Source organism: Vanellus vanellus (genome assembly GCF_965231255.1).
Source record: "Vanellus vanellus genome assembly, chromosome: 3".
Lineage (NCBI taxonomy): Eukaryota > Metazoa > Chordata > Aves > Charadriiformes > Charadriidae > Vanellus > Vanellus vanellus.
In genome coordinates this window covers 89,284,514-89,428,692 of record NC_138907.1, presented here as the reverse complement: position 1 = coordinate 89,428,692, position 144,179 = coordinate 89,284,514, and the positions used below count along the sequence as shown (strand labels likewise).

Genomic DNA, 144,179 nt, shown 5'->3' with positions numbered 1-144,179 from the left:
GATAGTTGAAACATGAGGTTGTTTTTTTTTTTTTCCTATTCTTTGAAAAGGTCATGGCAAAATGACTGATTTACAGATAGATAATCTTTCTGCAGCTGTTGCTGAAGCACTCTCTCATCCTATCCTTGATATAGGCAGTTAAGCCAGCATGATGGCTGTGAAGCATCAGTAGAGCAGCAAAGCCAGGGATCAAGGCCTTTCATAGGTTATGAGGCCAGACAGATTATCTGATTTCCTTTATAACAGATTCAATAAAAGTCCTTAAATCTATATATCTCGCAGCTGAAGTAGCTTTATCAGTGTTATTTAACTCTTCCAGAAAATGCATTATTTCCTCTATTATTTTACTGGCTTACTTTGCTGATCGCTGGAGTGTGTGCACATTACATAACTGGCCTTCCTGGACATGCTCTCAATTCTGGTTTTACTTTAATTCAATGATTTGCCATTGGATAAAACAACAGAACCCTGGGAGTGTGGTCTGGAATCCCAATTCTGCCCTTGGTCCAGGCACAGCCCACAGTGCAGGACTAGAGTCAGGCTTTCTCCTGCCTCCTGCTCTCCACCTACCACTTCCCAGGTGAGTGTTTTTACCATTAGCTCGTCATGTGCAAAACGCAGATGACAGCATGTCAGATGATGACAGTTGCTTTCCTGACCTGATCCAGTACCAGATCACCTACAATTTGAATATCAGGACAGCGCTGAGCAGTAAATAAACTGCTCTCTCAAGTGAGTGAGAAATAGACTCAAGTCTAGACATGAGTGGCTAAAAGTAAGTGTTCAGGCTGTTTGGGTTGATGTTTAACAAATCTACGTATCTACGGGGTTGGCAGGCAAAAAGCAGGTAGGTTGGATCACTACTTGGCCTGTTCCAAAATATTTCTCCCTTTTATCACTCCACTGCAAGGGTTAATGTGATACAGGCCGTAATGAGCTGGCCAGCTCCTGACATGAACAGAATCTGATTGATTATATGCATAGTACACTAACTCTCTGCAGATGATAATGGCCATCCATGTATCATGCATTCAGCAATCACCAACATCTTTAATACAGATGTAAACCTTTGTATTGATGCCAGTTAAGCTACAATGAAGAGAGAAAGAATGTCGGAGAACATTCATTTTATTTCAAAGGGTCACTCCCAGCATGCCATTTTGTGCTGCCGTTGTTTCTCAGAAACATAATTCCCGGGAATGTACTGTTCCTATTTTCAGAAGTAGGGACACAAACTGAGAATCACTTCAAACAGATAAAACCCATTGCAGCACACCTCTCATCCTTTATGTGATAGCCCTTTGAGTTTGTGACAAGACACCAAAGTGGAGATGACGACCACCATGCCCCACTGGACCAGTTGTGATGAGTTAGCGATAAAGTGAGTTTCAGTAGGTTTTCTCACCTTCACTTCACAAAATCCATTATCAGGTATTTACTTAAAAATGCCCTGTACTTTTAAGAGGTTCTGAATAACCTCAGATCCTCCTGGAATCAATGGGAGACAGAGGCATGTATCACAAAAGGAATCTGCAGAAGAATAACTCAAAGAGAAATTTGTGCACGTAATGGAAAAGAGTTTTAAGAGGTACAGGTGGAAAAAAGGGTGATGTCTAATGGTAACAAGAAATGTCCTACAGCAAAGGAAAGGAATGGTGAAATACCTGCATTTCCTAGTTCTCAGTGTGGTGGTATTGCATAAAAACATGCATGATAGACTGGAAAGGCAGGTGAAAGGACAGCAGGGATACATCTGAAATTGCCAGGATAAGTAGGTTGAGCTGAAAAGAGAGAGGGGAGCCAGATAACATATTCAAAGGATATGTTTCTTTGCAACACAAGCTGAGATCAGTACCATAGGTGCAAGTTCTACATCATATTGGTAAATCCTAACTTTGTGTTGAGCACAGCCTACTGCTGGAGACAGCCTCCCAGACCCTGCCTTTGCTCGGTGCCAATCTATTTTGCTCTATGCTTAGTTCTTTTCTTCCTTGTGCCAACACAAGCATTCAGGCAGCAATGCACTGAAGAGTTCACCTGGCTGGAAAGTAAGAAGGAAAACACAGCCATTCCTCACCTGCATTGGTTTCCTGACCTAGTTCAGTAGGAGCTATTGCAAATGGTTCTGTCAACATAACACAGGAGTCAGCAGACAGAGACTGGCACAAAGAACGAGCGTTCGTGGAACAGGGCACCGACACATTTAATGAATTACGCCCTTAACTTGACATTTGCTGTTTGTGTTTCATATCTGAAAGAGGGCTTGTATGCCTGAAAGCTTGTCTGTGTTATTTTATCAGTTAGTCTAATAAAAAACAATAACAGAGAAGGCTCAGAATTAAGATTTGGAGCAAAACCAGCTCTATTTTGTAACTAAAATAGTTGCTTCCTTAAATAATTAGTTTCACAAAGTTACCTCGCTTTGTCTGCGTGGTTCTGTAGACTATAAGCCAAGTTTTGCAGCAGTTAGAATTAAATCACAGAAATGGGATTGGTCAGAAAACAAATGACGAAGTAGAGTAGCTTAAAGGTCAAAGCCCCAAAGAGCAAAGTATTCTTTGAGGAACATTTCCATCCCCTGATGTAGATGGGTGTAACTCTCAGACTTTAAGCCATTGGTGTGGCTGATTGCATCAGGTGCACGAATATGGTCCCTGCGAGGCCCAAGTATTCCATGACATCAAATTAAACAAATGGGAGGCTGGCTTTCTCTTTCACTCTCTGCCTGGTACTTCTTGCTTACTTCCTCTCCCTCTCTACCCTCCACTGAATGTGTAAGTCACTTATTTTTCATGTCAAAATGTCCAATGGGGCTGCTTATCCTTCCAAGACAAGCTCATGCCATCTGATTTGCATCTCAAATAACGTTAAAGATATTTAGCAAATCTGCATTTGCCTACACTGTATTTGGCCAACATCTTCACAGGGTCCATTTAACACTGGGACAAGTGAGACGTTCTTAGGTGTCTGTATTATATGAAGAAGGGAAAACATATTTGGCACTGTTATTTTATACATATGTCATTATGACAAATCTGTGTATTATGATAATTAGCAGCCGTGTGCCCAGAAGAGAAAGTGTCTACCAATTCAGTTTGTTCAGCAGTTCTTGCTGTGTTGAAACACTAAGAAAAAAAGAGAAATGAAAAAAATTTCCACATGCTGGAGAAGAACAGCCCAGGACTCCAGAAAGACACAGGAATTCAGGTTCACTTAACGTATAAGCAATTCACCTGGGTCTAATTCTGTAGGAATTAATCTTGCTTCTTTCCATAAAGTAAAAAGGATGCAAACAGAAAAGTATAACTGATGAACCTATACAGAAATGTCAAATCCTCCACAGGTGCAAGTCAGAAGCTCAATCTAACTGGCAAAACACAATTAAGGAAGAAAACAGATTTAAAGACTTACTGGACTTCCCTATCTGTATAGCTAATTCCTGTCTATAAATACCTTGCAAAAACTATTTGGCCTCAAAACTTCACGTGTACAAATCAGTCAGAATTAAGTAGCCCTTCTGTCCTGAAGATGTTCTTTCAGGAGACTAAGCTTCAGCATTTCAACTGCTCAGCTAAAGCAGTGTCATGGTTTGGCCTCAGCCAGCAAAAAAGAACCACACAGTCACTCGCTCGACTCCCACAGCCGTGGGAAAAATCGGCAGAAAAAGGCAAAACTCGTGGGTTGAAATAGTGTAATTTAACAGAACAGCCAAAGGGAAAGAAGAAAGAAAAACAGTAACACCGATAAAGGAGTATAAGAACGCGATTACAGTACCACCGTGCAGCGCACCACCCGGATGCGGACCTCCGCAACCCACCCTGAGTGGCGACTGCCCCCCTCTCCCGGCTAGCTCCTCTTATAGTTGGGCATGGGTCACGTGGTATGGAATACCTGCCTCCCCTGCCAGCTCCTTGGGGAAATTTACCACATCCTTGCTGGAACCAGGACAAGCAGTTAAAGTAAATTAATTTTTCTAACTTCTTCTAGAGCAGATTACTGAAAATAGGTCCAGTTGCTACCTTTTTTTTTCAATCTACTATGGGAATTTTAGACCTCTGTGTTTCCTCCCCAGGAAAGCATCCCACTCAAACCTGGAATTCCAGCATGGCTTCAGTTGGCTGTAGCTCTGTCCAGACTCTCATCCCTTGCACTCAAGTGAAGACTGATACTGCCTTCCTACACCTACAAAGTTACCTACACAATCATTGGGAACACCTATAGCAGTCATAAGAAAACAGTGTTGATGAACTTCCCGTTTCCTCCTGCTCCAGAATTAATTACACAGAAACTAATGACACTACTGCCCCTGATGATGATGGGCAGTGGGATTACCCAACCCTGATTCATCTTATCAGACGCAGACATCTATATGGAAATGTGTTGTCCAAGGTAGGTTTTCTAGACAATGGAGAAAAATGAGTATTTCTTGGGCAAAATCTATCTTGTAGAATAAGCATGTAAAATAGAGAATGATTCATGTTACCTTAGATGTCTACTTCTCTTGACCTTGAGTGACTAGTTGAGACACAGACGTCTAGAACAACCCAAAAATAAGATGTAGACATCTTCAGGGCTTGGGATCCAGCCAGTGGCAGATTTCCTTGGAGTTCACACTGTTAGGTTTCAGTGGCAATCCTGCTCTGCCCAAACCACTGGGTAGCAGGACGTGCACTGAGGTCTCTAACATTACAGTCAGGTGGAAGCACCTTGTCTACTGCAGAATTTGTTGAGCATCTCTCATTGGTAATTTTCAGGACTATATGCTGAAACTGCAAGCCCAAATACAGCCTCAGAGTACCAGTGTGATATCCTACTGTAACAGCCATCCTCACCACCACAACTTTCTTGGCTGGACAGAAGAAAGAAATGTCCGCAGCCAAAAGAGACCTTAGGTAGAATTTAGACACTAACATCCAAAATTGCAGCATGTAGTACCTCTCCCTCCTGAGACACTCAGTACAGCAAGTGCTCTCAGAAACACTCAAAATGCAGCAGCAGCTGCCATCCTCTTTCAAAACAGCTCAGTTTAACCAACATCATTTCTGCTCCTTCTCTTGCTGCCAGCTATGGAGACCTACCCTTCCCTTTCACCAGCTCTGGCATTCATTTGACCCCTTAGAAAGTGAATTTAGCTCACTAAACTGGCAGAAATCTAACCAACAAAACAAAACAAATCAAGAAAAAGTGAATAGTTTTCACCACTTTAGTAAGCTAATGGATCAGACACATCCCAGAGATGACAGAAGGGAGACAAATGGAGCATGTGCCCAGGAACGCGCCTGCCCCTTTCACCAGCAGCAAGTTCGTGGGCTGACTCAGCTGCCTCGTGAAACCTCACCCGCAGGAGAGGAGAAAGGCTGTTGGAGAAGCCACATACAGTAAAGAGAACTAGGAGAGACAGTGAGTTCTTTCCAGTCCAGCCACAGTGCTGGAGAGCCCAAGCCGCTAGAAATGCAGGGCTAGGTAAGACTAAGTCTTCTCAGAGGAGTGCTGTGACACCATCTGCCTTCAAGTTTGGTCTCCCATCAGCTCAGAAATGGAAGGAAAGGCAGGAAAGGCAAGGGAGGTTGTCAAAACCTTTCAGTTCCTGGAGAAGGGGTACTGCTGGACTAGTTGAGCCTTTGAAAGGATAATGCTACAGTTGGCTGCGAGCACAAAAAAATGATGTGTCCTATAAGAAGAAAATTAAAGACCAATCACATCAAAGTTTACCACAGTGACTGAGGACATTAAGGACTGATCTAAAAGGAAAGCTGAACTAATACTGTAAAACTGGACGACTTGCAACATTTTCTGGTCAGTATATACAATTGAGAAACATCAGAGAGTGAGAAGTCTGGGTTGACAAAGCTAGTAAATAATTTGTCAAAGAGAAGAACCTGCCCCGTGTTAAATCTATGTATGGATATAATTGACCACATTTCATCTTAGGAGAAAAGAAAAGTTGTGGCCAACTTCAAAGGAAACTGAACAAAAGTATCTCTAATGATTAATGAATTAGCATCGTTGAGTAAACGAGCTATTCTGAATGCTTGCCCAGAGGCAGTCATGGGAAAGTTTCCAGAACTATTGTCATTTTTCCTGGAACTCATTGACTTTAAGGACTCCACAGCTGCAAGAATTGTGTGAGCATTTCAAGACTGTCAATTTCACCACTGATTTTCTGAAAAATTCTTCCTGAACTGATTTTTATTGGTTTCAGCTGGGGAATCCATTGCACCCAGCCAGGAAATGCCACATGCCTCCTAAGCTACTGCTCTATTCTTCTTGCACTGATGCTATCAGAGACTCAAATTCACTGCAGGGAGAACACTGGGGGCCAAATTTGCCCTCTGATGTATGCACGCAGCTCCCATAGAGCTAATGCAGATTTTTTTCGCCTTTGATGCCTCTTATAAAATGCAGTTTAAAGAAGCCTGGAAGTATTGCATTAGAACAGGGAGTTCACACTATTGGTGGTCCCCATTGTCATTAACACAGTTAGTGGCATTCCAGTGAAAAACACAGAACAACTCTTTTGTTTGTTTGTTTTATAAGCAGATCTTTCAGGGTGGGATCTGGCTTGCTCAAATCCTGCCAAACATGGAACTTGAGCGTCCAAAACCCACGTACACCAACAGTGATCCACTCTGCTTGCTTTTCAGAACTGCCTAACCTTTTAGGCGCCCAAATTCATCAGGCACTTCCCTTCTCTGCCTGAAAACTCCCCAGGCAACTAATTTACAGTTACATGTTGAGCAGAGCCAACTGAGCACACTCCCAAAAGGAGTTAGAAAGGGTGTCTCACTCCTCTTCCCTCCTCTCTTAGTCCCAGCCACATAATGCCATCCTTTCTCTTGTGCTAGCTGTGATGCTCACAGGACCCTTGCTGTGGCAATTTAACTCACTACGCAGCATAAAATCATCCACTTCTTTGCTGGGCTTCTTTTCTGCCACTTCAGTGAGTTGAATCAGCTCCCAGCGGGTTCTCAGTCCCACAGCCAGTCCAAGGTAAGTGGTTGGACCATGCAGAAGTGGGAGTGGGACTGCTTTTCTGGTAGTCCTTTTGTCTCATGGAACTGGTTGCTCAATTGCCAGTCCGTGTTCAGAAACTCCATTTCTGGGGAGACAGGAGCTCACTCCAGCTGAGACATCTGCTGGAACCTGTAAGCAGGAAACTTACCTAGGATCCACCTCTAGCCCCCGCAAAATCTGAAAAACTAAATAAGGCCAAAGCTACAGCTAATGTCAGTCACTGACTCTTGGAAGACCTACATCAGGCAATTTAGTTTAGTTGGCTTGCCTTTTTCTTTGATATACAGTTTAGATTTTTTCTATGAGGCCTAATAAAGAGAGACAAATTAGAGTAAATCACTAAAGTAAATTAAATACATGTAAACATAATTTCACACTGAAGGAAACATAAGCGAAGACATGTAACTTGGAGTAGAACCGAAATCTACGCCTGCCGGCTGTATTCAGCTCACCTCCGCCTTCCCCCATGAGCACACACCCCGGGTGTGCTGCTCTGCAGAAGGGCCTCAGTCCTCTGTCCAGACTCCCATTTTTGGTAGAGCCAGGAAGCTTTGTTCACAGCTCCTGCCTGAATGCATTCTTGTGTGTTGGAGCAGCCATGTGAGGGCCCTTGATGGGACTGAGTGCTGAGAGCAGCAACAGAAACTCATTTAGTTTGATGTGACAAAACTGCTCCTCAGAAAAATGCTCTGTGGTGGTCCCATGGTAGGAACATGTGCAGAAGGCCTTGCTGAAGTAATAATACTGAAGTAATTTCATGCCTCCACCCACTTGCAGGCCTCTCATTAATACAGACCCTGGAAACACGTCATCCTCAACTGGTATAAATGGATGCAGCTTCTCTGACTTCAGTGAAACCATGTGAATTTACCTTTCAAATTTGCTGAGGATCTGGTCTTCCTGCTCTTACAGTAGACTAGCTCAAAGAGCTTTATTCTGAGTCCTATTTATAAATAAAAGCCTGTTCTTCAGAAGTTCAATCTTCCTCAAGTCACAAAAATAACCACTCTTTTCTAGTTTGTGATTACAGACCTACAGACTATCTGTATTTATAAATATTTAAATATCTAAACCTTCTTATTTCCCCAAATTAGGCACCGAGTTCTGTAGGAGACACCCTGTAAAAGTATTCTTTCCCAGATCTGCAACTAGGCTTCAGGCTTGAATACCTACAAATCTGATATCCAGAAATTAGAGAAGCAACATTAACAGCTAAAGCAAGGAAATCAATGTATGAACTTTTACATTACTTTCTGAAGCGCTATTACTTTGCACACATGAATTCAAGTTCTTATGAGTTTGCTAAACAAAGAGCTCATCACTTGCATAACTGCCATCAGTAACCTCTCCTTCACCGCCACATATAAACACACCTCATTCTTGGCAGTCTGCTAAACCACTGGCAGCATTTCTCAGCAGATCCAGCAATTTTTCAAGTATAGAGAAGGTCTAGATCCCCATGGCCACCACTGGTACAGGGGAACAGAGGATACAGCAGACTCCTCTACTGTCAAATGAGGCCGGCAGCGAATTCACCAGGAATTTTTGGCAGAAGGACTCGGTTCAGTTCAGACCTGATTTGGGTAGTACGATGGATCACCTCTAAAAGCACTCAGAAAGCAACAGAAAAAGTTACAAAGAGTTTGATGTGACATGTAGGCTGAGACTGCAAACAGCTTTGCCTCTTTGCAAGAAGGGGCCAGTATAGTCCCGTATCTTACTTGGAAATCCAGTATTTGAACAATCGCCTGAAATTCTGAAATTGATGCAGAACCTGTTAAGCCATTTAAGTCTGATGGGATGCATTAGGTGGGGCCAGTTCTCTAGTAACTGGATATTAACTGAAATATATTGAAACTCTGCTTAACAGCTATTTTATTTAATGAAGTACAATCACAACCAGGTTTGCCATTTTTCTGAGGCCAGTGGAAAAAATGAGAGCGTTAGGGAATTTCATTGCCTGCCTAGAACATGACATTTCACACTAGAGCAGGATGGAAATCACGTAGATCACTGCCAACCATGCGGGTTTGTTCTTATAAGATCTCTCTGACTCAAACTAACTTTAGAATGGACAAAAACTCTGCTTCAAACTACTCTGCAGTACAAAATTTCCAGTGAGAAACTTCTACTCTCTTCTTTTATATTTCATATACACTTTCAAATTACTCACTACTACACTGTCAAGTTCTCTAAGCATCAGCACACTGTGAAAGAGACCGGGAACAAACCACCAAAAAATAAAAACAAACCACTTTTGCTAAAATAAAGCTGACTTTTTTTTTTTTCATTTGAGCTGACTAACATTTTTTAAAACTACCATTTTATTTTACTTCAGTGAAGAGGTTTTCCAGGACTGCAAAATTTTGGACAGAAATTCTATTTTAAATTTTGTCCTTCAGATTTCTCGTGAGAAATACTTTCAAAGTCAAACAGGTTTTAGGCTTGTGTTTTGATCTTTTCCACATGCTTTCTCGCCAGTGGCCCACCATCCCAATATCCTCCCTCCCATCCTAAGCTTCCTAGTAACAAAGAATAGGTTTGCACACTGGCTTGCTAACATAATGAGCAGAGTTTTAAACCAGAATTAGTGGGGACTAGAATTTTAAATTCTCAAGGAAGGGTTAAATGATGGCAGCCTGCAAGAGGGGATTAAAATCATAAAAGGTAAAGTTACACGAAGGTTATAGAAGGCCAAAGGAGGATGGTGATCAATGAACCATATCATTTCCATGAACAAAGTGAGGGGAAAAAAAAAAAAACATTGAGCCAGAAGCCTTATCCTAAGACCAGAATTATGACTTCATTGGCACGGCCAAATTTGCTGGACAATATATAGAATTGGCATATTTATAGAAGGTTACAGTTCATTCAAGCAGGAAGGACAGGAAAAGTCTTGCATATAAAGCACAGATACTCTTTCTCCAAGGTCCAAAAAGCAAGAGACCTGCTGCTTTAAGGTCTTCAGACAATGTTAAAAAGGGTAGAGAACTATTTGGGCCGTCTTGGATTATAGCACAGCATAATATCACATTGGGAAAGCCACATGGCAAAGCTTGTGATGATCATAATCAAAATGACCTCAACTGTATAATTTGATGTTTGGTAAAATTTGCTAGTATTTTCGTTTCCCAACTTTTAGTTTAAAAAAGAATATTGCAAGTCCTGTCTCATCCAAGTTGGACAAACACTCAAATACTTTTATAGTCAATGAAGAGATAAATACTTGACAAGAGTTACTAATCCTAGACTGATATCGTAGAATGGAGTCAATCATTCATGGATATGACCTTATGTATCCACAGCCTGGACATCTGTCCTGGGTACTTAATATCTAGATATCTATGTGAGCCAACTCCTCCCTGGCAGGTTCTTGGAGTGTGTCCATCCTGGGACGAAAAGGAGAGGACTTGTCTGGACTCCAAGGAGTAGGGAGGGATGGGGTAAGGAAAGCCGGAGTGTAATTGTGACTGCGGATTCCTTAGAAGAGAAAGAGGCAAACAGCAAAAAGGACAATGGACTTCAGGAAAAAAGCCATTAAGAAATGCCATTTTAACAGCTTAGGAGGAAAAAAAGAGTGCAGGAGAGCTGGCAGTTCTTTAAAGAAGCAATGACGAGGGCACTGTCAAAAAGCAGTAATTCCTCCAGTCCATGTCTCCTTCTCAGATGGTGGCAGAGCACTTCATCAAAGATGTGAGCCTCCTATGGGGACTCTGGAGATGTCCAGAAATCTGAGGAAAATTTGGAATTACTGAAGGACCTCAAGCTATTTAAGTCTAGAAAAAAAACAGACTGATTTGCAAAATGATGATAGTACTTTAAAGATAAGGTAGTGCAAAGTGAATGGGATTAACCAGTTAGCATGAACACGGCTCATTTGAAATTGGCCAAGAATGCTCTGAATTTACAGCAAAAGAGTTTTGTTAGAGTCGTCTTTGTCTGGCAAGACTAGTGAAGTGGTGCAGGGGAAATTCAACAGTCCCAATCAAAGTGTTTTAAGAACAGCTTTCATCGATGCCTGCAATAAATGTAGATAATTGCCTTGGAGTAAGTGGTGGAGTAGATGAGCTCTCATGGTCTTTTCATATAGCAGACCATTACTCCAGGACTCAGGAAGGCTAATTTTAGCCTAGAGTTGACAATTCTTCTTGTCTCTCTCCATAGTCAGTAGAGAACAGGTCCTTTAGATGCAGATTCAGAACAGGACTGTCCTCACTGCCCTTCTAACATGAATAGCCCCAATAGTTCCCCAAAGCTGAGTACACTCATCCTGGTCCCCTCCCTTCACTACTGCCACAAATAGCTTTGTGCTCTTTCTAATCCACTTATGATCTCCCCTTCCTGATCTCTTCAAGCACCAGACCTCAGCCTGTGAATCCCATATAGATTCACTTCCTTCTCATTCTTATCCCTGCCCCTTATTTCCTATTTTAGAAGCAGCACAACTGATCAAGAATTTTTACAAAACATCTCAGACTGCCAGGGGAGTGTATGAGGAATGCCACGGTCTTAATTACAGCCAGGTTCCTTATTCAGGAAGTGCAATTACAGTATCACAAGTGTCCTTCATCTCCAATCTTTTTAATCAATACTAACTGATTGGCAGATACTGGTGCTCTCTGTAATATTCCCTCAGGTTTGAAAAGTAGCCACAAGTCAGCAGTCATTCTTAAATACTTGCACAAGAACACATGTGGTCTCTTTGCCTTCCAAAAATACTTCAGAGCCTCTTCTAAATTAACTATAGATTAGGAGGGCACGTTGCCCAATAGTAAGAACAAAACAAAAACATAATCCCTGACAAGCAGACATCAACACTAACAACAGGCCCACAGCCACACTCAGGTTTCCGGCAGTGATAGGGTTCAGCCTTCCCTGTATAGGCTTCTAGCTGCAAAGCATTTTCCTAGTCCTACGTGTGCAGATGCTTCAGTCTGTTATTGCATGTACAGGACTAACTGACAAGTGACAGGGATCATTCATGGTGAGACCACAGGCACCGTATGAATCTCAGATACATGTGTGCAACCCCCATCACTTCTCCTAGAAACAAGGAAAAAACTCACTGTGGCCACCTGGGCATTTAATAAATTGCTTTTACTTGTTAAGAAGCTCTTGGGAATGTCTTGCTCAAACAACCCTCAGTTCAGAAGTTAAGATTATATCACAAGACTCATGAGATAAAGCATAGTACAAGGTCATCCACAGAAACATGTAGGTTTCAAAATTATAGGAATAGTTAACATTTAAATCAAAAGTTCTGCTCAGCCTTTAATATCATAGTATGCTAATTCCAATGTTATTCAGCTTAAGGTCCTCTCTGTGATTTGCTTCTGTCTTATAAACTATCGTGGTGGGAATCCCTGGGTGAGTGGCAGCAGATGAAGCGGTAAGACAAGGCCACAGACTCATATCGACAGACAGAATAGCCCCAGTACTGAATCCAACTAATTTACCATTACATTCTCACCAGTCTGCTGGAGGATAAGAAGGGCTCTGAATATACTAGTGGGGCTGCAATGATTTGAAAGGAAGGAAAAAAGATGTCTGAATGACCAAAGAGGTCCACAGGTCACAAGTTTTTCCTTGGGAGATATGAAGCAGTATCAGGCTAAGGCAGACCACTGGACTGAAGTGATGTTGGCAGGAGGGACTTGAGGCTTGGCAGAGGGACTCGGCTCTTCAAGAACTGTGAAAGGAGCAGAGTGAATGAGCAGCTACAAACTCACCCACATAAGAACATTAATTCTGAGAAAGATACCATGCAAAGTTAAAACGGCATATCTGCTCGCAATCAGACAACCCTACTATGCCATAAGAAAAGGAAAAAAGAGCCTGAAAATGGCAGGGAGAACACATGCATCGCTCTGTGAAAAGAACAGAATGAACGACAGGAGTGATGGTTTGCTGACAGTAATGAGATAGCAGCCAGAGAGAAGGAACTTGCTAAGAGATAAAAGTGGAGCAGCACTTGGTGAGGAGAACGTACAGGCAATGGCCATTTTTATAAATGCCAGAACTAAGGGTTGAACAAGGTCAAGATGCAAGAGAGTAATGACAAGGTCAATCTAACCCCCCCATCTGGAAATGGGAGACTGTTCAGGAAAAAAGTAAAAGCAGCAAATAGGTACAAAACATACTAATAAAAGTAAACAGACCAGCATATGTCATTCAACAGACACACCTAGTTTATTTTTCTGCTCATTGAATTGAACTCATTTAAACAAGTTAAAATTATGACAAATACTAAGACCCATTCTGCCTAAGAAAACCAACAATTATTAACATAAGCCATGCCAAAAGAATACTGAATGCTCCATAGGAATGCTATTGAATAAGAATGAATAAGAAATATTGAATGCTCAGAGATTATTATCTCAATGATGCCTCTATTATTCATGTCATGACAAGAGCTGAACATTCCTATAGAGTACCCCTGCGTACTTCTCAGCAAACTTCTGTTTCTTTCCTATTCCAAATTGTGGAGTTTTGTCTCTGTGTTTTAAAAATGTTTATCCATGAAGGACAGATGATATATCTTCCTGATGTATATGATCAGTCATTCACTTTTCTGTAAAATATTCATCATATTTACAGTTTTATAACAGAATTGTTTTGGAGTATTTTCAGGTGCTGGTCTACAGTTTTCTACATATAAATTTTGGATACAAATAGCAGCAGGATAAAACACTGCACTGGCATTTCCAGTAGTCCAGTCACCGAACTGCCAACTCTACTGCACCAGCAATGCCACCTGTAATTTAAGATGTGGACATAAATAACCAAAGGTGTAAAAGTAAGCTGTCAGTTTGCTTCTGAATGCAAATGCTACAGAGGAAACTACTACAGTCCCTTTTCTGAGGTGATTTGGACTTGTAATGAACAAAGTTCTCATGAGTTCTCAGAAATACGCAGACAACTGAATGTTAGCCAAAGCTCCAGCACAAAGGTAGGCTGAAGCACAGGAAGAGAAGTGTAATAGTAGGAATATATAATTTATTCCAATATCCCAGTTACACTTGTATCTGCTTTCATCTCTACCCAGATATTTTCCTGCACCTTATAAAGAAATGTCAAGCACATTCCTAATCTGGTGTTGAGTGTAATCCGACATTTGGAAAAATTTGGTAACTAGAAGGTGAGGTCACATACACCCCTGAGAGAATCTGGATACTTCAAAGGATGGAGTTACCAAGCAAGCAGAAATTATTTTTGCAACTTGCACCACAATACCAAGATCACATCTTTCTCCATTATTACAGGATGGAAAATAATCCTTATTCAAATACTGATCTTCAAAGACAGGCAGCTACAGATTCACAGCAGATAGCAGGGACTTTCCACTTAGCACCCAAAAACATGAAAAAAAAATTAAAAATACCATGTATATTTCTAAAAGAAGAGGACGAGAGGTTCTCCATACAACGCCCCAAATAATGAGTGACATAGGAGGGGAAGAATGGCTGTTTATGACGGCAGACTATCCCAGCTCCTTCCAGTGGGACCACAAAAATTCCAGTAGATTCAAAGTCTTCCCCTGGTTCCCCCTCCGCACAGCTGTGCCTGACCAACAACAGTGCTGTGGTCCTCACCTTTAACTCATCACCAGGTCCCTGCTCTCTTTTCCCTGAATACAGGTTTCTGCCTCCCTCCCTCAGCCCCTTGGCACAGGCACTTCTTGCACGTTAGTTTTCAGTCTGGCCAGTACCTTTCACATGCACCCTCTGCTCTTCCTGGTAGAGCTTCACACACCTTGGGCCTTCCTTAGCCCCTTTCCCACCAGAGGCCAGCTCTACATGGACTCCCTCAGCCTTTCTTACTCTTCCCTCTCATCTGGCCCTTAGTGAAAGAGTCCTGTCCCACTTGATGAGAGTAAAACATTCAGTCATCACCATTTCTAGCTTGTCCTTCAGCGGAGATCAGACCACCACACCCTGCTCTTCCACAGCTTCATTTCCATTCCTGTCTTCCCTGCTTACAATTTCTTTTGTACAGCAGGCAGCTTGAAACCTCATTTTTACCCCCTGGCAGACAAGACAGCATGCTTTGAAGAGTTTCCCTCCACTATATTTAATCCAAATCCTTTAGGCTTCTGGGGATGAGTTGGTTTTGTGGGCAATTTGAGTAATAAGAACACAAACATAATTGTCAACTGAGCCAAGCTGTTCCTGACCTTTCCGCAGTAAAATTCCTGTCCTAAATCACAGCTCCCTGCGTTTTAGGAGTTAATTTCCAACCGAACTCCCCCCACCTTACAACCGGGATGAAGCCAGCATCTTACACTTGCCAAACAAAGAGTTTGCAAGAACCAGAGGGTTCAAAATTTGCTAACAAAGAGGGATTGTGAAGATGAGCAGTGCCAACCTGCTACGGGCATTTTAATAAGTGAGATCAGTCCAACTAATAATTGCCTTTATAATTTTTCTTCCAGATCTGTCCCTTTAGTAGATGAAAAATTATTTTCAGGAAAGATATTCCCAGCTTCTGGTTTGGAGTTGGACCCTGCAGTTAATATTTTTCTTTGAATTCCGTGGCCTGTTTGCCTTTATTCCTGAAGACTTTTTTTTTCAAAGCCCACGAAATCTATTATTAAGCATTCATCTGAACACACACATTAGATCTTGTGTGCTGCCTTCTAGCAGAATGCTTTTAATTGAAAGGAAAACCCTGCCTCCTGCTAGGTTTGGGTGGGCTGCAATTAGTTCCATACTAGTTAGTTTTGCCAGAAAGTCATATAACTCTTCTACACAGGCATTCCCACTCTGGTCCAGCTGCAAACAATATGCTGAGTCAGCAAAAAAAGGAGGCAAAAGGAATTTTTCATTGAATTAAGAATCCGATCTGTCCTCAAATCTTATAAAATATGTGTTGGGTTCCATCTGTCCTGGAGGATCCCACTCTGACTGTGCCAGCTACCGGCACTCGCATGGGACCCGTGTGCCTGCGGCAATATTGCAAACTGCTCCACTGTGAGGTGGCTTTAGACTCCATCAACCAGGGGTGACATCCTGGAAGCTAACGACATGGGCCTGTGTGGGCAGTAAAATACAAATGCCCCCTTATGCCTGAACCACAATGCTTCTGTGAAAAAACATTTTTCTGTTCCTTACTTACAAGGAAAACAAAATCCACTGACCTACTAGTAAGACGCAGTGACTGAGGCCAAGAGCAAAGCGTGCAGAACATCTGAATTTTGGCAAATTCAGATGCAGACAAATGAAAGTTGGAGGAAATCTTTTCTGGGTACTTCTGGTTTATTTGAAGCCAACGAAGCATGAAATGGTCTTAACAGTTTGTTATGTTTTGGTGTAACATGAGGATCTAGAATCTCTTGACAAGCAGAGTATGAGCTTGAGTTTCAGTTCCCTGATTGGTGGTTTTCTGGATTCGTCCAAGAAATGTATTTAAACAGTATGTGCAGCGGAAACCATTTTTAGTCATGAATGTTCAATGGTAAACATCTGAATGTGGACATCAGATAAGAAAAATAACAGTTAAGTAATTCTTTATTATTTCCAAAGACAATTGTTGGAATTGGGAGATGTTTATCCTTTTACATGTGCGCAGGTATCCACTAAGATTATCTTATGTTCTAATAGAAATCCATGAGCCACAGGCACATTCAGGAGCTCCCATTTGCCTTTACTAAACCTAAGAAACTCTTATCTTGAGACCCAAGAATTTTGGGAGGTTTCACATCCATGACTTGGATCGGCACAGTCAGTCTTCTAACATGATTACTGCTGCATAAAAATTCAAATTAGTGAGCCCATATTGAGGGCATTCTTTCACAGGTTTCTTTTGGTATTAATAAAAGACCCCAGATAAATTCTACATTGTTAACTAGAAGTAAATGGAAAGCCTCTTTTTCAAGTGGGAAATGTTTTACAGAAAAAATCTTTATTTTAAATTTTTCCTTTGGAATTATAGGTTTTCATCATGGGAAAATTTTTACAATTTTAAAAGAATGTTTTAGTTTCACTTTGACTTAAATTGTTGTTATTTTCATAAAAAAAACCAACATGCTAAATTAAAATAATTAAAAAACATTTCATTCTGAAACATTGATTCATATGAAAAACACTTTTGGATGCATTTGCTACAGGGAAATTGAAAATTTCCAGTGGAAATAAAGCAACACTATAAAAATTCAGCTTAAACAAAACAGCGTTTTTGGTAAGAAAATTTTCTGCAGTAAATACTGTGGCCAACAGCAACTACAACTTGTCCAAAAGTCTGGGAAAGCTACAATGGATTTTTGGAACCTTTTGAGTATCCCACCTAATGCAGCAATAATACCGCACAGTGGAAGAGAGAGAAAGGATTATAGTGAACGGTTTGTATCCCAACAGCACCTGAATATAAACAATATGTTCGTTTAACTGACAACAGCTTCTTCCATACATGATTTAAAATTTGCAGAAAACTATAAATAGATAGCACTTTCACTGAAAGCATTGAATTAGCCAACTGGGTACTCGACTTTGTAATGCGGAGCAATGGGGAGTGATAATGAACACCATGTGTGTGTGATAATGGGGGTTGTAGAAAATAGATCTGGCCAGCTGAGTGAAAAGGAAATGCTAAAGAAGAAAAAATCTAAAGTCCAAGCCAAAACAAGTGACCTAGAGAAGCAAGTAAAGGTTTGTATTTGGGGCAGGCTGGAGGCCTGAGAGGGATCAGCAATTCAGCAGGGTATTTTTAAGCATATGCTCAAGGCCCTCCTTATTCGGCAGGAAACTTAAGCATATGCTCAGAGGTTAAGCATCAGCTAAAGTCTCATTGATGTCAATGGGTCTTAAACACATGCCTAGAGATACATATGTGCTGAAGTGCTTTTACAAATAAGAATGGACTGGGGATCAGGGCCTCAGTCCCGTGGTATTTCATAGCAGGCTAACCCTGCAACCTCCTGGCTTTCCAAATTCTTCGGAGTAGATCTCATTTATTACACACATAGGACCAGACTTAAGCGTGTAAGAACTTGCATTACTGTACATAACTGCCATTGGCCCTTTGGTAATGAAATAAATAGGAAAGTACAGATACATTTATAAAACACCAGTAACTTCTACTGTAATTTGCCCAATGAATTCTCTTAATGATAACAATGAAAGCATAAAATAAGCCGAAATGCAACTTTTGAGCAGGTCGTTTAGCGTTTCCATAACTGATGTAAGAAAACTTCCACAAGAATGTTTTTAAAGATAAAACTGAATCTTAACTGGAAACTGACTTAAAGTAACTTACTTTGAAAGAGCACATGGTTCTCTTAACTTTTGTGCAGCCAACGGATCTGTATTTCCTTGTGACCTTCTGTGCCTGAGTAGTCCACTTATCAACTGCATAGCTGACTGGGCATCACTGTAATCACTTTCTTTGCCAATCCAACTTCACACAGGCAAACTGCAAAGCATTAACCTGCACTGATATAGAATCACAGAATGGTTAGAGTTGGAAGGGACCTTAAAGATCATCATCTAGTTCCAACCCCCCTGCCATGGGCGGGGACACCTTCCACTAGACCAGGTTACTCAAAGCCCCATCCAACCTGGCCTTGAACACTTCCAGGGATGGAGCATCCACAACTGCTCTGGGCAACCTGTTCCAGTGCCTCACTACCCTCAGAGTAAAGAATTTCTTCCTAATATCTAATCTAAATAGACCCTCTTTCAGTTTAAAACCATTACCCCTCACCCTATTGCTACACTGCCTGTGTAATATGATAACATGTCCCTCCCCACCTTTTCTGTAGCTCCCCTTTAAGTACCAAAAGACCGCTATAAGGTCTCTCCGGAGCCTTCTCTTCTCTAGGCTGAACAACCCCAACTCTCTCAGCCTGTCTTCATAGGAGAGGTGCTACACCCCTCTGATCATCTTTGTGGCCCTCCTCTGCACTTGCTCCAACAGGTTCATGTCCTTCTTACGTTGGGGGCTCCAGAGCTGGAGGCAGCAGCCCAGGTGGGGTCTCACAAGAGCAGAGTAGAGGGGCAGAATCACCTCCCTTGACCTGCTGGCCACACTACTTCTGATGCAGTTGACTTTCTGGGCTGCAAGTGCACATTGCCCGCTCAAGTTGAGCTTGTCATCCACAAAAATATATATAAATTTAGACATAAATTTAGAAATCCACCAACAATTATTCTCTGAATCTGAGATGGCAAGTTAACATTATGAAAAAATCCTCAAAATTTTTAGAGAAGTTGTCAGATTCAAATATGGCTTCCCCTTCTTTCTCTTTCTTTAAAACTGCATGAAAATCTACCATAATGTGGTAAAGGGAATTATATGGTCAGATTACTAATGGTATTAAATATTTTTTCCATGCAGTTCATACAGGATTTGAAATTATCAGTAAAAATCCTTCCTGTGCATTTCAGTGAACCTGAACAACCACTTGGTCTCTCCATTTCATAATTCTCCAAGGATAAATATGCAGCAGAGGAAATGGTCATAAAGACGTGCTGCAGGGTCAGCTGAAAACTCCTTTAGGTGGAATCTGTAAATGATGGCTCATTTTAAAACACCCTTAATGTGACAGGAGCAAACTGGGGTGCATCTGAGCAGCAGGACGTTGCTGGAGTACTGCCGTGTACAACCCCTGCACTGCTCTTCTCCGGTAGCCACAGTAGCAGTTACCACCCTGCATAAATTATAGCAAAAAGCTGACTTCAACAAATAAACAAACAAAAAAAAAGCTAGCTTCATTAAAATTTATTAAAGCGGGCAGAAAATGTAAAAGCCTAGTAATCAGCTTTACACGTGCATTTTCTTTTTGTCACATGACTCTCATGTTTTAAACTGGAGAGTATTACTGTTTGGCATTTCCTGCAAATGCACTGAGGAAAAGCCACAGCAATATAGTATTTCTTCCGTAGATGTTAACATTTAAAGACTCATAGAAGTGGCTAACGTTCAATTTCTGGTTAAAATTTGCTCACTTTCGTGCTTTGTTTTTTCAGATGAAGACAACCTGGTGAAAGCGTTCCCACATACCTCTTTGCACTTTTGCCATGACAAAACTTAGCTGACGTAGACAAATTCAAGTTCTAAAAACATATATCTTACTCCAATTTTGTTTCAAGTTTCTGCCTCTTTATTAACTATGGAAGAGCACCTCTTCCTTCTTGCCCAAGCAAGCTGCTGGTTATCATTCCCATCCCTCCGGTCGGTCGAGTAACACATGACGCTGGCCTAGCATAAATACAAAACAGGTTCCTATGGAATCTGAAATACTGTTTGTACATCCTACCACTGACCACAGCGGAACAATGGTGTGCCAATGATACGGAAAAAAATAACTCTATTTACTCACTCTTTCTGTGCCTCTGTCTGAAATATACCTAGCTCCAAAGCTATTATTTATAGTTATGAGGTGACAACTGAGAGCTAGCAGTCTGCTGAGTGAAAAAATGTTTGCGTTTATCCTTTTTAGAGATATCCTATATATACACACATACATGTGTAGCAGCCATTCATACTGGATAAGAATTACCTAATCATCTACAGTTCTTATTCAGTGGTATGAAAAGAAAAGGAGTTCTTCATTTTGTGTGAATTAAATGACAGAACTTTTTTAAAGATTATTTGAAATGAAAGTAATTTTTAATCAAAGCCTACAGCTGCTCTACCATTGTTTAAAACACAGAGAAGCAGTGTTGCAAGTCTTCTGTGAACACTTTTGCCTATCATTTTTAATAAAGAAATCACCTCTTCTAAGCTGCTTGCAAACAATATCTTATTTTAAAGTCAAACTTGAGCAAAATCTTTACACTCTTCACACAATCACCAAAATGTTGATGTTGGGGGGGGTCTTCTGGAGGTCATCTAGTCCAACTGCCTGCCTGCAGGACTATCACCAGCACCAGACCAACTCAGCCACGCTTTTGTTTAGTCAAGTCCTAAAAACTTTCAGGGACAGATATTCCTCCTCCTCTCTGGGTACCCTGCTCCAATCCCGCACTACCCTCCAAAGAGAAAAGATTATTCCAAACTTCTATTCTAACCTCCAAAGCCACAATCTGATGCTATGGCCCCTTTTTGCCACTTGAAACTATGCAGAAGGGTTTGGCTTCATCATCTCCTTAGCTTGTCTTCAAGCAGTTGCAGGCTATTAGACTGTCCCATAGCTGCCTCCTCACCAGGCTCTCCAAGCACAGCTCCCTTCACCTTTCCCTAAAAGATATGTCCTCCAGGCCTCTGACCTCCTTGGTAGCTCTCGACTAGAGAGCATCTATAGCATCTATAGAGCATCTCCAGCATCTATACACTCCCAATGTTTCAACCAACCTCAGGCATCACTTCTGTAGTACTGATGAACAAGATGATCTCAGCTTTATCAGGGTTGCTCAAAAGATTGTCACTGAACAAGGCCTTTACTCTCCATGGGCTTTATGGATCAGCTCTGCCGGGCCCAGCTGAGGCAGTCGAAGACACCAGTGCCCTACCATGTCTCTTTTCCCAGTCCCAGAGATGACCACCCCTAGTACTGAGATGGCATAAACTGGTGTGCCCTGACACCGCTCTTTAGTTTGCTCTGGGAGCAGCAGAGGCTAGCAGACCATGGGGGCTATACTGGCTGCCATCACCACACCTAAACCCCTTGAAGTCCATTTTCAGACGGACTTGATCTCTGAGTTTCAAAGAATCTCATTATTCCTGGATCATTTTTCCCCATGAATGGATCATTTCAAGGAAATATAAAAAACAGTCCTATGATCAGATGCAGTGTAAGTCTTATGACTGCTGCCCTTGATTTAAGAGGAGCAGAAATCCCTGCAGAACTCTTTCCAGCAGGCGGGCATTTAATAAATCTTGTGAAAGTGTGAGGAAAATATGAAAAAAAAAAAAAAAAGGAGACACTGATAAGAGAAATACTTTCGAAATGGACAGTCAACACTGTCTTTTAAAGTCATTTTCTAGCCAAGTCATTACAATTGCTCTGTCATAATTTCCCCTGGGTGAAAAAAAAGTCAAAAACAAATACGTAGTAATCTGCAAGTCTGAACCACAGAAAACCTGTTGTACTGTCCTTCTAAGGGAAGGTTAAAAGTGATGTCAAAACAGGAGGGCTGTGCTTTTCTAATCACACAAAGCCCACATCAGTTCTTGGCCCCTGACCACATGGATCTTGAGACACGTTGAGTATTAACCCTCTCATAAATAGCATGACTGTTTTTGACCTCTTCAACAGTTCAGCTGTGTACTTCCCTCCTTTAGGTGGGAGAGACAACTGCTGAACAGAAGAGCCATAGTCTAATGGCCTTGATTCCATTCAAAATCTCAGTTCTCCACACATGGGGACATTTAGTCCATGTTTTCTATTGACCAACACCAACTCCTCTTCCCCATTGCTTTAGGTATCTCCCTGCTCCGTGTCTTGTTTAGACTCTCCAGGTTGCTCTCTAGAAGCTGTCAGAGCTGCCCAGCTCCCCAGAGGCTGGGCAGAGGGGCTGAGATGGGATTTAGGTGTCTGACTGTGGCCTGAAGCAAAGAGTCCAAGTATCCTGCCAACAGGTGACAATTGCTCTGCTCTGCTCACCTTAGTCATCATGCACCCTTGATCCAGCCAAAATCTCACCAGTCCAGGGTCTATCTGTGCCTACAAGCTCTCAGTAAACCTTTGGGAGCGCAGTGTATACACACACTCCTCAGGCAGCTCCCCATGAGTGTGCCAGGCCATTAAAAACGTTTCTTGTTCCCAGCTTGGAAACATTTGACCTGCTGAGAGAAATCAACCTTTGGCATGTCCTCCCTTCACTCCTCCCAACCCACACTTTGTTTTCATATTCTTTGCTATCAGTGAAGACATTTTAACAAGCTACAGAAAAGTTCTGGATGAATTTGCTTAGTTAAAAGCATTTCTGAAACTACACTGTAAACAGAGAGCTGACTCAACACCAGTACTTCCTAAAACCCCAAGTACTCAACAATAAGTTACATCCAGGAAACAAGACGGGTTTGGTCACAAAAAATCAACTCTACTCAGATATTGGGTGTTTCTGTCATCTATATGAGACACAGGAATAAGTAATCAGACCTCTTTTGTGTTATTTGCCCGTTGCCTTAGCATGCAGATGAACTCTAGAAAAGTAAAATCTAATTTAATAAGCCTATTATAACAATATGAAGGGGACAACTTTCCCTCTTGCATTCCAAGCAACTTTAAAAATATCTCTGAAACCGCCTACCTATATTAGCTTCCCAGCCATCAGCCGACACAGGATGACAGTGGCAAAAGTCAGCAAATTCTCTCCAGAACTCTTCTGGAGACCTATTGATTTAGGCCAGGATTTAAGACTTTGGGTCAAGCTAGATGTCCACCCAGTTCATACCATCACAGCAGCATGGGGCAATTTCAACATTGTTGAAACCGTATGGACATTAAAGGTCAAACAGCAGAGTACTGGAAGTAAACTGAATGGCACAACAGATCTCTGAACACACAGTCTAAACCTGTCTCTCCAAAAAAAAGATGCAACAGGAAATTCCCATTAAAATGGGAATCTTTTGCTGAGTTCAAGCACCAGCATCAGTGTCACATAAAGCACAGATGGAAACACTGGGATGAACACACAGCCCAGACCAGAGACCAAACGAGAACCCTACCCGTGAGGTCTTAGATCATGTATGTAAGCAGTGCCTGCTGTTCCCTCTGCCTCGATATGTTCCTATTTCCTGCATATCCCTCTGTGCAGGCTTAACACTGTTACAAGGAGAGTGTGTATAACCAATTGCATGAAGTTGTCTTTTCTCAAGGAATACACATGCTAATATGCTGTGGGGCTGAGGCTGGGTGTTATGGTTTGAGAGACCCATAACAATTTGTTGTCATTTAGACAATCATTCTATCACCCGATGACCCCTCCCCACCTGGGAAAGGGAAATCGGGAAAAACAAGAAAACCCGAGAGCTGAAATATAAACAGATTTAATAAAATAAGATTAGATAATTAACATTAACAGCACTAAAGAACTGATATTGATCCCGACACCAATACGGAATATGCAAAGATTATACTCAGCCAGTTATATCAGTAGGAAGCTGTGCACTCCCAGCAGTGGACAGCAAATGTCGGACACTGCGAGCGCTACGGCTTCAGGAGGAAGGGAAGGCCTCAGGGCTCCGGCACCAGGGCACGAAGTTCTCAGGATGGCAGCCATCAAGGGAGAGAGCGACTTCACAGCAAACTTTCTAATTTATAATGAGTGTGACGTTGATGGTATGAAATAATCCTGTTGGCCAGCTTGGGTCAAGTGCCTGGGTCTCGCTCCTCCTCATCCCTGCACCTGGCTAGCTCAAAAACACTGAGACCTTGAGACCCACACACCATAGCTGGCTGTAAAGTAAATATTTTCCCAAATTCAGACACTGGAGTCTTCTGAAAGTGCAGTTTTCCCAAGCATTAGAAGAGAAATTAATCCTGTGTCTCTCAAACCAGGACACTGGGGGACAAAAAAAAAAAAGGTATGACAGGTTCCTCCCACTTTCCATGCCTGCCTTAGAGTCAGGGGGTGCCATCAGGGCTTGAAAAACACCAGTAGACAACATGCAAAGCTTCTTCCCCCCCCCCCCCCCCCCCCCCCCCGAGAAGCAAAATGTTTTAGTAGCTGATTTGTTGATTTTGTGGGCATTCTGTTATAAGCTCAGAAATTGCGGTGTTTTCAAGTTTTTTGCTTTTTAAAGGATAAAAAAAGTGCTCCCTTTCAGAGGAAAGACATGCATTGAAGGAGGAAAAAAAAAAAAAAGAAATGCATACTTTAGGAATGTTTCTCACAGGAAAAAAAGAAGACACTCCTACAAAAGGACATATAAGGCAAAATTCGAAAATTCGCAGGGGTGTAAGACCATATGAAAGGAAATATTAAAGCTTATCACACTTCTCTGCTAAGCACACACCTAACCTGCCTCTCCTCTCACATTCAGCCAAATAAGCTGCTCCTAGGTGAATGTTAGTAAGAACATACTGTACTATACCAGACACAGCATCTTGACCCGGACTAACACTCTTATATGGACGCTAAGGACATTGCTAAAGAAACACAGACCCTATTGTTAATCATTTATTTTAGCAAACTTCCTTCACAGCCTGAGCTAAGCACTATATTAAATTGTGAAGAAATCACTAGAACTACTATGCTGCAAGTGACTTTTAAATCAAGTGCATCAGTTATACGGTATTTAGCACTGTGCTGTAAAGGGTGGTAAATGGAGGTGTCATAAATATGTGACTTTATCATCTGTTGACTCATAATCCAGATGCCAATGGGATATAAATCATGTAAAGCATGTTTCCAGATTAGGAAAGTCTGACTGTTCACCATTGTTCTAGCAAACCACATTATTTCTTTGTAGGATCAGGAGTGCCCTCTGATGGTTAGTAGCTGTTACTGGGAAGTAGTTGGCTGATAAGAGGCACATCCTAAATTGCCTATGCAACACAAAATGTTCTCACTTCCTGCGCTATACATTTACGGTCTTCTGTATGCTTAAATATTTCGACCTTGTTTTGTTGAAAGTATTCTTTTTTTGCATATTTCTCTTTCCATTTCAATTATTTATATTTAAGGGTGCGCACACACACATATTAGGGATGCAATCACAGCACTGCTTATGCCCACATCTAGTTTTAAACGAAATAAGTTGAAAGACGTTTCAGACATAAATTAGAGAATTTCTATAATAGGCTCTGAGAAAGGCCTTGAAAGGCTCTGACAAATTCAGACACCTGGAAATTCAGATATTCAGCTGAGTATCAGAAAACAGGATATAAACAGGAAAAAACAGGCGTGCTCTCTTAAGAAGTGCTTATATGCCCAAGAGCTTGCACACATTTTTCCAACTATGTAAGCTAACCTAATAAAACACGTTAACTCTCCATATAGACCTTGCCTCACTTCATCCTTAGAACATCACATCTAGAACTGTGAGAAAACAGGAAATCCATTTCCCCCCTCCCCCTCACCTGTGACTTTACCTGTCCTTCAGGTATTCAGCATCTGAGGGTTACTTATAATTTTAAATTTTATCACCTAGAATATCAGCTGTCCTATTAAAACAATTGGTAGCTGGAAGAGAGCCACAGACTTGGAGTTTTCTGTGAAGACAACCACTACACCCGCTACATCTATTAGATTCACATCTCTTCCTTTCAACTGAAGGAGTGGCAGGACTGGAGCTAACACCTTTGGGGAGACAAAATCCGCTCGAACTGTACAATTTCCCTATTATACACTGAAAAATTACATGCAAATTTGCAATATCCAAACCCTTATAATATTCATAAACTGCATCTTAGGGTTAATACTAGTCCGACCACTTGAAGACCCTTAAAAATAGTCAAGCAAAACACTAAGAACTGCACATTGTTTAATAAGTTGCAAGTCCAAACACCCACTAGCTTCAGTACAAAACCCATTCCTTAGACTTGTGAAGAAGGATGGACAGCATCAAGGGGTGCAGCTGAGGGGCAGAGAGCTGTGTGCGTTTTCCCTACGTTTCCACCGCTGCTGCTGAGGGGCAAAGGCAGCAGCCATTTTGTTCTAGGCCCATTGCACCCTGTTCGCAAAGAGACACCCACAAGCTCTGCTCTCTCACGGCTACTTTATCTTGTTGTTTTTGTAATCTGCCAAATGTCATTTTTAGATCTTCTCTCTGATGATGAAAGCAGGAGAGAAGATAACATGAAAGAGACCAGCAGCAAGCCTTTTCTGTGACAGCTTTTACTCTAGCTTTGGATCTACTGCAGAACCCCAAATATTTTGAAATACAGCAATACTTGGGAATTATGATTGGAGCATCCCTTTTCCACCGGGGATTACAATCAGCTGAGACTCCGACTGGCATTACCCCGACACTGACCTGAGGCATCTCTTCAGCAACAACCATTTCCAGAGATCTCTGCCCCTCCTGCACGGAGCCCGGCACCCTGGCTAGCCCCAACACTAGCAGCCATGCGGCCGGGAGCTCCCCCGGACCCGACAGGCCTCTCCCTCCCCAGCCCGGCTCCCCGCGGCCGACCCCGCCACCCCTCGCTCCCCCGCCGCGACCCCAGAAGGGGAAGCGGCCGCCGCGTCCCTCGCTCCTCCCAGCGGCTCCCTCGCAGACAAAGCTTCCTACCGCTACTTTGGCCTCCTTCTGAGGGGAAAAAAATGCTCAACCCCCTGTCCCTGAGGGGTTTCTCCATCCCGGAGGGGGCTGACGGGGTGCTCCGGGGCGAGGGTGAGAGGAGGCGGGGGCCCTCCTCGGGCCGTGTGGGAGCCGAGGCGGGCGAGGGGCTCCCGCCGCTGCCCGCCCCGGGTCCGGCTCTACCCAGCGGCCGCTCCTGCCCCGGCACCAGCCCCGCAAGGAGAGAGCAGCAATTGCCTCGCTGGCGACGGGGAAGAGGAAACCTACTGCTGTTTCTTCTCCGCTGCCCACGTCCCCCAGTTAGCCAAATGCTGCCTAATGAAGTTTCACGCTAACGCTGCCGCCTGTCATCCCGTCCCAAGGCTTCAAGCCTCCGCCACGGACGCCCGGCCACCCCGAGCTACATGAAGGAGGCAGCGGTGGGAAAGACCGAGCCAGGAGAAGAGCCGGAGCCCCCTCTCATGGAGACCGGAGGAAAAGCGCCCCGGGAGCCATCCTCTCCCTCCCGCCTCCGGGGTATACGGTGCGCCGCGTCCCCGCGGGAGCGATCGCCTTTCCCGGCCGCACGGCAACCGGCCGCACGGCGACCAGCCGGGCCTCAGCGCCGGGGAGAGTGAGTCGCCTGCTGCCCGCAGCCATACGCCCCTCGTGGGGGAGGCACCGCACCACCGTGATGGCTGCGGAGCGGCGGGGAGGCAGCGGGCGGGACGCAGGTGTGCCGGGGCCGGCGGTGGTGAGTTCGAGCGCGGGTAGTGGCAGAGGCAGGGCCAGCCCTTGCAGGGAGCCTTAGCAGCACCTTACGTGCGCTTAAGTGTGCGTGAAGAGCCCGCAGGGCAATGGGAGCTGGAGCGCCCTGCGCTCTCAGAACCGTTAGAAAAGGCGGGAAAACGGCCTGGGAGGGAACTGCCACCCGCGCCGCCATTTTGAAGACGCTGAGGTGCTATGCCAAGGCTCGGGGCTTCTCTGCGGCCTCGGCACCTCCCGGGAATTGATCCGAGTCTGTCTGAGTTCAGATCATGTCTCGCGGCCTAAATGATTCTCCATGTTTGTTTTGTCCCATGTTTGTTTTGTCCCATGCTTGTGTTTGTCCCAAGTGCGGTTGTTGAAACCCATCAGCCTGCTGTTGTCCTGGGGCCTGGTCGGTAATTTGCACCTACCCACCCCTGGCGACTGCCGTTGTTGTACCTATGCAGGAAGAGTTTACAGCACTAAACTGCAAGTCCTGCTCTAAAACCAGTCGAAAAGGCAACGCTTTAAACATTTTTTTGTGAACCCATAATCTGAATAGAAAGTAAACCAGGTCTGATGAACAAAAGAAACTATGTTTTATTTTGAACTTAACACTTTTCCACCCATTTCAGCATAAATTAGCTGAAATTCCAAATGAATGTGCACTTCCAAATTTAAAAAAAAAAAAAGTTTCCATTTAAAATGTGGAACAAGTTATGCTGGTAACTCTTAGCATCTTTTCAAGACACTTTGTAGTCAAGAGTAATGGAAACTGATCCTTATAGCATGACATTTTGTTCCAAAAGTCAGCATTGTTTAGTGGAAAAAATAATAATTATAATAATAAATAATAATAATAAATGTCACCAAGACTATTTGACATCACAGATACCAGGAGATCCCAGTTCTCTTCTGAAATCCCAGTGTCTCTGGTATCTACAGTTATCTACTTGGTGCACAATACCTACTGTTATTTTTTAGCTGTGACGGTAGCATTTCCACAGGCAAAATAAGCACATAGCTGCTTAATAAAAACTGTTTCCGAAATGTGAGATGGATGGTGAAAGGGATGAATAAGGGGAAATACTTGTAATTTTCTAAGAGAAGCTTACTGGCAGTCATGCTAAGCTGTATGGGAATAGCTCAGAAACAGCAGCTGGTTTATGAATGAGCAAAATAATATGGCAAAAGAAGACGTCTACTGGGTCCTTCCAGTGTTCATGGCCTTCAGGGATTAGTGCTTATGTTATGCACAACATCAGAAGGGAAGTACCAGAGCTGGAGCCAGGGAAAGAGAGTTACAGGTATTTGAGGTTGTCTTATAGTGAAATCTTTATTGTTTGAAATTGTCCTGGGCTTCTGTAGAACAAAATGCTGCCTTTTGTTGCTGTGTAGCACTGGAGGAGCAAAATTAATGCCATTTACACTTTCAAGGGATTGGGGTATTACCAGCAAAATAGTATGACACCATTCCTGTGTGAACACATGGTTTAATTTTTTAATCCAAAGTTTGACTGGACTTGGTCTTTATACGTGAGGCCTTTCAGATCCTGCATCCCTGTCTCTGCCATAAATAAGGAGTCAGAAGTGCAGTATTGTATTTTTGTTTTGCTTGTCATTCCGCAGTTGGAATCTTCTTTTGCTTTGCTGACAGTTCAGGTCAAACAGGAATCAAATGCATTAGATATGAGAAATACAGAACTCCATGGACCAAAAGGTAGTAAAGCCTCTAGCCACTGGGATGGATAGATTTTAATTTGTCAATTCATCAGTGTTACGGAGAAGTGTCAATAATAAAAGGATATGGAAATACCAGTCTTGTTGCTTTATGGACAAATCGACCTAGCCAGTCCAACACCTTGAATGAGGGGAGACTGACATGCAAACCACGGTCTACACATCTTTACCCTTCAGGCATGCCGAGGTGATGGCAAGATCAAAGAGGCTTTTGAAATGCCAAGTTCTGAGAAAGGAAATTGGGAAATATAACTCCAGAGTTAGCTGGAGGGGGCAGGGATGAGGGTCATGTTAGAAGGTGTTAACCACTGTAGAGAGAAGAGAGACTCTTATCCCAGATGGTGCAGACATTTCATTGTTGAAATATAACTGCGGCCAGCGCATGTTATAAGGTAATGAAATCTGTCACAACCCGAACATCAAAAGCGGTCACAGGCTATAAAGGAACGGTGTTTGTGGGAGCAGTAGGGACAAGAAACGTTGGACATTAGAAGCTGTATCTCTGAGACGCTGTAGTCAAGAGGATCAGAAAGGAGAGGAAGGAAGAGATTGTCTTGCTGACAGCTGCCTGAGGATAGGAGCAGAGGACAAGTAAGATATTGCTTCCTTTGTAATGAATCCAAGATGTACCTCCCTAGCCTGACATTTGCTGAGTAAACTGAGTTAGTTACTCAGACAAGTCCTTTTAGTCCACTCCAGTTTTCCTATACATTCTTAGTACATTCTGTTTTAATTAGACCGATTGGTTGGTTGCAAATTTCATGCAGACTTTTCCTTAGCGGTGCTTCTAAGGAAGAGGAGCAACAGAAAGATGCCTGGAGCCTGTCATAGTTGGGATGTTTGGTCAAAGGGGCATGGACTGTGGAGAACTCTCACAAGAGATGGCACTTGCAGAACTGAGGTCTGGCAAACACAGAGGAAACACCTGGATGGTCGGGTGTATTTCCACTCCTTCATCTTTTTTCTTCCTCTAATTTTCTTATATCTTAGGATTTTAGTATAATGGAAGCCAAGTCAGAAAGAGGCATGTCGGTCAGCTTTCATGAAAACCAGTGCTGCAACGTAGAAATGATTTGTGCTAAAACTGTACTTGTACTGAAAAGTGCTGAATACAAGCTAATTGCAGGAAAATAGGGGAGGGGAGGCTAAAAAATGCGAGTGATGGAGCTAGCCGCATCCAGCAGAGTGCAGCATCACCCTAGATGAACAGTGCATAAGCATGACGGCTGTGAACCGTGTGCCTTCTGATTAAATAATGTCAGTTGCAAATAAGCAGATCTCCCAGAAAAAAAAGAATGATACCTTTCCATTTGTGCATTTTAAGTAATACTTAGATGCTCTTAAGTGATTGACTGCATTTTTCAACATAAATGTTTTGGGAATGGAAAGTAGGAGAAAGAATCTGGGACTGGGATTAGAAGTAGGAGCCAGGAAGATCCAGGCCAGACACATGGGGAGGAGTGGAGGGTTAGCCAAAGAAATTACAGTGAGTTGACTGGTAGCCTGGTGGTAGGGCAGGACATGGAAATCACATGAACTCACAAGACTGACAGAGCGGATAATGAAATGAGAGGTAGTACAGACAAAGAGAATGGGATTAGTACCTTGAGCCAGAGGCAAGGAAAAAAAAACATGCTGGAAGAGATCAGACAGGAGGGATCAAAGAGGGAAGGAAAAAGCAGAAAGGGTGTTCTGTTAACCAGTAAAGCCCATTTCTCTACAGAGGCCTTGGGATGCGTATGTAACACTATTCTGCTTCCTGCAAGTCTCTGTGAGACCCCATGTCTAACCTAGCATAAGATTGCTACATGAAGGATGAAAACATGCTATCGTTGACTGTCATTTTGGCAGGAGTCAGCAGGAGGAGGTCTATACTGTGGATTTAGAGCTTCTAAACCAACTGGGGTACCATGGAGATAATAATACACTGCCACATAATAGAACTTCTGGTTTTGTTTTTTTTCTCATTTGCTTTTTGAAAAACCCTAGGACATTGCAGACAAAATGATTTTTAAAAACCTTGTTGAGGTTGCAGAGTCAAATCTAGAAAAATCAGGCAATGCCAGCATTAAAATTGTTTTTACCCAAACCCCTGTGAAAAGGCACTATGATGGGGTCTTGAAGTACACGGCCACCTGCTATTTTTCCCTGCAATTCTGTTTCATTCTCTGTATGGAAAAGCTTGGGTTTGGGGTGATCAGGTTTGCACAGTGAAGGAGGGTGCTTTCCCTCCCTTCATACCTCATTTGTTGCTGAAGTACAAAGGATGTAAGACATGAGACAGGTTTATAGAAGAAGGATGGTGTCATGGTTAGAGTCACTGGACAAACCCTGAAGAACAGCACTTCAGCACCTTTTCAGCTTCTTACTCTCGCCATGATATTTGGGAATTCACTTAGTAAAACTTTTGCTAGTCACTGCTCACTTTTGTTTTCTAAGCGGTGATGATGTCATCTGGTGCTTGACTTAAGGATCAGTGGTCTGCAGTGTATAGGACTACGAAAGGCTACAACTGAAGTTGTGCTTGAGAAAAGGGCTACACCCACCTGACTACTCTGAAAAGCCATGTCTTACGAGACTTGAGGCTGGGGAAGGTGACACTTCTTATCTTAATTTCTGTGCATCATAAATCCCTGATTGGTAAAATGGTGACGAGATCACTATGTTACCTCAGAGGGGTGGTCTAGAAATAAAGTAACATTCTGGTTAACACTGTGGTACAGCAGTATAGTCTGTCCACATGAATCAGAAGTCCAATTGAAAGCATGTTTTATGATCTTACAATTACAACCCGATCATAATACTATGCGCAGTGAAGTTAAATTAAGATGGTATGGCCAGTGTTGGTTGTGAGATTTCCTATCATTTAAGGTTATCATACATCTTTTTCTTAATTGTATATACCACAGATGCACGTTATGTGTGTATAAGATTGCATATGTATGTTGAAAGGCATGCTTGCATCCTGTATGCACATGGGAGTTGTCTGACATAACTTCAGTCATCTAGACTTGCTCCAGTCAATAGAGATTTTATTCTAAAGTAGCTGCCCGTGACAGGTAGGATGCCTGGCTCTCCACGTTGACTACTTGTTAGCTGTTTCCTCTTGGGAAATGTATTTAAGAACTAGATATTTTGCATCATGGCTTAAAAAATACTATGATATTTCACATAGTTAGTGACAGCCAACATGCTTTTTTAATGGCAGGTGTCAAATATACAACTACCAAATTTGACAGGTCAGGCAAGAAGAGACCCAGCTAGCGTGTGGATTTGTATTTTCTGACCAAACAAAAAATGCACAGGTAAAATCCAACTGTGATCTCAAAACTTATTTTGTCTTAGATTTCTACATTATCTTTCCCAGGCCCTTTTTGCCATCTGATACTTTTCCCTAGCCAATTATTTGTTTAACAGGCTGCTTATGTACTCTTAATCTGCACTGTAAACTCTGGCCTAAGGGCTCCTTTTTTATGTCCAGTCTCAGTGACATCTAATATCTGAGACACTTACTGGGTTGGAATCTGAGCATTTCTGTAGAACAGGCAATAAGTATTCATAATACTAGCATCATAATGGTTTCCAGTCAAGTAGAAATGAAGCGCTATATGCCAAAGATACGTGGCTGAATCTAGGCACTGCATCCAGGAGGTCTAAGCAATACTGGTGACATGAACTTTGTCTACCGTGAACCATGGTGTGCGGGTGCTATGAGAAAGGGAACAGAGACTGAGGAAGTTAAATCTGCTTTCAGCAGCAGCACAGGGTTCAAACAACCACATGTGGTTGCTGTTCCATTCTAAGGGAAGAAGTAATGACTGTTCCTTACCAGCTGGAAGGGATGGTAGTAGTCACTGGCCCCTTCCCACTCAACTGTGGGAAGGAAGGAGCGTTTTTTCTAGAGAGGGTTTTTGCACATTTCTGACTAGCCATACTGCTTAAGAAACCTGTGTATAGACGCCCCCCCCAAAAATTTACAGGCTGTAGATAGCCACTGTCCTTTTCCCTGTCCCCTCAATCACATGCACAGAGTAGCTAGTGAATTATTCTTAATAAAAGCAAAATACTTTGCCTTTTGATGTTACTAAAGTAAAATTACTATACCAGAGATAAAGCAGTAGATAGTACTTCAGTTAATGCCATGAGTCCAACAACAATTAGTGATATGAAGGAAAAAAGAAATACAGTTGCATCAAAAGGGATTGAGTCTGTTTGGACAAAGCATTACAATGAAAATTCATACTTGTAAGACACAGGAGGGAGAGAGAAGGGATGAAGATCCCCACTCCGCTAGGATGGAGATGAGAATGATTTCCAAAGGATTTACTGAGGGAAGGAACAGCATGGGGGATCATTCTGTCTTCTGGGGCATACTTAGGAGCCCACTGCCACAACAGTGGGCATGTGCTCAAGGAGGAAGTGTGTCTTGTTTAGCCCTGTAAAAGCAATGACAGCATGTCTCAGAGATTAAGTGAGCTGGGGCAAAGAGAAGCCACACATGGAAGTGATGAGCTGTATGAGAAGCCAATGACATTTATGGCACTGACAGTCTTCTGAAGTCCGCTGAGACGGGTCATTGTTTCTGGGTTCTCACCCTTGGATAAGAAGTGGCCTACCTGAGTTTAGACTCCATCATACCGCTAGAAGGACAGCAGAGAGAGCCCCTTTCTACGTAAAGGCTGAAGAGGGAAGTCTGGTTATTCCTGTAACACCTCCAAGCAGAGAAATGCCAGGAACCACCGTTCCTAGCAGCTCAGTTGATTGCTGAGCCAGACCACCCTGGAATGCTTGTGGTAGAGCATGACAAATTCCACCCATGTGGGACATTTAGCCAGATGGCTGTCAGAGTCTGTGACAGCTCTTAGTCATGTCAGAGTCAGCCCCTGTGAAGAGAGGTCTCCCTTGGCCTTAGTGCCCCAAGTTGCTCTAGAAGCCATCCAGTGCAGCTGAGCGGGACGTTTTTGGCCCATTCCAGAATATTTTGAAACCAAGCATGTTGCAATGCCTGATGTGAGTTGTTGGGCCCTGCCACAGAGATTCTAGGAAGAAATGCAGTGACAAAAGAAGCCTTTTACTAGAAGCCCTCTACAGAAGCTCCAGAAATTACTTCTAGTAACATTTAACCCAAAAAGTCAAGATGTATCCATTATCCTTTGTTCTGTGCTGGCTTCCAGAATAAGACCAAGAGCTTATTGCCCATACAGCTCTGCTGGGTGACCTAGAGGAACGATACGGAGCAACCCACTTCCTAGAGAGAAACCACAATGAAGGAGAGGTAATACTCATGCTTTCTCAAGAAGCTGTGGAATTCACCCTTGCCCAACCAAGGTTTGCAACACTTCAGCCCATGTCAGAACCAGTCCTGTGCAAGAGCTTTGGAAATTATTAAAGAAGCTCTGGAATAGCTTTCCTGAGACACATACCATGCTGAATACAAAGACCAATCTCCACTGTCACGGGATGTGCCACTGCTATTCCGGAGCATGGCTTAATCGCTTCTTTCAGAGGAGCAAACGGGGAGAAAGGAAGGAATCAACTAAGTTACTTTTTTCCTCTCTTTAGCCCTGTCTTTCTCATAGACTCATTAGACACACACTTTCCAGTGCTCTCTTGTCTTCTCTAACTTCATTTCCGGCAGCCTCAGGGGTATTTTTGTGCATTTTCACAATTTTTATGCTTTTCATTAAAACGTCAGTGGTAGGCTAGAGAGGCTGCGATAGGAACAGGTGGATAAGGTATCTAGTGGACACCCTGTTTTAGTAGCACATCCCTTGGCTCAGATATCCCTGCTCTGGGCATCCCAGCATGGTTCTTGAGTAGGTCCTTTTTAGCACAAGGCTGGTCCCACATGTTCTCCCTCTTCTTGCCTTAATTAATATCCAGGAAGCTGCTTCCCAGGATAAAGGCACTGTCCTCAAAGAACCCTTCCCAAAATAAGAGGATGCCTATTTATGTGTCTGATCACCTCATAAATGAATGTTGCATGAGGTGAGATCTTCGCAGAATCAGAATGAGAAGCTTGATAAGGGATACATCATGAACAGCCAAGGCCAGGAGGCATAAGGGGTGGGGTGGCCCCCCTATGAGTACTCCATTGTGCATCCCTGATACATGAGGTGCAGACTCTTTTCAGGACAGCCCAGGCTGCTTCTGATACACTCTCCTGGAGCAGACTAAATCATGCCCCTTCCAGGCATGAAGATCTCTGTGGAGTTTGGGGTAGGGCTGCGCTGTGCAAGACAAAGACAACATTGTGGCTGCAAGTACTTTCTGCTTCCTTTGGGTTTTTACCATGTCTCTGTGTTTGCACAGAACAGCAGTGGGCAGAACCAGCATCTGTTTAGAAATGGTGTGGCTGGGGACAGTGATTGATTTGGAAAGAAGACCAGGCCAGATGGATGCTAACGAGATGAGTGGTGTTTGGTGCACACATGCATGCAAGCAAGCCTGGTCATCGAGAAGCAGAGCGACTGGCCAGAGTTGTCTTTGTTTCTGACACAGCTGACTTCCTAGCAGATTTGGGCCACTTGGTAATGCTGGCATTACTATTTGTCTAGCAGGTTCAGAGCAGGGCCACTGGATCAGGGTTGTGACAACTCAGGACCAGTGCTTACTTTCTACAGGTCACAAGCTGTTCATACTCATAAAGCCAGTGGAGATCTGGTCAGTACAGGGAATGCACCCCAAAGAGCTATCCAGCAGACCAGCCGTGGCACAAGACACTCAGTTGCCCAGAAAGAGACATCCAGACATCCAGAACAGCCACATGAGGCTGGCAGATGTGACACTACCTACACAAGATCTTCCTTTCAGAGGCAGACCTGGAGACCACCAAACAGCACCAGCACCTTTGTTTAGGTGATGAATCCCAGCCAATGTGACTACTTTAGGGTGACCGGATCACTCTCTTAAGTGCCAGTGACTGTCCCAACAAGATTTCCATTGGCCACAATGAAAACTTACACAAACTAGAGCACGTGTAGGCACCTACTTGTGGACACCTGAATGTGTCTTGGCTTCGAACTGAATCCCAGCCAGGCTGTCAGCACAGGCCAGTGGAGGGGGAGAAGCACAGCCAAAGGGGATGTGGAAAGGAGGAGAAGAACAACTCCTGGTTTTGCTAGCACAGGTCATGCCATTAGGGATGGGGTAGGTTGGGATGGGGTTAGGGATGGGGTAGGTAGGGATGGAGTAGGTAGTGCACAGCGCAGTTGTCCAAGGGAATGAGGAGATGCCACACAGCTGTTTTAATTCGAGTCACGTATGGGAGCATGGGGACAGCGGGAGCATAGCCACATGGCCATCCTGGAAGAAAATACAGGTTCATTCACTTTCCAGCCATCTGAGGAAACAAACAGACCAAATGAGTTCAGATTCCATCCCGCAGACTTTGGGTACCCAGGAAACCGGGGCATGACATGATCCGTCAGAAAGGAGACAGCAACTTGTACGGCCTCTGTAACGCTGTAAGAACCCCTCACTTCTCTACACAGTGGGGAAGCTTCTCTTTTTAAGAAAAAAATCGACCAGGCAGTCAGTGCTTACAATGTGCCATTGCCCAAAAGTTGCAAGAAAGTATACGGAAATTGCAGCTCTTCAAAAGGTAACTTTGAAAAATTTCTTTCTTCAGATAATTTCGTCATTTAGTAGTGGTAGAAGATGTGGACACAGGCGGTGGATGCACGACTTAAAGGAGCGAGTGGGCCCACCAGTCATTTTCGTTTACCAACATGGCGATCACCCCACGCCATACCCAAGACGAGTTGTTTATTTAAGGCATTGGCGGATTTCCCCCTCGGTGTGCGTATGCCAAACCGCAACTAAAAGCTTAGCATTTAACCACGGAAGGAAAGTCTTGAAAGCAATTCACGAGTCTATGTGAAAAACACTAGAGCTATAATTAAATCAACTCTTAAAGTAGCGTAACTTTTTTTAGGGCTGAAATAGGGTTCTTTATTTTAAGCATCGTGTGAGAAAGAGGAGGAGAGAGGTTGAGCAGAACCCTTACAACAAACATTTTTCATGCGAGGGTTTGGAAACTGCTTTCAGCATACTAAATATTCACTAAGGCTTCCCGTCAGCGCTGGAGTTTGTCCTTTCGCCGCTGGCTGAGTTTCCATCTCGTTTGACCTCCAGCAGACAGCCGAAAGCCACTCTACGACCCGGCGGCAGCTGCGCCGTTGGTGGAGGACACCGGTGGGGAGGACGGGCCAGCGGGGACGCCGCCTGGGGCTGAGAGAGCCCCCGAGGACCGGCGGGCAGCGGTGGCCCCGGGCGGTCTCCCCAAGCCCTTTGCAGACGCCCAGCAGACGCGGAGCACCTGCGGCTTCCGCGCCCGACGGGCAGCCGGTGCCTTCGCCGCGGGCGGGTGCGGGTCACGGCCCCCGCGGAGCGGCGCGCAGCTTGCGCGGAGGTTGCCCGGCGGCTGTCCCGCTCCCCGCCCCGCCGCGGCGCTCCCCGTCCCTCCTCCCCGCCCGCAGCCACCCCCTTTTCCCGGCTGCCGCGCCGCTTTCGAGCGATCCCGCGGAGCGGCGCGGAGCCTCCGCGGTATGGCGGGGCGGGCGGGCGCGCTGTGGCTGTGCGCGGCGACGGTGCTCTGCGCAGCGGCGGCGGAGCTGCGGCTGACCCTGCTGCACACCAACGACGTGCACGGGCGAGTGGAAGCGCAGGGCGCGGGGACGCGGAGCTGCGCGGAGCGGACGGCGGGCTGCTTCGGCGGCGTGGCACGGCGGGCGGCGCGGGTTGCGGCAGCGCGGGCTGCGCACCGCAACGTTCTGCTGTTGGACGCCGGGGACCAGTACCAGGGCACGGTGTGGTTCTCCCGCTTCAAGGGCCGGGAGGCGGTCCACTTCATGAACCTCCTGCGCTACGATGCCATGGTAAAGCGGGCCGGGGGAGGGAGGGGGAGCGGCGAGCGGCGAGGCTGGGGGGCTTCTCCCCCCCCTCCCCATCGGTTTTGGGTGCTTAGTCTATTTCTCCTCCTCCCCTGGTGCTGTTGTTGGCATTGCCAGCTCCTTGAGTGCGTAGAGAAGGCTGTGGGTCACGCTAAAATCATGGTCAAAGGCAGCCAGGATGTGTGCGCGGAGAAGAGAAGGGATCTTCTGGGTGCTGGGCACCCGGCCAAGCGAAGTCGTGAGCTGGCAGCCCCATGGACAGCCAGAAACCAGCAGCTGATGCCAGCACTATACAGAGGAAAAGACAGTGATGGGGTGGAAGAGGTCCCCTTTGGGAGAGGCAGGGGCTTGTGGCTGGCTGGCTGGGCTCTGTTGGAGAGGGGTCGGCAGAGACATGGAAGTGAGCCCGGCAAAAGCCGGGTGAGGAGCCTGGCCTGCGATGGAGGGGTTAACGCTGGCCGAGGGTCGCAGCCTGCCCTGACAGCTTCGATTCTGCAGGAAGAGACAGGTGGCACATGTTGGCAGTGCTGCTTCAAAGGCTGAGGATTTTTCATTTTCATCAGTCCCACCCTGGTCATGTCCAGTCCCACCAGAACTGTGGATGTGATGGGGCATAAGGGGCTGTGTGCGAGTGGCCCAGGGACAGTAACAGCACATCTGTGAGGGAGCTGTCTGAGACGGTGCCAGTCCCACACCTTTACTTCTGTCTCTTTTGGTTATCCAAGTGCTGAGAGGAAGGTAGAAGAGTTTGAGACTGAGATTGGGGGATGTCACTCCATGTCCTTAAATCTTTTGTCTCAGAGCAATAGCCTATTAATATATAAAGAATTGTCATGGCTTATTTTGCTTGTATACAACCCCAAAAATGAGGAGTGAGATTAAAGTTACGTTTGAGGCTGACTGCTGTGTGAGAGTGACTGCGTATTTATTCCATCCGAGTTGACAGCTTGAGAGGTAGATCATCTGTGCATATCACATCCTCTGTCTTCATCTTTTTTTTTTTTTTGCTTTCTCTGGAAAGGTCTGCACTTTCCTTTCCCAGGTAAAAATGGCTTCACCCATTTCTTCCCTCTGCCTCAGAACAGCTATGGAAGGGAAAGGGATGCCCCAGTGCACTCTCCTTGGCTAAACACACTTCATACAAGACAGACAGGTCTGTGAAGGATGCTGCTCCCTGTTCACGTGGCTGAGTGAACGGTTTCCTAATCGTAAAACTAACATTAACAGGGTTTTCCTTCCTGGTGGTGACAGGGAGGAGTGCGTGCATTCAGGACTCATCCTCACTGAGAGCTGGGGAACACTTTGGCGTTCTGCAGTGCAAAAGTAGCTCAAGGTGGTTTTTCCTACCTTTCTTCCTCACTGAGAGCTGCTGGCTGTCATTTCTCAGCTTTGCGTTTGCTGGTTTGACTGGTTCATGGGCAGGCTGGGAGCTTGTATAGTTCCTGATCATATCACAAGAAGAAATTCTTTCAGGCAAGATCAGCAATGTTGAACTCGTGCTCAGTTTTAGAAACACACTATGTAGGAAGCATCTGCAGACTAGCTAGGAGATCCCATGAGCTTTTTCACCAGAATAAGATTAAAAAATAATTCCACACCTTACTGGACAGCCAGGGGCTTGTACTGGATGCTAGTGCCTTAGGTGAAGTAGTTAACCACTGGCTCTCTGTGGAGGTGCTGCATGTTATAATTTGAATATTGTCAGTGGATAGAAGGGGACAGGATAGACTGAGAGGCCACAGAGACTTCAGCACCTTTCTGTGCTACCAAAGAGCCTGAGGACAGATGCTGAGTGTTGGGCAGCACTGCAGCATCCTTTTCTGTTCTTCTGTCCATGGACCATGGGGACCATGCAGTGGGGACAGTGGCTGGGGGGGCACAGGGAGCAAGGTAAGAGCCACACTGCACAAGGGTGAGCTGGTGTTTCTTTAAGCAAAATTTGGGAAGACACATCCCTAACAGAAGGGGTGGAGATTACCGAAATGGTTAGAAGTGAGATGCTGGTGTAGGATTACAAACAGGATGAAGGAGGTACCATGAGTCACAGAAGTTGTGAGAGGATGGGGGCAGGAGCCATAGGAGGATTTAGGGCAGCCTCGCAGCATTTGAGGTTTGTTCCACAAATGGGACAAATTTCCTTTTTTAAGTTTAGCCCTTTTCTCATTTATGCCTGTTATCACCTCAAGACGATTTTCTCTTGTTTAGCTAGCTATTGCCTTCCAAATTTTCTTGGCGCTAGCCTTGCTTTTTGGTGTAATTAACACCAAAATCCAAATTAAGTACTGCAAAGGCAGTAATTGGAGGGGTGATAGAATTCTTCTAGTTTTACTCCTAAGTTGCATCCTCCTGTTAATTTGTATCCTGATTTTGAAATGTTTTTAGCCTGGTTTCTTGTGAAAAGGAGGATTACATGATCACATGCTGTGTGCCTGAATATTTCTGTTTATTCCCTCTTGTGACTTACTTACACTTATGTTGGCCAATGGATTCAGATTTGGTGAAGGGATATTGCTCAGGTACAGAGTCCTAGAAGCTCTGGGTGTAAGGGTAGTTAGGGAGAGTACAGGAACCCAAAATGATCCACATCCTCCTCCCCAGAGGACGAGTTGCTTCAAAAATAAAACTGTATTATTAGCCACCAGTGATTTCTCATGAACAAGAGACTTTATAACCACCCCGCACCATGGGAAACATTTTGATCAAAGCTTGTATCCTAATGGACGTGAAATAATCCAAATGCAAGATACAAAGCCAAGAGAAACAAGGTTTCATAAGTGGTTGGTTAGATTTTATTTATTTATTTATTTGCAACAAGCTAATAGCAGTTACATCCCATTTAAATTCTTATTCCATTTGCAACCTTTTGGAGGGGGTTTAATTGCATATTTAGGAGGAACAGAAGGCGTATGCATCAACCAAAAGGAAATAGCTTGTTACCATTATGAGATGCTTTACTAGTCCATGGACATCTTTTCAGAACATTAGTCAAAATGAGTTTCCTTGGAGTGTTATTCTTTTTTTTTTTTTTTTTTTTTTTTTTTAACAGCAAATTAGCTGTTAGAATATGGTTAGAAATGGAATATAGTTGGAGTGCATTGTGTCTTCCCAAGTCAGGATTTTATCCCAAGTCAAGATAGTTCTCGGTTCTTTTGGAAAAGTGCTGCAGCAGCACGCAGACAATTTGGCTCCTTCTCTAGGGTGTGAGTAGCGTTCTCACTAGCGTCAGCAGGAGCACTCGGTTGCCAATGCAAGTCACTGCTACTGCTGATATCCTGATTTTTCCACAGGGCCATTTCCACAGGGACATTGTCTGTGGGGATCAGAGGAGTCAGGAGTCTTTGTCTCCCCCAAAAGAAAGACACTACTAGTCAGTTGATTGAAATACTGATCTTCCATGCCTGTAGTGGCTTCAGGGTCCTGCTTGGGTTGGAACAGGGAACAGGGTTAATATAATCTGGGGAGTAAAAGTTGGAACAAACATGTAGGGGTTGTTTATACAAGTAGAGCAGAGACGTATATAAGTCTTTGTAAATGATGAATGCGACTTTCCCTACTTAATCTTCAGAATGAAATTCTGAGCACACTTTTGCCTGGAAGAGTTGGCCCATTGGCTTTAGCCCCCTTTTCATGCTCTGCTCCACTTGCCACCTGAAAACTTGTACCAAGTTCCGCTATTACCACGTATCTATAGATTTATCTTTTCCTTCACTAACACCTGAATATGCTATGAGGTTCTTGTGTATATTGTGCTTCTGCAAAGTTGCCGTCTGTGGAGGTTTTTCTGGCTATCACCAAACTTGCAGGCACAGGCATGTTGCAACTTAGGCTGAGCATGCAAAAGGGGTGGGGAGGAGAAAGTTCCATGGGCCTTTAAGGTAAGTCCATTTTTTTTTTTTGCTTAACCAACCTAGAACAACTAAACACTCTCATCTTGTTGGTATGACCTTGCTAATAAATAAACTGGACTGCTCGTTTTGTGCAGTAGTCTTAGCACTTCACAGTGTTGCGCACACCCCTGCATGTGTGCGCACACACCTACTATGGATTGTCTATGGAGAGTCTCCCTAGTTGATAAACATTAGAGCTTCAACTAGGTAATGGTATTGATGATGGCTAGAAAATTTTCTTGTTACATGTTAAAGCACGCAAGAACTCTTCATAATGTGAATTAAATATGTTTTAAAAACTGTAGTCAAAGCACAAGCTCTTAAAATGCTTATTTAAAGATAACAAATATTGTCATTGGCATTTAACATTTTCTTCAGTATTTTTTTAAATGATGTATTTTCCGTACACAAAATACATGTTTTCCTTTGTGGTTATTAATCCTCTTTCTTGCAGTTACAGGATGAAAAACCAGTGGGTTTTAATCTGGTATATGATTACAGACACTTATTTAGAAAGGTTTTACGTTTCAACTTTCGCATCTGTATTGATATAAAAGAGTCTGAAAAGCAAAAACTTAAACCTAAAACCCCCCACATTTCTGTGTTCGTGAGAAATAGGATGTGCTGTTTTAGACAAGATAGGGTTTTCTTCCCTAGAACATAGATGTTGTTTTCTCAAACATACCTTGTATATCATTTATGAGAGTATCTAAACTGAATATTGGTGGTAGGGTCTTATATTTTCTTCTTGCTTTTCACAGGCTTTGGGGAACCATGAGTTTGATGAAGGTGTGAGTGGATTATTGGATCCTCTTCTTAAAAATGCTAATTTTACAATCCTGAGTGCAAACATTAAGGGGAAAACCCCATTAGCGAATGAAATGATGAAATACGTTAATCCTTTTAAAATAGTACATTTTGACTCAGAATCGGTAGGAATTGTTGGCTACACTACAAAGGAAACTTCTTTTCTTTCTCAGCCAGGTATGTTTTCTTTAGTATATAAGTTTATATCCTTTGTTGCTATTTTATTACTTGCCCACTTGTTTGAATCCAAAGATGAATGTTTTCAGCTGAAAAGTGAGAAGTTTGTTGTTTTATCAGTATTTACTTGTATTATTCAACTTTGTAACTGTCTGATTTTTAAACTGGAGAAGGCTTGTTAACATTAAAAGCCGTTTTCATACAGATTTGAATTATTTAGCATCACTGAATTATCTAAGAATATAAGAAGGTCAGTGAGATTGCAGGAGAGCTGGGGGGACCTTTGGGGGTTTTATTGTTGTTTGGGTTTTTAAATTTATATTCTTTTATATTTTATTGTTATTTATCCATTTAAACAAATGTTAAAGCATGAATACAGCTTGTCTCGAGTGTGAAATGTGTGCAAACCAAGACATTTCTCTGTGTGTTGAAATTTTGCTCTTGGATGCCTCCATGCTCAAGTCCTAGTAAAAGCAAGGAGAGCTTCATGTGTGTTTTTGAAGGAAAAAGTTGCCCAAGATGTTTTTAGCCTCTCAAATATTTCCAGAAATTAGACTACATAAGGAACACCCATTCAGCTTTTACCACAATTGCTTCATTCATGGGTAAAATTAGAATTGATGAGCAAAAAGACTTCTCAATTTCTGACTATTTTTTCCAACATTTAAGGAGTTTTAGTTTGTTGAGGGTTTTTTTTAGTAAAATAAAATGGTCTGCTGGAATGAGAAACACATTTAAATCAGCTGTAGGAGATCTGAGTCACTGCCTGCTCAAAGCTCAGCCCCCCTCTGACAAAATCTGACTTTCTTCCCTGTTTTTTGCAGAAAGGATGCCCTAAGCACTGGTTTAAACCTTTTCCACATTGAAAAAGGACTTCATATTATTACTTCTCTTTCCATTGCTTATTAATAAAAAAGTAATGCGTAGCTTTCTTGATAAAAGGAATATTCAATACTTTGAGAAAGTATTAGAACATAAAACTGTTCCTTCTGTGCTTTTTAATTCTATACGGTATGTTTGAACTATCAGGAAGTGCACGTCTGAGGTCAGAATAGACTGCTATATATCGCTTCTATTTCAGTGATGTGGTTTTGGTGTCCTTTCTTTTTTTCCCCCAGCAAAAATGACAGTTGATCTGCATTTTGTGTAGACAATAGAATTTCACCTGTGCTTGAGAGCAGGAGGGTAGATATCATCTGACATCACGCTAAGTTTAAAAAATGGACAGACAGCCAATATTGTTCTTCATTAAGGATTAATAAAAAAGGTCTCAGCTCTTCTTACAAAGAACTGTGTTGGTGCGCTGAGGTCGTCAAATTAACTTTCTTGCAAATAAATATGCTGGAGGAAAATCCAGATAGTGTTGGACTGTTTCTCTGAAGCATTTAAATACGTTGCCAATAACATCTAGACATCATATTGAATGCCTCAATGTGCTGAGACATTATAACAGAGACCACAACTAAAAAAACAGTGTTAAAAGGGAAGGCTTGTGAGCTCCATAAATGGAGCTGAAGCAGCCCTAAGCTAAGTATATCCCACAGTGTAATTGAGCAACAAGCAGGGCAAATTCTAACAGCAACATTTATAGCGATCAGAGTTTTTACAATTTTCTGCTTGGCCTTCTCAGTGTGTGGAGGAATATTTGGAAGCTTTGAAAACATGAATTCAGGATATGTTAATCTGATTCAGTGACCATGTATCACCTGTGACCTAGCAGTCCTTCAGACTGATAAAATCATGGCAGAGGTGGATCGGTGGCAAAATAATTATCAAACTAATGCCTTAATTCAATAAGATTGAATGTTGCAAATTCAGCACCTTGCTTATCTCTACACACTTCTTCCAGATGATTCAGTTTTATCAGACTCTGCAGCAATTGCTGTGGCATGCTGTACCCTCTTAGGGCATTCTCGAGGCAAATAGGAAGCTTGAAAATCCTGAAACGTGAATTCCTACATGGCTGCTTTCCGTGGAAATCTTTTGTGAGTGTGATTTCTTCTATTGTTAAATCTCAGTAACTTCCACAGTTATGAAATTACAACTTGTACTTTCCATAGTTTGCTTAAAACAGCTATCAACATACTCTAACAGGGTATAAAGTCCTTAAATCTCAGTGTTTCCATTGTGAAGGGACACTTAATCTCTGTTGAAGGTACTGTTAATGTTCCTGTTTGGAAACCATAGGGATGGGAAACTGTTAGCAAAATTTATAGATTACAGCCAATTGGCAGTTTTTTGAAAGTTCTTCTCTGTTTTGCTGCGTACAGCCATCTCAGCTGAATGTCCGGCCTGTCCCGCAAGAGTTGTTCATAACTTGGCACACGGAGTTGTCTATGTATTTGCGTTGCACTGATAATCCCAAGATTATCTTTCTAGTATTTGATGGTTCCAGCTCACTTGCTTTAGTTCTGCAATGATGTTGTAAACCCCACAAAATAGTTATTATCTTTATCTGTCCTGAGAGATGCTACATACACATTCAGTGCTGTGAAATACTAGATCTCATTTTGTCCGCTGTCTTTTCATATCAGGTGGAAACCCAAAGCTGCTTATTCTGTAACCCTACAGGCAGCAAAATATTTACTAAAACTATCAACTTGGCAGAGTTTTCTAAAAGGGAATTTTAAATTCCATTTATTCCACTTTATTCTGGCTCTCTTGCGTAATATTTTTAACATGCAGCCAGTTCTTTTTCCTTGTTCATTTATAGCACGGCTTGGATGTTTTATCTGGAATTCTAGCCATCTAAAAAGAGAAGAGGATGTCACATCACTTTAATGCTTTGAAAGAGAAGTGAAATACTGAAACGAGCAATAACTAACTCTTAAATAAGCACTTTATTTCAATTCAGATTCTTTTGCAAAATGTGCAGTTGAGTATTAAGCAATATATTGCTTTTTTCCTGGTTTCTTAGAGAAATGAGTGTGGTATAGTTGCTCTTGCAGTCCCCCGCTGTATAACTTCTGAACCTGCTGGCCCATTTCAGCTCCATTAGTTCAAGTGCTGAGATAACTAGAGTACGAAGCTGTGTGAGATGCCACCACAAGGTTGCAGAGAGGGGGTGCAAGGAGTCCCTGCAGCCCCCGAGCAGGAATCCCTTTCTACAGCAGGCAGTTGTTGGGTGGGTGGGTTGGCAGTGCCACTGCCTGTCCCAGCGCCGGTGGCTGCCTGTGCCCTGCCACTGTAACAGTCCCAGGAGGGAGATGGACTTACTGGCACGGGTCAGGCCTTGTTTTTCCCCTCATTATGAAAGTAGGTTTGTTTGGTTTAATATGGGTTGAAGATTAATAATATGTCTTCAGTGCATTGTAGGCTGCAGTGGTGTAGAGGGGTAGCAGAGCTGGTGCTGATGGGGAGAGCTTGGTTATGATGGGCCACCTGGCTGCATGCTGTGGGAGAAGTTAGCCTGTAGGCAACTGCCTGCTAGCACAGATAGCCAGTGGCTCGCTCTTGCTCTTCATTTAGATAGCTCAGCTTTCTTTACAGAACTGCTCCCTATGACGTGGTGTGCATGGCCATTGTAGCTGGCCCATGGGTGGCAAGATGAGCACGTGAAGGGACTATGCTCAAGGAGAGTTTGTCAGACTTCCCCTTTTGCCAGTAGCTCTGCATCAGGCCCAGCTTCCATCAAGCACAAGGGTGTACAAGCCAGTGACTCCCTTTAGCCTGGAGAAGGAAGGCTAAGGGGGAACTAAGTGCAGTCTCCCTCTGTCCTAAGGGGGTTTATGGAGAAGACAGGGACAGACTCTTCCCAGAGGGGCACAGAGAAAGGACAAGAAACAATGGGCTCAAGTAGTACCACAGGAAATTATGGTGGGACGTAAGGAAAAAATTTGTCATGGTAAGAGCGGTTAAGCCATGAAACAGGTTGCCCAGCGAGGTTGTGGAATTTCAGCTTGCTCAGACAAGACCCTGAGCATCCTCATCTGGCTTTGAGTTTCTGCTTTGAGCGGGTTTGGGACTAGATGGCCCCCGGAGGTCCCTTCCAACCTCAATTAAGTTATGACTCTTTGATTCTAAGAAGAGGTCCACAGGAAGAACACGTGGGGATGCACTGCACAATTCGCTCTGCAATGTGCAGTACAGAGATTCCCTCTGGCAGTAACAGAACTATTCAATGGGTGTGGTGGTGAACCAATTTATGTAACCCTCTTTTATCTCTTCCATTGTAGCAGCTTCCTCTTCATTTCCTGAGACATTTTGCACTGAATTGTGAATTCGTTTCACTCCTCCCTTTGTTATGAAATAATGTAAATCTTCTGACTCTAAAGGCATATTTCAAAACGGTTTGATCAAAAAAACTCCGCAGGAAGGAATGAGGTAGAGGGGAAATTGGTAGAAATGTTACTCAGTTGTCTTCAACGGAAAGTTTAGGATTACAGTTTGTTGACTGTATTCTTAAACTCTATTCTTAAAACTTTGTCAAAGAAATTTGCCTCTTACATAGGAAGTCTTTTTGTGTAACCCAAAACACTGTGCCCAGGATAAAAGCGTGTGTTTTTCTAGTGCTCTTGTAACTGTTTGTCTTGTTAGAATAATTTCAGTGGGCACAGAAACCTTGCAGAAAGATTGTGAGTTTCCCAACATTGTGGTCCGGAAGAGGTTTCTCCTTTCCAGACTTTCCGTTCTTTATGTTCTCGTTTCAGGATGGTAGCTCAATTGTGTGCTGTGCTGTATTGGTATTACTGAGAATGGTTCACATTAGGTGAGATAATTTGTGTAAAAAAGCAATTCAGAGTTTAGTGCAGGACTTTGAAGAAGCTGCTTTTTAAAGCCTTGGGGCGGCAGGGGAGGGGGGCAGAAAACAGGGTGAGTGTGGAGTAAAAAGAGAGAGATTAACTTTGGAGAAGATGGAAGATCTCAAAGAAATATAATTTGTGAAGAAAAAAACTTTGTAGTACAATGCAAGTGTTTATACTGAAACACTTACTGACATGCTGTATTAGTCTAATCACACAGGTGCTCCTGACAGACTGGACATCACATCAGATCAGGACCTTGAACCAACTAAGGGCATTTGAAAGCCACTGACATTCAAAGTTTCATTAATTATACAAAATAGTATCTGAGATCAACTACTTTTTCTTTTTTTAAACTAATTAAGGTACTTTGTAAATACAGTCATGTTTGTTCTTTTTTTTTAAGGGGATGATGTAATCTTTGAAGATGAAATTGAAGCATTGCAAGTACAAGTGAATAAACTTACTGCTATGGGAGTGAACAAAATAATTGCACTAGGACATTCTGGTTTTACTGTGGACAAAAATATTGCCCAAAAAGTGAAAGGAGTGGATATTGTAGTTGGAGGACATACAAACACATTTCTCTATACAGGTATTTTACTTCTTACTAATATGTTGCTTCTAGAGCAAAGCAGAAACTGTTTCTCTTTAAACTTGGAGAACTTTCACAAATATAGTTTACAGCTGGCTGTACTGGGCCAGATTGATAGCTGGTACTTATCCATAACTTCCATGGAAGAAACTAATTTAAAACAGTCTGTAAGCAAAAAGTACTCTAACTCACTGAAAGGTTCCTTAATGCTGTGGTTGTTCAGGGTGACCTATACAAAGTGGGACAGCCAGAGGAAGAAAGGTGGTAATACTGGTAAATTACTGCCAAACATATTGTACCTGTTTCAAGCTCACACATGTAAAGGAGAGGGGTAACGGTTTTAAACTGAAAGAAGGTGGATTTAGATTAGATATTAGGAAGAAATTCTTTACTCTGAGGGTGGTGAGATACTGGAACAGATTGCCCAGAGAAGCTGTGGATGCCCCATCCCTGGAAGTGTTCAAGGCCAGATTGGATGGGGCTTTGAGCAACCTGGTCTAGTGGAAGGTGTCCCTGCCCATGGCAGGGGGGTTGGAACTCGATGATCTTCAAGGTCCTTTCCAATCCAAACCATTCTATGATTCTATGAAATAAGATGTTTACATTTAAACTTGTATGTGACAACCAAAAAAATCAATCATAGAAGACTTCAAAAGTGATCCGATGTTGATTTTCCATAGAATCTGATTCTGTATTCATAGGTCTCCATTACCACTGCTATTAAAAACTTTTCCCACATTTCCTATGTCTTTTTCAGTCCCTCTCTGAATCTCTGAATTTATTCTTCTTTTCCCTAGAGGTAGGCATCATTCCAGAGATAAACATTGTTTATCTGATTTCTTCCACAGCAATGCTACTTTAGGCAAAACCTGCTGTCAGCAGCTTTTCCAGTGCTGCTGCCTTCCCTGTGCCAGTGTGTAAGCACACAAGTAAAAGAAAGGCTGGGGTTTTTCTTTAAACCATCAAAGGTAGCTCATTAAATTTAGCAGAAACTTCATTAACTGGTTGAGACTACAACAGGAACTATTTGTAATTTTCAGCAAAATTTCCCTTGTGCCCTGCTCACAGGGATAGCACCATGTACCCCAGGAATTTAACCACTTAAAGGTATTGCACTGTCCATTTCATCCTCTCCTCCCCCTGCTCATCTCCTCTCACTTTCTCATGCCTTTTTTGTCTCATCCGTGCTCTCACCTTTAACTGTCCCACCTGTTAGGGAGAAACAATTGCATACTACAGTTATACATTAAATGGTTCAGAATATCTATTGAATGTGGCCTCAGGGAATAACTTTGACCCCTAAGCTGGAGCCACAAAGCATTTACACATCTACTTGCAAGTCAGAAGCTGCAAACACTCAGCACAGGGGTGCAAGCAGAGAAGTGGCCAAACTGGAATAGACGACAGGACCATCCATCCCAACGCCTCGTCTCCAAGAGTGACCGAGGGAGGATGGTGCGGGAAGAGTGGACAAGCCTGTGGAGATGCTGTACTCAAATCTGCCCCCATCTCCCAGCACCCTGCAGCTCAGGGACTTCTCAAGCCAGAAGTGGTGTCTTGATATTTACTAGCTCCCGCTGGAACTTCTCTTCCCTGACCTTGCCCCATGTCCCTTTGACTGCCTTCAGCCTTCACAGCAGCCAGTGGCAGGGTGTTCCACCGCTGACCTGCACATCCCGCAGAGACCTTGCTCTGCTGTCTGTGTGCAGCCTGCTGGTGGCATTTTTTCAGCAGTTTTATTGAATTATTTTTCAGATGAGAAAACCAAGGATGCACACAGTATTCAAAGTGTGCATTCATTGTGGGTTTACACAGTGGAATCCAGATTCTTTTGCACAGCCTTGTTGGTCAATGCCTGTAGAGAGTTTGTGCCTGAAAGTGGTAGACATAGTAGTCAAAATGCCTTATTTTGGGAGTGGGCCTAAGAGATGCCACTGTTCACAATTTGAAATTGTGATCTGTAGTGCTCCAGGAGTTGAGATATCTGAGTTCATATCCTGTCTAGCTCTGTAGGAGTTGACATGCACATCTCTTATCATCCCAGAGAGTACCCTGCTCTCAAACTAGATGAGGTCAAGCTGTTCCATCTCTCCTCATTTGAAGCTGTTCAAGATTCACAAGACCAGAGACACCACAGAGGATGGGACTCTGCAGCCTTCAGGTTAAAGACCTCCACTGGGAGTGGGTTCTGGTCCTTTTCCAAGGGCTGTACTGTTTGGATAAAACAAGTCTGTTTTTTTTATTAACACTGGAGAAGAGAGAAAAATAAAAAATAAGAAGAAATATCTAGGGGAGATACACCAAAAAACACGTATCCACTTATTTAGGCAAAATATGTTTTTTGACATTTTGGTCTGAGTCTATAATTTTTATTCCAAGTGCTGAGAAGCACTTGCTAATCTGTCCAGGAACACCATGAGTGCATTTGTGAACCATTCCCTTCTGAGTCAACGCCATCAGCCAATGTTCACAATGAAATAGCCACATCTGTGGAGGTGATTTGACTGCAGAGTAAAACATCTAATTTTAGGTGTCTGTGTGTGTGTGTGTATGCCTATACATTAAGCCTATAAACTCTCATTTAAATCAAGAGATGTAATCAATGAGCCAGCAATGTGCCCTGGTGGCCAAGAGGGCCAATGGCATCCTGTGGGGCATCAAAAAGAGTGTGGCCAGCAGGTCGAGGGAGGTCATCCTCCCCCTCTACTCTGCCCTGGTGAGGCCACATCTGGAGTACTGTGTCCAGTTCTGGGCTCCCCAGTTCAAGAAAGACAGGGATCTGCTGGAGAGGGTCCAGCAAAGGGCTACGAAGATAATTAGGGGATTAGAACATCTTTCATATGAGGAAAGGCTGAGGAACTTGGGTCTCTTTAGTCTAGAGAAAAGAAGAATGAGGGGGGATCTTATTAATGCTTTCAAATACTTAAAGGCAGGATGCCAGAGGGATGGGAGGAGTCTTTTTTCAGTGGTGCCCTTTGATAGGACGAGGGGTAATGGGCACAAGCTTGAACATAGGAAGTTCCATCTTAACATGAGGAGGAACTTCTTCACTTTGAGGGTAGTGGAGCACTGGAACAGGCTGCCCAGAGATGTTGGGGAGTCTCCCACTCTGGAGACATTCAAAATCCGCCTGGACGCTGTCCTGTGCAACCTGTTATAGGTGACCCTGCTCTGGCAGGGGGGTTGGACTAGATGATCTCCAGAGGTCCCTTCCAGCCCTGACCATTCTGTGATTCTGTGATTCTGTAATAACTGCCAGCAGAATTTGGGAGTGTTTCAGCTCACTGTAAGTGGAGATGTCCCAGCTGGTCAGTTGAATCTCTGGCTGTTATGGGAGTTGAGAGACACACTGCCCATGCAGACACCTCCAGAGAGGTATCTTAATCTAAGGGCCTAATCTTGGACTAGTCCAACCTATCTAAGACATTTGCAAGTCTCCGGTTTATCCACAGATTCTGTGGCAAATGTTGTCTTGACTTGTTCGGATGCACTTTGGGTTTGTAGAACTGATTCAAACAGTAATGGTAGTTTCAGGTTAGAACATTTTAATTTCTGGTTATCTTCAGGAAGGATGTTCTGAGGATGTAGTGTGTTGGCTAAAACAAGGTAAGAAAATAGGAAAGTGTTGCAGGGTATTCACTTACCCAGTATGAATTTTTGCATTTGCAATGGAACAGCATCTGACACCTTGACTGAGATGTGTGCATGACATCTAGTGCTGCTTTGGGGATAAGAGGCACTGAAAAGTCTTCATTTCAGAAGGAACACACCTATCTTACAACAGAATAATGTCATAGTGTTAATAATCCTGCAAGAGAGTATCAGTATCAGAAAGTATTCCACCATACTAAAATGATGACCAGAAAGCATGACTTTCTCTTGTTAATGCTCTGTTCATTCAAGGACTGCACAAGGACAAGAGATCAAAACTGATTCCTTTTTCAGTTCCAAAAAACCCAAAGCCAGTTTTGCATGCATTGCTCATTGCTCATTTGCATTTGCTCATTAGCTACAGGATTTTTGAAATTCTTCCCAAAATAAATATTGAATAGTGAAGAGGCACCACCAAGAAACCAATTCTGTCGGCCAGGATGAAAGTAGAAAAACTAGTTCTCTGGTAAATTTGGTTCAGCTTGTAGTTTGTTACAGCCATTCTGCCTGGAGAAAAGGAGGGATTAGAGAGAAATATGAATCACATTGGAGTTCTAGGAGAAACATTTGTCATGTTGCTTATCCCAGGATTTCATATTGCCTAAACAACTGTAGATGGAAGAACACCAGTTGTTGTGTAAGCAGTGGTAGTGAAGAGACTGGTTTTCCTCCGGATCCATCTCCTCTGTGCCCGCTCCCCCATGCCCCCGCCCCATGGACACCCTGGCTCTCGCCCACACAGGGATGGGAGATGCCAACAGCTTTGGGACAGGAGTGAGCAGCAGCCTTTGAGGGGGTTCTGCAAGCAGGACCCACCACGCAGCACGTGATACCTCTCAGAGCTGCCCCAACCTTGGTCTTTGCTGACGGTGGGGTAGAAATACTGACGGGAATAAAGGGGGAGTGACACTACTCAGATAATATGGTCAAGGAGAGAGGGAGAAGGCTGGTACCCTTGAGACAGAAGCTGTGCTGTGTAGTTTTCTTTGCTGTTTCCCTCCCCTGCATGGTTCATAAATCCTGTGGTAGCCTACGCCAACTGGGCTGAGGTCTCTTTTCTCTGTAAATGCCTTGCTTTAATCTTTTTCCAAGTCCTACATCTAATGACCCTTCAAACTTCGGAGGTTGATAAGAGTTTTAAAGCCATGACCACATAACAAAAATGCTAATGAAGTTTGCTTTTGCAGAGGATTTGCAGCCTGTCTGAGACTTTGGAGGCTAAGTTTGGTACACTAAAAATAATCAGTTGGGTGTATGCACAAATTCACGGAACTGCTTGTATGATTTTAGTGATAATGACTGTGTATTATCAATAAAAATAGTTTAGACTTTTTCATATCAAGAAGTCCTATGTATGTTGTACTAACATTCTCATTTTCTATCTATCTGATGCAGAATAACATAGTGTGAAGGCCTAACAATAAACTTTTCAGTCAGGGGCTGGTATGTGTGCATTACTGAGGTTTAGATTGAAATAAGTGGAATGAAAAGTGCCTTTGTTGCTGTTGTGACATGATGTCATGGACGAGTGTGCTGTCACAACTTAAAAAACACTGTGGCAGTTATTAGAGCTTGTCCTGAAAACAACATTGTCTCTTATGAAGTAACATAACTGATCAGTCAAATGCATGCTTGTCGTCCAACACATTCAGTTGTTTCTGCTTAATATCCTACTTGTTTGTTTGGTTTTTTTTAAGGCAGAGAAACATTTGAAATGTTATTCTAATAATCCCTTGAAGGTCCCATGAGCTGAAGACACGCTTTACATGCTTGTTTTGTGCAGGCACCCCACCCTCTACAGAGCAGCCAGCTGGCCCATATCCATACATGGTTGACTCAGACGATGGGAGGAAGGTGCCAGTGGTACAGGCTTATGCTTATGGAAAATATCTCGGTTACTTAAATGTTACATTTGACAAGAAAGGAAATGTCGTTGAAGCGGTTGGAAACCCCGTTCTGCTGGACAGCAGCGTTCCCGAAGGTATGTGGAGTAGACGTTTGAATTTGCCTGCAGCATGCGACTACAATTCAAGTGTTATTATGTTAAATACACAGTACAGTGTTGCAGAAGAATTCAGCTTTCTTCCTGAGCTTGCGGTTCTCTTCTGTGCAGGATTCAGGCTGCGTTACGGTTGTACTCCTTTGCCTCTATTTCTCTTTCTTTTTTGTCTGTTTAAAGTCACTGACCGTTCTTTTGCAGGAACTGAGGTGATACACTACCATGCCGTTTAGTGGAGCCCGTTTTAGCTAGCCCTGTGATTATGATTTAAAAGATTATGGGGACAAGTTTACACTGTTTTGCCAGAGGTCAGGTTCTTCAGAACAGAGTTTAGGTCAGTATAGGAAAGTGGAAATGTTCTAGAAAAAATTGGAATACTCTGGCAATGTGCAAATATAACATACAGACTTCTTGTTTCCAATGCTGAGTGTGTTTAGTGTTTCAGCTCTGAAACATTTAAAGAATGGAAGGAGGAGAGTCTCTCTGGTGGTCTCTGTTCATAACTCTGTCCAAGCTCTGTTACCTGCTTTTTGTCGGCTCTCTAATTACCAGGGGCTGGTTTTCTAGTCTTTGTTTCTTGTCCAGTGCTTGCTGTATGAATATGAGCTTTTATCGTCTTTCTAGGTTCTACCAGAGTATTTATAAAATAAAACCTTTAAAAATTATATGTTCATGGATATTATTTACTATGTTATTCTCAATGATTGAGGGTGACAGAGCACTGGAACAGGCTGCCCAGGGAGGTTGTGGAGTCCCCTTCTCTGGAGATTTTCAAGACCCGCCTGGATGCAGTCCTGAGTAATGTGCTCTAGGCAATCCTGCTTTGGCAGGGGAGTTGGACTAGATGATCTCTAGAGGTCCCTTCCAACTCTGAAAATTCTGTGATTCTGTGATCTATTAATGTAATGAGATGATGTAAAGAGACTTTACATTCCTCTCTGATGTCAGTAAAAGTAAAAATTCAGATACATAGGTGCTCTCGTTTTCTAAATGTTGCTGTTGCTGAGTTACATGGCAAATTGCTTAAAACTAATAGCTGATGTAAAACATTTGTGACATTATCTGTCTGTATATACAAGTATCTTTGTATCTGGTTTTCTTTCTAAAAGAATTAGATTTGCACCTGGCAGACAGATGTGCATAGAGAATTAATTTCTATAATTTCCTTGACACTGATGTTTGAGCTACTGTTCTTTTTAGCACTGCGTTAAAGGGGAGGAAGCTGTAATTGGGGGAAAAAAAAGATACAATGTCAAATAAAGACCAAGCTCACTTGTATATTAAAAATTCTCTCACCTGTCATAGTAGGTACTAGAAATTTCCATCAGTCAGAGGTTAGAACAGGACTGGGCAAAAATATTTTTAAGTGCTATAGAGGAGACAACCTTGCTGTGGCACAGGAATAGCTTGTTCACTTGATTGCCCTGTCCTGCCTGCTCCCTTTACAGGCTTCATTTGAAGAAAGCGTAGATGTCACGTTGCTTGAAGAGCCTTTGGGGAAAGTGTAACATTTTAGAATCATGAAGAGCAGGGTTTTTTTCCTAAGCTTTGTATTCACTTAAGTGTCACTAATATGAGATACGTGCGATGCTTATTTTACACTTTTATACTGCATTATAGATGAGCACATTAAAGAAGAAGTGGAAAAATGGAGGAAAAACCTGGGAAATTATTCTAAAGAGATTGGAAAAACTAGTGTTTACCTGAATGGTACAAGCCAAGCGTGCCGTTTCCAAGAATGTAACATGGGAAATTTGCTTTGTGATGCCGTGGTAAGATGTTGCCACCACAGGTGGCAATCACATTTAAGTGTTACTCCAGAGCTAACAGGTTAAATGCTCCTAGGCTCTGAACTGTCAGCGCACGGGCTGTGTTCTGCTTTCCAACACCATAACATCTAGTGCATCCCTAGAAAGATCTGGCAGGAGCAAGGCTATAATGAATCTTGCTGTATAGAGTAAGGGGCAGTTTATTCTTTGTGTACATCCTTATATAGAGAATGGCTTGTTTGCAGCTGCCTTGAGGCTGTGGTTTTAAAAGACATGGAGGTCTGATCTAAGAGAGCCCATTCCTCAAGCAAGGAAGAGAGCTCGGCTCCCCTGCCCCTCTGCCCCCCTGCAACCAGTCCCCTGCTCATGACACTTACCTTCTGCCCCATCATTACTGGGCTCTGCTGTCACCCTTTTTTAACTCACTAGCCCAGACAAAAAGCCTGTGTAGTCTTCTGCCGAGTTACTGATATGAATTGTACCCCAAAGCGTCCAAAAGGTGCCAGCTGAAGCAAATGAGGGGGAAGGGCCACACACCCAGCCTGGTGCAGAAGAAGTAAAAGCCCCCAGCACCCCAGCCCAGAGGGATCCACCAGCCCCTGCTGCGTCCTGACAGGTATCGCTGGGCTTTAACAGTCACATAACACCAGAAGGTCTTTTTATGAGGAGTCACTTCCAGTTTTTAAACTAGCTGGTTTTGATTGTTTTACTCTACCACAGCAGCAGCATTCCCTTTGGGGGCTCCAGGGAAAAACGTTCCTGAACGTGACTGTTTGCAGCAAATGAGCACTGCCATAAATGTCTTGCAGCATTGCCACAAAGTCACGAGCCAATTAATAATCATGAGTTTTCATTTAAATATTTCCCCAAAGCCATTCATCCATGTCATATGATTGCTTTTATTGTAATCCTTAAAATAATTCTTAGTACACGGGCTAATTTCCAAATTAGATTAAGATTTGGGAACTCTGCATACAGTTCTACTAGAATTGCAGAGCCTTGTTTTTTTTCTCCCTGCTAGACTTTTTTTATATTTTTATTTGAAAAATGCGATCAAATTCTCTGGCACTTTTCAAGCTTAAAGAAAGTAACTTCATAATCTTTCAGAAGTCTGTAGATTTTCTTACTATACATTTTGTCTTGGGAGGTCAAATTCTACTTTAGTTAAAGCAATATCTCTAGACGACCATCTACAGCCATCAGCAGATACAAGAGTTGCCCTTCATGCTCTTTGGATTACTCATTCTACACTTGCTGTCCTGTCTGCTGCCATGCCTTCAGGGGTACGCAGGTAGAAACCAGACCTTTCTGTGCCATGGGCTATAATATTTAGAGTTGTCCTGGGAAATGCAGAGATTGAGAAATGTGAAAGATTGATTGAACGGTTGTACTGAGTCAAAACAGAGGTCCATTTAGTTCAGTGCTGCTTCTCCCAACAGTAGCCCAAATTCTCAGAAAAAAAGGTCAACAGACGCAGGTGGCATTTTACAAAGAACTTTAAAGGAACGCAAATGTGAAATGGCTGTGAAATTGCTAACATCCGTATATGAGCTCTTGTTTAAACTGCCTCTGTGCTCAGGACTGGAGAGCAGCAAGTGTAGCACCACAATTTAAACATGTTTCTGTGGGGAACTGAGGGATTACAGATTTGTAATCCTAATATCTGTCCCAGGCAAACTAGTAAATTGCAGGGTATAGTTCAGACTGAAATCAGCAAACAGAAAAGAATCCGTTCATTGATTAAGTATGAATTATGAACTTCGGAATATCTCATGGATCTGGTCATAGGGCATAACTTTGACCCCTAAGCTGGAGCCACAAAGCATTTACACATCTACCTACAAGTCAGAAGCTGCAAACACTCAGCACAGGGGTGCAAGCAGAGAAGTGGCCAAACTGGAATAGACGACAGGACCATCCATCCCAACGCCTCGTCTCCAAGAGTGACAAGAGGGAGGATGGTGCGGGAAGAGCGTACACCTGGGCAAGCTGTGGAGATGCTGTACTCAAATCTGCCCCCATCTCCCAGCACCCTGCAGCTCAGGGACTTCTCAAGCCAGAAGTGGTGTCTTGATATTTACTAGCTCCCGCTGGAACTTCTCTTCCCTGACCTTGCCCCATGTCCCTTTGACTGCCTTCAGCCTTCACAGCAGCCAGTGGCAGGGTGTTCCACCACTGACCTGCACATCCCGCAGAGACCTTGCTCTGCTCTCTGTGTGCAGCCTGCTGGAGGCCAAGGAGTAGTCCTTGCACTGGAACACTTGGTCCCTATCCACCCTCTTCACGCCACTCGATTTTACGGGCTTCTCAAATATTTTTGTTACGTTGTCCCTTTATCAGGTCAGCCAGTCCTGGCCTGTGCCATCATTCTACGTTCAGAAACTTTTCTGTGTCTTTGACTATCCTTGTCACCCCTCTCTCAATTTTTCTTAGTTTTTTATCATTCTTGAAATGAGAAAACACACCAATTATTCCTGCCCAGCCCCCACAAGCCCTTCTTGATTTTACAGACTTCTGTCATGTCCTTCCTATATTTCTCTCTTTGTGAGACTGAGGAGTCGTAACCATAGTCATTCCTGTACGGAAACCAGTCCATCCCTTCCGTTACCCTGCTTTCTTTTCTTAGCCTTTTCCTGTTCCCCTCAGTTATTTCTGATGAACACTGTAGGCTTATCATCCTTACGCAACTGAGTAAGTCTCCATTTTCTTTACTACTTAGGATGCCGCAAGCAAATATTATCCTGTTGGAATTTTGCCACTCTTGGAGACATGATGCTGTGCGGAGTAGACTTTTGGGTCTGATCTAATATGCCAGTTGCCCATTCCTCCACTCTTCTACATTTTTCTAGTTTGCCAAGACCATTTCAAATCTTAAAAAACAATCTCAGAGAAGCTGAAAAATCTTAATTCCCTGCAACATACAACAAGAGCTAGATTAATTTATATATTGCCCTACATGTTTTTAATGTACAGCTATATTTAAGGTCCTCTACACTTCCCAGTTCTCCAAATATGCTCATATCATTTTTCTTTATCACAGTTGTCGAAATCAAAAAATCATCCTTCCTTTGTTCAGCTGGCCTGCTCTGCTCATGTCATACACACACGGACTATGGCAAAGTTCAAGAGTTCATTACAGAAAAAGGCAAATATTTTAATGAAACAAAATACTTATTTTGATGTATTTTGCTGTGGCTTTTTTAAATAATGCAGTATTTTACAGTGGGGCTGAAGGTAATGTCAAAGAAGATACAAAACTGTTCTCTCTCTCTTCAGCCTCAGATTTTCTTGGGTGTAAATTTGCAGAACCTCATCTAAGTGGAGATTTAAAATCAGTTTAAACATTTTCCTTTGGTAGCTTTATGAGAATGTCATCTGTCCTGATAAAAAGTCATGGAACCATGTTTCAATGTGCATCCTGAATGGAGGTGGGATACGGTCACCAATTGACGAACAGAGCACTAATGGTATGTAAAATTACAAGCTGAATGACAACTTTATCAAGAAGGAAGAATCATGTTATCATGCGAGCCTGAACCCAGTGTTAGGTGTGGGCTTGTTTTGATGGGATTTGCACAGTGTTTGGAAGCGATTTCAAACTTTCTCAAATGGTTATCCGTCGTGAGAGCACAACTGCACTCAGGCTGACATGAACAGAAGTTACTAGCATTGTTTGTACGCAGTGCTTTTTATCATTTCCCTCTCTCCTTGCTGCCTTGGAACAAAGAAAGATAGTGGATATTTATTCCCCTCCTACTGTAGAGGATCATACAGTATGGTCGCTTGGAGCCTTCTGTGGTCTGCTGTAGAATAAGTGAATTTGGGGTTTTCTGAATGCTGAGGTTTTGCAATTCTTATTTTCCTGATATCACATAAATGAAAACTGAAAACAGTTTTTTCATTTTAGCTAAAGTTTTCTGTAGGTCTACATGAGTAAGTCTTAAGCAACTGGAAAAAGATGCAGGTTCTTTGACAGGCACATATATGCGATGCTCACCTCTACTGACCCTCGTTTTCTCAAACTGTATTTGCCATGTTCCTTGGTACTGATAATAATATTGTAAGCATACTGTTAATAATAATGTACTTTAAAAAAATATATATTAATGTAAATAAAGTATAATTCCCCCAGGTAGCATTACTGTGGAAGATTTGCTGTCTGTTTTGCCCTTTGGAGGTCGTTTTGATTTGGTGAGGGTAAAAGGCTCCACTCTGAAAGAAGCTTTTGAGCACAGTGTGCACAGATACGGAAGAGGAAGCGGAGAGCTGCTGCAGGTTGGAGGTATGTTTTCCTTCCTTCCTCTTCTCAGATTTTCAAGCCGACCATCCCTTCTGTTGGGCTTGTTTATATTACACCTGGAAGCCTCTTGAAGTTGGCCGTACATATTATCCCTGTTCCTCGCGCGTGCCAACTAACTAATGCTGTTTATCTTGCGTGTGTTTAATGGAGCCGCAGCAGCACACAGCCCATTGCTGTTCCCTTAGTGGAGACAGGATTCCCAGCTGTAGCTGCAGTTTAACATTTAAGTTAGCTACAGGAAGATGCAATTGAGTATAGCTGTAACACAGTAATAGCTACAACAAACTCCAGTTTTCGGTTCTTCGCTGGCAACCTACCTGAAACCCCAGACTGGATGTCTCTGCCAGTTATTGCCATATTTCAGTTTATCAAAATCATTTTGTGCTGTTGTCTAATGATTGCTGACAGTTTCAGAGTTAGTCCAAGTGGGCTATGGAGTTGCTTCAGTGAATTTCTAAGTATTTTAGGGGTGAACAGTTAATATTAAAAACATACACATTTCTTGAATTGTAGCTCCCCATATGTTTACCCAGATGTGTACTCGGCTACCGTCATGTTTATTCCCGCTCTCTCTGTGATGTAGTGCGGATTTTATTTTTTACTTAGCAGAAAAGCTAAGCTTCAAGGGCACAGGCTGAGGAATTTTTCACCCACCACATAGTGCCCCCATCACCAGGCTATCCCCTCCATGTGATCTAGAACCAAGGACACAACCCGTGTCTTGCACATGATTCCCCAGTAAGATAACAGGTTCTTGGATACCACTAAGTTAAAGCAGCAGCATCCCTTCTGCTTGCTGCCTTTCCACAGAAAAAAAAAAGATAACTGGTAGCTCTGGAAAGGATTCAGGACAGAAGATGCAGAGCAGGAAGAGCGCCAGGGTTGGAAGAGCCTCTGTGCTTTGGACAAGCTTTAGTGGCTTCCTGAGCAGCAAGTTCTTGGCAATGCTGTTCTGGGGGCCTGATTCTCCCCAGGCTTTGACCGAGGAAAGCTCACAACTAGAAACGTTACTTCTACAGCGAGTAGAAACCGCGATGTTCAGCCCTGGCCTGGCTTTCTCTTTTTTTTTTTTCAGGACAGTACTTATTATCCATAATAGCTGCTAAGTTAGGGTGGCTGGCTGGTTCTAAAAGAAGCCACTTCAGCCAACAAGCCAGTGGAATGAGAAAGCATATGACTGCAGAAATAAGGGGAGGTATTTTTATCTTGCAGTATCCTAATCCCATGACTAATAATTTCCTTCTGCGGAGCAGTGATGAGACCAGACAATCAGATAAGTACCTGAGGTGGGACAGTGCTTCAGCAATTCTCGAATCTCATTAATTTTCTTGGATAAAAATTGATTGTTGTGCAAAGGGCATTAACTGGTATCATTCAGAACAATATAACCTCTCAGTCACATAAGCTAACATAAAGAATCTGTTGAAAATGGTGGAGGACGCTGCTTCTAGCCCTGTATGTTCAATAGGCACTGCATCAAGTGGCATTCAAACATGTATTTTCGTAGGCATCCACGTGGTCTACGATCTCTCCAGAGCCCCAGGCAGCAGAGTTGTTAGCTTAGAAGTGCTTTGCACAGCCTGCCGAGTCCCAGCCTACGTCCCACTCCAGCTGGATGAAATATACAATGTGACTCTTCCATCCTATATGTTATTTGGAGGAGATGGCTATCATATGCTGAAGGACAAAAATCTGGGATACAGTAAAGGTAAGGACGGGGTCCAACAGGGTAGCAGACAAACGATTCCTAAAAGCTAAAAGATCTTTCTACAGTACAAATCTCAGATTTTCTGCTTTTACTGGAGAGATTAAATTTGCCTCTAATCTGACTGCACTGGATTGCTAGTTTTGGTTGTAGCCAGCAGCTATATTCTTTTTCAGTTAAATCACAAAAGTTTCAAAGAAAAACTAAGCCTCGTCAGTTCCGTGCTGCTTAGAGAGCAGGTCCGAGATGGTAAATCAGAAAAAAAAGCAGAAAGCACACCCTAGGGAGTACTTATTATGTGTACTGCCTTGCATTTGTACTTATTACTAAACAATGCATCAAAAAGAAAGGTGCTATTTTCTTTAGACCTCAAACTTCCACTGCATAGAAATATTTGCAAACAGAGAATCGCCACCTCTGCTACTTAAAGGACATGCAGCTCAGGTGAGCGACACAGAAGGTGAGGGGAAAGATGCCACCTTGCTCTGCGGGAATTAGCCTGCCCCTCTGAATGCAGCGGGACCCTCATGAGTTCTGCAGGCAGCAGCACACCAGGCACCGAGAGATGCTGCGCTAGAGAGGCAGAAAGGAAGCGGTTTACAGTGCTGCCTTAAGATTCTGTAAAGTAACAGTGCAAACTGTTAGAAAGTCAGCATTTATACAGTTGACACGTACAGCTTTTAGGACAAAGGGAAACTTGGAAAAAAAATGGAGATAAAAATCAATTATTTCTGAAAACACAAAAAGAATGTAGTGCTGTATTAAAAAAAAAACATTCTCGGAGCACACCTACATCTTGCAGAATTTTAATTTCTTATGTTTTGCTTCTTGATGGTAAAAGCATGCTTTTTACCAAAATTTTCCTTTCAGGCTTTTGTTACAGCCTATTTTATTGGTTCTACAGGTTGCTTTGATTTAAAATCGATTCTCACAAGTTGGATTGGTATTTTAAATCCAATTCAACCTACCAGCTTGTAAATGGGGGGGGGCTGTAGTCTTCAGTAAATATCCATTTATGCAGAAATAAATTCACATAGAGAAAAATCATTAGGAATAATGAAAGGGAACGACTTGAAAGCTTCTGGTAAAGTCTTCCAGTATAGCAGAGGGGGAAAACTGTAATTATGTTTAAGATGGAGGTGTTGCACTTTAGGATTGCAAGAGTTTGGATCAGAAAGGGGTCGTGCCATGGTTGGCAGCAGTGGCCGTAGAAAATTTACACCATACTTTGTGTGCATACAGCAGCACACAGCCTAGAAATCCTTCCTAAATAAAAAGTAAAGTTAAATTTCTAAAGGTGTAAGCAATAGCTTTGTGAGATCTACAGCACTCTACCCCAAACAGGTGGGAGACTATCTCAATTTATCTAAATCTGACTGAAATTTACCATTTTAACAGATGCAAAACAAAAAGCGAGACAATCCAAAAATAATTCTTTTTTTGGGTAAAATATGAGTTGCTACAAAAAAATTCTGGCTACAGACCACCACAGATGTTTTACCTGTGCACAAGAAACAACTCCCCACGTCCCCGCACTGTCTTGGTGCTCACCAATTCAGAACGGCAAACTGTAGAAAACGGTTCGCTTTAAGACTTGAACTAAAGCTATAATTTTAGACAGGCTCTTAAATGTTGGTTCAGAGCTTGGCTGCTGCAGAGAACACTCTACCTTTGTTCGTTTGTTCAGGTGAACCTGATGTGGAGGTGGTTTCCCGTTACCTCCAGAGAATGAAGAGAGTTTACCCAGCAGTTGAAGGTCGAATAAAGTTTTCTTCTGGAAGTCTTATTGAAGCAAGTCTTACCCTGATTTCTGCGTTGTTCACTTTAACATTTTTGCATACTTGATTTTTGCTCACAATGTTTTCATTTGAAGGAAGGCAAGAGGAGATATGGTGCTGACAAAGGGAGAAGAGAACTGGTCTCTTTTCTTACACCTTAAAATGAACGAGCGTTTAGGTTTCTGCAGGCCATCAGTAAACAGCACAAGGAATTGTCTTTAATCTGGTGGAGTCATTGCAGCACGCTGTGCGGAATGAGTGGGTTCTCTTCGTTTCAGTCAGCAGGTACCCGCAATTCAGCTTGAGGTTTCAAGAAGCAAAGTTCCGGTGAATACTAATGCTTCATCATCAAACAACCGCTGACCGAAGTGGGATATTTGTAACTTGTCAAATTCTTTTAGCTACTTTAGATAGTGAATTGATTAAAGAATCCGATTCCAGTAATCTAAACAAGCTTCTAGAAATGGATTTATTATAATTGTACACACCTTTCTTTGATCTCCACTCAGGGTTAAAGCTTTCAATCTAGTGATTCTACTTTGCTTCCAGTCATATTTGTCATACCTACACCAATGCCTGAAAGAACTGGATTAAATTCCATGTCAGTGAAAGCACGAGGTCCATCTACGTGCAATTAAAAAAAGGTTTTCCATTTTACTTTTGAAGATGCAGCATCTCACATTTGTTTTCCATTAATAAAGGACACAATGAAAGCTTGATTTGATTTTGATCAATTTTAACAAATTGAGTGTATACGCTCCACTATTTAATATGACCAGTTTGGGGACTGTATCCAGAGTGAGAACACAAACTATGATTATGTTTCATATAAATGTGCTCAATTTTACACCCTCTTCCAAAGGCCAAAGCACAGGACTCCTGGCCGTTACTCTGTATCAGCAACATTGAGAGGGAATGTTGGATATACGCATTGACTCCTGCAGTGCTGTGGCAGCCTCTGGAAGTTGCGCAGTCATGGGCCTTTTTACAGCAAAACCTGGCTTTACGGTAATTGTGATCATAACTCCAAAGCCTGTCTCTTCTATGGGAAGGCTGTGTTTAAAAAATACACAGCCGTAAGAGACAGGCTAACGAGTATAAAATCAGAAAGCAAATGCTAAGCGTACATTTCTGACACTTTATCAAGAAGTGACTGCTTATGAGTGAGTGCAAACGATGATTATTTTTCTAAGATTTTTCACATTTGGAATTTTGACGTCAACCTGTTTCCACGTTGTTTATTGCTGTATTAAACTGATTCTCAGTGTTTTGAATAAACCTGCTTTGTTCTCCTGGAAAGCGTGCTACACTTTTTCAGACCCAAGCTACTCTCCTCTTAAATTCACTGCACCTGCAGATTTCAAGGAGACGGTGCATTAAGATAAACATTCAGTATGCTTAAATTTCAAAATCGCATTAGTTTCCACATAAATTCAAGGGTTGCACATGAAGAGATCTGGACTACACAGCTGCATTAGGTCAGTTGTGTTACAACAGGGAGACAAACAACTGACCTTGACACACTACTAGTTATAACACGGCATTGATGATTTGTCCCTAAAGTTACTAATTTACAGAATGGTCTTCCCCAAATCAACATAAAACCAGTAGCAGAATCGACTTATGGACTGAGCTGTACCTGCACACCAATTTTTAAAGTTATAACAACTCCTCTGGCATATCCTGAGAGAAATAACACTTTAACCTTCTGTTGACAAACAGAAGGAGAAGGTACGTAAAAGTAATACAGACAGATAATGCAAATTGCATTGACAAAGAACACTAATACTGCATTAGATTTGTTTGTAAAAAACAACAACAACAACAAAAAAAAACCACCAAACCCAAAAAAACGGTGTTGTCTGAAAAGAAAAATTGAGGAATTCCTATTAAGGTATCTCTGTATTGTTCTGTGAGCAAAACTTGTTAAAAATCCAGGCATGAAAGTCCTTTTCAAAGTCTCTTTTATAAAGGCTGGGCCAACAAATTAAGATTTACAGGACTAATCTTTCACACATTTTTATACTAATAAGTTTTTAGAAAATGCTGTGAACAGACTCACATCCTCTTCTCTAAGCCTGTAAAGAGGGTATGAGAAAAAACACCGGGCAAACCCAGATAAGAAATCACAGAAAAATAAAGGCTAAGGTAAAAGTCAAAACCACTTTTCACACCCATTATTATTTTAGGAGTGCTTTAGATTTGAAGATCAGACATTAAAGAAACAAAATTACACACATGATTTTCCAAGCTCACGGAAAGTACGGAGGCCAAAGATAGTTCTGAGATGATATTTATATGCAACAGATTCAATCATGTAATTTTGTTTTTAAAAAAAATTAGCAAAGATCTGTTAAGACAGTTAAAAATAACTTCATGGGAGCATTCGACAGCTTCTTCCAAACATTTTTTACATATCCTTTAAGGAAGACAACAGTAATTGCTCTTTTAGCAAAGCATATGTTGGCTGGTCTCCCAGACGCCTTATTTTCTGTCATCCCGTAACTTCACACACAAAGATTATGGGGAAATTAATTTGACTTCTACTGATAACAGCTAAAACAAATTTTAAATAGAAAGTACTGATATATTATTTACTTGTAATTGGTATTAAATTTTGTCGTCTTTATTGCATAAAGAGATTTTTTTTTTTTAGAACTTAAATTTTATATTATTTACAAGAAAATATACACTGCAAGGTGAAAATGTCACATGTCCATGACAATAGTGCACAGCAGATGTTTCTCCTGGGTGTCCAGCATGGTCCTTGCATTCACATCCAACAGGACACAGAGCTAGCTTCCTTCGGACCCTGTCAAACAGTGATGGAGAGAAAAATTGACTTATTAAGTACAAATATGCATATTTACATATAAATGACTGAACTGAGCTGCAATGATTAATGGTGTTTGAAAACATCCACTCAAAACCAGAGTTAAGAGAAAGGCAGGTTACTCTGTTCAGGTTTTTAGTATTATTTCTTGAAATACGTATTTTCTTCTTTCTCTGGAAGTTCTCACCGCCCCCATTCCTAACCGCTAAACAAAATTTTCTTAACACAGCAATTTTCTGCTTTGGAAATGGCAACTGGATTTCTTTCCTTCCTCTGCTAAGAATGCTTCTCCTGTCTCAGCTGTTCCTTTTCCTGGTATCCTGTCTGACAGACTTCCAAGGGACTGGCTGTGCATTGACTCAAAGGAAAACCTCATATATTAAGTTGTTTTCAGCTCTTATCCTTAAAACTTGTTCACTTACACATGCTGCCATTACACAGCCTATTTGAGGTGATCCAGTATATACCTGTGTTGGTACGTGTAGCAGGATAGAATCTTAGAATGGTTAGAGTTGGAAGGGACCTTAAAGATCATTTAGTTCCAACCCCCCTGCCATGGACAGGGACGTCTTCTACTAGACAAGGTTGCTCAAAGTCCCATCCAACCTGGACTTGAACTTTTCCAGGAATGGGGCATCCACAGCTTCCCTGGGTAACCTGTTCCAGTGCCTCACCACCCTCAGAGTGAAAAATTTCCTCTTAAATCCACCCTCTTTCAGTTTAAAGTCATTCCCCCTCCTCCTATCACTACACTCCCTGATAAAGAATCCTTCCCCAGCTCTCCTGTAGGCCCTCTTTAGGTACTGGAAGGCTGCTATAAGATCTCCCCAGAGCCTTCTCCAGGCTGAACAACCCCAACTCTCTCAGCCCGCCCTCATAGGAGAGGTGCTCCAGCCCTCTGATTATCTTCATGGCCCTTCTCTGGACCTGATCCAACAGGTCTACGACTTTCCTATATGGGGGGCTCCAGAGCTGTACACAGTACTCCAGGTGGGGTCTCATGACAGCAGAGTAGAGAGGCAGAATCACCTCCCTCAGCCTGCTGCCCACACTTCTTCTGATGCAGCCCAGGATACAGTTGGCTTTCTGGGCTGCGATCGTGCATCAGCTCATGTTGAACTTCTCATCTATCAGCACCCCCAGGTCCTTCTCCTCAGGGCTGCTCTGAATCTATTCCCCGCCCAGCCTGTATTTGTGCTTGGGATTGCCCTGACCCAGATGTAGGACCTTGCACTTGGCCTTGTTGAACTGCATGAGGTTGGCATGGGCCCACCTCTCCAGCCTGTCCAGGTCCCTCTGGATGGCATCCGTCTCCTCCAGCGTGTCTACCTCACCACACAGCTTGGTATCATTGACAAACAGGATATACCTTCAAGATACCTGACCTCAAGAGCGGGAAGCAGACTGACATCCCCACTAATGAAAATCTCCCCATTTCTCCCATCACTGTTTCCCCTGCTGAAGGAGCAGTGCTTAAAGGAAAACTTACAGGCTGCTCAGTTTTCTCTTTAAATGCTGACCAGCCTGAAATATTTTTCTGTTCTTCACTGGAACTACAAACACATTTTGGTGTCAAGCAACTCAAAAAGGACCAGTCTGCTGCATAGAGAGAATAGTCACAGAAGATGGGGGGGGGAGGGGCAATAACTTAGTCATTACTTGCCCCTACAATTGGCTTCACACTCAGTTTGCAGTGATTTGGGGGAATTGTTTTTTTTTTTTTTTTTAATTTCTTTAGGGCTCCAGATGAAAACCTCTGCCCATACCCTCTCCACCTTGCATTTCCCTTCTCATAGTGATCCCTCCCCAGCTGCCTCCCTCAGTCCACCACAGTCCTAATACATTCAACAACCACTGTCAAACGTCACAGACGCAGTACTTTGTTCTGTATTTCTCTTGGTAAAATCCAAAATAAGAAAATGTCTGAAGTTTCTGGTTGGAGTATTTTCTCTTCCTCGCCTCTACCAAAACCTGGGCCAGCGAATTCCCTCGCTCTGTTCCCATCAGCTTCAGTCACAGGGGACAGGTGGAGCCCAGCCCCCAACTCTGCTGTTTTCACTAGGACCAAAAGTAGCATCAGAGGTCCCTCCTCAGCAGGTGGTTTTCTGATACACTGCGGAGCAGTCAGGCAGGGTCACAGTTACACAGAACAAAAGGATGAATTAAGAAGTTGCACAAATAATGATCTTGACTTGAATTAAATAATCTTTTCTTGTTCCCAGCATGGCTGGGGTTGGAAGATGCCTCTGGAGGCCATCTGGTCCAAACCTCAAGCAGAGACACCTAGAGCTGGTTGCCCAGGACCACGTCCAGATGGCTTTTGAATATCTCCAAAGATGGAGACTCCACAACCTCCCTGGGCAACATGTGACTGTGCTTGGCCACACCCACAGTGAAAAAGTTTTTCCTGATGTTCAGAGGGAAACTCCTGTGTTTCCGTTGATGCTTGTTGCCTCTGGTCCTGCCACTGGGCACCACTGAAAAGAGTCTGGCTCAGTCCTTTTTGCACCCTCCCTTCAGCTGTTTATATACATTAATAAGATCCTGTGAGCAGTCTCTTCTCTAGGGTGAACGGTTCCAGCTCTCTCAGCCTCTTTTCATAGGAGAGATGCTCCAGTCCCTTCATCATCTTCATGGCCCTTCACTGGACTCTCTCCAGTATGGCCACGTCTCACTTGTACTGGGGCCTCACCCATCCTGAGTAGAGGGGGAGGATCACCTCCCTTCACCTGCTGGCAACACTCATAATGCAGCCCAGGATACCATTGGCCTTCTTTGCAGCAAGGGCACGTTGCTGCCTCATGGTCAACGTGATGTCCACCAGGACCCCAAGGTCCTTTTCTGCCAAGCTGCTTTCCAGCTGGGTGGCCCCCCCTGGTGGCCTGTGGTTGTTCCTCCCTGCTGTCCTGCCTGCTCCTGGGAGCAGGACTTTGCACTTCCCTTTGGTGAAGATCATGAGGTTCCTGTCAGCCCACTTCTCCAGCCTGTCAAGGTCCCTCTGGATGGCAGCACAACCCTTTGGTGCATCAGCCGCTCCTTCCAGTTTTGTGTCAGCAGCAGCCTTGCACTCTGCCCCATCATCCAGACCATTAATGGAAGATGTTAAACAGGACCGCACCCACAATTGACCCCTGAGACACCCCCCTAGTTACTGGCTTCCAACTAGACTTCATTCCACTGATCACCACCCTCTGGGCCTGGCTGGTGCTTTAAAGACTATTTAAATACTTAACACACAAAGCCTTCAGGGTTTTTCCAGCATCAACTGAAGACCAACCAGTGTTCATATATATATATATATATATAAAATTAGCTGCGGAGATGCAAAAACAGTTCAGCAGAGTAGAAGAGCAGGGCTCAGTCAGGTCTTTTTTGCAGCACACAAGTCACCAGGCTTCTACTTTATTCCTTTGGTCGGTTGTTTTGTTTTGTTTCTTTTGTTTGTTTTTAACTGTTTTGAAGACCGACGTGAGGAGACCAGCTACAGAGCTGATGCACAGAGCAGGTTAGACCTGCTAAGCTCGTCTTACATCCAGCTGTAAACTTACTATGTAAAACTTTGTGAAGGTTTTATATACCTAAGTACCAACAGACCTAATGACATACATTTATACAGTATTTTGTGTTGTGTGAATTCGCCGTCCTTGATCTGGATAGTGGAAGTTAACAGTGCAGTGACCAAACTACAGGTAAGAAACCCTCCTGCCAAATATTATCAAGAAAAATGCTGAAGGTCAATCTGAGTTCTGCATGCAGAATTCACTTCCTAAATCAGGAAATGCATAAAATAGAGTGGCGACAATCAATCAGAAAGAAAGGCAGAGAGATCCTCACTGCTGATTGCTCTTTCCAATTCTCCTGAAAGGCAGCTCAGACTTGCTGTATGCTAGACAAATGGCCCCAAACTGATTCGGAAAGAGCTAATGAACAAAAATCTAAATAATCCAGATTTTGATGATTTCAACACGTTAGTAAAATACAGGTTTCCCCCAAAATCTAAAATTAATGTTACAAAGGAACAGCAGCAAAAATACACCAACGCCCAGACTCACTAGCAGCTTGCAGAATTCTGCAGCTCTTGAACGGAGTTAGCACATACCTTGCTGAGCTCTGGAAAGAGTTCTTGAATCCCAATGTCCAGCAGAACGTAAGTTAACTAAAAGAAAACAGAGACAAATCAAGAACACTCCAAGGCAACACTCCTACTTTTTAGTTTTAACTCTCAATTAGAGCTCACTCCTCTGTTATAGCTATACATATGCTTCAGGAAATTGTGCCGAAAGGCAATTTTCTCACATGTTGCAAGTTACCTGTTTGTTGAGCACCGGTTGCTGCATTCCATCAAACAGAAGCCTGATGCCTTCATATTTAGCCTCTTCCCCAATGCACTTGCCTATTAAATCTAGACCAGACACCAACAACAAATATACAAGTCATTAGGAAGCACTGCAAAACAGCTATACGATGCAGTTATAGAACTCCAGTAACTATAAAAAGTTTAATTTAAAGTTCAAATTATATCCATCTAAAGTGGTAAATGGAAAAAACACACACTCCTTTGGTTCCTTCCTTTTTTCTCCCTTTCCTTCAGGGCTGCACACCTAAGTAATTATTACACTTTTTATAATATCAAGTTATTGTCCTAATACATTGTTTAATAAACCACAAGGTGAAATTTTTTAATTACTTTCTGAATAGCCAAGCAAATGGGCCACTCTGCCCTAGATTATGCAGTGTAAGGAGAGCTCAGATTTATCTTGGCTTCATGGTGTGCCTATTTTAACCCAGTTTTCATCTGGATGAGATACAAACCATAGGAGCATTCTAAAGATGAAGAAATTATGGTAGTAAGCACATGTGTGAAGCTCTTCATTTCCATCATGTCATTATTCATCGCTTTGCTACAACTGTAGTAAGCAACACTTAAATGACAAAACTGACCTCCTGGGTTTTTACACCAAGTAGCAGTATTCTAGTCAACTCAAACCTTAGCAGCATAAGTATTATTTGATGTGGAAAACTAATGTGGCTGTATTTGGGTTAGATATCTGCTTGAACAACTACACACACTCATAAAGACAGTCAGGAAATACAGAACCTGGAATGTATCTCATCATTTCTTCAAAAGTCTGCTTTGCTCGTTTCTGCTTATCCTGGACAGAGCGAGGTTCAGTGTTCTCGCAGAACACAGCATCTGCAGCGAAGACACATTGAAAACAAAACAAAACAAAACAAAACAAAACCCTTTAGGCGGCTATGCGTCACTGGCATACAAAAACTGTTTTGGATTATGGCTTTGAAGTTGAGCTTCTTTTCTGTATGATCTTGACTGGAAGGGAGTTCTAGCCTTGCCAGATAATAGTCTTTTGATTACATTACCCTGATTGAATCCAGAATACCCCACCTGTGTGAAGGACAATAATCTTTTGCCAATTTGTTTCCATTCTTTCCAAATTTTTAAAGTATTATCTTCTAGGTTTGGATCAACTCTACTTTAGGTTAGTTATGATCTCCTTACTTACAATTTCACTTTTACTTTCAAAACTCTAAGCAGTATTTATACCTTGTGCTAAAGCACCGGCTGGAACTGTCAAAAATTTCAGATTTATCTATGAATAAAAAAGCCAATAATTGTTCTTTATCAGAAATATTAGGCACTCAGATTTGGTTTTATGCTCCGAAAGATTTACTCTTTTCCTTTTTTGTCTTTCACAACATTTCTTTTTGGCTTGATACAGACAGAGCTGTCTTGATACCAACGCTTTGGCCAGATGTGTTGTTTAGATCAGACTGTAGTTAGATAATACTTCTCTACACTTGTGAGGTCATTTTTAATTATTTTTTTTTTAGTCTCCCTCCCCTTCCCTTATTTGAAGGTCAAGAACACTCAAAACCTCTCAAAAGCCCACCACAACAAAGGGAATAAAAAAATTAACAGTAAAGGACTGTGATGCAGCACAAAAGTGAAAACTAATTCAAAGATAGCATGAAATATTCACACTCTAAACTAAACTGCTACCAAACTGCTTTTATTGTTTTTCATGTTCTTTGCACACCTTAGCCAGTTACTAATCATAGTACTTTTTCCTGTAATCATCACTGACAGACGTGGCCGACTCAGCATCTTCCCGCAACAAGCTTTTAGAATCTTTTCAGTGCTTGACTAAAGCTGATGGAGTGTTAAAAATCAAGTGGACCTATGAAAAGTTTGGTACTTGGAAACTTAACAGAAAGGATTTCAAATATCAACCTGAAGCAGCATTTTCCCATCAAAGATGTAACTTTTACTAACCTCTCAGCAGCGTTATCAGAGAAACCAAACGATGCTCCTGAAATAGCTGTTCTAACTTATAATGCAAATAATAGTCTGTGTACAGTTCCAATGTATTTTTGAAGAGAATTCTTCCTCCCATCAAGAGGTGATGCAGCCAGTCAGGAATGCGGAAAACTACCCTACCTGTAAAGTTACAGTAACACACGTTTATAAAGTTCTCTTGATAATGATGATAGTGGAATCACTTATTCAAAAGTAAAAAAAAGAAAGAAAAGATTGCAAAGAAGCAAACAACATTGTAGTTTTGTTAGTGCCACACTGGAAAAATATTCTCCACTATTCTCCAGATTGCTTATCAAATACCTCCTTCAACTATTTTTATTAATTAGTTCTCAGAATGTACAAGCAACCTAGACACATTTGAGAAAAAGGAAGGGACCTACCTCCCATAAGCTCATACTCTGAGATGCAGAAAGAAAGAGATACAACAAAACAACTGAGCAATAATGAAAGATAAATTATGCTCTTTTAGCGCAGCAATAAGGTCTTTTAAAGAGTGACTGTGTTCCTAAGTTGTATACTGTTAAACTTGCAAGTGCTGAATTATATATGGGTACTACAACAGAACTTTATTTCTTACCAAAGAACCTGAACTTCTTATTTGGCACAAAGTATAAAAATAATTACGAGAAATCACTTCTTACCAACATACATTAAGTAGTCATAGACTCCTTCTACATTCATCATTTCCATGAAGTAGTTCTGATTTTGTCGTCTTTCTGTATTCTCGGACCGGTTTGCATTATTCTTGAATAAATCATTGAAAAGCTAAAAATAAAAACATAATACTGAAAACATTGCATTCAGAGGTGAAAGGGCAGCCACCAGATCTGTGGTTTGGTGGGGGTTTTCGTGGGTTTTATTTGGTGGTTGTTGTTTTGTTTGGTTTGTTTTGTTTTGTTTTTCCAATTAGAAGTAGCTCTTTTTCAGAGCTTTCAAAGAACTAATCAGTTTTCTATTAATTTTAGTTTATAAAAAAATTAATAAATAACTGTTCACTCTCCAAAGGGCAGCAAAAAATAAAAAGCATGTCACATGGTGCCAAGACACCCAACAACCAAAATACTTGGATTTAGAACAAAGCAGCAGGGCAACCGAGGCAGTAATTCGTGAACCCTTTTGCTCCCGACGGCTTCACACATCTAGACTTTTATCATAGGGTTTGACACCTTTGGTGCACCCCACTCTATCAATGAGGGGCATAAAGGATATGGAGTTTGTCAGCCTTAAATCACAGGGGAACCCTACAACATCCAATTGTTCCTAAAATATCTTGTCGGCTTCCAATTTGAAATAAATACATTGGGTTCTAGACAAAACACCCAACTTTTTACCAGGATGGGGAGGGCGCACAGGGAACAACAACTTCTTCTGTGTTTGATCATTTATAGCAAGAACTTCACGAACCTTTGTAAGTTATTAACATTTGAGGGTTTTTTTGCATTTATCCCATTTCTTTTCATTTTATTCCTTTATCCTATTTTCTCACGTTCTAGCCCCCACCCCATTTATTGCCTTTGACTCTTCTCCAAAACATATAATTATAATACTTGTAAAATCCCAAGAAGGTCTTCCCTGCATCCCATTAGGTGTCCCGCACCACCTAGGCACACCTCCTTCCACCCCTCCCCAAGCACCCCAAGTCTGTGGGCTCCAGCAGCTGGAAAGGAGGAGTTTTCTGACTCTTGACGCTCTGCATACTTGACAATACCTAGCAATCACCATTAACAGTTTATTTTAAGTTATCTTATCCCCAAAACTGTTGATCTAAAGATAAAAAAGAATTTATACAAAATACTCTGTATTATAAAAAGAAAGTTCAAAAGTTTACGGCAAGCTTATAAAAAAATATTCCAGAACTAGAGCAAATGCAGTGTAATTACCGTGTTGCCTAGGCTGAGATGATTGCTACTGACGCAGATTTTTCTCTATCACTCCCAAAGTAAAAATAGTTCCAAGGAACGGGAAGTAATTTACTTATATGTGGTTAACTTTCTGTAGAGTCTCTGAATCATGCAAGTCTAAAGCAAATGCTCTGCGCTCTTAGGAAGAATTACTTTAGCTGGCAAGACGCAGGTTTTGACTTGTACTTCTTTAGGCCCTCTCTTTTGTTAAGTGCTGAACTGCTGGCATTATCTTTGTAAAGTTCACTCAAACTAAACAACACCAAGTTATTACATAAATTACAGGAAAGAGCAAATACTCTTAATGCACTGGTGGATGACTGGTATCCAGGAAAGTAACGAACCTAAAAAGAACACATAATTATTCACGCCTACTGTATGAAAGCATCCCTGGTATGTTGTTTAAAAAACCCTGTATAAACTGAAGTCTATATCCTCCTCAATATTGAAACTAGGACACTGGGAAAATCTCAGTTGAATTATTGTAACTTAAACAAGAGCCTCATTTATTTTTTAGATACACCCCATGACCTGACAGAGGCGATACACACTGAGCCAACTCAAAGCAGCCCATTGCGCAATGTAGATAAAGTTTCGGAGGAGTGTGTACAAGGCAAACTAAATCATTAACAGCAATCCCATAGGTGAGCTCTAAAAACATAACAACAATAAAAAAAAAAAAAAACAAAACAAAACTAACGGGAAGGCCATCTTTGGGCAAAGCTTTCTGACTTCCAAAAGGTGTTTCAGCTTTTACCCCAAACCAGAAGCAGTATCTCTTGAATGTTGTATGTACCTCTGCACATGGATCACCTGTCCTGCACCTTAAACATAATGGTTCCTTGATTACTGTCAAGCTTTGAAAGCTTAGACTCTTGCACATGGAATTTCAGAAAGCAACAGCAGATCAATGCATGCCAAAGTTACCGAGCAGCTTTTATAAAGTATATACCGTGCACTATTCCAGTACAAGTGTGTATTCAACAGTCATTAGCAATGCGTGCTGAAGGATGCAGCAGCCATAACACAAAGTGGCATTATATCTCTACTTAGAAGGTGTTTTACACTTTCCAAGATTTTGTCTCAGCCAAAAAAGCCAAGTGAAAAACATACAATTGGATATCTAGTGCAAAAGTTGAGATTATAGTCACAATCCAGATAAGCTTTTAAATGTTTCTGCGCATGTTAGTATTTGAGATGTAATATAATGCTCACTATTGTAATTAGACTAAAAAAAAGACAAGCAAGACAAACTCCACTGTTATCATTATTCATATCTTAAGATTAAACAGTAACTGTGATTATAAACATGAAATATTCTTCAAAGGCTTTCAACGAGGAAATTCCATGGATTGGTACAGGTTCATAATAAAAGCCAAGCTCTTGAAGCGAATGAAAGATAAAAGGACTGTATTAAGAAAAAGACTAAAGTAATCCTTTGTACGATAGGCCGTCTATTGTACCTTGATGGGAAAAGCTAGTGAAATAAGAACAAAGGCTTACATCAAACACCTAATAGAAAAAACACAGTTACTCAACAGTTAGTGCGTGTATATGCAAATATACACCCATACATTCCAGCATAGGTGTGAAGTTTACAGAGACAATACCACGATTATGAACAATATCCACAGCCGGAGGCATGAACCTCTCCATTGTTTCTCCTGATCATTTGGAAAGTACAGACGACTATACCAAAACGGTAAGAAGAAAAGAACATATGTATTGTCTGAACCACATCAGTCAGTGTATTGAAAAACAACCATGTCTTCCTCCAAGTAACTACGCATAAATAGGCATTATACTGTTAGTGTTCCAAAAGCAGTTTTTATTGCTGTTGACAGGTCATCACAAGCCAGCAGAGCAATGCTTCTGTAGGCATATTTTGCAAAGCGCATCAGCTGAGAAGTCCTCACCTATTCTTGCAAGTCTGACAAAAGCACGTTTGGAAGACGACTGAGCTGCTTACAGACCTTCTGAATAGAAACGTAGCTGGGAAATCCAGAAATCCTGTTGGTGCCTTTACTGGGTGGAGGTGTGGGGTTGTTCACGTGTTTGTTTTAACCAGGGTGGCTGGTAACTCTTATCTAGTGGATCTGATACAGGATAAAATCCCATTGCTACTGGCTGTACTAAGGTTAGTTACCCATGTTCATTATGCATTTTTAACTAGAAACCTTTCCACCGATACTTACACACGCACCAGGAATATTCAAAAGGAAGCAGCAGGCAGAAAAAAAATAGAAGGAAGCACATTTCTGATTGAATTCAAGCTTTCACCTGCCCTGGCAGATTTTAAGGCATTCCTTATTCAGCCTGTTGATGAAGAGGCAGCCTGGGTGTACCCTATTCATGGCAATAGAGTTGGCAGCACAAGCACCGGGGAATGTGTATTATACTCTTAACGGATTCCAACATGTTGATACTAGAATAACCAGATCTGTGTCAGACAAGGTATATGGGAACACCATGGCAACACAAGCATCAGCTGGAAATCGACTCTAGCATTTACCAAAAAATTTTGCGTTGAAGAACTTTCTTGCTATACGACAGCATGCTCTTCTCACAGATGGGCACTCAGAAAGTGTCTTTTCAGCTGCCTGCCAGATCACCTCGTTGACGCCACACAGGTAGCTCACACAATCCTGGTGCAGACACGTAGCGTTCATCTCCATCACCAGTTTCTATGGGGTAGGGGTGCCAGGCTTATAGGGTGCTTATATCTTCACCAAGACATCATGTGGCACAACAGAAGTGAAACTGCAGAAATGAACACCTGAAGTCTATGCCAGCTGTATTTGGGGGGGTGGGCAGGGGTGTTACCTCAGTCTACCTTTGGTCTGGCCTTTGGACTGCACGCCCCTTGGTGCCTGCATTCCTAGACAGTCTTTTCCAGCTTAGTCTCATCTGAAATAAATTCAGTCAATGAGTTCTAAGACAGCTCCCTAGTATGAGAGAAAATGTGATAAGCAGAGATGATCAGATGATCAGGAGGTTTGCTTCTAAAAAGCATCGCTGATCTGAACTAAAACGGTCTAGCAGATGAAGCCAGGGTGGCTTACAAATCAAATCCAAGAAGCAACAAGATGTACATGGCGTGGTGTCCTCACACCTGGCACAAAGCTTTTCCCAAGTGTGGGCTGACTTGAGAAAGAGAAAATTGTCTTCCAAAGAAGGCACAAGCAACCCAACAAGGTTGGGATGAATTTCACAATGGGCATGCAAGACTCAGTAGAGACCGTAACACAGCACAACCTGAGATATCAGATCTCTGATAATTACAGTTATCGTATGAGTAAGTGTGTACGCTACGGCTAAACCGACGGATAGGAAATTAGTGAGAAAGCAGTCGGCACATGAGTTCCTTATACATACATGCCTCTGCTGGTCAAAACTGGTAGCATAAGTTGACCACAAACAGATACTGAGTAATCTGATCATAGAATTGTCTTGCAGCACCCTGCAAGGCAAAGTGTCTTGAGTGCACCGACCCACGTGTTGGGCCCATGAGAACCTCACCAAGTTCAACAAGGCCAAGTGCAGGGTCCTGCATCTGGGTCGGGGCAATCCCAAGCACAAATACAGGCTGAGCAGAGAATGGATTTGAGAGCAGCCTGAGAAGAAGGACTTGGGGGTGTTGGTTGATGCAAAGCTCAACATGAGACAGCAATGTGAACTCACAGCCCAGAAGACCAACTGTGTCATGGGCTGCATCAAAAGCAGTGTGGCCAGCAGGTTGAGGGAGGTGATTCTGCCCTTCTACTCTGCTCTCGTGAGACCCCACCTGGAGTACTGTGTCCAGCTCTGGAGCCCCACGCATAGGAAAGACATGGACCTGTTGGAGCACGTCCAGTGAAAGGCCACGAAGATGATCAGAAGGGTGGAGCACCTCTCCTGTGAGACAGGCTGAGAGAGTTGGGGTTGTGCAGCCTGGAGAAGAGAAGACTCTGGGGAGACCTTTTTACAGCTTTCCGGTACCTAAAGGGGGGCTACAGGAAAGATGCGGAGGGACTCTTTATGAGGGATTGTAGTGACAGGACGAGGGTTAATTTAGATTAGATATCAGGAAGAAACTGTTTACTCTGAGGTTGTGAAACACTGGAACAGGTTGCTCAGGGAAGTTGCAGACACCCCATCCCTGGAAGTGTTCAAGGCCAGGTTGGATGGGGCTTTGAGTAACCTGGTCTAGTAGAATATGTTCCTGGCCATAGAGTGGGGGGTGGTACTAGATCATCTTTAAAGTCCCCTCCAAGTCTAACTATTCTACGATTCTACGAAATAATAATCGTAGCTCTGCAGGAGACATACCGAATCCTGCAACTTTCTATCCATTTACAGCAAACGGCTCCCCAAAACAAAACAGATTTATTTTGGGAAAGAAAAAACAAAAAATGCTAAGACATATGTAGAACCAATTACTCATTCATAAAACAGCTAACTAGAATAAAGCTGCTTAGAAAAACAGTGAATGCGCTCTCACAATAAATAGTGAGAAGGAATGGAGACGTGAGGCTAAGTCTCACCTTTTCTGCTGTCTGCAACAAAACTCATATCTCGTGACAAAAGCACCTCCTACAGGCTAACCAGCAGTACTAGCAACAACTTGGACTTGGACTCTACAAACTTGTGCCTCCAATGGAGTGTAACAGGGACAGTTCGTCAGCGCTGATAAGGAGGTTTCCCCCACAATACTATTTCTGAAAATGACATTAGAACATAGAAGGCAGTAAAGACCTACGTTTTTTTTAAGGAAACTTCAGCATTCCAAAATGAAAGCCAAAGTGCAGCCAGCTCTTCCCTTTCCTTGGATCACCAAAAAGAATCGGGAAAATCTCATTTCAGAGCCTAAATTTCTGCACACATGTTCTTTTATAAGAATAACACACTGACACTTCAGAGAATGAGTTTTCATTTTAACTGAGCAATGCTATATACATTTTTGAACCTTTTACAATCCAAATTGGTTTTGAACACCACTTTAGAGAATTAATTTTGATCCTTTAATAAACTTTTTCAAGCAAATTACAGGAAGAACCCTGTCTTCATAGGAACGCTTCAGAGTGCAAAGCTTGCTGCTCAAATATTTACTTTAAGCATGTTAAATGTATTAAAACTATTAACTTCAATAGTTCTTGATAGATCACAGTAAAAAATTAACTGATTGCTCGTGCTATGCAGCAGTATGCTGTCAGCTGTTTTATATTTAGATTTGAAGTATTTATGCATGTACTGTTTCTAGCACAAGTCAAAAACTCTAAATCTGATTTTTATAACTGCTGATACATTTACACCCCTCTATACAGACAGAAATAGCAAAATATCTTAATCTTGGAAATAGTGTCCAAGGTAAAAAAGGACTTGAAATGAAGGCTACTAATTTTGTGTGTGTGCACATGTAAGCTAACACTACGATATTGGCCATAGCAATTCAGACTTCAGGTTTAGAAGATGAAATCTAAACAAATTAATAGATTTAACTGCCATTGTACTTAAGCGGTATAAAAGTTTTGTAGCTGCAAATTCTGTAGGTGTCATAACACTGTAAAAATCTGCATAGTGAAGGAAATCAAAAGGTCCATTTTTTCAACAAGAACCATGAATAGGTCCTGGACTTCTAGCTCTTTCAAGAAGACAAGCTACTGGTGCAGTCAACATGCTGGAGGGAAGAGATGCCATCCAGAGGGACCCTGACAGGCTTGAGAGGTGGGCCCATGCCAACCTCATGAAGTTCAACAAGGCCAACGGCAAGGTCCCGCACGTGGCTCAGGGCAATCCCAAGCACAAATACAGGCTGGGCAGAGCATGGACTGAGAAGACCCTAAGCACCACATGTTAGTGTCTTTTAAATACCTCCAGGGATGGTGACTCAACCACTTCCTTGGGCAGCTGGTTCCAGTGCTGAACAACCTTTACAGTGAAGAAAATTTTCCTAATATCCAATCTAAATGTCCTATGGTGCAAGTGGAAGCCATTTCCTCTCGGCCTATCACTCATTACTTGGGAAAAAAAAACAACACCCACATAGTCCAGGTCCAAGTCCTCTTCCCAAGGTAAATGAGACAGCAGAAAAACATACAGTACGGAGTTTTCTTTTAGAAACACTCACATGGCAAAGTGTATGTACATTAAATATTTTGTTCCAAATCAAACCAACTCTGTAACACTGAGCTTGGGTCTCTGAAATCCTAGTCCAGAAACAATATTCCTCTGTAAATTCCACAGATACATTGACGCTCTAAAGCAGTCATACACAGCAATATAAAGACCAGTGTCTTTTTAAAGCCCCTGAATCTAACAGAAGTCTTTCAAGCAAGTTTTACCAGGCTCTAGAGAGACACTACACATAAGTTAGATAGTTAACCTATTATGTACATCAGACATCAATGAACTGTATACTAACATTTTAAAGGCAAATAAACAGGTATCAGCACCTTGACAATTTTGGCTTGTAGCACTTTGACAAGTCACGCTTTCATCAAACACTTAAGCTCTTCACTTTGAAAAGGAAGCTCCCTTATGGCATTAAAACATTCTCCATTTTATACCTTTGCTTTCCCTCTTCTTCGCTCTGTACTTCCCAGGCTCTCTAGTCTGTATCCTCATCTCCAAATTCAATAAGAATTAAAAAAAAAAAAACAAACAAACAAAAAACCCACACCAAAAACCAAAACAACCAACAACCAGTCCTCAAAAGTCATTCAGACTAAGATATTTACAAGACAGGAGATGACAGATCTCTCTGTACTGCTATTTTCCTTCTTGTGTGAAAACACAACTCAAAATAGGTAAGCTGTTATATTTATTGTTTTTTTCTGTTTATTCTTTGCATTTTCAGAGTATGCTCCATTTTCCCCACTCCCATAAAGTGGGGAAGGAAGATGACTTACTGTACCTTCTTGTTGTTTTCAGAAGTGGGACTCAAAATGGTAAGTTCAGGCCTACTTGGTTTAGGCTTGGGAGATTCACAGGAGTTGATAAAATTCATGATGAATGGCTCCAAATGCTGACCTTTCTGTAATAAGATATGAGTGACCTGTCACTTGCATAATTGTAGGAAAAAAAAAACAAACAAAAACCTGAGTTCCCAAACAAATTTTTGCCTAGCCTATAAGTTAGTAGTAAATAAAATCAGTCGTTGAAATTAAAATGTTGGCTACCTGGATGACTTACTCACCTCTTTCATCAGCTTTCCTGGAACAGATTTTATAATTTTACCTATAATTAGAAACAAACAAACAAAAGCTTTCTGTTATGGCCGCCCGATCTTGAAGACATTTTGCTCTGCTACATTTTATGTACTCATTGTGTAGTAATTAATGTAAAAATACCATATCTTCAAAATCTGCATTTTTTTTATTTGGCACAAGGTCTTCTACATATCTAGCTTATAACTTAATACTTAGTACTTTCCAAGAAAAGATACATAAAATATGAAAAATATACAGATTATTATCTGAATACTTCTGAAAAAATAAAGCAAAGCACTCTAGATCTACCTTTGTAATTTTTCTAGAAGTTCAAACATAAATAGCTATAGTATCATAACAGCAGTACTATATGACACCAGCATAGGCACAATTTTCTGTATCTAAGTTCTTCATCATTCATAAACATTTATCACAAGAGAAATCACAAAGTCTGAGATTCTTCTCTTTCCCTGAAAAGGTCATCTAATCTGTAGAGATTCTGGAAGGATCCAGTCATGAAAATACCGCTGTGTAAAGTTTTACAAATTGGACATGCTACAGCTGTGGTCTTAAAAATCAGCTCTTCTGTCCTGTTAAGGCTATCAGGATACATCATAGTAACTTTGAATGCTGAAAAATGAAAGTGTCCAGGATTAGTTTTATTTTAAGTGCTACATTTACAGAATCATTTTTCTTATCTATAGGTCATTAAATTTGGAACTTACATTGGAAAGTATGTACAATGTTCAAATGATAACAATAAAACCGCTCATTCTCACAAAAAGCCCTACTGAAATGCCAAATTAAATGTTAAAATGATGTTTAGGAAAGCGAAGCATAGTCTCAGATATGAGACACATTACAGTAAACACCATAATTATAGGCTTTTTTTAACAGGGTACAGTTGGATAGAGAGGGAAAGTCTGAAACAAAACCAAACCCTTTAACTGGAGGATGGACCATTGAAATTGCATTCAACAACTTAGTAAGCACACTAAGAGAACGTCCACCCCAGCAGGTTCACAGCATGACCAGGAGAAGCAGAAATGCAGCTGCATGGTTCAGACATGGCTTTCGTGGACCACGCTGGTTACAGAACCCCTAGTGCCACAATACATGAAGACAGAATGGCCATGAGGTTGACCTTACCAGACGAGGCCCACTATCCTGAGACAGCTACATTGCAGCCAAGCTGTAAAGTCACACTGCAGTCTATTTTTTGGATTTATTATCAACTGTTAAATTAGACATCAAGAATTTCTCAACTTCTCAATTTCCATTCGGCCTGCCTGTATCACACACGCTACTGCCTCAAATTCTGTAAAGTAGCTCATGTTAGAAAAGATCTTATCACTAACCAATACTAGAAATATTAAATATTGCCATTTTCAGATTAAAATAAACAGACTTTAATCAACTAACACCCAAAGATAGTTTATGTTAAGAAATCATTTATGCTGTCACACCTGTAAATAATGACTAACTTGTGCAGATGACTCGTGACAATACTGTAACTCTTCTTGAACTATGAAATTTGTTAGAGAAATCTTATCACCTTGCTTGCTGACAGAAAAATTCACTTTAGCACTTTTTTCCACAATCTCAAAATGTCTTTTTTTTTCTTCAAGGAAAATGTATCAGCATATCTTGCATGCTGGGCTGCAAAGGAGCAGAGTTCTTATTTCCTACATCCATATCCATACACAAGAGTTATCTGTTCATTACTAGTATCATTCAATCATAGTATCTACCGTATTACTATTTGGCAGCATAAACAAGTAGCATATTACATACCAAGATTCACATCAGGCAACATTTTATCAAGAAATTGAGTCTCTCCTCCATTAGGGGACAGGAAGTCAGCTAAAAGCTGGCTGTTACTTAGTTCTGGATGTTGCAGAAGTTTCTTTGAGACAGAAGGAAAGAAAGAAGTGTAAGTACTTTAAAACTGATCTTTAAAATTCAGTTTCTCTATAGCAAAAAGAGACATTCAGAGAGCATTATATTACCATAGATACTGTCATTTGCAAAAGATTTCTGTTTTCAGTCACCTGAAACTTTAACAACTTTTATTTGTCCACTTCAATCCTTTCTATAACCCAAGTTAGTTGGATACAAACAAAAAAAAAAGCAGATATTCCTTTATTAATTTTATATTATTAGTTTTAGAATATTCTTTGCGCCAAAAGTTTGATTGATACCTGCAGATATTCCTGAAACTCTTCTCTCTTGGATTTTAAGAACTCATAGTTCTTGGGGCCAATGATTCTCTTTGAGGGAAGCTGCCCATCAGGAAATGTACCTAATGAAGATATCAAGGAGATTAAGTTATTCTTGTAATGCAGCAAACATTGGTTTCGTTATTTTACATTTCAGCTCAGTAATGAACGATAATCATAGCAGTGGGAAAGTGGCTTTCCAGATGATGGAGAACATACCATGAAATTCTGTTAGCTTCGACTCAAGCACATAAAATTCAAGATACCTCCTGTAGACAGACCAGTGTTCAGGTTCATGCCCAACTATGGGGGGAAAAAAAAACCAAACCAACATTAAAAACAAACGAAGTTTTATGCCACTTGAATTAAGCAACAGCAAATGTATGTTGGATTATTATAGGAAAAATCTCAATGATATTAATCCCCCATATTGCCGTAACATAAAAAAAATCCCAGCTGGGTAATTTAAGCGTTAAATTAAAATGCATACCTGGTAGACAAACATGGTACTAGCACGGAAATTACCATCTCATTTAGGGATCCTTAAAATCTAAACAATGGAGCATTGCACAACTTCAAATTTTATCAGGGCTGACTACATTAGATCTATTTTCAAACTTTTAACCAAATGATTAACAGAAATACTATTTGTTGAATACAGTCCTCTGCACCACCAGCTTGAATCCTGATCATTCTTCCTCCTGGAAGATATTGCTAACTCTTAACCATTTCCTGCTTATTGTGGAAGTATCAGTTTCACTAACACAAATCTACGCAGCCCCAGGATGATGCTATTTTCCCCACTCAATACAGATGTATTGCTGTCTAGATACTGATAAACTATCTGCAAGCCAGGATGGTTCCTAATAAGCAAATCATTTTCATTTCCCAAGAACTATATTTTAAGGTTATAGAAAAAGTTATTTATTGTTCATTATTCCAAAGTTCAGAGTGGGTGAAAGAAAAATATGCCAGATGTTTATTAATATGAATCATAGGATCAATATTTTTGGAAAGAGAAAGTCTCAAACTTTGGCATGAAGTCTAAACGGAAGTCATTCAACACACTTCCTTTAGATTTTCAAGTCATTATTTCAAAATCAGAATACCACCTATGCAAAATACACTGCAACAGCCATCAGAATACAGCACGCTAGAATATTTTGAGTTCATTTTTAAAAGACATTTTATTTATGCACAGCATTGCATACCTGTCCCTCTATCATTTCTCTCTACATCAATGCAGAACACAGGAATTCTCTCCTTTCTGTCTTTTCTTTCTAAGGAGGGATCCTCAAAGAAATCTACATACGGGATGCTAATTTTCCATGCGGCAAGGTTGCGGGGTGTATTTGGGGTACTAACAGCCTCCTCAGGAGAATCATCTTCCATCACCATAACGCCTTCTTCAATCTGTAAAGATTCAAACATCAAGATCTACAGTTCTATTTTAACTGGTACAGTCTACCTTTGCAAAACTTATATAGGATAATGAAACATAAATCAAGTCTTTAAGTATGTGTCACTAAGTAATAAAAGAACAAAAAACCCATTTCATTAATGCACCAAGCTAGCAGGTCTCCCGCCTCCATGCAATGGAGTACGTTGCAGACACATGAATCTGACTTGCTCTGCAAGGTGCAACACAGCCACAAGTGGGACTGAATTATTCCTGCAGCCCAGAGCTCTTTGTATTTTCACAAGTGCAAGCAAGCCGGTGGAAAAAAAGAATATTCCTGTTTCCTTATAAAACTGAAATTGTTTGAATTTAATCTAGCCTGCTGCCAGGCTGCAAGGGCTTCTAAAACATCACAAACCTACAAGGAGGCAGGCGCTGCCTGATGAAGAGCAACACCCAAGCCCATCGTCCTGCCTCCAGCCTGCACCCACCGCAGCAGCAGCCAGCGCCTCGCTCTTCCCACCACAACTTACAGAGCTAGTAATTATGCTGAGATAGGTTAAAGTTAAGCAACAATTCAAAAGTACATTATTTATTAAGTCTCACATGCAGACTTCAGAGTACTGCTGCTTGGTAAAATAGGAGATTTTAACATATGAAATCAAAACAGGTGAAACTCCAGCAAACTGGAAAGCATGGATCCCACTTGCAAGTCTTTTTCCCTTAGCTTCATGTTTTAAAGCCAAATTTCCCTCAAAGGCCAAGCCTAGGTGCCTTAACAAGTTTTGTCTGTATTGGGATAATCTAATCAACGTTTTCAGGCAATACAGTATCCCTGAAATAATTTTGCCTGTGTCTGCATTACAATATTCACATGATCATGGCTCAACACACATGAGCAATCTTTGTTCAGTTTTGTTTTGCCTTTGCACAATATGGAAACGATCCTTAAACTGGTTATGGTGTAGACTGTTGTCTTCCAAAACGGATCTCTGTAGATCCACCATGGATACAAAATACATTTTTACTTTTGCTTCCACTTACCTAATTTATTTGATAAAAAGAGAAACTGTGACAGGCAAAAAGCAAGTCTCAGTTGCTGCTGCACAGAGACCACACTCAGTTGAGGTGGTTCACAATTTGAGAACTAAATTGGAGGCTGTGCTCTTTCACAAAATAAACCAAAATAACCCCAGCCTGCAATGAACAATTAGGGCTCACAAGCTGCAGGACGAACCCCCATCAAAGAACGGAATAAGTAGGACAGATGCTCTCTGAACCACAACAATAGGGCTGTCAGGTAGCTTTACCTCTACAAAGTCTTCTATATGAGGTCTTGCCCTCATTTTCCCCCTTCCCCAGGCTTTTACATGGCTATCACCACCAGACAGAAACAGCAGAACATTTCAGGATAGCAACTCCAACAACAGCTGAGTTTCTCCAGATGGCGGGCAGCGTCAACTGGGTGCAATTTGCACTCATTGCCTCACCCTGTGAGCGCTCTCGGCTGCCAAAATTATCACTTCATAATCCATCCTGACTAACCATATGTAGTTGCATTAGCACTACATATACAGTCTCCACTAGGACCTCTTTGCAAAAATCCAGGGCCATTCTAGAAACACTCAGACTTACCCAATTCTGTAGTTTTTGACTAAACTAAATGTTTAAGCATGGGCTTGATTGAAACCCAACCCTTGCCTACATTTTCTGAGTCTTTCTTCCTTTAATTTACCACTGCTTGCAGTTCTCACCTCCTCCCGTTTATTTTGTTTCGTACACTGGACCACCAGTGATCACACTCCCAGCACTGCAGAGTCAGCACAGGGCTTCGAGCAGGCAGGGGGCAGTCGGGTTTGAGCAGCTCATAAAGGGGCCATGACCTCCCCGTCCGCCGCCTCCACGCAGCCCTTCTGAGGTTGTATTGAATCATCAGCAAAGTTTCACACGCTCATAACCTCTCTTCAGCAGATCCCTCACCTGACTTCTTGCCTGGTTTTGGTAATAGTCCTACCTAAATTTGCAGGCTCTTCCGCTATGACAACCGCAGCACCTACATGAACTATAAACCAGGAAGCAGGGATTTCTGAGGGTTTCAATCCTCTTTTCCAAAGAGTTCACCAATCTGTAATAGTTACAGGTTGCCTCAGTCTATTTCCATTTGTTTCATCCAACAAAGCTACAAATTCAAGTCTAGAGGTCTTCTGGCTGCCTTGGGAACAATACCTGTGCAGAATATCTTTTGCTTAAAATTTAGCTGACCAAGACTGAGTGTGGTTTACTTAGTTTAATTACTATTAGCATGGTAGCAGCTTACAAAGCTGCTGCCCAAAGCCACAGAAACCTGCTAACACATATCTCTATCCTAAGGTGATTTCTTAGAGTAAATGGATGTTTCCTACGGGCTTTAACTGCAATCAACATGAGTTTGTCAAAAAAAAAAAAAAAAAAAAAAAAAAGAAGAAAAGACATTGTTCGGTCATTGTTTCTGTCACAATGCACAGAACTCCCATCTCACTGCCATTCTTTACCTTATATTTACCTCAAATCCACCAAACTTACATTAATACCATTTACTTAAATATCTAATCAGGATGTGTGTAGGATGAAATAACTCCCATACTCTCCATACATAAGCTAATCAAAAAGTTGCTAAGTCTGTATACTGCACTGCCACCATCTTAAAATTGTCCTGTAATTTCCCAGATCACGCTTTTCTTGTCCCAGAGAGCTCTTCCTCTGACCCCATGATGCCTGCTAGAAAAATACAGCACTTACTGTGACTTTACTGGTGTTGAATTCTGTATATTCAATATTTATTCATGAAGTGAAGTCACAGCTCTGTCCAGCTCTTTGGATGCACAGTAACCTTGTAACACCTTCAGGTTTTTGTTTTTGTTTTTGTTTTTTCCATTTCTTCTTCCCACCCATACTCACCAAGTGAAGGGACTTAAGTATTTCCCAAACTTTGGATAAGGTGGTTTTAGTAAAATAGTAGTATCCTCCCTTTATTTAATAAAGGTATTTGAGACAATGCTGCACGTAAAACTTTCCATTCTTGCCTAAGCTAAAACCATTCTCTGTCCATTTGAAAACCTCCCTTAGTACGGATTAGGCTCTATATTGTCTGTGTCTCTCACTGAATTCAGCAACTTCTCACAAGTAACTTCTTGTGCTCTGGCACAGAAACATGTTCCTTCTCTGAGCTCCACTGCTTCAATTATACTTCTACTCATTCCTCTACTATAGGTGAATTATACTTCCACGCCTTTTGGCCAGCAGAATCTACAACAGCAATGCTGCAAAATTAACTCATTTTCATTAAAATCTCGCCTCAAAAATAGAGAATTTACAAGAACTTAACTGTCCAAGAAATTAATTGCAACACTTCTGCCCCCTTAAAGGCATGACTTACATGGAGATTTACCCTGTACAGAAAATGGCCTTTTTTTCCCTCCTCTTAAAGAAAAAAAACCCCAACCAACAACAACAACAAAAAAAAAACAACAAACACCTAGAGGTTTAAGTTGCTGAGTCCTTCCCACAATTGTTCACCTTGTTCAGCAATTCTGAACAAGGTGAATAATATGAACTCATGTTTACTCTTTTATCTTTAGGCTGTGGAAAATGAGCTAGCCGTTTATCAAGGTGATAAATGCTGAAATGTTGTGTTTGTTAGGAACGGGTACAAAAGGTTGAACTGGCAGACACACTGTAAAAAATACATGATTACCAATAGCTTCTGACCACTTTCCCCCTCTTTCCTTTTTAAAATTTTCCATTTGTCACCCAACTGTGCTTTAGATACCAATGTCCCATGCAATAATTCTACCAATGGCTCCATTCATTGCTGTTTAGCATAAAAAAACCCCACATTAGTTGAGGGAGACACCCCAAAAAAATGAGAAAGGACTCATGATCAGAATATGCTGCATCACAGACCAACCTACCAGCAATTTCTCCGCTACTTTATCTATGGTTTTAAGGTTCTGTGGCAAGCTTCAGATCACAGAATAGTTTGGGTTGGAAAGAACCTTTAAAGGTTATCTAGTCCAACACCCCTGCAATAAGCAGGGACATCTTCAACTAGATCAGGCTGCTCAGAGCCACCTCAAACCTGACCTCGAACTTTTCCAGGGATGGGGCATCTGCCACCTCTCTGGGCAACCTGGGCCAGTGTTTCACCACCCTTATTGTAAAAAGTGTCTTCCTTACACCTAGTCTGAACCTACCCTCTTTTAGTTTAAATCCATTACCCTTTGTCCTACTACAACAGGGCCTGCTAAAAAGCTCGTCCATGTCTTTCTTATAAGTCCCCTTTAAGTACTGAAAGACCACAATAAAGTCTCCCTGGAGCCTTCTCTTCTCCAGGCTGAACAACCCCAACTCTCTCAGCCTGTCCTCACAGGAGAGGTGCTCCAGCCCTCTGATCATTTTTGTGGCCTCCTCTGGACTCGCTCCAACGGGTTCACGTCCTTCGTATGCTGAGGTCTCCAGAGCTGGACACAGTACTCCAGGTGGGGTCTCATTAGAGTGGAGTAGAGGGGCAAAATCACCTCCCTCGACCTGCTGGCCATGCTGCTTTTGATGCAGCCCATGACACAGTTGGTCTTCTGGGCTGCGAGCGCATATTGTTGGCTCATGTCCAGCTTTCCATCTCCCGGTACCCTCAAGTCCTTCTTGGCAGGGCTGCTCTCAATCCCTTCATCCCTCAGCCTTTTATTGATACCAGGAGTTGCCCCAACCCACGTGCAGGACCCTGCACTTGGCCTTGTTGAACCTCATGAGGTTCACATGGACCCAATTCTCGACCTTGTCCAGGCCCCTCTGGATAGCATCCCGTCCCTCAGGCATGTCAACTGCACCACACAGCTTAGCATTGTCTGCAAGCTTGCTGAGGGTGCACTCAATCCCACTGTCTACGTCATTGATGAAGATATTGAACAGTACTGGTCCCAGTGAAAAAATAATGACCAATGAAAAGCCATGCATGCAGTCCTATGCATACTTTATAATCCAGAATTACAAATGTCATGGTAAGTTTTTAGAGAAAAATTCATTGCTTACAAAAACGTCTGATACTGCTACTTCTAGTACTTCTCTGTAATAAGCAATAAGATCAGAGGCACACTAACTGGGGATGCAGCCTTGGCTTGTGAATGAATACAGGGAAAACAAGGCAACTTAATCAGAAGCCAGCACAAGAAAACCCTGCAGTGAAGTAAGACAGCAGAAAAGGCAGAAACTTAACATTTGCAAGCTAGGAAGGAAAAAAAGCCAACAACAACAAAGACTTAAAGACAAATCTAAAGCTTTTACTCACAAAGTCATCTTCTCCTTCATTTAAGTTATAGTTAGGCAACATAGCTCCTTCCATTGCAGAACTCTTGAATACACCTTTTATTTTGTTGCCTATCCTGCTGATTCCAAATGATTCTCCTCTCTTCTGTGTGGTCCTAGGAGCACAGAAGCCAGAGTTCACAACACAAGGCATATTATTACACAGCAGCTCAGTCGGCCATTGCACGTGATTTGCAGATAAGAGAAACAACTCTATGAACAAGTAGCCAATATATTTACAATTCCACTTAAACTGAAATTCATTTATGGCAAATATGTCCCCTGATCAATTAGCAATATTTCTTGAGTACACTTTTAAGAGATATGGAATTCCATTATGCTCAACCATAAACAAACATTAACACTCTTATAATAGTATCCCAGTAATGCAGGACATAGAATAAACAATTAACTACGCAAAACAATTTTGTTTTGGCAGCAGAAACTGTTGTATTGCTACAGGCATGCACAGCAAGAAGGTCACTAACTCTGTCCTTTTCCATGTACTCATATTTAAATATTTATCCACATTTGTCAAGTACTGTAAATGGTGTGGTTAAATGCATTTTTTTTTTGCATAAACATCCCAGAATTTTAGCAGCATGTACTATTCAAGATAGATCTCGACTTTCATGCATTAGGGACAGACAAAAGGAATGTGCAAGGAGCAAGACTGAGCATGAGAGAAAACAGATGCAACTGAAGAATCTTGGCTTGAAGAGCTAGTCTGACTGGAAGATGAAGACTTTTTAAAGTCTTGCCACTTATGACAAAGAATCCAAAAAGCAGTAAGGTATGGAAAAAGAAAGATAATTGGGCAAGAAGCACACTCCTTACTGAGAGAACAGATGTTATAGCATTCTAATGCCCTTACACAAGACCTCACACTGAAGATTATTTCTTAAGTAGAAATGCTAGTAATTCTGGAAAGAAAAACGTTTCTGTTGAATATGGAATCAGCCTGAGGTTACTTATGCTGGTTCAATAAATACAGTTGATAGGCGAGTTAAAAATCAATAGAGTGAACTGCAGAATCAAAGACTCAAAAGAACTTTATAGATTACTGAGATTAAAAGCACAATTAGTACTTTAGAGGACAAAAAAAAAAAATACCCTAAGTGTTTCTTTTTTCCTTTAAAACAAAAAATTATTCATTACTGAACAGCAGTACCAACAGAACAGCAGAGACCAGCAGCTAAAGCATCTTCATTGTCCAAAAAACCATGCTGACAACATCAGCTGCTGACTCAAAATGTGCATGTGTGTTACCAGCAATCTTCCTGTTTATAATTTTACCCAGACTGTGTACATGACTAAAATTGTGTAAATAATCCACTTTTTCTTTTGCTACCTCATATTATTATCAGCTCCAAAGCAGACACACTTCATCTATCTTGTATATCTCTGCTAACCAAAGATAAGGTTGGTTGGCTGTTTGTAGTCTAAATCCATGTTTGAACAATTTTACTCGATTTTTAAACAACTTCTATATGTTATTGTGCTGAACTGAGCTTTTTCACACTGGGGACCTACCTGAATCTAGTTCAAGAGCTTAAACACTAGGCTAGCAAAATAAAAACCTTATTCAGAAAAACTAGACAGCTTTTCTAGAAGGGTAATACTTCAGACCTCTGGCTTGACTCTTGAACAAGTTTTTCATCATTCCTGTGAAAACTTGTGCAGTTCTTGAGATTTTGAGCAAAAACATTTATTTGCACAAGCTGAAAGATTTGATAAGAGTACTCCAGGCTCAGATCAGTTCTTTCCCACACTGGTGATGCTCCAGCTGAAGGTGGAATACAGTTTTGCCTGTAACTGCAGTACCGAGCTTTATGGGGCCAGGACTCAACCTGATAACTAGGAACCAACCCTTCCTGCCCTAATGCTGAGCCCAAAGATTACGCCTAATGAGTACATAGCAATCACTAAACTGGAACAGGTACAAAGTAACAAAGTAGGATGGGATTCTCTTCACAGGAAGAGACACAAATTCAGAACACAAACTGCTAAGAGGGTACACAGACACCTGGTGGGCAATGTACGTAGGACTGGTTTAGCAAAAATCCTTGCGCAAGCACACAGAGCGCAAACCAGATTAGACGAGCATGAAAAAAATCTGGGGATGTTAGCAGGGATGGACAGACAACAGGATGATAAAAACTTTGAAGAAGCTGAGCAAGCAAAAAAAGTATTAAAAAAACCCCAGGTATCAGGATGAAAATCTAATAGATTCATGGCTAAGTAGAAATAGGAGAAAGAACCTGAGGCTAGGTGGAAGGGAAGAGATGGGATTAGGATATGGTCAGGTTCAAGGCACGAGGGAAGAAAGAGGAGAGGAGGCTTAGCAGAGAGACCAAGTCCTTTAAGACCTGTCAACTCTGCTACTGTCAACAAAATACATACAAAACTCTTCGGGAAAAGTATCCCACTCCCTCTAGTGTTGAACCACATAACAACATTATTAGACTGTCATTCTATATTTGCTTTCTTGGCAGGGCCCGGAGTGGAGAGTCTACAGGTTCCAACATTCCTGATGAATGATGTGATGACAAGACATTGGAATACTTTTTTTTTTTTTTTTTTATTTTAAACACTCCAGAAGTCACACATACCTAACATTAAAAAGTTACAATTGTTGTTCACTTGATAGCTGGGAATTGCAACCAAAGATTGCATTAGTGCCACTGCGCACTGTGGCATTCTTTAATCGTGGATGGTTGCAAAGTAATTTTCCCACAGGATCCCCTGCCTCATTCAGTGCACTAAACAGATCTTTGCATGTGATCAGCCGGGGCTATGCAGCTAAGAATGCTGTTGTGAACCTCTACGGGTCAAGAAATACCAGACAAGTCATATGTATCAGGCAAGCTAGATATTTGCATGCATGCAAAGTCAGAGTACCATTTTACTTGGCTAAAACCCCTACAACCCAATTAGGAAAAATGCTGAGTGCATAGAGCTGCACTTAAAAATCAGTGAACTGCACTTCTATCTCAAGTACTCCTTATTCCTCAACAATCCAGCAAGTTACAACTCTATACACTGAACTGGCACACAAAAGATAAAAGTGTCTATATACCTCTGTAAAATAAAATTGATAAATTTCCCTCAAGAACGGTATGAGTAATATATGTAATACTGACGCTCTGATAAATTTTAAGGAAAAGTCCATAATGAAAAAATTGTTTTCTGAGTTTGGATAGCATGTATTTAAAGAGGCACAAATAATGAGAAAAGCCAACTGAACAGCTATTAAGGCATTAATGAGTGATCACAGACTACCTAGAGCAAATTATAAAAAACAGCATATGTTGTAATTAAACCTCTAACAGTCACAAAAAAAGCTGCAGAGAGAACTAATTTGGGGGATTGCTTGGCTTGAGTGCTTGATGTTATTTATAAAATGGTTATATTTGCATGCAATGTAAGGCAATGATCATCCTGGACACAGATGTACAAGATACAACAGTGGATAAGTGGATAAAACCTCAAACAGGATCTGGAAATGTGACACAGAGTAAAGCAAATTTTAGAGCAACTAGCAGTCACAGGCCAAAAAAAAAAAAAGCTTCAAGTTATGCAAATATATTTCAAAACTAGTAACTGCAGACAAATTATTAACAGCAAACAATACTGATACATTGCAAACTTGTGAAATTAGTAATTAAGCAATTTCTAAACACTTGTGAAAGAGGACACGGGGAGTAAAGCTCCAGTTTAGTCCAGAGAAGACATTCACATGTTTTTTTTACAAATGAAATGGACAGTTAATTGCTGTTATAAAGGCTGTGTGATGCAGTCATGATAGATGCAGTGTAACTAACACGCAACATTTATCGAGTGTTAGACTTACCGGAAGTCATCCAAACTCAGGCTACTTCTGCAACAACAGGCACATAAATTACCTCAGAGCCCAGGAGAAAATGATGTTAAAAGAAAAAAAAAAAAACAACAAAAAACCCCCACAGAAACAAAAACAAAACCCCAAAACAAAACAAACAAAAAAACTACAACAACAAAAAAAAACAGCCAAATTTTACAGACCTATCCTAACAAAACTGAACAGGTTTTGTTTGAGCATCACTACAGATTAATTAGGAGTTCCTGACATAAAATCCTACAGAAGTGAAATGCGACCGGTACCTGCCTATTTCATCACCACAGTCTTGGCCTTTGAATTTAAAACCTCAGTTACTGAAACTTTCAGGTCTTCACTAACATTCAGGACAAGCAGCTACCAATTTACAGAGCACAACTTTCAGTGTTAAGGTTACCTGTAGTACCAAACAAGCAGCTAACTTTTTTTATGTTCAGAAGTCACGTAGGAATCGAATTCATTTGGTGAAGACAGAGAAAAGGCTGTGGACTTATTTTATGTAACAACATCATCCCACCCCTACACCCCCTGTATTAAATATAGTAAAAAACACTGTTAAAATATTTTTTTTTTTTTTTATTTCACAGATTTTAAGAATTGTCATGTATTTTTTACATTCTACATAACCTGGTACATGGAACCAATGCCTCAGCCATCAACTCAGTAATTCCAAACAAAGTGTTCCAATAGATTAACCATAAACACAGTCACCGCACACAAGATTTTAATTCACTGGAGCTACTGAAATCTGGACAAACTGATATGGGATTAAAATATTCAAATTTTAGATTTTGTTTTACAAGAGGAACTGATTCAAAGGCATCTTACAGTGTCCTTAGTCATGTTAACTGTAAAACTGGAAACATAACCTATCGAGTTGGAACTGATGGTGAGAAACAGTTACACCGCACACAACTGTTCACAGACTTAATTCTGTGGGGTTTACTCCTAACCACTCCCCAAAGTTGTTAATGTCCTTTCTGCTTGGTCTTTACTTGAAAAATGTTTTCATTTTACTGCTATCCCAATAATGAGAAATCAGGATGCATCTATTTCTGCGTGTGGTCGTGCTGTGTAGAAAATCAAGGCAGATATACAGCTATTCAGAAATCATGGAGTTTATACCACATACTGGCTTTTCTTTTTTTGTTAGACTTCCAACACAAAGTACCTTTAAGTAATGTATTATAAAATACATAAATATGAGAAAGGAGACCAAATTCTTCTCCTCTCTTCTACACACCCAAAATTAAGTCGTCAGAATTGGAACTTAAAACATCAGTTTTCATTGGCCACATACATTAAACTTCAGGTGGAAAACACCAGTTACGGAGTGAAGCTGTTGACAACCACTGCTAGTTATCAAGTTATCAGGATATCCTCAATGTGATTTCTTTACACTCCAGAAATACTTGGGACATCTCATCTATTACCTCAGCAGTTTACAAAGCACATTATTTGTCCTATCTGCACACAAAAAGCTATGATTATTTTGTATAGTTCAAAGAAGTTATTCAGAAGTGATTGAACCAGAAATTACACTGATAGTCATGTCTTCTTATTTTCCCACTTGTATTTTCTAGAAACTGCTCTATAATTTTCTTGTCTTACAATAAGTGAAATCTTTCAACACATTACCCACATGTATATTCCATTGGGATTTCCTATCTGCTACTTGATCTAACTTTTTAACCAGCAGTATCTATGCAATACATACAGAGCACCTCTAGCAAAGCATCAAAGATGCGGAAAACAAAACTCATCTCTTTGCATATAATTTCTCTCAACTGGAACTAGTACTAGAATAGGGAAGAAAAGGCAGGATAAGGTATGTGCATATGGATAACATCTGGAATAATTCCATAACCTTTTTTTTTTCATTTTTTTTTTTTTTCCTTGGCAGTGACTATCTGTATCAGATTCTGCAGAGGGAAACTCTAAAGCAACAGACAAACTACTTTCAGATAGGATCTCAGACAGGACCTCTGTTTCATGGAAATAATCACAGAGGGGCCCTTTCAGGAACATATCTCTCTTATCATAAACCATCACATATACTCAGAGCATTCAAATTGTTCTAAAATGTAAACCAGATACATTTTCCTCAATGTTACGGATGCTGTTTGAACTCCAATGGAATATGTTGTAACAGTCCCCAAACAAAATTTGCTTGTTTTGTAGCCAGAGATGTATTTCAAAAAGTCCAGGTAGAGATTGCCTTTAACTCCACCCTTTCTGTTCTGGAAAGCAAAGCACCAAGGAGGTGACCTAAATGTTTTCATACTTTAACTAGATTTAAGAAGTGCATGACAGGATAATTTCAATCCTTGACATGCATAATTTGGGGAATGATGCCAGAAGGCAGACTGAAAGGTCTGAATGAAACCCTGTAGCCATCTTCAACAGAAGCTGCAATGTGTTTTAAGGTCACTGTTCCTAGTGGAGTATCACACAGGGGAGAAACGAAGTTTGGTCTAGCTGCCTTCCATGCCTCTTTGCTAAGAAACAGAAGCTTGTCAGCACCAATCTGAGAAAGCACTACACCAAAGCTTGAGTCCTGGACCTACAAGAACTGTAAGGACTACAGAACAGATGTCACAGATGGAGATACATTAAAGAGAACCACAGTTTTCTAAGACATTAGCAGGGGAGAAAGTGATCTTGCAATAATACACCTCACAGTAGGCTGCAAGTCAAGAGGGCTGATGCTAGGTATATCTCTAATGAAAGCAGAAAAAGTTAAATAAATTGTTGTAATATAAGACGATAAACATTAGCATTTTCTACAGTACCGTGGATCTTTGTTCATACCAAGAAAGCAAGCCTATCCAAATTAAAGACTGTCTTACTGAAGTTTTCCGTCTTTTGGCTAGACCATAAGAGCAATTCAGTTGGGCTAGTCTATGACTGAGCCATCCAGCATAAAATGAAAGACAAGAACTGATGAGACATCAAGCTTACTCAACCCAACCCCAGAGCAGAAGATCACCTGTCCACACCACAGGAGATGCTCTTCTCCTCCACAGGCTTTAAGGAGCCTGAAGGTAGACTGTAGGTATATAGCTCAAACTCAGAAACAAGGTGCTACATTTCTGCAATGAATGGAGAGAGTTGGGGGACAAAAACCGCATTTGACCTAGAAGAAATGGCAAATCCTCCTTGTCATGACAAGAGGAGATTATCATTGCATGACCAGGTTGGTTAGACACAAGGTACACTGTACCTATCCCTGTAAGACCTGAAATCCAATACAATCCAGCTTTCAACCAACACAATTGCATTCATATAAACAGTCAATTAAATCACCACTTTATCTCCACATTATCTTATTCTCACTGTACATTTATTTTTCCCTTCCCCCTTCTCAAATGATGAGGTCTAAATCAGATTTCAAATTCTTTAACATAAAACACTTCAAAGTGAAGAGACATCTCGTATAATATTGCTTCCTCCTTCAGGATGTAATTTGTCCATTTGAAAAAAAAGTAAAGCTAAAAATTTAGTCACATTAGTATCAGGCAGTAGCAAAATTCCTATGGTTTAAAATTTTGATGCTTTTAACTAAAAAACAAGGACAAACGTTCAAAGAGTCTACTATACCTACCTGTTAAACTTCGAATTGCGTGTTGGTGACTCTGCTCCTCTTAAAAGGTGTCTGAAGTACTACAACAGACAAATAATGTATCAAAGAAAACACTGGATTAACTGAGGTAAGGGCTACTATACAGAAACATTGCAGAATTCAAGAAACAAGAACAGAAGTAAAAGACAACCTAACCATAATCTAGCAGTTAGAATATTCATCTGGAAAATGACCGAAAAAATTTGCAATACATGTTCCCAGGACTACTTATTTTACTTTATAGTCTTGGGATTAAAAAAAACAAACCAGAAATCAAACTAAAATTAGGTACCAAAATCCATGTCTCCTCCTTTAAAAAAAAAAAAAAAAAAAAAATCAAGCATTTGAAGTATTACAGCCATGACAGGAAAGATGACCACTAATACCATTTTTGAGAAATACAATTTATTAAGAATAACACCGAGTAAGGCTAAGAACCCGTTCCCAGAACAAGTCAATGTATTCTGCCTCGAATAAATGTGAGAAGCTTAACATGCAACCTTATTTACACGCACAAACTCAAAAAGTGACAAGACTCATCCCTGCGTTTAAAGTGTTTCCTATTAGAAGGCTTTACACCGCTGTTGGCACAGTGTGGGGATATTTTAATTTTTTCTTATACTTGCATTCAGAACCCAATCATAAAACAATCTCAAATGCCTATTAAATTTCTTTGAATGACCTCCCTGAAAACAGACACCTGACTTTTAGCTGCTGGAATGCATAATGCTGAAGGTACCTACATACAACCTTTGTATCTTTAAGTACCATTATATTTTTAAAAGTAAACAGAGATTCTTAAAAGTGTTTTATGTCTATCAAACAGATTGCTTTTGCACCAAATTTGCAAGCATAAAAGAAGGGAGGGATTTTGTAATAGCAGTGATATACACAAATTGTTACATCGAAAAATGAAGAGGTTTTGATTTATTCTGTTGATGTTCTATTGAACTAGAATAAACTCAATTTTCATATGGAGATCGGTTCCAGCCCTGGCATACTAACTAAAGTGGAAAATTAAGACATATTTTTCAGTTCCACATGCACATGAATGTTGTAAACAGGGTATCCTAAAACAAAAATAAAATAATACAATCTTGCTTTAAGACTACTCTTCAAATCTTTCACACTTACCTCATCACTGTGACAGAACATTGGAGTAAAAACATTCTCAAGTAGAGAAAGTACGTGCTCATAAGCTTCAAAAAGACATCTCATAGTTTGAAGTTTCACAACATCCATATATGGACCTTCAGCAACTATAAAAAAAAATTGGCAAATACAAATAGATATGTATAGGGGCATATAAAGTTTGGGATTTTTTCTGGTCTAAGTTCGCAATTGTTGTGCAAGCTACTATAAGTCTGACATAAAAAATAGAAAGAAACTGAGAAAACAATGTTTAAGCACAATATAGCAAGGGGGTAACAATTTTTAAGACTATAATAAAGGGATGATTGATCATATTTAGATTAATTAGCCTTTACTTTATTACAGAATGCTGTTTAAATTCCAGTGTAAATTATTCCTTTCAAAATCAAACTTACTTCTTTGAATCTCTTCCACTATAAAAGGGTCAAATCTAATTTTGTCAATGCTTTCATCCAAACAGTAAGTTTTATAAATTTTCTGTACTTCCTCATGAAGTGACATCTTTTCAGTATCTGATAGTTCTGGTCGCAAAATTCGGTCATTGAATTCCTCTGAGAAGCAAAGGCAAGAAAATGCATTTGTTGATCAACTTGGCTCACAAATAGCATCTTGAAGCAACCTGTAACAACTCATTTTCCAGCAGATATAGTAATTTGTAAAACTTCAAAGTGAACAGATACAGAAGACATCTCAAAACCTCGGGTAATAAGGTAGACGCCTTCTTATTAACTATGATTCAGATTTTTTCGTAAAATTATTAATAAAAATGTATTGCAAATAAAACTAATTATTACTTATCACAGTAAGGATAAATCCATGAAGTTGTTCCTGGCAGAAGAACTGATCGGAAGAATGAATGTGTGACACACACAGAGCCCCAACAGCCCTTTATACCAGCCATCTGCCTATTCTGCTGCTATTTCTTTCCTAAAATCCAACCCATCAAAATATTTTCAATAGTATCTTTAGTAACAGACCAACTTGAGAATGAACTTTGCCTGACAAAATAAAAATTCTATTCAGTACAATTATTGCGCAATCCTACTTGATTTATTGGCCCATTCTGTTAATAGTCTTACGGGCCAGCAAAAAGCAAAAACAAGGTAGCATTTGGTTCATTTTTCAATTAATAGACAAAAACAAAGTTCTTCAGAGAAAATCTACCAAGACCCTTCTGGGTTTTGGGGTGTTTATTTTCCTTAGTAAGTGCTTCTTATCCAGATTATTTCTATTATGTGAAGAACAGTAGACACTTTGGGACAAGATAACTTGAGACTCCTAAATCTCGTTCTTTATTTTATAAGCTAATATACGGACCTGCCACCTATGATAATGCAAGAGAGGTTTACAAGAAAACACTGAGGTTTACCCAGAACAAAGCTTGATCATGGGCAATAGCTACAGTTTGAGTAACCTTCCTGCTAGAGAAAGCAGCTCTAGACAGCTCTAGAAGGGTCAGCTTAGAACCCCCTGCAGGTACCACCAGCACTGAAAAAGTAATTGCTTTGTTGGTTTTTTTTGGTGAGGAGTTTTTCCTGACAAAAAGCCAACACGTTTGGAAGGATTATGAGCACATAAGAAGCTGCATGCACAGAAATTATTTATATTTCTCTCAGGTAATGTATAACAACTTCTGCAGTATTTTATGAGACAAAGTCTGTCTAATTGAATTTCACATCTTCCTGATGTATGCATGGGCTTCAGATATGAAGACACACCCATTATTTCCTATGCAACATGGCAATGCTTGTTTACTAAAAACAAACAAAAAAATCATTATTTTGGTAAAACAGTGATTAACTACTAGTTGACCAAAAAACTTGAAATGAAACACTAACTTACAGAAACTTCACAGAAAGCAGAAGACTTTTCAAACACCACTTGTGTAACGGTAAAACGAAATGCATCCTTCATTACCAAGTCACAGGTTACTGAACAGAATGTTTCAACACCTTTAATGATCCTCTTATGTTTCCGTTCTTTACGGAAATCAGAATTTTAAAGCTAAAAGAACAGGAGAAGCTTTTCATGATGGACAGCTCATTTTCATAATACTTTAGTAACCACATATTAAAAAAACACAACTGCACTTTCTATCAGTGGCCAGAACTTCTTTCTTACAACATTATTCTATTTTAAAATGTCCAGCCTTTATCAATAAACAGAAGTACAATTAAGACCTACAGTCCATGCCAACATTAATGTTGCCAAGATTAATATGTCCTGATCCTTGAATGCTACAGTAAGTGAACACAGATCCTGCAGGGTAATCTCTTGCTTAACAATGCTGCCTAGTTCTGAGACAGAATATTCACTTCAACGTACAAATGCTTAAAGCTTTTAAAGATCATCAAATATACCTCAGCACACGTATGCAATCTTACCTACAGTCAGGCAGAACTGCAGCACATGGACTGCCCCTTCCTGTTTCAGGAAGTTCATAAACCGAAATAAAAGGTCTTGCTGATCTCTGATCTCCTTCAGCTCCAGTTTCAGGACCTTAGCAGGTTAAAAATGCAGTCAGTCAATTTTCAAACTTTCAGTGAGTACATAAATAATGCAAGGAGTTGCAGAACAAAAACAGCAGGTAAAGTAAAACCGTTATTCAAAACGGGAAAGGAAAGAAGTGTTGCCTTTGCTTACAGATGGTTTTTTATTTCTTGGCTCTGCAAATTTCTGAAGGAATGGAACCAATGACGAAGTAGGTTCAGTTGCTTTCTCAGGCTGTAGAAAAAAGTGACAAGAGACAACTGGGTAAGGAAGCTTCCTTAATGGGTGAACAAATTACTACTGTTTTAATTTTGTCAGTACTCACTGGACTATCATCAATGAAGATCAGGAGCAAATGGTTGACAGTGTCCTGCAGGAAAACACAATACAAAATTACTATTCAAGAAACTCAACAAATTAGATTAAAACAATTTCACTACTATGTATATTATGCCCAAGTTTAAACCCATGAATATACTAATACTTTTTAAAACAACAAAGCCTGGCAAGACATGTTTGAGAATTAACCTTCAATGGTCTCTTCGAGTATTTACAAGTCAGGGAATTTCTGAAGAGACCTGCACAGAAACATTCTTCATCCAGTGGAGGAAAGCCCTACAAAGTATTTTTACTGTTAGTGCAGATCTAATGAACTACTTGTACTTCCACAGCTACAGTACTTTCTGCTTGCAGCTAGGTGATAGCTTCATAAGTATTGCAATTTTGCCTATTAAAATACATGCATAAATAGAATAAGACGGCAGCGTTCCATCTTTAGAAATAAATGTCCTTTTATTTGCAGAATTAAGGACAAAAGAATTTATTTCAGTACAGCTACACAAAAGGCTGGTTTACTTACACTGCTATAAAGATACATACTGCTGGAGTTCAAGTAATTGAGCCCTTGTTTAAATGTAGTTATGGTAATTTGAAGGTGCTTATACTAGCACGGCATTCTCCCATTTGACAGGAATTGTGGTCCTTCATTAAAAATACATTCTTACAAGATCATGCCAATACTGTATTTCAGTCAGTTAAGAGCCGAAACCAGTTATAATGAACAAACAAAAGCATTAGCTGCAAGACTTTTTTCTTCTGCCCAGCAAGTAAGTCATTCTGCATCATTTGCTTTACCACAACATACTTAGTAGGAAAACAGTAATACTGAATAAATTAAGATTATTCCTGTGCTCCAAGTCTTACAGGATCAGCTAAAAAATCCATTGAGGGAAGGAAAACAGAACCAGGCAGAATCTCTCTTATCAGAAGAGCAAGGGATCTGAAAAGGAAGAAAAAGAGACAGATAAAAATTATAACTAATACTAGATTACATAATTTCCTAAGTGAAGTAAATGCTATTATATTTTACTGGAAAATATTTTAGTATTTAATAATACCATAAGCACGCTAGAATATTTTTAAGACCAATCAGAAAACTCATAAGCAAAAGGGAGGAGGGATGAGGAGGATGACTTTGGAGTTCTCTCACTCCTCGAAATTGTGGTACTACATAGTATACAGATACATTAAAGAACACAATTCTAAATAATTTCTATACCTGCACTCTGTTGACTTTGGGGGCAAAATATAAGGAAAAAGAAGTTCAGTAAGTTTTCTTAAGTAGTGAAGTTCATCTCTTCGGCTTCTCAAAGCAACATGGAGTTCTGGTCCATATTCTTCTAAAGCCGCTTGCTGTAAAAATTCTGCATTTTTTACTGAAAATAAAAAACAGTATTATGACTTGTTTCAGCTTTTTGTTATTGTGAAATAAGAGGCAATTGCTTTTCATTTGAGCTAAAAAGTTAATACTTTTAGTATATATACAACTGCCAAAGGGATACAATGTTGAAACTTTACAAAAGAACCTTGGCTTATACTTCGAAGCCTGGCTATGTAAAAATAAAACCTCACATTGAAATACGAATTCCGCCACCAAACAACTGCAGTTCGCATGGTCTCCAGAATGTTTTCTCATTTCTAATTATTGAGGAACTCAACATCTTGATTCTTCTACAAAAACTGCATTGCCCAAAGTCTGCCTCTACTTGCTTTTTTCCTGACCTCCTTCACAGTATCCCATTTATCTGGCTTCTACCTATTGACTTGCCAACAACACAATCTGAAATCGATGTAAAGTTAAACTTTTATTCAATCCTGTTATATCCGTTTCCCCACTTAGAACATTTAGAAACAAACGTGAAGGAACGTATATTTTAAACACGGCATAAATCAAACCAAAACCAGCATGGTGATCTGCAAGAGCACTGCCTCTTATAAGCAGCTGCATGGAGTTGAAAGAATACCTGCTTTATCAGAATAAAAACTATACATATTAATTATGCATTCCTCCAAATCACTCCAAAGGCAAGAACTGAGCTGTAATAAATCACACCTAGCCGCACTAGCAATCTGGCACAGTCTCACGCCAAGAACCACACTAGGCACAGGTCAAGTCCCTAATACATACCTGTTTATCTAGAAGGTTAAAGCTTGTTCCAGCATATCGAATTTAGTACCGAAGCCTGCTAGCTTGTCCTTCACAACCAAGAACCCTGAGTGGTATCAGCTGATACGGGGGATGCAGGAATGTATACTGCCTGATACACCTGCCCACTAAAAGCAGAGAGGAGGAATGTGCTCTCTGGCAAGGACAGGTAATGAATCATGGAGGTGTCTGTGCAAATAGTGAGGAATTACTAAGAGCTGTAAGGGTAAAAAGAGTCAGAAAAAAAGAAACGCTCCCTAAAGCAATCATTTGAAAAAGAATATAGAAAAAAAAAAAAACAACAGAAAAGGCTAGACTCGCCTAATAACCAAAGCAAGGCCTGAAAGTTGCCTCTGAACCATGTATTACAGGTGGCTGGTTTAGCAACGTTTATTAGAAAGTGCTACTAAAAGTCATTTTCAGCCCCTGCTTCACATGTCAGCCCCCAAGGAACAAGTCTTTTCCTTTAAAACTCTGAAGAAAATGGCTATATTTTCAATGCTGTACATTTCAAACCAGTTCTTTGCTGCTAAAAAAAAAAAAAAAAGTGTTTCCAAGTCCTCAGTAGAAATCAAAGGGAATATGAAATCTGGCATAAACAGCACTGCAAGACCATCTAGTATCTTGAAATTGTTGTTGTGCCATGAAAAACATCTAATGCGATCACACTATGTCTCATTATTCATGCTATTCATACCCGCTACTCACAGGACCAATGGCACGTATTTATGGATATCAAGCAGACGTTTTGAGGGAAGGGAGGAAAGTTCATGACTCCAGTGAAAGTAAACATCTATGCTTAAAAGTTGAATGAAACCACATTTAGTAGATACAGCATTGTGGAACACAGCCAGTGAAAAAAATAAAGATAAATGTTTTCCATCAGCAAGTATTCTATTTTCCAAATATTCCTTCAATGTGCAGTTTTAATACAATTTTGACATTAGGCTTGTGAAGATATTTTTATTTGGATAGCAATTAAATATGCTACTGCTCAAAGTCTCTCCACGGCTTATAAACATAAACCTAACTTTTCAACATATTGAACAACTCCACTAACTGCTCACATTTGTGAGCGCTCATCTGGAATACAGAGGAAAAACTTCAAGAAGCATTGCTACATGATCTCGATTGCTCTGAATAGACAAAAAACCATACTCTCATTTACCATAAAGAGAAAGAATTTTAGTATTTTCAACGTGGGGAAATGAAAATCATGAAATCTGAGAGATTATTTGTACTGTAACTTTTTCCCTATTTGTCTTTGCAACCTCCAGAAAAAAAATGCAAAAGTATCTCTTTAAAAAAAAAAAAAAAAGAGAAGGCACTGAGGATGAAAATATTTAGCAAACATAATAACAGTCATGCAAAAAGAAATATTTATACTTGCCCTTTGAAACTGACAACATATTAAGTCTTTACATTACCTTTCTGCCTGGCCTTGGCTATCACTTCAATGTGTTTCATTGCTGCCTTGAGCATTTTCTTTGTTACAACAGTTGGAATATCCACCTAAAGAACAGTTTTAAAATAAAAACAGAATCATTCTAGTTTTCTTCCCCAAATTTATTACAGACAACAACTATTAAACATGTTCATTTGCTTATATGTCCCCATTCTAACCATAAAATGAACTCTTAAGAAAAACCCCACAAATTCTCTAGATGGACTGACAGCATGCTCACTCTTCTGGGCAAAACAGACATCACGTAGAACTAAATGTCACAAACAATACCGTTAACACATTTGTTGTCAACTTGTTCCCATTACGATTCTTCCATTGCAGTAATTATAGTAATACAGCTTGATTTCCAAGCCACAATATATGAAGCCTAGTTCTACATGAAGGTTTGACCACCAACAAAAGCAAGTGAACTATGCTCTGCCTCTAGTACCTTAACCCTCAGCAATCATGTTCACAAGGACAAAAAGCAAAGGGAAACCTTTCCCCTCTACATACATGCAGAAAAAATGTCACAGCTTAGGTGATGGCACAACCAAAAGAAAATTCTGAGTTACTGAGTCAAGATGACTCTTCATGCCAACAACAGTATCGCATGATGTTGCGCATAAGCCAAACAAAATGCACGTATGGTTTAATCAAAGATTGTATTAGAGTCCTGCATTTACACTTTCCTTGATGGCTACAAAAATGAAAAGAGAATTATAGAACGATTCAGGCACAAATGGACCTCGGGATGTCTTAGTCCAACCTCCTGCTCAAAGCAGGCTCAGGTCAGGGTGCTCAGGGCTGTATCCAGCCCAGTGCTGAACACCTCCGGAGATGATGACAGTCACGGCCTCACATGTCAAATGCTCCGGTCCCAACCATCTTGGTGATCCCTTGGTTGAATTTGCACCGTTCTATCAACGTCTCTTTTGTAATGGAGAGCCCAAAACTGGATGCAGTACCCTAGCTGTCATCTAAAGAGCACCAAGTAAAGGCAGATAATCACTTTCCTTGATTGATTGGCTCTGCTCCTGTTAATACAGCCCAGGATGCTGTTGATGTTCTTTGCTGATGGTAAACACTGCTGGCTCATATCCACCTTACTGCCTACCATGCGGCCAGGTCCTTGGCAGCAGAGCTTCTCTCCGCAGCCAGCCAGCCCCCAGCCTGTACAGTTTCAAAGGATTCTTCTTTAAAAGCCGCAGTAGTTTCCACAGAAACTTATGTAGAAACGGATGTACACTTTGCATGCCCTTTATTTTAAGCAAGAGCAAAAGATGTCTCAGAGAAGCAGAAACATGTTCAAAATTTAAGCCTTCTGAACAGGTTTCTTTCCTAATGGAGTTTGTCCCTCCTCAACATTAAGTCAAATAAAGACCTTAAGTGATGAAACAGAAGCATGAAAGTGCTTCTTGCCATGCAAGAAAAGAGACAGTGTAATTGCAAAGGCCACCGGAGCTGAGAGAAAACTTTTTTTATTCATTCGTACAAGGAGAATAGCATGTATTCCTGCACACTCCCCCGTAATATTTGAGGTGCACAGTTATGACCTGACCTGGCCAGCTCAGACAAGCTAGTATAACTGATTAGAACTGGCCAAAGCTAACTAAATATATTCAGGCCAGCTCCTATTTACAAGCACGAAAGTAGGAGCTTCTGCTCATCAATGGAAAACCCTGTCCTTTGGGACTCACATTTCAACAGTAATTTCAATAAATCAAATTTTCCTATGAAACATAAGGATAGGGGAGTGTTTATTCCTGCAGAGGTTAAGTCAAAGAGCACAGCAAACAAGTTGTTATTGACACTGTAGTAGATACTATCAACTTTTGACAAAAATTTCAACCAGATGTAGAGATAGCTACACCACCCCATACAAGAGGAAACCCTTCACTTTCCCTTCAAAACCCATAACCAACCTGAAACGGCCAGAACAAGGAAAATCCGGATTTAAAAAAAAAAAAAAAAAAAAGAGAGAAGTATTTCAGCATATAGTTAAGAGCTGACTGGCCTGGAGTACGTGATGCTTTGTGCAACAACCACGCCTCAAAAAATCCACCTAGAGAGCCTTAAACAGAAATTGAATTATTTTCACTGAAGCAATTCATAATTTTAAGTCTTAATTCAAAAGTAGAAGATTATTTGGCAAAAAACTATAAAGATATAACCTAAAAAAAGGAAAAAACAGTCTTTTTTTCTTACACATAGTTCCTGAATTTAAAAATTCTATCTCTATTACCTAGAACTATTGCTATCAAGCATTTAATAATAAATCCAAATCAAAGTACAGCTGTTTGGCAAAGGTATAAGACTATTTTATTTTGCAATCAGTGATGAATTTCTCCTCAAATGAGGTTATAAAGGACACTGTATCAGAGCTGAAAGGCTATAAAACATTCTGTCATAACCTCTTTCAGATAACTACTGAAGCTTTAAACTAGGATTCCTAAAATGACAAAAAGTTGGTATTTTATTTACAACTTGGCTATCAACTTGGATTTCTGTGCACAACGTTTTTAGTAGTATATGCATCACAGCTATTATTCAGGCTGTCTGAATCTGTATGTGGGTGCGTGCACACACAGAAACACTTGTTCAGCAGAAAAAAAAATAGTATAAGCTGAAAAATATGGCATAGCGTGAGACACCACGCTCCCCTGCATGACTGAGCATGCCAAGTTTCAATTTTGTTCCAAAACATAAAGTTACTATGAGTACCTTTTTGCATGAGATATCTGCACCACTTCACACAGAGACAAAATAAATTATATTATTCTGTAGGATGGATACAAATAACTCTAAACATTTGTAGAGAGATGCATTTCTGTGATGGCCTTTATTTTGCAGTTCCCTTGACAGGGCTTAATACTTCTACACGCCCTGAGTTCTTGTTGCACGTAATGTCTACCCAGACACATAGAATTAAATAGATTACAATTATTCCATCACTGTCAAAGGCAGAAATGGTAAATTAATACTCTATTTAAGGATGCAATAGCTGATCTGAGATAACACAATTAATACCTTATTACACAACCAATAGAGGAGGCATCATCCTTTTCTGAATCAACAATAGGTCTATGCAACTAACACCTGCATGTATTACAATGCCAACTTAAATTTTAAGACCTTGCTCGAGATTTTTACTTTGAAAGATTTACTCCACTTTTACACCTCCATAGAATGTCTGTGCTACACAGACATTTCTTAATCTTCCCCCATGTTCACTTTAAAAAGCAGCATGCTTGAGTTAGAGTAAACAAAAAAATCATCTGGATTTGATATATAACAAGGACAGAATCAGGCTGTTAATCAGTCATGACAGAGTACATGTACAACTTGTAGCTTGGGAAATATTGCTGTTACTAAGGAGGGGGAAAAAGACACACATTTATGGTAGTCGCTCCAACAGAGGGGCCAGCACTGAATAAATCTGGAAACTGAGTTAGCAACTCCTCCTGCTTGCAACAGCCAGAAATTTAGAAGCTGCTCCTGTAAAACAGGCTTGAAGCACTTTACCAGAAAACAGTGTATGTCCTAATATATTAAACACAGCAAATAAAAAATTTGAATCTTTAGTCTTCAGAATGTTTCTTAAGAAATACATTAGTATAAGAACCATAAGTGTTTTAATTCTTATAGTAAGCTATTAACTGAATGACAGTCTATTCTTTACAACGTAAGGACCTTGTCTTCATTTAAAGAAGGCAATCAAGCAGAAGTTATGAGACAGGTACACTGCTAACCATTTTACAGAATCATAGAATGGTTTGGGTTGGAAGGGATCTTTAAAGGTCATCTCGTCCAAGCCCCCTGCAATGAGCAGGGACATCTTCAACTAGATCAGGCTGCTCAGAGCCACCTCCAACCTGACCTTGAACGTTTCCAAGGATGGGGCATCTGTCACCTCTCTGGGCAACCTGGGCCAGTGTTTCACCACTCATTGTAAAAAATTTCTTCCTGATATCTAATCTAAATCTTCCCTCTTTTAGTTTAAAACCATTACCCCTTGTCCTCTTGCAACAGGCCCTGCTAAAAAGCTTGTCCCCATCTTTCTTATAAGCCCCCTTTAAGTACTGGAAGGCTGCTATAAGGTCTCCCCAGAGCCTTCTCTTCTCCAGGCTGAACCACCCAACTCTCAGTCTGTCTTCACAGAGAGGTGCTCCATCCCTCTGATCATTTTTGTGGTCATCCTCTGGACCCACTCCAACAGGTCCATGTCTTTCCTGTGCTGATGACTCCAGCTATTTTCTCATAGTTCTTTTTCAATAATTCTCAAAATTGCTTCCACTTGGATTAAATCACTAAAAGACAGCTAAAAGATCATCCCAAGGGTTTAATAATGACTTGCACTGGTTTAAAAAAAAAAATCCATTTGCAAGAACCATAGAATCATAAAATGGTTTTGGGTTGCAAGGGACCTTCAAAGACCATCTATCTAGTCCAACCCACTGCTGTGGGCAAGGACATCTTTCACTAGATCACGTTGCTCAAAGCTATGTCCAAACTGACGTTGAACGCTTCCAATGATGAATCTTCAAAAATGGTTTATAACCAGGAATGAGATAAGCTCCAGATGGAGGGAACAGATAACACAAAGAAGAAACTTAGATGGAAACTCCTATACTCTGTAAGACTGATTCTGGAATTGCCATTTTAAAAGAACTTGCTACATATGGATATTGGTTATTTCTGATGGAAAAACAATGTTAATACCTTTAAGTCACATTACCTTGTGAATTCTCCGAACTAATACAGATGCAAAAAACCGCAGCGTGCCTCTCAGTTCATCCACTGAGGATTCATCATCGGTAATATTTCTGCAGTGTTGTAAAGCATGTCATGTAAGACAACAGAATAAAATACATTTATATTAATCCAACCAGAATACATTTGGCACCACTAAAAGCTGGAATAAGAACATTCAACGGTGACACTGCAACTGGTATTAATTGAAATGAAAGCTACCAAGTGTGGGCAGAGGGTAAGCAGTCTTCTATTCCAGTAAAATACACAGCATTCCCACTGTGGCATACAACAATGGCTGAAGAAATATGTCAGTAAATTGGAATTGTATACCAATTCCTGCTCTAATATACTGCCTGCATGATTTTGACCAAGTAAAATCTAACTTAGTGTCCACATATGTGAATGTTTACCAGTTCGGTGGCATGAAGTAAAAATGAATTAATATCGTCAAAGCCTTTGGAATAAGAGCATGGACATACCCCAGTTAAACTAGTTAAAATTGGATTTTATGTGTTGCATACTACAAGACCTTCTGTACTCTAAGATCTCACATAATTTTCTTCTGTTTTAATACAAGTCTGGCTTTGTTAACCTCTGTTGTTTAAATTTTATTAAAAGATTGGTAGTTTCTCATGTAGCTTCTAATGAAATAGGTACCTCCCTTGTACTTCAGCTCAGCCTCTTCCAACAGAAAACTTTCATTAGTATTTTTTCAACAAGCTCTAATACTTAGACGCCATTTAATGCAATAATATTCTCTTTTTAAATATAAAATTGGGCCTATTTCAGGTCTAAACAGAGATTGCCATTTTCTAGAAGATAAAAGGAAGCATAGCACAGGAAACGGACAAATGACAGAACTTATTTTTTGAAAAGCTGATCTACTTTTGATGAAGCATGAAATGTGAAATGATCAATTACAAAGAACACAAAACAAGAACCTCAACCTATAGCCACTTCAAATGGAATTGAAATGAATTAAGGTGGTTTCTGGTTGGAAACAAAGAAAGAAAATAATTAAAACAGATTCCCAAATCACTATGTCAAAATGTCAGCTAAACTTTTTATCTGGCTTGCCAGTTTCCATCTGCTGCAATAAAGTACGTTCAGCGAAAAACCATGGTAAAAATAGTTGAAGTTCATTCACTTAGAAAAATACCTTACTCCATGTCTTTTTGGAGAAACTGCATGAAAATGGGAAATACACTAAGTCTTAGACACAGAAACTGCAACTAAACTGCGTGGAAAAAGAGACCATAATAGTATTTTGCAAAATGCAACAGAACGAATAAAAATCTGTCAGCATGTAAGCATATATGGACATTAAGACTATGCCTAAAGATATTGGCAGAACTGCATTATAATAGCTGACAACAAAAAAGTTACATCCTGCTTTAGCCAATGACTATATGTAAAAGCTATCACAGTTTTTGGTAAAAAATGAGTTTGTATATATATAGTAAATGCAAACATTATTTGCATTTAAAAAAAAAAAATCAGTACAAGCAACAACAGTACATTTGAAAAAATAAAAATTTTATGCCTATACTACCACTTTACATTATTCAGCATCTGATTTTTTAAAGCGTTAGCCTGGGTTACACAGCATTCAAACGCATGTTGAAGATGAACTGCTAGGTACAGATACCGGTGACCTGACGGTCAAAGTATGCAACTGATTGCATGAAAAAGCACCTCAAAGAAAGCAGCCTGGCATAAGGAATACAACCATCCTCCAACAGCTAATCATATGCAGATAAGAGTACTGCAGGGGAAGGTTTGGTTTGTTTTAAGATCAGCAGCTTACATTTTGGAAGGAAGATGGTTAGCAAATAGCCACACTGTCAAAGGAAGCCAAGGGATTAGCAAATAAATTGTATGACTGTATTACTAGTATTTGACAGACAACAAGATACATGAAGTGATTTGGAATGAGAAGTTGTTATTTTATTGACACTTGGATAACCAGTATCTTGGCTAATTCTACTTGGACATGACTTTATGCCACGTACTTTCACAACGCGCCATAGGTTTGCAGAAACATCCTTTTAATCACCAGCAGACTGAAGATTGGCAAAAAAAACCATCAAGAACCTGTAAAATCTCAAATCTCTAGTGACACAGTGGAAGGTCCAAATAACTCGCTTGGAAACATTTTAAAAATTGGCTGCATTTTCCCAGAATTTGAGGAAAAATTTAAAAACACAACTGTCAGCATAACAGAGAGATTTGCTAAAAGAAAAAGGCTTATTCTGTTAATTGTAAACAGTTACTGAGTCCAATGTCTCAAAAGAGATACACCCAACTGCTATTGCATGCAAATTCTTATGGAATCTACAAATAAATGAAAACCATATACAAATACTGAAGTGACTTTTTTCCTTGTGTGTCAATTAGTCTTACAAAATTTGGCCAACTCAATCAAAAAGATGAAGAAAGTAAGTTGCAAACTGATAAAACTGTAAAGCTATGGTTTGTAACTCAACAAAAATCCTGACTTTTTCTTGCACTACTTGCATTTGAAATAGAAGCAGCTCCATATGTGAAAGCATTGGTTTTAGTCACCATCAAAGAAAAATGTTTTCACAGTAATGTATTACAAAAATGTGGCAATTACAGGATTCTAATCTAATCTGAGAGAACTGGAGTTGCAGTAGCATCAATGACCAAAAAATTCAGTAAGCATCGAATACTCACTCATACTTCAAACTCTCCTATTTAAAATGAGGTTGGTACAAGCAAGATATTATATAGTTTTATCATACAGCATATAGCATAAGCAATAGACTCAGACCAGTATTTTGTAGCTCTGAAAACTTGGATTACTTACAACTATGCTTTATTCTTCTCATATAGTTGAAAAAATTCTTAAAACACAAATATTTAAATATAACCAATATAAATACTTTGAAAAATACCAAACAAAAAATTCACATAGGTATAACTACCTATTTTGGTAGAGTTCACTGGATTCTAAATACTAATCTGCAGTACCCTAAAGTGATCCAAGTTTAGGAATGTTTGCCTCCAAATTTTAACCTGCTAATAAAATATTGCAATTTTTTTTTTTTACACAGTTTATTAATGAAACAAATGTAAAACACAGCTTTTCCCTGCTCTCAGAACTTTATTTCCTGAGTAATAAATCTATGATTTTATCTTGCAGCATACATTTCTGGTAAGTGTTACTTCAGGCTTCTGAGTGAGATATATCATGTTGCCTCTCTAGTATCCAGAGAGTGCAAGGTGCTGTGAGGCAGTGTCAGCTGGCAGGGCACAAAAAAATAAAATAAAGAAAAAAAAAAAAAAGAAAAAAAAAAAAGAGATTGGTAGCTTCTGCACAACTTCCATTCACTTGAAAGGGGGGCAACTAGCATAAGGAATTACGCCCAGACTTTTCTGCAAGGGAAAGCAGCAAGCTGTTTTACCAAACTAGTCTGGCAAGTCTGAATTGCCTGCTGGTGGTTACCCACGCTGCTAAAAAGGGACAGTTTGGATGTAAAGGCTTCTAATTTGGCTCTGTAAAGAATTATCCAGTTCAGTGAGGTTTGTTAGCACAGAAAAAACATTTCACGAATGCAAGAGTCCTTTTTCTCCAGGATGAGCTGAGCTATACAAACAGGGTCCCTTCACCTAAGTAGGAAAAGTCAGAACTAACGTGCTCTACGAGACAGACCTTGAACAGCTGCACACGGACCCACAGCTAAGACCTTCCTGCACCACTGTTCCTGGAAATACAGGAAAGCGCAGAAACACTTCAATGTCTAGAGGGACTGAGACCAGATCTGACACTACTACTGTTAAGCTGAAATCAGTAAGCCTTTGAGAATCAAGTTGTTTCCTGCAGAATTACTCTGATATCAGCACACCACAGCTCACTGAACTCCCAATACTTCAAGTTCACGGAAAACTTCTTAGGTCTGATCAGCACACTGTGAATTTATAGAGCTAGTTCAAAATTTGGAGGTACAGCCATGTAAAACTAAAGACAGTGCAGAAACATCTCTACAGCTCCCCAGAGGGCAAGATGTAGCAGAATCTAGGCTTGCTGGCTCCATACCAAGTGTATTTTGCGCTGCACTTCTAACTATGCATATTACTATCCCCACCATACGACGTATTCCAGAATTCCACTGTCTTGGGTGTCCGAGATGTAAGTAATAAGTTTCCTGGTCAGTCCAAAACAAAGACATTGAAGACACCTTCCACCAGCCGAAACAAAAAACCTATCTAATTTCAAAGTATGAAATACAGAATATGGTTCCCTTACATTTGTTACGTTATCGAACAGCTCAACGGAATATGCTCTAGTTTTTTGTATTTGAAAGCTAAAAATCCTGAGCTTTCCAACTTGGTCATTCACAATGAACAGTGTTAAAGCTCCCTCTGCTGTTTGCATCAGCAGCTTAGTTTTACAGTTCAGTGTATTCATCATACACAGACAGATGTGACACATGCAAATATCAGCCACAATTAAAAACCAATCAGGCAAAGAAGTCTGCCCAGAAAATTTTAGATCCCAGAGAGACAGGAAAAAAGACAGTGTAGAGCAAAATAAAAAAATTATTAATTTTTTATAGCACAAAACTGAACCTTTCCATGCAATGAAAAAGTCAAATTCAGAATTAAGGCAAAATATTGTTTTAACATATCAATGCCAGCATGATCAATTAAAAATATTTTTAATATCTTCTTACAAAGTACTCTAAAGCACTAATTAATATATAAGGTACAAGGAAAAAAAAAAAAGAATGAGACATAGTCTTTTCTTTATACACTATTTTAAAGTTATTTACACAGTACTACTCTATTCAGCTCAGCATAACCTCTCACAGACTTAAAATTCAGCAAATCACCAGACAGTCTGGAAGAAGGTGGCCACAACATGTATTCCAAATACCTTTTCCAAATAAATTAAAAGTGGAATTTTTGTTTTTAAAAAACGGTAAAGTGATTTTTTTTTTAAGCAATACGAAAGATCAGTACGCTTTTAATGTGGAAATAAATTTTTGGAGGTTTTTGCATTTTTCCAGTTTTAATCAAGCTGTATGTACTTCCAAGTAAGAGTTATTAGAAAACGAACATATAAAAACGAATAATCTAAAAGTGGTTTTAGGATGAAATGCAAATTTCAGAACCAACTCTACTGTGCCTAAATTATTAAAAGATCTATTCTACTCTGCTAAGAGAAAATATGATGAAACTGTAGAACTTAAAATTATGCTTTATATTTTATTAAAGAAACATAAATGTTTATTTTCAGGTGACTATTTCTGAAACAGTTTGATGAACACTTAATGATATTCAAAAGTAGTGACTTTTAGGTAAAGCTCATACCTGTACCATGGATAAATAAAGTTTTCCAGCACCAACTCAAGCACCTGTGCAGAACAAAGACAACCACATTACAAAATAAAACACTTTACCACAAATCTTTGTTAGAATAGTTAAAAACACACATTCCAAAACTCATAGAACATAATTCATACATCATAAAACTTTAACATACGAATGTGTACATTGGGATCCTATTGTGAGATTGATAATTTTGCATAATAATTAGTACTTTGGGCAAAGAGCAATGAAGTGATGGTTTCATCAGATATCAATGTCAAACAGCTGCCACTAGCACTGTCAACAATGTGAAGCACAGTGCCATGGCCACTGTGTTAGACAAGTGCTATGAAAAATGTCACCTTACCTCCAACAGCCCTTTCAGCTCAGTCCCTGTTATTCCTGATGTAGTGTGGAGTCTCCCACAGTCACAGCTACCCACATGACACGTACACCTCCACCCCTTTTCATCCAAACCTCCACCTTTTCCAACTCTTCCCCACCCTCGAAGTGGGACAGTTGATCCTGTATGCTCAGCACTCACAAAGAAAGCAAAAGAAGAATCCTAAAAAGCAATTCCTAGGGAAGCCAGCCTCCTTTCTCCACATCCTGCACTACAGCTTTCAACAAAGCTTGCCTTATGGTACAGCCATCTCCTGAAGCCCCAACAAGAGTAATGCCCAAAGTCCTTATCCTACATGTATCCTCATGGTCTTCTCTCTCCTGTTGCTAGCCCCTGTATATCCCACCTACATGGATCTCTCTCTGTAGGAGAACCTTTTCCACCTGTTCCACCAAACCTGCTCATCACAGTCCAAGCCCATGGTTGCCTTTTCCATGCTAGAAAACCTGGGTTAATCAGGAAGAACCAGTGCTGTTGCAAGCCATGCCACAAGCACGCCCTGGTTCAGCTTGGCTTTCAACGTCACAGCAGGGGAGTATATGGTGGTGGCAGTCTGTTGATTGAACAGGGACTGCCACAGTCCCTGTTCAATCAACAGACTGCCACCACCATATACACAAGGTGTACTACTAGCCAGACTGCAGCTTTGGCACCTCTCTTTACACCTATACAAAGCTTTCAAGTAACTGTTAACAGTCCTTGCACCACAATTAGCAAAAATAAAACTTCTGAAGGGAAGGGAAAGCCTCAGACAGTGCCAAGAAAAAAAAACAAACCACGACAATAAGAAGAACATAAGAAGGACATGGACTCGTTGGAGCGAGTCCAGAGGTGGGCCACAAAGATGACCAGAGGGCTGGAGCACCTCTCCTATGAGGAGAGGCTCAGAGACTTGGGGTTGTTCAGCCTGGAGAAGAGAAGGCTCCAGGGAGACCTTATAGTAGCCTTCCAGTACCTAAAGAGGCCTACAGCAGAGATGGGGAGGGACTCTCTTATCAGGGACCGTAGCGATAGGATGAGGGCTAACAGTTTTAAACTGGAAGAGGGTAGATTTAGATTAGATATCGGGAAGAAATTCTTTACTGTGAGGGTGGTGAGACACTGGAACAGGCTGCCCAGGGAAGTTGTGGATGCCCCATCCCTGGAGATGTTCAAGGCCAGATGGGTCTTTGAGCAACCTGGTGTAGTGGGAGGTGTCCCTGCCCATGGCAGGGGGCGTGGAACTAGATGAACTTCAAGGTCCCTTCCAACCTAAACCATTCTATGATTCTATGAAGGACGAAATTTTCTTGAGATTTTTTCCCCTTCACTATAACCCCAAGTTATACTCCATACTACCTTCTCCTGTTGCAGCCAATACCTCAGTTGGAATCACTGCTTTAGAGATCAGTTTGTGCTTGGCAGCATCAGTGCTGATCAGGGTAATAAGAGCAAATACCTGTGCTGCTACGTGAGGCTGCTGTGCCATATTCTGCAGAAGGAAAGGTTCTACACAACAAGTCACTGTGTTCAAAGAAAAATGTAGAATCTGTTTGAAAGGAAAGCTGAATGTAACAGCTGATATAGAAGTGTCATTTATGAGAATAAGCATTACTCTTCTTACAAGATTTGCTGCTGCACTCATTCACACTGCAAGAATTCAAGACTTGCTAAATTTATACTAGGGCACTACATGCCTCTGCTCTACTCATGATTATAAAAGCAGGCTCAGTAAAATGCACACCACAGCCTTTTTAATTCCTCTCAATTCTTCAGACTTGAGCAGTTGATGAATACTCTTTTTTTGTCTTCACTACTAAGAACATCACCTACTCAAATCTTAACAAGATACTCTGTCTTTTGCAATTGTTCCATTTCAGTGATTTTCCTCCCTTTGTTTTTAAGCATGAAGGAGAAATTTTGTTCCTTCACCCTCTCTCTGAAGGGATGTTTTCCAGTTTGGGATAACTTTAGATGAGTGTTGTGGACCACAAAGTTATCGATGTCTCTTCTCCTACTCCTATGTGCTATAGCAGCAACAGACCTTTAAACTGTAATATGATCATGTGTTGATGGATGGGTAAGCTAAATGGTGCCGCCCCCTCCCCAATCATATTTCCATTAAAAGCAGGGTGGGGGGAGATGACAACAGATGCTTTGCTTCCCAGGCCAGAAAAGATCAAGAAATCCTAGAAAATCTTCTTTGGAAGTTAATCTTCAGACAACAGGAGGGAGATCACATCCAGTTCCAGTCAGCAAACACAGCCCATTGGCCTTAAGAGCAACAGATCAGACTACACCAAATAATTTCCCTGACACCTTCCATAGCATTGCCAGGACATAAACCAATTTACTCCATGGAAAACTCAGTCTCACAGGTATTGCAACTTTATTTTTGTTCATGCAGAGTTTCTAACAAAATAACCCTATTTTAGGGCTCAAACCACAGACTCTTTCAAAAAAGTGCCTTTCAGAAGCAAAGGCCTGCAGAAAAATCCATCTGTTAAAAGATCCCTTGTCTGTTTTCCTCCACTTTTGCTATGCACTTCCCCAACAGAACAATGACAGCAGACTATCTTCCACTTGGAGTGGAAAGTGCACTTGGACAGCCTTCAAGCACAAGGCAGTGTACTCAAAGGGAGTACAATGCACTCTTGAAAGAGTCTTCTTTATCCATAACTACTACTTTGGAACTTACAGCCTATCCATCAGGCATGTGTCACTGCAATTTCAGTTCATGAGCTGCTAACAACTTGGTGGCAATATCTTCACCTACAGTCCAGAGGCTTCTAAAGCTGCTAGAAGAATTGTTTCCAACAGTGAGAGATCTTGTTCTTACTGCTAGCTAAGCCAAACATGCATTGTTCTGAGAATCATCTTCCTGTGGTTATTAAATCAGCAAGGAAAGAAGGAAAGATATGAGACCTGATGACCCATCCCACTCTGTATGAAGACTCCTTGAGATTCATCCCATGTTTCTAGTAACTGACTTCCAGTTGAACCATTTCACAGACTCGCTAGTGTTTCTCTTGTTATCTCCTGCTTCCCACAGCCACACTGTAAGGGGGGGTCCTTTATGGTAATGATTCCACAGGACAATGCTGTGCAGATAATCCCACTAGCCAATGACCCAGAGGCATTGCGCACAGAGACAGACAACTAACTCAAAATACACTTGAAGTCCCAATATCAGCAGTCAAGACCTGTTCTACTAGAACTCAAGTCCTCTATATGGCCTTAATAAAAAATGCCTAGATCCTGGACACACAGAAAGCAGTCCCTATTTGCACATGTACTAAACACATGGCATGGCAGAGGCAGTGATGTATGATGCTCCATTGCACCAAAGTGCTGTACTGAACTAAAGAGAGGGCCACGGTGTGAAATCATCCATACTACAAAATCCAAGCACTCAAGCAGTAATAGGCAGCTGACTGCCAGTAACTGGAGTTCAAGGTGTGCAGTCCACACAGTTTTCTCATGAACGTTATGAGCCTGGAGACTGTATCAGTGCAATTCTGTAAGTCAGAAAAAAACCTGTCACATCATCCACTGCACTTTCATAAAGCACTAGGAAAGCAAGACGTGTACCCACTTCCATTCTAGCAAGCCCAACAATATTATTCAGGCTCAATTGCTCACACTATACACACATGCCAAGAGTAGACAGGACATCTCAAAGAATGACAGCGAATGACAAGCAGTTTCCTTTTCTGTGAAGTAATATTCTCCCTTTTTAAATACAAATGATGAGTCATTTCATTTAAAGCCTACCTATTTTTCAAGCATTTTACAAAATGACTGGTTCTACTACATGTGAGCAGTTTTGAATTGAAAAGAGACTGTAAGTGTAAAACCAACTGCAGCAGGTAGCAATATTAGCAGCAGCTGAAGAAAAAACAAAGGGAGATTATTTTCTAGCATGCACTGCAACACTGCAAGCCAGTCAGTTTATTGCTGCTGAGACAAGCTTTCTGTGGACTGCCATAGAACAGACCCCAGTTGTCAGGAGCAGGAACTGTAGAGCTGAGTGATGAACGACTCAGTAGCAGGTCAGAATTACCAGGCCCAATCAGATTGGAAGGGAGCAAGGATTTGTAAACCACAAAGACAATTTGAAAAGCCTTAGAAGACGGTACAACTAGATATCTGAGACCACTTCCTGAGGGCAGAACAAGCAATTCCCGGTGAGAAAGGAGGCACGCCACTCTGCTGCTACAAGAGTTCAGGGCTGGCAAGGAGCACGTTCAGACAATAACTGATTTCTTGTCATGCATTAAGGGGGAAAAGGGGAAAAGAGATAAAATTCCAGTCCCGTAATCAAGTCAAGAACCTGAGAATTTACAAATTAAGGAAAAATTTGTGAGATCAACAGACAGCACCTTGATTCATTAAGGCACTTCTTTCATGATGCTGATGAAGAGTAGCTGAGCAGCTTTCCAAAGATTTGACTTGCAATCAACCCTCACATAACAAAAATGAGATTGTGGGGAAAGAGCTGAGTTCATTAACTGAATAATAGAATTAAATTCTCCTTTATACAATCTGTAACACCTGAAATTATACAGAACATAAAACTGACCAACAGATACCACATCCTAATTCAAAAAGAAAGAAAACACTGGGGAAACTAACGTAAAACACAATGGATTAGAAACTGGAAACAAAATTATACATAGGTCACTGCACTATTTTCATGCACGATATAGCCCAAACTATCAAATATTGATAGAGGTATGGTTGAGGTGGTTTAGAGTTCAACTATAATAATAAACATAAATGAAGGGGGAAGGTCAGTCCAAGCACAGTTTTTTCTTACTGTTCTAAACCATGTACAACAGCTAGGTAACCAAAACAAGGCTGCAAAAGATTGAGAATTACCAAAGTGAGACAAACTGTCATCGCAACCCAAGAGAGAAAAATCCATACTTGTGAGAAAAACTTGAATTTCTTCTGATTTGAGTGTGCATTAAATTATACTGTAAGCACTTGAAAACACAAACTTAAAGACTATACAGGTGATCCAAATTAGAAGCATTTGGAAATGAGAAGATCACCAAAATTCTTTAACTTGCAAAGGAAGAACCAGAAAAACGAATCCAGAATAAAAACATCCCAGAATTATTCCAAATATTTGAAGAATCTCCTTTGCAGAAGCAGGCTGCACTCTGCACTCCTTTAGACTCTCATTAATCTTAATTCAGTTCTCACTGTATCAGCTTCCCTCTAATGTATGACTAACCCACAAAAAAAAGTAAGAGCAGTCTCTCCTTCCGACCCTAAGCAGGCAACCCGATTCCAGGCATCATTACATGCTGCATCCCCAGAGCAGATGATCCAGAGGAATACGGTGTGGGCAGAACCCCTGCTACCCTTTTAACCAGTATGGAAGAGTCGCAATGAGGAACGACACAGTGAGATTTCTCATTTCAAACAGTATCCTACAGAGGTGAAAACAGTGGCTCAAACAGACTGCTTGTTTGGGTCCATCAAAGATGATGACCCTGGCTCAGGGGTCTGGTACTTCCCTCTAATTAAGCACCCAAAGCCACGTCTACACTGCTAAATAAAGCAGGGCCAGGGACACGTCACTGAAGTAAAAAGAGACAGCAAAGAAAAGTCCACACCACTTTGGTAAAAGCAGAGCTACAGCAACAGCAATCAAATACAAAATGCCAATGCGTAGAAGCACGTTTTAAAGATCAGCCTTCAAAGATAACTATGGTATCTACTTGCATCTCTTATGAATAACAAACTGCAAAGAAATTTTTTTAGCACTAAATTCCCATTGAAGCTAAACAGGTAAATTTTCTGCTCTTCAGCATTTACCACATCCTTTGGTAAATTGACACAGCTATTTGCAACCGAAAATTCTAAAAATATTACATGCAAAGAAGCATTTATTTTAAATTCCATTATTAAAACAAATGGTTTTAAAAATAAACGTATTAAAATGGCATTCAGCAATATTGTTATTTTAATAAACTTGAGCCCAAACTTATTTTTAAAAAATTATTAGATTAAGTAGTTGTTTTAAAACCATAAACTTTTGCTTCTGGAATTGCAGAGGAAGTCACTACATTAAACCAAAGGAAGCCAACAAGTTGTTATCTGTGTTTTTTTAAAAACATTTCTCAACTGTCCACCCCTCCCTTCCCTTAAGGTTTTCATTCTTTTTGGTACTCTTGCTGTGGGCCATGCCGTGGACACCATCATACACAGCTGAACAAGCTTATACCACAAATGCATGCAGCTTTGACTTCATACACCATATTGTTAATTGCGAGAGCTGACAGGCAAAAATCTTCTCAGTTCTGACATGCCAGTTGTTCATCCTCCTATCACAGAACTCCAAAGCTGGAATTCTAAATAAGTGCAGATTAAGCTACATATGCACTTGCATATTGTCCTAGCTTTAAAAAAAGGACAAAAGATTATCTATTTAGCTGCAAATGTATTTCATCAATTACTAATCAAGAAAAAAAAACATCAGATCCAAAGAAAAATTGCCCTTCAGATAGCTCTGTTTAAAGAGAAAAGAACAACACAAAATACCTGATTTACAGTCTTGTTAATAAACAGGTATTTATGCTGTTAATCTGCTAACAGATTTTGTTACAGCTTTGTGTACAGGTTTGAGTGACACAAGATTAATTTATCTTTCAATAATTTTCCTTTTCAGTAAGGTCTCTTCTAATGCTTGGAAAGACTGCATTTTTAGAAGACTCTAGTATCTGAATTTGTGAAAATATTTACTTTATAGCCAGCTATGGTATGCAGGTTTCAAGGTCTCAGTGGTTTTGAGCTCACAAGGTGCAGGGACGAGGAGGAGCGAGACCTGGGCATTTGACCCAAGCTGGCCAACAGGATTATTTCATACCATAAACATCACATTCAATATAAATTATAAAGTTTGCTGAGGATTTCTCTCTCTCCCTTGATGGCTGCCACCCAGAAAACTTCTTGGCCCAGTGTCAGACCCCTGAGGCCTTCCCTTCCTCCCAAAGCCGTAGCACTCGCTGTGTCCGACACTTGCTGTCCACTACTGGGAGTGCAGAGCTTCCTACTGATAGAACTGGCTGAGTATAATCTTTGTATATTTCACACTGGTATTGGGATCAATATTGGTTCTTTAGTGTTATTAATGTTAATTATTTAGTCTTATTCTATTAAATCTGTTTATATTTCAACCCCTGGGTTTCCTTGGTTTTTTTCCCCCGACTCCCCTTCCTGGGTGGGGAGGGGTCATCGACTGATAGACTAATTGCCTAAATGACAATAAATTGTTGTGGCTTCTTCAAACCATAACACTTTGTCTGATGATTTTAAATAGCTACGATCACATTATCATCTTCATTACAGAAATCTTGTAGCTGGCGAAAATCATCTCTTAACCTTCACTTCAACAAACTAAGCAGGCTGAAATCCTTAACTTTTCAAGAATCGGGCATGTTCAATTATAACTGTTCTTTCCTACATACTTCCCAATTTACATAGAAGTTTTTTCTATGTTCTAGGCACACTACTACAGGAACAGTCACACCTGTGCTAACCAGTAGGCCTCTCTGCTCTCAGCATATATTCTTTTGATTCTTTACAGGAACAAGTTAATGTACGCAGGAAGTACACCTGAACTATCTACTGAACCAGAAGTAATAAGTACGAGATCTGTAATGAAAACTCGCTGAATTTCAAGGTACTAAAGAAAGGAAGCAGCAATTACCTCCGAGAGTGATGCATCCACCTTGGAAGACACTTTCAGATCCAGCCATGGCTGATAGTTTTCCAGAAGCAAAGTAGGTCTGCAGGAGAGCATGAAAAAGTTGATGTAACAATATTTAACTGCAAGTTTCCTACTGCTATGGGCAAAATATAAGAAATACTAAGCTTACCAGTGCCACATATTTAATTTACCTGTGCCTCTTGCATTTGACCTTGCCACATACAGCACAACTGTGACCATGGGGAAATAGCTCCGGCAATTCTAATTGCTAAGAGAAGATATTTGGACAAGTTTACATTCTTCAAAATGATGACTTTCTTAATATACTGATACATTCGTGAATTTTCTTTTAGAGTATACAATTACAGAGAAACGAACAGCATAGAGACAAAGTTGTTCACCCAGGAACAGGGAGAATCAGAAAAACAAGATAACAAGGCATGGTATGAGAAATAACTGAACCAAACAGAAAAATCACTTCCACTAAAACAAAGCTTGAGGGGATAGATACAATTTCACATATCCAGTCATCTCCCTGTACATCAGTTGGTCTAATAAGCGACCAGCTGGTTTCTCTACAAAACTTGCCTTATTCATAGCCTTGAACTATTGCTACTATAATATTTTTAGTTCTATGAAACTCTACATTAAGCCATTTTAAGTTAGAAAACAGAAATTTCCTTTGGGAATGTTTTTTTTCTTTGAAATGCAGTACCACTTAAAGAAGTTTGACTACAATCAATAAAGATGACTTAAAACCGGCTTGCCAGTTCAAAGGAAGAGCATCTTTAGAAAAGAAAACGCCCTAGTAAAAGAGAATACAACTACATAATTTGCCAACTATTTGCTACTCAAATAGTAAAAGTGAAAAAATGAGTGAAACAGAAAATAACATCCACGATCATTCCCAACAACTGCCTTTACAGCCACATGTAGATTTGATGGAACCACGCAGAAAGGTATAAAATCATAGTTTGAAGAATCCAAAGTCTTGATAACTGCATATTTGCTACAAAACATCTATTGGTTGGTGGGTATGAGCTGTATTGATGTGTAGCATTTCTGAAAGTAGCTAAAAATCACACGAGAATTGCTACCTGATATAAATTTTCACTAAATTTAAAGAAAGCACAAGAGCGTTAATAGATGTATTTACCTTGGGTTTATATTTTATTGTAAAAAGAATATTGGGCAAGAGGGAATCTGGTCCCAACGAACAGTAGAAGGTGACGACACCAGCCACAAACGACCAGAAGATCATTAAAACGTGAAGATACCTTACAAACAAGCAGGAAGGAAATATTACTGCATGACAAGGTACCAGTGCTACGCTAGGCCGGGCCGGGCCGAGCCGAGCCCGGCCCGGCTCCCCCGCCCCGCCCCTGCCCTCCCGGCCGGGCCGGGCCCGGTTACCGGTTGAGGAGGAGGGTGGCGGCGCCCAGCCCCAGGAGGAGGCAGCAGAAGAGGGGGTACTGCCGGCAGGTCTCCCGCAGCACCTCGGCGCCCCGTAGCCGCTGCCGCAGCCGCTGCCCGGCCGCCCGCAGCCAGCTCATGGCCGCCGCTGCCCCGCGGCGGGCCGGGCGGGCCGAGCCGCTTCCGGTGCCGGCGGCACGTGACGGGGTGGAGGCGGGGACGGGCACACACGTGACGGCGGCCCCGGCGCCAGGCGGCGGCCATGTTGTTGGAGGGGGGCGGCCCGACGTGGCGGCGGCGGTGGGAGGTGGGTGAGGCGCCGCGGCCCCGCGGGCCAAGAGCGCGGTGCGGCTGCCGGGCCGGGTGCTCCCGCCCCTCACCCCCCCCCCACCCCCGCAGCTCGGGGGGAAGCTGTCAGCGCTGAAGCGGCCGGGCCGGGGGTGGGTGTCCCTGAGGCGTGCGGGAGGCTCAGACTTGCGGGGGGGGGGGTGGTGGTGTGGGGCGGGCCTGGGGCCATGGCGGTAGCTGTCGGGGAGAAGCGGCGGCAAGGCCGGCTGCGAGGGGGAAAGGGGGAGCGGAGGAGGAAGGAGCTGCCAAGCCGGGTGAGCCTGGTCGGCCTTCGGCTCCCGGAGGGATGCCGCCAGCAGCCCGCCGGTGAGGCAACTCGGGTGGCATTTCGCGCTCTGCCGTGTAACACGCTGTGCTCAGCCCTGTAAATAGAAGATCTCTGATGACAGAAAGCTTACCTAGTTATAAATACTGAGGTTCTGGACAACAGGGGCTCCCAGCACCGAGCAGCCAGAAACCGCTACATCTGATTAAATGCGCTATATTTAGATGATGACTGAACTAAATCATGTAGTGACTGGGACACTAAAACCATATAAACACCACTCAAAACTGCGTAATTGCTTGTGAAGAAAAGGAACAGGGTAGGAAATGTAACACAGCTCTCATTAACATCAGCAAGTATACAAGGTTAAGACACTGTGAATATAGTAATCCTGGAACGTAGTTTATTGCTAGTGAGAACAATTTAAAGCCAACTTTACATGAATAACTGCCTTCATGTACAGTGTAAGTCACGAGCTTTCAAACTGTTTGAATGCTTTCAGCAACTCTGTAGTTAGTCTTAGGAAGCTCAAAGTTATGTTAATATGACAGTACTGGCTATGGGAAGATTAGTTCAATGGACAAAATAAAAATGCTTAAACAATTTACGGGAAATCTTACTGCTAGAGGTGCTTCTGCATTGCCAATATAAAAAAAGACCTGCTCAAAAAGTGCCTGCTTTTATTTTTGAGTTTTGAGAAGATGCTGTTGCCTTTTATATTCATTTGCACTAGCCCGACACAGGCATATTTGGTCAAAAGGCATGTGAGTGCCTATGAAATACTTCTGTTCAGAAGACTCGTGTTTACAAATCTTCAGTGAAAACCCCACAACAACGCTGTTAAGGAAAAGTCAGTATTTAGAAGGTGAGTTGATATCTAGAAATCAAAAGCTGAAAATAGCTTTCAGAATCTTTGCTCAGATGTTTTGTCATTTTATGCAACACTTCCCTTGACCTCTAGAGCAGGTGCAATGCTGCAGTTTGACTTCAGTATGTTGACCTTTCTCAGACAGCTTGGCAAAAGCCCAGGGTCAGCTTGAATTTCTTTAAGAGCGTCTGCACAGTATTATTTCATGTCAGTCCACATGTTTTCTATTAGGAAAAAAAAAATGAACAAATAAGGTGCATACACACAGCAAATCTCCATTCAGTCTATTTAGAGGAAATTAATTTTCCTTAGATTTATTTTTGTTGTTACCGGGTTTACTTTATCCTCAGCTTTCCTGCTTGTGATTTTTGGTCATTTATTTTGCAGTGGTTTTAGTAAGAAATAACTTTTTAAAAAAAAGTAATTCTTAAAATATTTCAATTAGGTGTCACAGCATCACATATCTGTAACGTAGGAAGTGACTTGCACAGCAAACCACCAGGAACAGAAGTCAAACTTCTGCTTCCATTTGTGTTTTCTACTCTGGGTAAAAGTTTCTTTAAATTTGTAGCTACCCTGTTTAGGGTTATGTTTATTTAGTGTAAAATTGCCACATTCACATTTGGTACTAATTATACCTTATCATCTGAGCGGTTGTGCAGTTTCCTTGAATTCACAGACTTTACATCTGCTGGGCAGACACTACACCAACCTGCTTTATCCCACCTGGCCCTGCCAGAGACAGCAGTGTTAGCATTGCCCATCGCCCTCTGTAACCCTTGCTCCTATGACTACTCATACTAAGCAGGTGTTCTGCTACACTGGAACACAGAGCTGAGGTTTGTTTTCCAAGAAAATAAAAGTATGGAAGAACAAAAGTGAAATATTAACAACAAGAAGCTTTTCAAAATTCCATTGAATTTATGTGAAGACTTAAGACCTTTTCCATTCCCCAGGAATAGCAAGTCTTTCTCTCGTCACATAAGTTCTTAAGAAGATTGTCTGGTTAACTGGAGAACTCAAGGGGAAAATGTGCATCTGGAGATGGCCTCTGAAGCACTGTGGCCAGGACTCAGTTATTCTGGAAAGCTAGATTTTAATATTTAAAATGTAAAAGGATCTTTCACTTATCATACAAGTCTTCTTATGGAGCCAGTTCCCCATACTTTTTTTTTTTTTAATAGCAACAGAAGATAGCATATTCTAGCATTCAAAAAATATATTAGTGTAGATTTTCAAAATAACTTAAAACATAAAGCTACATCTGTTGGCTGAATAGTATCAGTTATAAGGCTGAGATTCTATTTACCAAAGTGCTTTTTTTTTTAGCTTAAAAAAAAAAAAAAACTTGCTTGTTTTAATAAACCAGGCAGTGAACCATAATACACAGATTCTCACCAGCTGACTGCATTTAATATACTCTGCAAGTCTGCTCTTGCTTTTTTCAAGGCATTACATATTTATCTTTTTCAAGGCTACAGTTGTCCTTGCTAACTTACATAATGTAATCCTTCATATTTACCCAACGAAGAATTACTTTTCTTTTATAAATTATTCCCCACGAGTCCCTGATCATCTAGGGATGACCTAGAAGTTTAAAGGTTAATAAGAAGCCACCCATGTAACTTCAGCCATTTAGCAGAAAACTTAAGAGAACATTTATTTTAAGTATTTAGCAAATAGCTGAGCTTAAATAAAAAAGTGAATCTGAAATTGGTGACTCAGATCCCAAGAAAACAAAGCTTTAGTAGGCACTTCAGACTTGACTTTTAAGTTCAAAACTTAAAGGGCATCCATCAACAGTTACTGGTTGCAGTCTGTGAGATAATTCTTTTGTATGCAAAAAAACCCTAAGGTGAAAACTGACATTTAGTTGTGCTTCTTTACTTTTCTGTATTAAAGGAACACTGAAACTTTGATGGAGAGTAGGGGCTGACTATTTGATACACATTTCTCGTTTGGTTTGGGTAGGAGGATAATTATTAGCACTTAGGCAAACAAAATTAGCTTTACTGTTATAAATAGTCACATTCGTTTGTCTGTTAGTGAGTTAATAAACTGCTAATAGATTTATGACATTTGGGAGTCAGCTCCCTGCACCACCCACACAGACCCATGCTTCTCAGCTGTATGGGAACACGTGCTTCCAGTGGTTGGTGTGGGTTCTTAAACTTGCTTCCTTACAGACCATATGTTGACCCTCATTATAGTAAGACAAAAGCAAACTGGATGGGGAAATGATAACCCAGGTCCAAAAGCAGATGCTGGATACAGTGACAGGGGCTTTGGATTCCCAGATAAAATCCCACACAAGTTGTCTTCTACAAGAATGGGGGAGCTCAGCCGCTCCAGAAGAGTAAGGAGCAAAATGGCAGGTGGTAGGGAGAAATTCTTTTTAAAATAATGGGCAACGTAATTCTCAAAAGATTACTGTCTCCACAATTGCAGGAGAATGAACTGCCAACTGAAATTACACAGATTTAAAAATTTTGTTGTTTGTTTAGGAACAAATTCATCAGGCAATTGAAGTTGAAGGGGAGGGGCTAAGGGGTTTCAGTTATAACAGACCACTCAAAATTCATCATTACTTTTTTTTTTTTTTTAAGAGAGACTGTAAAATACAATTCAATTAGAAGACCTGAAAATACCTACCAGGCTGTGCTCAGGACTGAAGCCATGAAGTCACTGACTGGCACCACACAAAACAAACACTTGCAGGGGAAAAAAGGCAGGGAGACTGTTCAGGTAAGGAAATTCAAGTAAAAGAACCCACTTCAAGAGAGACAGTTTCCAGAGGGTCAGTTGTATACCCAACAGAAACGGTGCCAGGCAGAGAGGTGCTGAGTGCTGAACGTGTTCCACTTTCACTGGGACAAGCAAGGTCCATTTGGAAAAATGTACCATTGAGAAGGGTTGGGGGGGGGGGGGGGCAATGTGCTAGAGGCAGTTTTGCCTTGAGGAACTTGTAACTCTCAAGGAGAAAGTAAAATGGGTCAGAGCAACACTAATATATATACACAGAGCTTTTCCTCAAATTGTTTACATGAAAAGAATTTTTCTGAATACATTCTTTTACAGACTAGATACTGGAGAGAATTTAGATATTAGAGATGAAAATAATTTGTCCTGTCATAAAGTAAGTTTATGGGACATTAAAGAATAAGGATATAGAGCAGAAAGTTGCAAGGCGGGTGTAGAAGTTGACAACAGACAGTAAGAAATAGAGGCCTGCAAAATGAAAAACAAATCCAAAACCCGAACCCAACCAACCACAAACCAGCAAAAAACACCATTAAGGAACATGCATTAAGAGAGGCACTAGGCCTATACAGGAGACATTGGAAAAATGTTTAAAGCAGCGAATATTTGGTTTGTGGCAACATTTGGCAAAGGTATAGTTATGGAAATTTTGTATTAGTTTACCTGAACAAAAGATAAGTTCTCTGGATATGCACCTTTAACTAGTATTAAGTGAGGTAGCTGAATTGGTACATGCAGGGGGAAGATCTAGAAAACATTCCTTCCAAAAACCTAGACTGGCAGGGGGGAAGGGGGCAGCAAGAGAGAGATATTGAGGGATGTTAAGAATTTGTAAGAAAAAGTTTGTCAAATATATGAGCTGTACCAATGCAAATAGTTAAAACAATGCCATAGCACTTACTTAAGAGCTCAGTCTAAATGAAAATTAAGCTGTTTACTTACAATGGGGATAATGAAAACCCTGCCCCGGATACACACTTTGTGAAAACAGCTGTGTCAGGTCCTGAAGGGAGCTTTCACTGACCAACTTTGAGGTCAACGGGGGAAATTTTCAAGTAGGGGTTTGAGAAGGAACTTAAGCCATGTTCCCTTGATTCAGCTCAATTAAAAACTATCAAGAAACTCCTTGTAAGATGACCTGTGTTTCTGTTAAAACATTGCCAAGTGGTGAAGCACCTATGCCTCATAACTATGATGAGACCTGGAGAATTTAAACCTAGTCTAAGTTTTTCATTGCAGATACTTTGATGGATTTGTAGAACAGCTGTATAGGATCAGCAAAGGTTCAACTAGATGAGCATCCTGTTTGTGATGATGGCCATCAGGAGATACATACCTAGGAAAAAGCTGTAAAATCATAGCAAGAATATAATACTACTTTCCTGGAACATTCTTTTACTCTGATTTGCAATCTTGGCAATATCCTGAGAAAGAAATTTTTTTCCTAAGTGGCTTTCTGAACAGCCATGAACTTTTAACATCCACAAAAATCATGCAGCAATGAGTTCCACCGCTTATTTATGCTTGTGTGAGTGAAGATACAGCTCTCCAAACATTCATGTGTTCTATTTAGTACTTTGGAAAAAGAGATGGTGAAACGTCATTCCCTACTCAGCATAATTGCTGCTTATCATTTTATCAAAATACTCTTGACCACCTGAGCAAACTGTTTTCCAAAATGAAGATTCCTGCCCTGATGAATCGTTCTTAAATTGAGAGCACTTTTGTACCTTTTATCTTTTTTTGCTCTCCCTGTCCTTTTCCAATTTTATCATGTCCTCTGCTTTGTAGTGCTGGAGTAGGGACAGGCTGCAACAGGGGAACAAAACTGTTCAAGAGAAAAGCATTCAAATTTATTTTTATTCATAGAACTCGTACCTTCTTAAATCGTTCCTTTTGCCACACTTGCACAATCACGGAATGGTCAGGGTTGGAAGGGACCGCTAGAGATCATCTAGTCCAACCCCCCTGCAAGAGCAGGCTCCCCTACTGCAGGTTGCACAGGACGGCATCCACTTCAGTGCATTTTAACATTTTAGCCTATGAAGATTCATTTTTTTTCCTTCATTTGGCCATAACTCGTTTTTGGTGGATTCTTTTTTTCCATTCTAGGAGCAAGACAGTGAAAAAAATTCCTGACCTAAAGTCTTCACATACTTAGGAAGTTCTAATCAACACACAAACTTGTCAAAAGTGGGGAAAAGCATAATTATAACTACAGGTTGCTGTTTAAGCCAGTTTGTATCAGAGAAAGTTTTCTACTGATACTAACAAGTTCATTATATCTGCTGATAATGATCATGTAAGCCCAGATGTAGTGATGAGATCTGGAGGGATTTTTTGGTGACTGGCGAGCTGGTATCCTGAAGGCCGTTGCTTTAGCTTCAGTGGATGCAGCTGTAAATGCCTGAAGTGTTTTTGCCAGGTCAGAATTCCACAGAGATATTTTTAGTTCGAGCAACCAGTTTCTCCAACAACATGAAGTATGTAAAAGCAGTATAGGGTAAAAGTTAAGCAACATTAATTATCACTCTCAAAAAGTTATTTGTAATTCAGTTGTCTTTCATCAGGTACTGTACAGGAATTGCTACAGAACCAGTTGTATAACCAGGATATTGTTTTACCATTTGCTGGCCGAGGATGTATGCAATGAATTTGACATTCTCCTCCATTTAAATGATGTACAGCAAAAACTGAAGCATTTTCAGAACAGTGAAAGAGATAATAAAAAGCCATAGGACATAAATATTGTTTCCCTGGCAAGAATATTGAATATATGACTAAAGCAAGAAAAATCTGATCTATGTTAACAGGTGGAATGCACAAGATTATAATATGAAAGTGCCTGAACAGAGGACTACTCATCCTCATATTCAAGGATGAGTTTTGAGGCTTTCTGAAAACAACTTTTTGAAGTGCATGGACAGTTTGCCTGTATTACTTATTTTGTGGTATAACCTGAGCATATAGCTCCATGGTAAAGCTCCACTACAAAAGAAATATGATGGTTTTAATAAGAGAATTTAGTAAGTGAGGATCAGTACCAAGCTCTGCAAGGCCAGGCTTTTTTACAGCTCATAGGTGATCAATGATATCTTTATCAGACAGCTGCCCAAGTTCCTGAAGGTACACAAACACCAACCCTCCCCCCCCACCGAAAGCGCCAGCATTTTTAATAGAAAAGTGGTGTATTATTAGATACCACTTCACCTCTAGCACTAGCATTAATGGCGCTTCTGTAGAATCAGACAATCCCTCCACGGTCCTATCAGCAGACATACCTTGGCAGGACAGAAAGCCATGGTCTCTCTTCCAGAGCAGTGGAACAGTTACTTGCGATTCCTCCAGATGTTCTGCAAATGCAGTTCCTGGTTATGGTGCACACTGGTCACTTGCACGGTAGTTTTCCCTAAAGTGTCCTTTGGGGAGGGACAGGGCATGCTTAGGCAGGTAAGAGGACTTTGAGCTGTTTGGAAAAGGGACAAATTGTGAAATCAAGGAACAAGGACTATTTGGAAGACCTAGGTAATTTCTGCAAAACTCCATTACTTCAGGTTTTGCTTTTGATTTTTATTTTCTGTTTTATTTAAGTAACTAGTATTCTACCTAGGAAAGGCACTGGAGCTACTAGGGTATGAGACTGTATGGGGGGGGACTATTATTAACACTCAATATTATTCTAAAACTTCCTAAACCAATTTGTGATTTGTGACTGAATGACTTGTTACTCTGTAAGCTACCTGGCTTATCTTTGTTGTTCTACATAAGTACAAAAGAAACAGTTTAAAGTGCTATGCATGAAGTTTTGTCTCTTTCAGACACATTTTAAAGTATATATTAATAAAGGGGCATTTTAATATGAAAATCAGCTCACCATCTTTCATATCAAACTGTAAGGAACAACATTTTCTTCCCTTTAAGAAGCTAATCTTGAGTCTGGGGTATTCTCTGTACGTCCAGTTTGTAGTATATTTTTCCCCCCTCAGGAGTTACATGTGAAGATTGAGGTCTCTGAGATTTCAACAGATGCACCTAAGACAGCTCATACCACCACACATGGAAAACTGTGAGGCCTCAGATAGACCTCAGGTTGGGGTCAGTGCAGTTCAGATGCAAGAACAAATAAATAATTTTTTTTTCCATGAGAAAGTAGATTTTGCTTCAAACAGGAACAAAATGGAGAAAGGATTCTGTAATATCATCCAGGTTCCTAGCAGCCCATATGAGTCTCATAACCATAATTTATCTAGGATATGTAGCAAGTTCTTCACTGATCACCATTCAGTTTGGATAAATTATAGATCAAGTACTAACCTATCACCATATTGTGGTGTATCATCCACATCCAGTGTGTTTCAGGGATATATTATGGTCAGAAAACTTTGAATACCAGTCAGTCTCGATGCTGAAAAGCCCATATTATCTGGTGTTCTCCAGGACCACAATGGGGGATACCAATGCCCAGCTGTGCTCCCCTCTCCATTTTCCCCTTCAGTTGTTTGATAGAGCTGGAGAAGTCAAGCTACCTATACAGTAATGACTCTCTTCTTCCCTGAAGCCCAAGGGCAATAGCTAAAAGCCAGCAGAAGAAAGTAACAAAAATGAAATTGTGGATTATCTGGAGGAGCAGTTTCGGCAGTGAGGAGACACGGAGTTAGTGCATTTAGTCCAAGGCGTCTTAGATCAAAGCTGCTCACCTGATTTTCACCAAGAACTAAGAACATGCACCAATCGCCATTGGATGCTCACTTCACATTACTTCTACAGTCAGGAACGTTCCCATCTCCCATCGAGTCTTCAGAAACACCGCTCACCATGCTCACCTGCAGAGAAAATGACAACTTTTCCCCACTGAAAGCTGTCTACGAAAACAAATGCTTCTGTATATCCCGAGTGCTGATGAACAAGATACAAAGCCTTACCTATACCTGATCCTCTTTTAACTCGGTAAGGAGAGACCAACCTGGCAAACTAAAATTTGGCAAGCGTATTCTACCTTACCACATTCCTTCTTCAGCCTTCTCCTACCTTATCAACTGATACAGGCTTTTGCATTTCAGAGCCTTAGAAAAAAATTCCTTTTGTTCATTAAGTCTATTTTTTTTCATATTGACACGTAAGCTCTAGCCTGGACTTGAGGAAACTGAACATCTTCACTTCAGACAAAGTTTTAACAACTTTCATACTGGCTCTTAACGCCTTCTTATCTCTTGAGGTCCCAGATGTCTGTTTCCAAGCACCTTGTAAGCACCTTCGTTTCCAAGCACATGAAGACCACCACCTCCAGTGCAGAACATGCCTGTTTGGGCTATCTGCACCACCAGGTCCTTTAATGAAGAGTCCTTCCCTGGTCCCAAGAAACCATCAGCCACTTCCCTCTCTCAAGATGCTGGGCTTGTATTGCACACTTTTCCAGAAAAAACACAACTCCATACAAGAAGCTGGTGTACTCGGGAGCTCTTTGGGCCCATCCTGAATTTGAAACCTGCAAAGGGGCTGCTGAGTTGGCATTGGTTCACCCCAGCTTTACAAACAGAACACCTATTCTCACTTTGTCACCTGCATTAAGAGACATTCAAATCAAGACTCTGCATGCAAGCTTTGCTATGAACACCACGTTCCTTCAAGCATCACTGAATTAGAACGCATCATCAGGCCCTATTAGTAACAGTTTCTCTCATTTCCCTAATTTTGTTCACCCTTTAAAGGACTGTTAAGCGCAGTGAGCGGGAAACATGTTATACCAGTAAGAAATGGAAGAACTCCTCACCTACACTGAAAAAGTCCATCTTTGGAACATGTATATCAGATATTAAAGACTGACTCTTGCTTCCCTGGGGTAAGACTATCAGTTCATCACTTCAAAACAGCAGGTTTACAAACTGCAGCTCTAGGATATCACTCACCTCTCTGAACAGGACATTTGAAACAGCAGCATTAGCCATTGTAACATGTTTGTTTTTTTTCAAGCTTTTTTTATATTTTGCTGTGTTCAAAACCTCCTCCCTTACAGGGATGCTTCCAGAGAAACTATTTTCTTCTGAATTTCTACCAAGATAAAAAGCAGCCCTGAGGATTATGGCAGCAGGGACAAGTTCTTCTTACCTTTTGACCTGTAATCCAAGGACCCTGTATCTGTTTTCAACCTGATGTTTGAATCTGGGCAAGATCCATCAACTGACATTCCCTTCACATCACGCTGTGGCTGCTAGATGGTGCCTGGCTTAGAGTGTGTCTACCTTGCACAGGAAAAGGATAGACTGATTAATAACAGGAAAGATCCTACAAAGCTGTAACACACCTAATAAAGTGTTGCTCTATGGTGTGGTTTGCCAGGTTATTTTGCCCGGCTAGTTTACCTTTAACCCTAAACGACAAACTTGCCAGTAGTGTAGTTCAGGCACATTTAATGGCCATCTCGTGCCCACAGGTAGACTGTTTCTTTTCACAACTGTTCCATCACCTTACGTTTTCTCAGGGAGCAAACAAGAATATGCTTTGTTAAGAACTTTCCAAAGTGGGGAGTGTTTGTGATTCTATCACTCCTAGATCAACCTTTTAAATACAAGAAAAATATACTCCTTCGTATTCCAGAGGACCTTCCTTGGTTGTCATCACTGCTTTAGAAAAAACAAAGGTATTTACTCAAGACCCTGTAAGTTTTCTCTTTCGAGGGATGCTTTTTGCTCTTCAAGATGTCCAAGTCAAAACACATCTGTTCTAAGTTGAACATTAAAAACAATTTTAGTTTATTTGTGAAACCTGAGCTCTCTCTACAACATTTTTAACATGACTGATGCAGAATTTCCAAGATTATCACATTTATCTCCCTTGCCCCATATCTAAGAATTCAACACCTATCACCTATTTAACCTGCATGCTCTTGGGAAGTGTTGCATATTGCAGTTCTTTCCTAAACACCTTTCAGAGACAGGGGGGTGGGCGTTGCTGTGGGGTTTTTTTTGGTTTGTTGTGGTTTTTTTCCCCCAACGGATGCATTTTTGCTAGATACAGGGATTCTAGGATAGACTGAGTATCTGTTTAACAGCAGGGCTTTCTTCACAAAGTAAAAAAAAATTTTTTTTTTTTTACTTTCTTCACAAAGTAAAAAAATTACCATGATTCTAAAATACATGCCTCAATTTCTGGGCTCTAACTACACCCAGACATCTGATCTGATAACTAGAATTGCTAAGTTAATATGTCCTTGTATCTTTAATTGCATACAGAAATCGAACCTTAATGTTTTCATCTTCATGTAGTAAAGTAGAAAAAGGTTGCTTCAGGACTTAGAAACTTAAGAGGTACTTAAAACACATTATGCATGACTGTCTATTGTTCTTCCAGACTACAAAAATCAAAATGGATCATCATCTACCTGCAGCTGTGCTGCAGTTACTACCCTAAATGTTCTTTACTAACTCCACAGTAAAACTACAGAAGCATTTTAGTGTACTTCAGTACCAAATTATCTGCTTTAGCGCAGGCCATCAATGAAGGTAGTTTGAGCTAACCTTGTTGAGATGTGACCACTAATTGATTTACCTCAATGCTATTTGTACCCCTGTGTTGAGTACACCTTAATACACATTGCAAATTGGGAGGCTTCACTTTTCAAAAGCTTAGTCGGCAGTGCTTTTTCGCCATTAATCTGTATGTTCCTCCTTGCTTGTTACTCAATGAAAGCAGTACTCTTTAGAAACATTACACTGAGGGCAACGAACTGTGAAAGTTTAGATACTGCTATTAAGAAAACACAACTCTCTAATTCCTATTAGAAATCCATACTGATTTCAACAGTTAACCTAGGAAAAGACTGACTACCTCAGAGAAGCAACTATTGGTCTGACCAGTTCATGCCATACAAATATTGTTTTCTTGGATAGAAACATGACCACCTGAACAGCTCAAAACATCAACAAACCAGACTCTGAGTCTTTCAGATTAGTATACCATTAAAAAAAAATGCCAAGTGTCATTTATTACACCATTCCCATTGCAAGATCACTTCTATGCAAAAACAAAGTTGCAAAACAACACACACACACACGGAACTTTAAATCCATTGGATTTAAGACCTTCCAGATCCTTCTTAATTTTAACTGGAAAACTGATCTCACTGGACTTAATCCCCTAACAGGATTTATTTTTTTTTTTAAATAATTTTCTGAGAGGTTGTGTTGGCATTATGAAAACGTAGAGGGGAGCAAGGCAGCAGAGATTACTCAACTACATGAATACAGCTTCCATTTACTCACTGTTGAAGCTTAAAGCTACCTAAAGCTTGTGGTACCTTCAGGAGTTCGAGTGAGAGAAGTTAGGACAATTTTTTTCCTCCTTTATATTCAAGTCTAGTCTTCCATTAGCATGAAACCTGTAGCTTATTTCTTCATTTGCAAATTTTGACAGATTTTAACAACATACATGCTGTGATTTTCTTCAAAGTAGCTTTTAAGCATCCCACTAATTCAGAAGGAAGTGTAAACTAACATACTTCTGTAAAAGTGTAGGTAATATGAATACAGGACAGTTTCAGTACCCTAGTTTAAGTCAAAGTTACATATTGGTCACTTCTTGGTTAAAGTACTACTCACATATACACCAGTAATTGCCACTGGAGGTTTGTCTTCTGCCAAAAATATCAATTTAAGCACATGCACAAAATTCAAGAATTCCATTGAAAACTGTGGGCTGGAAGCAGGTTAGCTTGTTAGGACAACTGTCTGCACTGGAAGAAAAAAAAGGTTTCATTGCACTATCCGATGGAAGCCTTTGGCCACAATCTGAAACAGGAACAGTCCTTTAATAGCCACTTCAGCTTTTCTAGATGCAGGGACTAGATATTTTTATGTCATCTCAAATGACATAGTATCAAAGATTAAGTTCACCTTCCAATTGTGATACATCTGCATTATGAAAATATTAATTGTAATTTACTTCAGACTAGTTCTTACCAGTATTTCCTAATACAGAGCTTCATTCTTAAGTATGGGGAAATTGCACCTTAAGAAAAGTCCTGATTTACTAATGGGATGTGTATAAAATTGCCTTTGTTGAATTCTCACAGAGGAAGCTTTATAATCCCAAATTAGCTACATTTAGTAAAATAGTTTTTAAACAACCACTGCTAGTGACAGAATTAGGTGCATTCTTCATTCCACTTAAGAGGAAAAAAAAATAATCTGAAAATGTTACTTTAGATAGCAGAATACTGGAAATGCTACACTTGAAACCAGGAACCCAGTACCTGATACATTCAGCTCCTGGCTTTCAAAGACTGACTGTATTAATGAAAAATCCCCTTGAACTACTATGATAGCTAACAGATCAGTTTAAAAATACACACTCAATGATCTATGAAGCATTTCAGTTTTTTAGGGATGAAGTAGTGAACATTAAACAGTGTAAGATTACACTCCATAGATTTACACTCAACATTCATTTAGCATTGAAGTGGACACGCTAAAATGGAAGAGTTTAAACCCACAACCTCCGTAATAACTTCAGATGAGGAGTCAATTAAACAGTCTACTGAAGTTGGATTTTAGGTACTACAAGTCATTAAAGTACTAGAACGTCTATTTTTACTTACCACTGTCTTCTGTGCAGTCAAATGGCATAGGCTATTCTGCTGGCTGTGTAGCAGAACTAACAGTGCATTTCATAACTTCCTTAGTGCAAAGAAAATGAGCAGTAAGATTCAATGTCTTTCCTACACATTAGTGACAAAAACAAGTAAAACCATACTGCATATTGTCACACTAACTGTGCAAACAGAGATAGTGAACTGTCACTGTTAATCAGCCAAATATATCAGACTAGAGGGAATCCAGATTTCTGACACTGCAAGTTTTACCTAAATGACCGTCAGAAACTAAGTGTTGGCTTTGGAATAGACACTAAGTTTCATGAACATTCAGGAATGAAACAGCTCTTGGAGCTGAAATGCATCTTGTGATTCAAACTTTAAATATTCAATATTTAATTACCAATTACCTACATACTACAACTGTGTTTTCTAGACTGTCACAGATGCTTTTTTTTTTTTTGCCTTTTTCAAAGAAGAAAAAAAAAAAAAAAAAAAAAGCTTTTACCATGTACCTGGAAGTCTGACCGTCTAAAGAAGCTTTCACAAAGATAGCTTTAAATAATCGATGTAACCCAATGTTTCCGGATGAGCTCAGCTGTGCAACATCCACTCAAGAGCTGGCCATTGAAAAATACGCATGTTTGTGGAAAAAATTAGTAACCAGCTGGCAAGAAAAAGATATCATTACAAGAGACAATCACCCCGCTCTCCAAATTCCAAGGAAACTAACAAGTTAGTCCTTGTGGCACTTTTCAACCTATCTATCTATTGTAACAATCAAGGCAAAGGAGTACCAAAGTCAAGTCACTCTTTCATGCTGTAGATTTTGTAACACGAGCATAATTATAATTAAACACAAAATGTTAACCAGATGAGTATGTGAAAGTTGGTCTCCTAGAAAAAAGTTTCACATCAGAGCTTCTAGGAAGCTTTGTATTTGTTTGCACTAGATGGCTGTAAAGTAAAAATAATTTATTCCTTCTCCCCCCACTAACCATATTAAGGATCAAGGAATCTTCAGCTCGACTTCCCCTCCTGTTGCCACATACCATTTTTATCTGACAGAACAAATGACAAAGTACAATCTGGTGTTTCCTCTGCCCAACTAATGCAGCTAGCTAGCTCCAGCCAAGAGATGTCATGTGCTGATGCTGGAATTAATTCAGCAAGACACTCGGCGAAGACAGACTTTTAAGTCCACCACAGCCAGTGGAAGCCAGGATTCATAAACTTCAGGCTATGAACACAAACTTGAGCTCCAACTTTACCAATTTCAATTCTCAGACCACTATGTTGTAAAGTTTATTGCCTACTTCCAAAACTTGCTATTCCATTTTAAACAATTAACATTTCCCACTAAGTTTTCACTAATACAGGTGAGGGAATAACAATGTATCAAATTGAACAGTCTTTTCAGAAAATGTTACACGTGTTTACGTCCATGTTGCCTTTCAGTTTTATTTCTTAAAAAAACCCTCCCCCCTCACTGATGTATGGAAGCATTGAAAAAACTGCTGGGCTGAACAGAAAAGTTAAGCCTCTCGGGAATTATCAATCAAAGGCACAGGAGAAGAAAAAAGTTGCAGCCGTATATAACATTTCTATCCTGAAATATTAAGTTGGGAATCCTACCTTCAGAGGAGGCTAAGTTTATTGTAGGCTATGTCATAACCCTCACTCCAAACAAGAACAAAATTAGTACTCCTTATTTAAGATTTTAAGACAGTATTTAGGTAAGTTGTACAATGCAGAAATTCAGTAACTGGTATCTGTAGTAACAGCCTTCCTCCAAACACTAAAAACACAAACTTAAGCTCCGGGCTGTAACAAATCTCCTCTTTAAAAACTGGGGAAAAAAAAAAAAAAAAGTACAGTTGTATGTCCTATATGAAACCTTTCAAACAAAAACAGGTATTTAAACAATAGCATACTTTAAAAAGCTATGTATTGGAGTGTTTATAAACTAGAAGTGTTAAGCAGCAACAGTAGTTTCCAATTCTAATTAAATTCAACTAGGCTTCAAATTTAGGAACACATTACAAACCAATGTGGAACTATGCTAGCTTATACTCAAACCTTTGCAGGTGTTTCAGTAAAGAAAGCCTCCTATGAGAATAAACAGAGGCAGCATAATACATTAAGTCAACACTTGCGTTCAACATGCCAGAAAGAACTGTGTTATATGTCCATTTGTCACCAAAGCACCCTGTATGAGATGCATTATTGCTGTAGAACATTTCAAGTTTACCAACACCCAAGTGCAACCAAACTGATGTTGTATATATGCACTCGCTCAGTCTCACCAGTATTTCCACTTAATAATGACTGTTTTTCTTTACACAAATTTAAAGCTTTGAAAATAACATTTTTTGATTTGTTTTTTTTTTCCCCACAATATTAATCACCACATGCAATTTAGTTTTCTGATTATTTTGCTAAAAAACTGCACCAATATCAGAACAGTGCAAATCATATTTAATTTTAAAAGTTATAATGGCTTGAGTTCATAATTAGAGGGAACACTGTCAAGATCCTGATATTTTGCTCACTCACCATTGCTTGCATTCCCTTAAAAACTTTCCTGTCAATTTTGCCTTTTTTAAAAAAAAAAAAAAAAAACAACCAACCACGTTTTTTAACAGTAGTCCCCCCCCGTGCTTTTATCAGAGCTGAAATTATGGATATGATCCACAATTTCAACACATGTAGTGCCTCAATAGCAATGTTTCTACGCACTTCCATCAACTGTTATAATTTCATAAGTATATTATCCCCCCCGACATATTTTCAGACTAAGAACTAGTCACTAGCACTTGTGATCCCACAAGTGTTATCAGTTTTTCAGCAATGGAGAGATTTCAAGATTAAGAAATCTGAGGACTTCCCCTCTCCTACAGCCCCCAGCATTTTCATTTTATAGCAAGTTCAAAATTGGTTTCCACATCTTGACAGTGTTCCTTATAAAACCATATGACAGTAAAAGTGCCAGTAGGCATGGCAACCTCTTTCAAGGGAGCATTTAAACTCCTTGGCACTGGGAATGCCAGCACCAAGGATTACATTGAAATTCAAAATTATACTTAAGGCTACAAAATTAGCAAACCCACTTTCCATAAGCCTAATATTCTATCACTAGATTTGAAAATTTAGAAGCTAATGCAACTGTATACTTTTATGCTCAAATCTGAGGAAAAAAGTTACTTTTCTTTAGCAAGGGCAGTATATGAAACTGTGGTAGCAAATGTCTCTTAGCATTGACTATTCATTTCACCATCATTCACTTACTTTGTCTTAAAGTTCAAAACTGGCAAGGCACATTTACATATTCCAATGAATACTTGACAATTTTAAATTACACTTCATGTCCCAGCTATCCCAGTAATTGACATACAACATACTAAAATGGTTTATTAAGATAACAAAAAAAAAAAATCAATTAATGTGAAACATACAGGCTATTGGCAACCACTATTCTAAAAATTATGTAAATACAAGTAAACATACTGAAATGTGTGCGATTCTAAGTTTTTAGCCAGAAGATCTCTGTACTAACACACATTTATATTAATGACACATAAAAAAAATAAAAACTTTATTACAAAAATAAGTTACACTCGCCTCCAGCTTACAGTATAAAACAATTTTATTTGCAGGAATGCAAAATGATTGTTTGCCATGAGCATTTTCAACATATGACATGTCTAATTTTGTTAAAATTTGCATTTACTGGGGGAACTGGTGTGTATAAAACCTTAATTAGGTATAAGCTTCAATTTTCATTGTGGTGCCTATGGGTATGTGGTATAACTGCAGTATCCCTTTGGGCAGGGGGTTAAGGGAAGTTCTTTATGCCAAGTCCAAAGTAAGTCATAATTTCATCTACCTTTAATCTATATGAAGCTGGACTTGGCAAGGTTCTTTTGCTTTTGTTTTGTCTTTTTTGAGGGTGGTTCAATAGAGGATGCTTCACCACTGAACACTCACTGTCATCAAGGTGCTTTAGAAAATTAAAAACATAGCACAAATGATTGTACTCTACTCTACTCTACAGGTTATCATGATCTGCGCAAGAGAAATGGAAAGCTGATCCACATGTTTTTACAGTGATCAGCAATAAGAAATGCACTAATGAAAACATACCTTTTACCTAAAAAGCTAAACTACAGCCATATACTATTCTATGATTTATGAAAAACTTCAAAATATCCAAATGTCAGGCTTCACTGTACAGTTGTCAGTTTTAGTCTGACCTTTTATAAAGGGACACTGCAGTATTTAGTACAAGTTGCTGATGCACTTTTTTTGAACATCTGATGTCTTACAAAAGTAACATCTTGCTAAACTATTATACATCCAAATAACTACAATATCTGAAGAAGCAAGGCTGCTTTTTCAGCCACAAAATACGACAAAAGCAAGGCCTGTTATGATGGTCATGAGGAAGTCTTACAAAGCCTCTGGAACTAAAGGCAACTAAGAATGTTACATTTGGTATATTATAATCTTACCCTCATATCATATTAAACAAGCCTTGCTTTTATCTAC

General features: G+C 40.7%; 3 protein-coding genes and 2 long non-coding RNA genes across 8 annotated transcripts in view; 2 read left to right on the top strand and 3 right to left on the bottom strand.

The window, feature by feature from the left end:
- Positions 1–38,156: 38,156 nt before the first annotated feature.
- Positions 38,157–65,367, top strand: NT5E (5'-nucleotidase ecto; the record flags this gene model as incomplete). The annotated part of the gene is made up of 9 exons (XM_082480311.1): positions 38,157–38,486; positions 43,150–43,372; positions 48,521–48,709; positions 54,144–54,341; positions 55,980–56,131; positions 59,487–59,599; positions 60,265–60,410; positions 61,936–62,136; positions 63,821–65,367. 9 exons carry the CDS (start codon positions 38,157–38,159, stop codon positions 63,976–63,978), a joined length of 1,710 nt encoding a protein of 569 aa, XP_082336437.1. The 3' UTR covers positions 63,979–65,367.
- Positions 65,368–66,515: 1,148 nt separating this feature from the next.
- On the bottom strand, positions 66,516–125,944 carry SNX14 (sorting nexin 14; the record flags this gene model as incomplete). Of its 3 annotated transcripts, XM_082481859.1 has the most annotated exons (29): positions 66,516–66,723; positions 70,844–70,900; positions 71,055–71,146; positions 71,843–71,938; positions 73,037–73,201; positions 73,723–73,846; positions 81,875–81,994; positions 82,157–82,197; positions 83,964–84,075; positions 84,371–84,471; positions 84,608–84,691; positions 85,600–85,801; positions 91,111–91,243; positions 94,981–95,007; positions 98,609–98,667; positions 99,761–99,885; positions 100,174–100,329; positions 102,163–102,277; positions 102,422–102,502; positions 102,594–102,638; positions 103,472–103,547; positions 103,827–103,983; positions 106,181–106,265; positions 110,936–111,023; positions 116,290–116,333; positions 124,392–124,470; positions 124,583–124,659; positions 125,548–125,668; positions 125,805–125,944. In XM_082481859.1, the coding sequence occupies 29 exons, from the start codon at positions 125,942–125,944 to the stop codon at positions 66,685–66,687; spliced, it is 2,841 nt and encodes a 946-aa protein (XP_082337985.1). In that variant the 3' UTR covers positions 66,516–66,684. The 3 variants fall into 3 exon arrangements, with proteins under 3 accessions (XP_082337985.1, XP_082337986.1, XP_082337987.1); XM_082481860.1 differs by lacking the exon at positions 94,981–95,007; XM_082481861.1 differs by lacking the exons at positions 102,163–102,277; positions 102,422–102,502; positions 102,594–102,638; ... (7 more) ...; positions 125,548–125,668; positions 125,805–125,944 and adding an exon at positions 101,621–101,742.
- Positions 125,945–126,813: 869 nt separating this feature from the next.
- LOC309670770 lies at positions 126,814–136,368 on the top strand. Its single transcript, XR_014269041.1, has 3 exons — positions 126,814–127,282; positions 129,892–130,030; positions 134,604–136,368. It is a non-coding gene; the product is annotated as an uncharacterized lncRNA (long non-coding RNA).
- On the bottom strand, positions 132,248–134,831 carry LOC309670771. The gene is made up of 3 exons (XR_014269042.1): positions 134,743–134,831; positions 133,327–133,511; positions 132,248–132,452 (listed from the first exon to the last, which is right to left on the bottom strand). It is a non-coding gene; the product is annotated as an uncharacterized lncRNA (long non-coding RNA).
- Positions 136,369–143,211: 6,843 nt separating the features above from the next.
- SYNCRIP (synaptotagmin binding cytoplasmic RNA interacting protein) overlaps positions 143,212–144,179 on the bottom strand; it is a 25,300-nt gene continuing 24,332 nt past the window's right edge. For both annotated transcript variants that reach the window (XM_082480887.1, XM_082480888.1), the window contains exon 12: positions 143,212–144,179. This exon is cut by the window's right edge. The gene's annotated coding sequence lies outside the window, so the exon portion shown is untranslated.